The sequence below is a fragment of the Malus sylvestris genome, chromosome 1 (genome assembly GCF_916048215.2).
Source record: "Malus sylvestris chromosome 1, drMalSylv7.2, whole genome shotgun sequence".
Taxonomy (NCBI): domain Eukaryota; kingdom Viridiplantae; phylum Streptophyta; class Magnoliopsida; order Rosales; family Rosaceae; genus Malus; species Malus sylvestris.
The window spans coordinates 6006810-6123304 of record NC_062260.1 but is presented as its reverse complement, the minus strand read 5'-3'; the positions used below and the strand labels follow the sequence as shown (position 1 = coordinate 6123304).

General features: G+C 40.1%; 2 protein-coding genes and 2 pseudogenes across 2 annotated transcripts; 2 read left to right on the top strand and 2 right to left on the bottom strand.

Moving 5' to 3' along the window:
- Positions 1-28556: 28556 nt before the first annotated feature.
- LOC126606448 (uncharacterized) lies at positions 28557-87804 on the bottom strand (annotated as a pseudogene).
- On the bottom strand, positions 60493-62979 carry LOC126620056 (uncharacterized). The gene is made up of 7 exons (XM_050288525.1): positions 62395-62979; positions 62211-62320; positions 62046-62138; positions 61832-61975; positions 61605-61760; positions 61416-61526; positions 60493-61335 (listed from the first exon to the last, which is right to left on the bottom strand). Exons 2-7 carry the CDS (start codon positions 62259-62261, stop codon positions 60493-60495), a joined length of 1398 nt encoding a protein of 465 aa, XP_050144482.1. The 5' UTR covers positions 62262-62320; positions 62395-62979.
- Positions 87805-99252: 11448 nt separating the features above from the next.
- LOC126632573 (glucan endo-1,3-beta-glucosidase 8-like) lies at positions 99253-101162 on the top strand. The gene is made up of 2 exons (XM_050303025.1): positions 99253-99757; positions 99870-101162. The coding sequence occupies exons 1-2, from the start codon at positions 99429-99431 to the stop codon at positions 100972-100974; spliced, it is 1434 nt and encodes a 477-aa protein (XP_050158982.1). The 5' UTR covers positions 99253-99428; the 3' UTR covers positions 100975-101162.
- Positions 101163-101333: 171 nt separating this feature from the next.
- LOC126606363 (glucan endo-1,3-beta-glucosidase 8-like) lies at positions 101334-110295 on the top strand (annotated as a pseudogene).
- The last annotated feature ends 6200 nt before the right edge of the window (positions 110296-116495 follow it).

The following is a 116495-nucleotide window of genomic DNA, read 5'->3' as shown; positions in this document are numbered from 1 at the left end:
CTGGAAGCTCCAACAACGGACAGGAGCTTTTCTTTTCCATATATAGGTTCTTGGCCGCAAGGCTGTCCTCGCTTCATATTTGCTACGAGCCAACTAGAAAAGTCATGTCACGTTTTGTAGCTTAGGAGCAAATTTTCGAAGATCTTTCTTTGGATCATGTGAACCCCGATTTCTTTCTTCTTTGATAAAATTGCACCTGCAAAATAATAACATCTAAGATTAAGGTCAAAAGCCTCACACGCCGACGATGAATGGAGGGCTTTGGCTGAAGAGTCTCCGATGCCAAAGTTAGAATTATGAAAAGAATGTATATAAAAGTTTGTGGGTAGCAAATGGCTTAGCACTTTAGTGGGATAATAGGGGTATTTATAAAAGGGTGTTGGTGGAGGAATGGCCGGCCATATATTGTGGTAATTGGAGAATAACTGCAAGATATTATGTTAAATAATATCTTGCAATTAACATGACATTTATTCTTAAATTAAATAGGAAGTTTTGAGAGTTACCTTTTGAATAAATGAATAAGGGATTGATGAGGAGTAATGAGAGGGAGTTGAATAAATACTATATTGAACACCTTTGACTCTTCCTTGACTGAGTCGTTATTGTCCGTTGCATGCACGTGGGAATCCCAGTGTGTCTCAAGGGTATTTTTGTTCTTCTCACCCAAAAGTTCACGTGTCACCTCTATAATTTTTGGATTATTTTTGGCTCCATAAATGTCCCCACATCTGTTGGGCTACTGGCAGGAAAGGGCAGTAGGTATAGAGATCTTCCTTTGCTTTAGGAAACATAAGATTTTTTTCCTATTTTGATGTAGATTCCCACTTTGATTGGAAAGTAGATCATTCTAGGAAAGAGAAATAAATTACTTCCAAAGTCTATTTAAGTCTACCTTAAGTACATAATTAAATCAACTTTAAAGAGCAATTTATTCAACCCTACAAGAGAGAGAAAGCTAGAGGATATTTGTTCTCCCTCCCTTACAATCTTCTTCACTTGCCCATGCAAAGGACTGTCTTTGGTTGCTTCCTTCGTCTTCACACCGCACCAAGGTAAGAAAAAAAAAATCCGTTGTCTTAATTTTTTTTGGAGCATCAGGGCTTGAAATTTGGCTTGATGGGGGTAAGGTGATAAGCTCACATTTATATATATTTTACATCAAATTCACTTGTCTTTTCGTAGTTAGTTCCTTATATTTTTGAGCTATTTACTTTGTTTTTGTGTTTTGTGGGATTTGTCAAGCAAAGAAAAGAAAAATAGCACAAGTGGGATTTTAAACAAATTCGTCAAAACTGCCTGTGCAGATCAGTTGACTTTGGAAGCAAATTGCGAACAGATCCGAATGAATTAGAGAATGAGCCTTATACGTTTGGAAAGCTACGGATGTCTATTTTCTAGAGAATATTGCAGATTGGTAATATCATTTTTCTAGAAGAAGTTATGGCCGTTTTAATACTGAAAGGTTCCCAAGAGGCTGAGCAGTTTGTAACTGACAAGACTGCAATGAAAGCAAGAAACCCAATAAATCTAACAGCCAAAACTGATGTAGCCAAGAACAAGTCAGCTGAAACTTATTCAAATATAAAAGGGAATGAAATTAAAGATGAGGATTAAGAGGGAGTAATTGGCATAAAGGCTACTCAAAAAGTTACAATTGTTTTACCATTTCCTCTCACTTATTGTCATCACTAAATGACTGTTAGTGGGTGAGTTATGGAGAAAAAATTGGGGTATCAAGCAAGAACAAAAAGGTGCAGGTTGCAACGGCAAAAGGGAGAAAAAAAAAATAGAATAGAAGGAAAAGGCAAGGCAGTAGCGTTGGGGAATGAAGGAAAGGAAGGAGGAAATTTTAGCATTCTCTTCTTTCGGTTTTATCTTCTCAAACTTATGTCTTTCTTTTGATTTTATTTGATAATAATGTGTAACTAAATTTTTAGTAGTTAGGGGTTGTTTTGAAGCCCCGAATATGATTGCAAGTTTGTTATGACATTTTCTTTGAATTACTTTTATGAATAGATGAAAATTGATTCACTACTTGTCTCATTGATGAATTCTTTATGTTTTTTCTACGGATGCATACTTAAGCATATCTACAATTCTAACGCTATGAATATGTGTGTGCGTGCCCTTGTCGAATGAAGACCTACATATGTTCTAGAGTAGTACATGTTAATTGCGATTAACATGTGAACCAATTTCTAGGATAAGTAAAACAACACTAGTACTTACGATGCCTTGTAATGACTCAAACTCTTTTTGTTCTTAATGATTTCTACTTGTTAAATCTATGAACACACCATTCTAAATTGCATGCTAGGAACTAAGTTAAGTTGAAAACGCCATTCTCTTAACATACTACATAAGAAGGAGTAATAGGTTGAGTTCTAACATTGAGCCAACTTGAGCATCTTCATCCGGAAATAAAAGGAATTTGAATGAAACATAACATGTTTGCATGATTATTTGGTGGTGGATAGCAATTCCCCTAACTCATTTTTCTTAATTTGTGAACTATTTAAAATTTGTTTCTGTCCTGTTTTTGTTCGATTTAATTTAAATAGAAAATCAACTCCAAAAATCCCAAAAATTTGCGTGAGTGTAGCTCTGTTTCTAATGTCTTCATATAAAAATTCGTAGAATTTAGATAAGTGTAAGTTGGTCTAATAATTATTTTTCGGTGGCTGGTCAGTAGGGACAGCAGCCTAGTTTTTGTGACATTTTAAGTAGTTAGATAAAACAATCTTCTGCGGGAAAGACCCTTATTTTCATATGCTACAATAGGATGTTTGTGTGCTACTTTGTGGTGTGCTTTTAATCTTATCATCAGGGATGTGTCAAAAAGTGGCTGGGTAGCCACAACATTGTTGCAGTCGTGGGGTTGCTGTTGTTGGCTTGGTGTGGCAGTGACTCAGCTCGAGCCGAGGATTGGTTGTAGCGATGTGGGTCGCAAAGGCAAGCTAGGGCTTGACTTGGGTTAGGCATTGGGGTGTTGACTTTCGGTCGTTGGGCTTGGGCCCATGCGAGAAAGATGCGAAAGAGAGAGAAAAAGAGGCATAAGGGCGCTAACCCCCCTTCTTTGGGTGAGGCTCGGAGAGCTATCAAGTTTCACCCTTACTGCTTCGTGTTGGGTGTGAAACCCCGTCCTTGGTTTATCATATTTTGTACTATCGGACTTATGAAATTACCATTGTATCCTTGAGTTGACTTTCATTGACCGTCATGTTGAAATGCGTAGTTCAAATTTATTAATTTATTCGTATCGTACTCATCACCACGAATGCGTAGGCGCGGATTTACGTTTCGAAACGTTAGACGTTTTTCGAATAATTCGTGCTTCGCTTTTAGTGTTCTGAGTTTGTGAACTGTGGGACCCACATGGGGATTATTGTCCCCTTATCCTTGTCCCTATTCAGATTTTCCCCCTTACTTTTCAAATTTTTTTTATCTCTCTCTCTCCCCATCATTTTTTCTCCCTTGTCTCCTTAAAGACTCCCCCAAGCTCTCTCTTCTCTGCAAACTCTCCCTCTCCTCTCTGAGCTTCACTCACACAACAACAAACACAAAACTTACTGCTTGGACATAGGACCTCGAAACCCTAGGCCAAAGGTTGATACTTCAACCGTGACAGTCACGGTGCATCCCTTCCTCGATGAACTCCGACAACTTTTGTGATTTTCTCGACGTGGATAAGTTCCTAGAAACCTTTGGGGTATCATTTAAGGTTACATCAAAGCTTGTTTTAATTTTTACACTCTTGTTAAATGCAAATTTAGGTTGGAGTAGCTTTCCCTATATTCTTGTAAGAACTCGTGACTTCCAGGTTAATTTTCAGCCAAACCACGGTGAGTTAGTCGTGCATGGTACCATTCTCTTTGTCTCATTGAGAACTATGATTTTCATTTTTGAATCACTTGATTTGGTTGAGTATTGAAGAAGTTATGAGTGTTTGAAGGTTTACCTAGAAATTGGCCGATCCACGGCTTGAAATCGGGTCGACCCGACTCGATAGCCTCAAATCCGATTTCAAACCCAGGTTTCTTCTCTGCTTGTTTCTTCTGCATGGAAGGCAGGCACGAGGTAGAGGTGTTGGTCTGTTTCTTTGTTCAATATGTCCAAGTGCCGACCATTTGCTTTCTTTCTCCTTGTCCCTAACTGAGGATGAATTGGCACATTGTCTCCACATGCTTCGAGGTATCATTTTCACTTCCCTTATTTGTTCCCCAGGCAGATGTGGTAGCTTGAGGAAGCATAAGATGTTGAAAATGAGTACTCGAGAGCAAGGCTAGCTAAGCAATCAAGAAGGGGTTCCAGGAAGTCGGTTCCAGATCGGAAGATTAATACCGACTGCTGGCTGATTACTCTCTTTCTCCTTGTCCCGCAGGTGAAAAACAACGACAAAGGGAAGGACAGGAAGAAAGCATGATATGAGATACTCTTGCTTTCAACCTTCATGATATGAAATACTTTTGCTTTTGATGGGTTGTTTGCAAAGGTATCCCAGGGAATAAGGAACACTGAGTGACTCAAGAGGCTTTGTTGGGAAAGCATGCTCGGAGATGAAGAAGGGTTATGTATGTCTGCCTTGCAATGGAGGGTGAAGGTCGACATTTATATGAATTAATAACCGGTACTATTCTTTCACTCTTGTCGGCAACCGTTGGATGATTGAATAGTAATCTTCACGTGCTTTCTACGTCACTAGAAATCTTCGACAGATTGCCCGTAATTTTCGCAAGGTTGAATGTGCATGTGACAGATGCTGACACGTCTGGAAAAGCAAATGCCTCTTCGATATCTGAAATTGGATCTTCGACAAATTGCCCGTGATTTCCGCAAGCTGAGTGTGCATGTGACAAATGCTGATACGTCTAGAAACGCAAATGCCTCTTCGATTGCTGAGCTCCGTCGAGTGCAGAGGTTGCATGTGACAAGTGCGGACAAATCTAGAATAGAGGATGGCCCGTGGTTTCTGAGCAAGCCCAGCTTTTGAGAAAGCTAGCGCCTCTTCGATTTTTGAATTGGCCTCTTTGATTTTTGAGCTCGCCTCTTCGATCTCTGAAATCCCGTCGAGTGCTGATTTTTATAGAGGATAAGCAGTTCATTTCTAAGCACACTTGAATTTTTGCCCATAGAAACTCCCTTCATTGCACTTCTAAGATCTCGATTTGTCCGACCTCTTCTTTCTTCAACACCTTTGAAAATGTCTGTCCCCTCCGATTGATAGGAGCATATTTATGCGACTTAGTTAGCTTGTTTTCTTGCATTTTCATAGTTTGTTTGTGTTTATTATAGTGTTTTAAGCTATTTTCGTGTGTTTGTAGGTCCATATGATAAAGTTGGCAAGAAAGTGCAATTTGGAGCATTTTGAGGCAGTTTTGGGCACCAAATGGATAGCTTATGAATGGAGCAAGATGGATGGACGAATTTGAAGTTCAAGAGGCTAGGAATGTGCTGAAAAGAGTGAAGAAATAAATCCAAGTCAAGGAAGATAAGAAATCAGCTCAAAAGAAGAAACATTACCAAAATCTTATCCAACCTTATCTTATCTTATCCTATCCTAATCCTATCCTAACTTAATTCCAGTTGCAAAGGGGATTTATTTTCAGAATTAAAACACATTAAAATAGGTTTCTAGAAGCCCTTATCCACTCCTACAAAGGTGTTGCACCTTATCCCTTGTTTTTCTAGGAAATCAGCAACAAAACAAGCTTTCTAGAAGGCCTTATCTCCTCTCCTAAAAATCTGGCGCCCTAAACCTTTCTAGAACTTCTAGAAACCTGATTATTCCTTTCCCCCTTGGTTTCTAAAAGCCTTAGCCTTTTCCTTCAAGGATTGTGTGTTATTATCCTATACAAATTAGGCCTTTAAATCCTTTTCCTTTGCTACATAGGGGCTGCGAATTTCAGCCTATAAATACCATCCTTTGTTGCACCATTTAGTCACCACCCTCTACCATATTTTCACTACACCATTCACCCAAACATCCCTCTTGTGCCGTGAGTTTGCAAAGGAGAAGGAAGGAGACTCTTGGAGCCGTGCATGCCATTCAAGGAGCTTGGATTGTTGGAGCATTTCTAGGTGTTTTCTATCTTTATGTCAATGTTTAAATTTATTTATCTTTGTTTATTTGCGAACATGAGGAACTAATTTCTTTGTAGTTAGAGGGGAATTCAAAGCCATGATCATATGTTTTATATGACTTGATTTCCTCCAGTTATGATTTCATAAATCGTGAATGTGGTTTACTTATCTATTTGATTGATAACATGTTTATGTATGTTGATTGAGGGTCGACTCTTAGTTTGCATGCATGAATTTGATGCTAGAGTATAAGGGAATTTCACCTAATCGTTATTAACTTATATTCGTAAGTAGTAAAAGTCGCTAGTCACGATTGTGTTAAGTAAATCCTTGGAAAGAGTAACATGCGTATTCCATAGTTATGAATGCCTCGTCAATGCTTATGATTTCCATTGAACTTAATGATCTTTGATATGTGTCTCTATCATGCGTATTCCATAGTTAGGGTCCTTGATAAGAATAATTTGGTTGTAATGCGTATTCCATTCAATTCAATGAATCTAGGGAAATCTGAGAATTAATTGGTGCAATCTAGTTAATTTGGGGCATTGTCATTCATGGTTTGTTGAAAGAGTAACTGGAAATCGAGTTGTATGCATATGTTTCATGTGTGGAGAAGGAGCCATCTAACTAGCCTTTCACCATTCTATTTCATCAATTTCGTGAGTCTTTAAGTTTGTTTTACAAGTTTCTGTTTTAAAGTTTAAATTCGTCAAAGCAAAATCCCTTTTCCTTAAGTCTTGTTTTTAGAGTCAAAACTTGTTTTCTTGTAGTCTTTTGAGTCAAGTGAAGTTCTATTTTCGTCAAAATCACTTGTTAGGTCTAGAATTGAGTCTTTTTTATTATTTGTTGCTGTTTTGAGTGTTTGAAGTTAGTTTTGAGTCTATAGAGTCTAGTTTAGTGTTTTTGAGTCTTATTTGTGTTGATTAGCATCCCTTCTAATCCCCAGCTAGAACGATCCCTACTTACATATACTACAATTATAGGGTTTTAATTTGTGTGTTAGAATATTTCGCATCACCGACCATCGTTTTGACTTGAACCTTGGTGAAGAGGCATCCATGCCTTCCCCAGACAACATATGGCGCCCTACTGGTCCTCTTACCGTTGAGGATTCGGTGATGAAGAATGATATGACCTCTGTGGTGGTGGCCCGGAACCTTGTCACTCCGAAAGATAACAGACTACTTTCCAAACAGTCTGATGAGTTGGCTGTTAAGGATTCTCTGGCTCTTAGTGTGCAGTGTGCGGGTTATGTGTCTAATATGGCCCAACGTCTATTTGCTTGAACCCATCAAGTTGAATCATTGGCGGCTGAAGTGATAAGTCTCAAATAGGAGATTAGAGGGCTCAATCATGGCAAAATAAAATTGCAGAAAAAGGAAGGTTTTTAGGAACGCAAAACATGGGTTGCCTCCCAAGAAGCGCTTGCTTTAACGTCTTGCAGCCGGACAAAACTTCCTTCTAAGCTTAGATAAGGCCCACGACACTAAGTGGGATTTCTTCCACAATCTGCCCCACATCACTCTCATAGTATAGCTTCAGGCGATGCCCGTTCACTTTGAATTCGTCGTCGTTCCTTAAGCTTTTAACTTGGACTGCACCATGGGGAAAAACATTAGTGACAACAAATGGCCCAATCCACTTAGACCGTAACTTACCAGGGAACAATCGTAGACGGGAATTGAATAGTAGCACTTTCTGTCCAATTGAGAATGTTTTTCCCCGAATCATTTTGTCATGAAACGCCTTTGTTTTCTTCTTGTAAATTCACGCATTCTCATAAGCTTTGTTTCGTATCTCCTCAAGTTCATTCAATTGGAGCTTCCTATTCATTCCAGTAGCATTTAAGTCTAAATTGAATGTTTTCACAACCCAGTGCGCTTTGTGCTCCAGTTCCACAGGTAGGTGACACGACTTGCCGTAGATTAGTTGAAATGGAGACATCCCTAGAGGTGTTTTGTAAGCAGTGCGATATGCCCATAGTGCATCTTCTAAACGCAAGCTCTAATCCTTCCAGTTTGGCCTAACAGTCTTCTCCAAGATTTGCTTGATTTCTCTATTCGAGACTTCGGCTTGGCCACTTGTTTGACGGTGGTATGGCGTGGAAACCCGATGCTTCACATTGTACTTTTTAAACAGCGCCTCAATGGTGCGATTGCAAAAGTGGGAGCCTCCATCACTTATGAACACCTCGGCATGCCAAATCTGGAAAAGATGTTAGCTTTGATAAAATCTACCACCACTCTAGAATCGTTAGTATGGGTGGCTTTGGCTTCCACCCATTTCGACACATAATCAACGGCTAGCAAAATATAAGTAAAACCATATAAGGGCGAAAAGGGTCCCAAAAATCTATACCCCATACATCAAAGATCTCCACATTAAAGATGGGGGTTTGCGGCATTTGGTCCTTGGCACCTATTGTACCTGTTCTTTGGCATCTATCACAAGTTATACAAAATGTTCTAGCATCCTTAAACAATGTAGGCCAATAGAAACCATTCTCTAAAACCTTAAGGGCTGTCCTTTGGGTGCCAAAATGACCCACATGCATAACTATGGCAAAATGCAAGAATTGGATTAAACTGAAATTGTGCACACATCTACGAATAATCTGGTCAGGACAATACTTCCACAAATATGGATCATCCCACACATAAAATTGTGCATCATTTCTGAGTTTATCACGCTTGTATTTATCTAGAGTGCTAGGAACTTGTTTTGTGACCAAATAATTGACCAAATCAGCATACCAAGGCTTACTTACCTCTAGGGACAACAATTGCTTGTCAGGGAAGGTCTCTAGAATGGGTAAGGAGTCCTCCTCGTGCACCAAACGGCTGAGGTGGTCAGCCACCACGTTTTCACTCCCCTTTTTGTCTCTTATTTCAATGTTGAACTCTTGAAGTATGAGCATCCAACGAATCAGCCTTGGTTTGGTCTCCTTCTTGGTGAGAAGATACTTCAATGCTGCATGGTCAGAATATACAATCACTTTAGTGCCAAGTAAGTATGAACGAAATTTATCTAAACCAAATACAACTACAAGAAGTTCTTTCTCCGTGGTAGAATAATTCAATTGAGCATCGTTTAGGGTTCGGGAAGCGTAGTGGATGACGTGAGGCTGTTTATTCCTCCTTTGGCCTAAAACAGCACCAATGGCATAATTGGATGCATCACACATTAGCTCAAATGGAAGGCTCCAATCTGGTGGCATGATGATGGGGGCCGAAGTCAACATGTCCTTTAGGGTTTTGAAAGCGGTCTCACACTCCTTGTTGAACTCGAAGGATACTTCCTTTTAGAGTAAATGGCAAAGGGGTTGGGCGATTTTTGAGAAATCCTTGATGAATCTCCTATAAAATCCTGCATGGCCAAGAAAAGAACGAACCTCCCTCACCGAAGTGGGAGAGGGTAAGTGACGTACAAGATTTATTTCAGATTTATCAACCTCAATCCCTTTTTCTGATATGATATGCCCCAAAACTATACCTTGTTTTACCATAAAATGGCACTTTTCCCAATTTAAGACAAGATTAGTTTCGATGCATCGTTGTAAGATCAGAGTAAGATTATTCAAGCATGCATCAAATGAGTCACCAAAAACACTAAAGTCATCCATAAACACTTCAATGATCTTTTCCACAAATTCTGAGAAAATACTTACCATACACCTTTGGAATGTGGCTGGTGCGTTGCATAGCTCAAATGGCATGCGTCGATAAGCAAAGGTACTAAAGGGACATGTGAAGGTAGTCTTTTCTTGGTCATCGGGAGCTATCACAATCTGATTATAACCTGAATAGCCATCAAGAAAACAATAAAATAAATGACCGGCTAACCTTTCCAGCATTTTATAAATAAAGGGCGGCGGGAAGTGATTTTTTCTTGTCATAGCGTTGAGCTTCTGATAGTCAATACAAACTCTCTATCCGGTTTGGATTCGGGTGGGCACAAGCTCATTATCTTCATTTTTTACCACAGTGACTCTGGACTTCTTAGGAACAACTTAGACCGGCGAGACCCAATGGCTATCAGAAATTGGGTAAATCACTCCACAATCTAGTAGCTTGATGATTTCCTTCTTCACAATGTCCATCATGGGTGGATTGAGCCGGCGTTATGCTTCTCTAGATGGTTTGGCTCCTTCTTCCAAGAGTATTCAATACATGCAAGTGGTAGGGGTAATTCCCTTTATATCGACCAATGTCCACCCAATGGCAGTTTTGTATTCCCGAAGAACCCTCACCAACTTGTCCTCCTCTTATGCAGTGAGTGAAGAAGAGATGATGACGTGCAATGTCTCTTGTTCTCCCAAAAACACATATTTCAAATGGCTCGGCAATGGTTTAAGCTCTAGGGAAGGAGGCTAGATTGCAGAAGGAAGCAACTTGTTAGTTGAATTGGGAATTGAAATTAGGTTAGGAGACTTACCAATATGCCTTGGATTTGACTCTAGGGCAGCAACCATCTCCACCAATTCTTCTTGAATAGGCACAGCAAGATGTTCCTTGTTGTTGCCGTGTGCATGCCTAAGTGCTAACCCTTCGTTTTTTAGTCCAACGCTTTGTGTGAGAGTCTTTTCAAGCGCATCCTCACTCAAATCATCAAGGAATTCTTGCACCCAAGAGTCAATCACATCAATAGAGAAACAAGAGTGACCATCATGAGGATATCTCATAGCATCAGAAATATTGAAATCAATAACTTCCCCATCAAATTCCATGGTCAATGTTCCCTTGAATACATCTATCTTTGTACGGGCAGTCTTCATGAATGGTTAGCCAAGTAATATTGGTAATTAAGGGGAATGGTTCGAGTCTTCCATTTCAAGCACGTAGAAGTTAGCCGGAAAGACTAGGTGATTCACCTGCACTAAAACATCCTCCAAAACACCTTTTAGATATGCATTAGATCTATCGGCCAGTAGAATGATCACTCCATCATTTTTTAATTCTCCCAAGTTAATAGATGCATATATTGAATAAGGCATGACATTTATTGATGCACCTAGATCTAACATGGCAGATTCAAAGCGAGTATTTCCTATAACACAAGGAATTGTAAAACTGCCTGGATCTTTGCACTTAGGAGGTAATTTTCATTGCAACACAGCTGAGACATTCTCACTTACCCTTACCACCTCTTTGTTCGAAGCTCTCTTCCTTGTAGTGCACAGCTCATTCAGGAACTTAGCATACTTGGAGACTTGTTTAATTGCATCTAGAAGTGGAATGTTGACTTGCACCTTTCTGAATGTGTCAAGGATGTCTTTGTCACTCTCATCCTTCTTTGATTGCATAAACCTGCGAGGAAAGGGTTCATTGGTTGGAATGGAATTATAAGTCATGGAATTTGAACCCAACTTACCTTTGGTGGTCGAATTAGGGTGTGTAGGTGGTTGTGGCAAAGATTGCTCAATCCTTGTCGAGGGTAGGCCTTGTTCCTTCTCCTCAGATTGCATCTTTTCATCCTCATTTTGTTTGGATTTAGATGGGTTGGGATCAGATCCAGCTTCTTTTCCACTTTGCAAGGTGATGGCTTTGGTAGATTCGAAGCTTCCCTTTGGATTCACATCCGTCGAACTAGGTAACTTGCCTGGTTCTTTACTAAATTGCCCTATGAACTCAGCCATTTGTCCCATTTGTCTATTCAATTCAGTCACCTCTCGAGCTTGATTTTGCACTTCCTTGGCGTAATTGTGCATATCTTTGGCTTGATTTTCCTAACCCTTCACCAACGTAGTTAGTAACTGAATAACTTGAGCATTATCAAAAGACGAACCTGAGTTATTTTGGGCAGGTTGTGTTTGGGGTTGTGCGGGTGCATACGACCTTTGATAGAATCCCAGAGGTTGCTGTCTGAATGCACTTTGTTGTTGGGTTTGTTGGGGCTCCCTCCATTTGAAATTTGGATGATCTTTCCAACCTGGATTGTATGTATTCGAGAACAGATCATTCCTTGGTTGGTTTTTACTCCCAAAACCCACGGCGTTGGCAGATTCCCACCCTTCGTTCTCGATCAATTGAGGGCACTTATCCGTGAGATGTCCATTCATTAAGCACACGCCACAAGCAGCTACACTTTGTTCTTTTGGTTTTTCAACCACCTGTGAAAGAAGAGTAGTAAGATTAGCCATTTGATTTTGAAGTTCGGAAATAGCACTTACCTCATTAACTTGTTGTTGCTGTGGGTTGTCTCTTTGACCAACGCCTTCATATTGTTGAGCATTCAATGTTCGGTTAGCAATTAAGGTCTTGGCAGCCATTGGTGTTTTGTCCACCAAAGCTCATCCCGCCGAGGCATCTAGCATTTGGCGTTCAATTGGTAGAAGTCCTTCATAGAAATATTGAAGAAGAAGCTCTTCCTTCATCTGGTGCTGTGGACATGAAGCAACAAGGGTTTTAAAACGCTCATAGTAAGTGGGAAAGGATTCACCTTGGTTTTGCTGAATGCCACTAATCCTTTAGCCTTTTCCAAGAGAGAAAAGTGAAAAGCTTTCATTTTTAGAATGCTCCCATCAACATTCACAGGGGTCATGCTCGAACAAACAACCTCGAACTCCTTCAAATGTTTATTAGGATCTTCCATGGACAACCTATAGAACTTAGGAATATGGTGCAATAAACTGGACTTTAATTTGAACTCGTCGGTCTTGTTTTGAGCCGCCCTTGGATATTGAATGCATAAAGGCAGAGCATTGTCCAATCCTAAAGTAGAAAGCTCCTTGATTGTTCGATTGTCTACTGCCATATCTTGGACTTCTTCAAAAGTCCTTGCCATGGCCTCCTCTTGCTCTTCTACTTTGTCTTCTTCAAGATTTGGTGCAGGTTGAGATGGTTGGGGATCTTGTTGATTCATTGCTCGTCTCAAGTGCCTTGTCTGCTCACTAAGCCTTGTCCCAAAGTGTATGTTTTTCTGACAGAGTGAATGAGTTTGCTAGAGTTAGATCTTTGATGCGAAAATTATCCTAACACACAAATTTAACCCTCTTTTGACAATTGTAGTACAAGTATAAGTAGGGATCGTTCTAGACCGGGGATTAGGAGGGCTTCCTAATAACCTCTAAACTGACTCAAAAACATAAAACTAAACTTAAAAACACTTAACAAGACTCACAAGACTTAAAGCAAACTTAAAATACTCAAAACAGCTTAAAACAACCAAATAAACTTAAACTAGACACTAGGAATGACTTTGGACGAAAATTGAGTTTTACTTGAATCAAAACACTTAAAAACACAAACTAAAACAGATTTGAAACACTTTGAAACAAGAAACTAAAAGGGGGGGGTTTTGATTTGGATGAAGTTGAAACAAACAAACAAGTATGCAAAACTAGACAGATTGTAAAACAAATTTGAGAAATAAAATGATGGATGGGATAGCTAGAGGCTTTTTCTCCACACATGACATGTATGCAAATAACTTGATTTCCAGTTACTACTTCATTGAATTATGAACAACAAAATGCTCCAAATTAACCGTGACATCACTAGTTAACTCTCAGATTTTCCTTGTTTTATTGGATTGGATGACATCATTCGACAACCCAAAACATTCTTCAAAAGTTCCCTACATGACATCATAATAGAGATACAATCAAAGATCATTACGTTTAATGAAAATCATAAGCATTGACAAAGCACTTGCAACTATGACATCATGTCGCTTATGCTAGGAAGTGAACTTAACGCGATCGTTTATAAGCGACCTTCACTACATGTGAATATAAGTTTGTAATGATTATGTGAAACTTCCTTATATTCTAACAACGGATTTATGCATGCCAATTAAGTGTCGACCCTTAATTAACAAATACAAATAAGTTATCAATCAAATAGTTAAGCTAATTGCATTCACGATTCAAGAGTTCATAATTGGAATTTATCAAATTATATTGCACACATAATCATGTCTTTGAAATCACCCCTAGCCAAGTGGGGTTTAGCCACTCATATTTACAACAAAACGAAAGGAAATGAATTTAAACATTAGAAACAAAAGATAGAAAACACCTAAATGCTCCAACAATCCAAGTTAGACAGCAAGCACGTCCAAGCACTTTCCTTCCCTTCCTTTGCTACGGCACAAGGTGTTGGTGAGTGTGTGAAGGTTTGTATATATGAAGGAATGGATGTAAAGATGAATGGATGTGTTTGGATGAAGGTTGTATTGAAATGGGGATGAATGATCAAGCAAAAACTGAACTCAATTTATGTTACACACACTTCCTTTTATAGAGGAAGTGCATGGCAATGGAGGGGAACATGGAGTGGTGTAGCAATTGAGTGCAATGATGCATGAAATCTGAAATGATGGAGGGAACAAGGAATGGTGTAGCAATTGAGTGCAATGATTCAATGTAATGATGCATGAATCTGAAATGATGGAGGGAACAAGGAACGGTGTAGCAATTGAGTGCAATGATTCAATGTAATGATGCATGAAATCTGAAATAATGAAGGGGACAAGGGTGATGATGCACGACATGGGTGGAAATTGGAGCGATTTATGGCAGAAAATAGGAAAGGGATGGCTCCCTTGCACGACAAGGAAGAGAAATGGTGAAGGATGATATGGCTTGGACTTTTAAGGCAGGTTTAGGACTTGTAGAATATGTAATGAAATGTCCCAAAGTATTTAGAAACCCTTCGTGTGATTGAATCTTTGGTAATTTAGATTAGAAAAGGTAAAGACAAGATAAGGCAAGTTTGACTAGTCTTTCCTCTTTCTTGATGGTTTCCTTGTCTTCCTTGGTCCTCTATTTATTTTCTTCCTCTCCTTGGCACATTCCTAGCTTCTTTAGATCTTTAATTTCGTCCAACCACTTTGCTCCATGCATGTGCTATCCATTCCAAGCCCAAAACTACTCCAAAATGCACCAAAATGTAACTTATTGCGTACTTTGTCCTTAGAACCTGAAATTGCACGAAAATGACTTTAAACACTAAAACAACTAAGGAATAACAACATAAATGCATGAGAACAAGCTAACCCAGTCGCATAAATATGCTCCTATCAATCTTCTCCCATGATCAATTTTCTAAATAGAGGGTGGTCTGCTAGAAGTCCTTTTGGAAGGCTGCACTAGGTATGGAGTCGTTGCATCCGACTATCTTCACTTTCTCTTCTTTGAACCGCTTCACATAATCGCAGAGTGACTCTTTTGGGTTCTTAATGTTAAATAAGTGGTCGGGCTTTTACTGATCGAAAGATAGCATGAGTATTCCTTGGTGAAAATCAAAGAAAGCTCATTAAAACCCTAGATGGATTGTGGCGGCAGGGTGTGGAACCAATCTTGCACCTTGCCTTGTAAAGTGGTGGTAAATATCTTGCACATGAGAGCGTCGCTGTTCCGATAAACGATCATTACGCTGCGGTAGTGCTTTAGGTGCCTCTTCGGGTCTTTATCTCCTTTAAAAGATGTGAAATGTGGCATGTTTAAATTCCGTTAAGGCTTTGCCTGCTCGATCTCATGCGTGAAAAGTGACCTGATTATGTTGGTCATGTTTTGTCGGAGCGCCTCGTCAGTAACTTTGTTACGCTGGAAGTTGCACAATCATTTTGTCAAAAGCTTCTTTACTTCTTTCTAAATTTGCCTTTGCTGCGGTAGCGAAGCTTTTGACTGCCCTCAGTCATTACCTGCTAGTCTAGGCTGGTCTTTATATGCTCAGCTCGTCTATGCCGCGATTACGGTGCATGTGGTACGTTCCTAGCAGGCGAGCGGATTACTCATAGGTTGCCGGTTGAACTTGAGCCGGATTGAGTCACTACGTCTCTCCGTCCATCATGCTGTTTACTTTGATGTGAGGTGGAGGATGCTTCTGTAGACATGTAAATTTCGTTACATACAAGTGATGCATCACAAAGCTCCATGTGGCATATAACTCATCACAAATGGATAAGTCATCAATAACATGTGGCACAAATCAAGCAAAGGACGCTAAAAACCTTTCTAAAATTTGGCAAAAGGGGGAATCTCTCCTTAAAATTGGCGAGGGGCCCAAATTTCTCCCAAAACTGAAAAGAAAGCTAGAGCATCTTCACAAAACAAGCAAGAATTGAAGATTGCTAAAAAATAGGCAACAAGGTCTATAAATTTCGACCAATATGAGGTAGGTGGCTGAAATTAAGACACAAAACATGCCTAAATTCTCCAATGGACGAATCAAGACACAAATCAAAGCCAAATCCATCCAAAGGCAAGCTTTGAGAAGTTATAAATACAAGGTCCCAAGACAAGCATAAAGGTCAACAATTTTTACATTGAAAGGCCGAAAATCCTACATTCAGAAGAACCTCTACACAAATCTTTGAAGACTAATATGTTGCCAAAGCTCTTTTTGAAGAACTCATAATCGAAGCCAAAGCTTTCTTTCGACCAAAGTCGAAGCACTCCCTTGAAGAATGAACAAGCACTTATGCCGATTCTTTCAAGACTTTGTTGCAAGCTTAAAACTTGAAGCAATCGTTTAATCAAAATCTCACATCTACACCATCTTTGCCGCAACTTTGAGGTGAAAACCATCCAAGCATTGTTTCAAGTTCAAAACTTGAAGCAATCATTCAATCGTTCATCCAAAATCAACAACCTATTCATCTACATCAAATTTGAAGACTGAATCAGAGGAAAGTTGTAAACAGAGATTGTAACCTACATATTCATCAATACAAATGTACTGTGTACACAGGTTTTCATTTCATTCATTATAGAATTTTCGTGTTTACAAATTTGGCATGCCCAATTGGACTTCTCTGTCTCTCATATCTATCTTCAAATCCGCAAGAAACACATATGCCATCAAGAAAGGATCAAGCAGTTCCTACAACCAACACGAAGAATAAGAATATCATTACCGCAAGCAAGGCAAAAGCTCTCTCTGCCGTGCCTTCCACCCCTACATCAACTCTGTTGAATGACCAAGAGCACCTGAGGCACGAGCCTGTGATCACCCTGGCCTCATTAAGGGCACTAAGGGAAGAAAGCCCGAGGCAATACTTCGAGTCGTTGACTTCCAATGCCGACTCAAGAAGCAGCTCGTATCCCGTAGCCATACAAGTCATGACTATTAGTGGGACTTCAATCGAAGAGCAACTGGCACAAATGATCGAAGCAATCGTAAGGCCGACAAGGATCGTGAAGGAAAAGAACTTGCAGATTGCTACATTCATCAACCGTCTGGAGGCGTAGCATGACGAAAAAGCTGACCATAACCTAAAGGTTGATCTACAAAATAAGGAAACCGAAGAGGATGAGGAGCCTCAAATAGAAAAAGTTGAGGAGAAGCTAGACCAAGCAACGACGTTCATGGGATATCTTTCTATCCAGCAGCTGCATGAGATGATCATTAGCACTATCAAGGTGCAGTATGAAGGAAACTCACATGATTCCGTATTGTATTCAAAGCCTTGCTCCAAGAAGATTGACGCCTTGAGGATGCCAAGGGGTTATCAGCCACCCAAATTCATGCAATTCAAGGGAAAGGGCAATCTTAAACAACATATTGCCCATTTCATTGAAACTTGCAACAACGCTGGGATGAAGGGAGACTACCTTGTCAAGCAATTCGTGTGCTTGCTAAAAGGTAACGCCTTCGACTGGTATACTGACCTTGAGCCCAAGTCCGTCAACAATTGAGGTCAGCTTGAAAAGGAATTCCTCAACCGCTTCTACAACATTCGCCGCACCGTAAGCATGTTAGAGCTGACGAGTACAAAACAGTGGAAGGATGAACCTGTCGTCAACTACATCAATAGGTGGCGTTCATTAAGTCTGGATTACAAAGATCAACTTTTTAAAACCTCCGCCATTGAGATGTGTGTTCAAGGCATGCAATGAGGGTTACATTATATCCTCCAAGGCATAAAACTAAGAACATTTGAGGAATTGGCATCTCGTTCCCACAACATGGACCTAAGTATTGCCAATCATGGGAAGAAGAAGCCAATCACCGACTTCAACAAGGATAAAGTGTTCACCCCAAAGGTGGACAAGACTGGGAAGAAGCCCACCACTTTCATAAAGACCTTCTTTGCCCCTGTCAAGATCTCTTCCAAGAACAAACTGAAGGAGATGAAAAGAAGTTAGCCTTCTTGCACCCAAGATGGGTACAAAAACACCTTGAGGGAACAGAAGACGTACCTTTTTCTTGACTCTAACGTGGCCGCAATGCTAGACGACCTGTTGGAGAAGAAAATAATTGAGCTGCCTGAATGCAAATACCATTATATCATGAGTCATCTAGTTGGCAAGTGTTTCGTCCTCAAGGAGCTCATCATAAAGCGAGCACAACAAAGGAAAATTGAACTTGACCTTGAAGACACAGCCGTAAATCACACTACTACGATTGTGTTTGGATCCTTTAATCCCGTGCCTTTCCAAGTGACGCATGCCTACTCCTGTCCATGCCCAAGCTGCATGGCACTTTCTGCACAACCATCATTATGGGTAAATGATCAAAATGCACCTACTGACGATGAAAAAGGGTGGACACTGGTGACCTACAAAAAGACAAGGAATCCAAAACCACGAGTCACACGACCGAAGGTGGAACAAGGGAGAAAGCACCACTGCCGCGACAATAGGAAGCCCAAAATAGACGTAAAAGCTACTAAGACAAGGTATGCTGGGGAACCTATGGAAGAAGAGCCACACATTCCCGTCTCCTTGCACGAGTACTTCTCGAACGATTTCTTCTAACAGTGCACTACCGTTGCCTATCACATGGTTGAATTAGAGATAGATAGAGCTTTCAAAAGGCAAAGCTTTCATCATCGAGGAAGAGAAGACCATCATGCCCAAAGAAAGCCTGTCGATACACTTTAGGGTGTTGCGATTGCCAAAGGAGATGTGAAAAGCATTAGTAGCAATCTTGGCAACTCCCGACGACCACGAGGTGCAAGAAAGCAAAGGGGAAGGCTTGAAGCTTCGGCCACATACTGTGCCGCCCATGACGTAATTAACTTCACTGACGAAGACTTGCTGCTAAGGTCAAAACCTTACAACCGTCATCTCTTTGTCTCTGGGTACGTGAGAGAAAACAAAATCAACCGTATGCTTGTGGATGGCGGATCAGCCATAAACATCATGCCAAAGTGAATAATGACCACAATCGGCATCAAGGTGGATGAACTATCCCGAAGCCACCTCCTAATCCAAGGTTTCAACCAAGGAGGACAAAACCATCAATATTAAAATGCGTTTTAGCTACCTGATGCTGTTCTAAATTTTGAACTTTCCATGACTGGAAATAGTAAAAAACTAAACCATCTAAAGTATGCTCAAAATAATCTAACATATTTTGTGAATTACTAAAATCTAACATTAGTGCTGCATGTACGCAACCTTTTTCCCATCTCTCAATTGTTCTCTCTCAATCTTGTGGATCTACTTTATCTAAGTTTAATATATTACCTGCTATATTAATTTGTTCTAACCCTCTCAAATATGGAATCCTATTTTTTCTAGGTGGTTTCATTATACTTTCTTCTATGTAATCTACTCCTGCTTGTTCATTTGTTGGTCTAAAAAATTGTTGATCAGTTTGATAGAATGTGTCCAAAAACCAATCATATAATGATACTTTACAGACAGTTCACATGTTAAACTAATCTAGTTTAATATAAATGGCAAAGATTATTGTTTTAAGCCATCTCATATAAATGTTATATGCTTAAACGATAAGTCCAAGGAATATGTAATTGGGAGAATGTGATCTAAAGAAGTTAGATTCATGAGACCATTCTCTTTCGTATACATATCCTAAAAGTTCCTGATCATAGGATTGCCAATTGGGTATTGATAGTCTGTTAAGATCAGTAAGTGATATGTCTTCTCTTAGAAAGAGTGATTGGTCTCGAGTTATTGGTGTGACTGACACCAAGACAAGCATGTAGGTGCTCAATAGAAAATGAGTCCACTGAACATGATCAATGAGGAGTTCGCATACTCATGTCACATGAGAACTCATGGTTAGGATAATGCAAAGTAGTCCTTTGACCTGAGGCATCATAGTTGTCTTGTGGTTAGGTCCTTGATTTTTTACTATATCAAAGTCACTTCGTCAAAGGGTGTCCATGACATAGTTGGGGTTAAGCCACTTAGCCATGGAGGTAAGTAAATGCACAACAAGGGATCTCTAACCTTCAAACTGTTTAGGGGAGAATACTCTATGATATGATTAAGAATCTCTAGCCAGCGTATGAATAAGATTTAGAAAGTCGTTCCAAATCACATTGAAGGTAGTCATATAAGTAAGAGAATCACATTGGATAGTAGACATGAATAAACTATCAAACCAAACAATGTGGTCAAGAGTATTGTATTAGAGAAAGACCGTATTGCATTGTAATCCCAAACTGAATAGGTTCTCCACCTCTTCTGATTAGCTTAGGTAGCCATGACATATCGTCTAGGTGTCACTCATGGTTTGTGGAAGCCCTAAAGGTGTATAATCGCTAAAGGGAGAATTGAAAGTAAGTTTCAGTTCACAATCGATTTGAAGAGTTTAATCGCCCACTGCGTCGCTAAAAGGAACCTAATGGATCGCACACCGTGTATGGTAATGTTTAAAGGATTTAACAAAGATGAGTAAGGATAATTAAATGGTTTGATTATTTATGGCTAGGATTAATTAATATGTTAATTAATCAAATGAATAAGTTCGTTATAGACCTCGGGTTAGTTTTGGGCTCAAAGCCCAATAGGATTTGAATGTTAAGCCCATTAACATAAATTGTATGACAACTTATTGACTAAAGACCCAAAAGGGCCCAAATAGCCCATAGCCTTAAGAAGGCCGGCCATATAGAGAAGGAAAGGGTTTGTGGTTCTTTTAGCCACTTAATTGAAGGGACTATATAAAGGACTTTATAACCTTTTCATCATTAGGGTTTTCTAAGGGAAGAAAAAAGAATAACTCTCTCTCTTTTCTCTCTAGAACAGCCGACCACCATGGGAAAATTTACTAGCATCTAATTTTTCCATGGTTACTCATCTTCTTCCTCAACCATCCTTGGTGTCAAAACTTAGAGGCCTCCAACTTTGGTGACTTCTGGAGAACCCAATTCTTCCATCCATATCCAAGAAGACATGGAGCCAAGAAGCAAAGTTCCTCCATCCAAATCGATGGAGCCAAGGAGCAAGGGGACAATGGAAGAAGGCCCTCACATGGGTGATTAACCTTTGCTAAGCAAAGAGGTTCTTCAAAGGTGTAAAGTTTCTCAACTCACTTTGTTTTGAGTTGAGTCTTGGTTCACTACAACTATTAAGCCTTGAATTTCATGGGTAAAGTTTTGTTTTTGAGTGCATACAAGCATGATTCCACATTTTAATTGTAAATAGCATGCATAGATGTTGCTCAAATGAACTAGTTTTCACAAATATTTCCTTTAACAACAAGCCATTCACCGAAGCTGAATCACATTTTGCGGACACCAAGTTCTACATAGATGAAGAAATGGTGCCTGAAGCTCTTCCAAAAGAGATCAAATCCACTGGCAAAGCCACACCCAAAAAGAAAGAGTGACAAGCCATGCCTAAGAAGCAAGAATGGGAAGCTGTGCCATCTCCAAGCAAAAACGATGATGAGCCTGCCAAGCTCATAACAGTCAAAGGGAGTGTGACGCCCTTAAAAGGATCAAACACACCTGTCTTCTGATACATCCCAATGTCAAAAAGAAAGAATAGTCAATCCCTATTCGAAACTGGAACAAGCAAAGCCGGCACATAGCTGCACAAGGACGATGTAAAGCTGCTCAAAACAAATGTAGTTTTACCTCTGACATAGCTAGGTGATGCTAAGGTTTCAAAACCACCACAAGGTTTCGTAAAACCCCTGCCAAAAGGGGCAGAACCAAGCTCTCTTCCAACCAAGACGATCGAAGAAGCTTTCAACCCAAACGCCTACAAACTCATGTCAAAGGCTGGGTACGATTTCACCTCCTCTTCAAATCTTGGAAATAAGGTATTAAACGCCATCAACGAAAAAGAACCTGACCTTACTGAGACTCAAAAGAAGTTGAAGGAGCATGGTTATAGAGTTGACAACAACAAAGCTGGACTTGGCTTCACACCAAATACACTCGTGAAGATTTCAAGAAAAGAAAAAAATACTAGCGCTCAACACATCAACGTGAGTGTTCAACAAAGTCAAGATGAGCCTAAACCCGCCCCTCGAACATCAGTCTTCAATAGACTAAATTGTTCAAAACCTAGAATTTCGACACTTGATCACATTGGTGGTCAAGACTGAACCTCTATCTTCAAAAAGCTTAACATGCCCACATCCCAAGGCTTTAAAAGGTTGTCAAAACCTAAGTAACAAAGCAACACGGCTAGCTTTCTTTCGTGATGGTTGGCCTTGGAAAGACTTGAATAAACCAAGAAGTTTTCCAGAAAGAAAATGATGAAGCCCGAGAAAGAAAAGCTCGACGGTCTAGCAAAAAAAGATGACGTTCGAAGCTCGATTTCTTCAAGGATGAAGCGCCAAGCCACCTTGGAAGTCGATACAAAAGGACAACTGAAGGTAAAGAAGTGCACCATAGTTTACATTGGCCAATCTTCACGTCAACAAGCCCAAAGGGATGGCACTGAAGATGAGGTCTAAGATGTCTTCCATATCACAATCCAAGAACACAAATAAGACGAAATCCCCGAGGAGGACGTTGATGTTACGCCACCACAACTCGAGGATTGTGGCCTGTTGGAAATATGCCCTGAAAGTCAATCTTTGGAAGAAACCTTTCAGGACAATTGAATCGATGTATGGATGACTCTTATACATCAAATGGCAAAGATACTAATTAGGACTATCTCAATAAACGATATATGTCCTAAATAGTGTATCCATGGACAATGGATCGATTGAAGAAGTAATCTAATGATGTTAGACTACAGAGACCTTCTTCACATAACCAAATGTCCAAAAAGGTTCCTGGTCATTGGATTGTCGGAGGGATATTGACAATGCGTAAACCGGTACATACTGTGTCCGCTTCAATTGGAAGGATGGAAAGTCTCATCCCATTTGTGTTGTGACACTAAGACAAGTATGTAGGTGCTCATTAAGGGAATGAGTTCACTGAACACAATCGAACGAGAGTACTTGCATGGAGGTCTACTCACATGTCAAGCAAGTAACTCTAATGGTTGGAATAATGTAAGTAGTCCTTTGACCTGAGGCATCGTCGTTGTCTTGTGGTTAAGTACTTGATCTTTGATTATGTCAAAAGTCACTCTATCAGAATGTCAATGGCATAGTTGGGGTTAAGCCACTTAGTCATGAAGGCAAGTTTATGTGCAACAAGGAATCTCTAATCCTCGATAAGAGAGGAAGAATACTCTAAGATATGATTCGGGAATCTTCGGCCGAAGTATCGAGCGTAATAAAGGAAAGCGTTCCTATACGACTCAATTGAATCATATAAGAAGGAATAATCACATTAGGGGTTTGACATAATATATCCATACCCTAATGATGTGATTGAGAGTATTGTTCTAGATCAAGAGGTATAAGACTAAACCTTCACTTTGTTCTTTTCTCTAATTTTTTATTTGATGCATTATATATAAACCTATGAACCTTGAAGGGGATTTGCATGACTATAGCTTTGATAATATGTTATAAATGCTTCCGCTGCTTTCGTATATTAAATTTGATTTGTATATGCATGATAGTCATTATGAAATCCCATACATGAATCTCATAGATTTCCCTTCAGGGCCAAGCCACGGTTGATGATCTCAATGAGCTCAACTTAGGCACAAACGAGGAACTGAATCCTATCTTCATAAGTGTGCTACTAAGTATAGACGAGATCGAGGAGTACTACCAATTTCTCTTAGCATACAAAGATGTCTTTGCTTGGACTTACAAAGAAATGCCCGGCCTTGACCCTACCATTGCCATGCACCATCTTGCAGTCAAGCCTGGAACGCGATTGATAAAGCAAACTAAAAGACGCTATCGATCCGAGCTCATCCTATAAATTGAGGTCGAGATTGACAAGCTAATCGAAGTAGGATCCATTAGAGAAGTGCAATACCCTTAGTGGATCTCCAACATCGTCATTGTCCTTAAGAAATCTAGACAAATACGTGTTTGCGTAGACTTCTGAAACCTCAATGATGCTTGCGTGAAGGATGACTTTCCCTTGCCAATCATCGAAATCATGACGTACACGACCATTGGCCACGAGGTGCTATCATTCATGGACAGCTCCTCTAGGTATAATCAAATCAGCATGGCTCCCAAAGACGAGCAACTAACAGCCTTCCGCACTCCAAAAGGTATCTACTGCTACAAGGTAATGCCCTTTAGCTTGAAAAACATTGGGGCTACATATCAATGTTCAATGCAAAAGATCTTCAATGACATGCTACACAAAAATGTAGAATGTTATGTAGACGATGTAGTTGTCAAGACCAAGAAGAGATCTGATCACTTGAAGGATTTGTGAACAGTGTTCGACAAACTACAACATTACAACCTCAAGATGAACTCGTTGAAGTGTGCATTTGGCATCACCTATGGGAAGTTCCTCAGCTTCATTGTCAAGCACCATGGAATTGAAGTGGACCAATCAAAGATTAAGGCCATTCAAAGCATACCTGAGCCAAAGAACCTACACGAGTTGAAAAGACTACAAAGATTACTTGCCTTCATTAGACGCTTCATCTCCAACCTTACTGGATGTTATCAACCCTTTAGTCGACTCATGAAGAAAAACGTTCCATTCATATGGGATGACACATGCTGCAATGCCTTCGAGAGCATAAAATGGTACCTAGCAAACCCATATGTCTTAGGAGCACCCGTGCTTGGAAAGCCACTTATCTTATACATTGATGCACAAGAAGGTTCCATTGGAGCACTCTTGGCACAAGAAAATGAAAACCAAAAGGAAAGAGCACTCTACTACCTAAGTAGAACTCTCATTGGTGTCGAACTCAACTACGTAACAATTAAGAAGATGTGCCTTGCCCTAGTCTTTGCCGTCCAAAGGCTCAGACACTACATGCATGCTTACACCATCCACTTAGTTGCTAAAGCCGACCCAGTTAAGTACATTATGTCGAAGCAGGTTCTGACAAGGCAACTAGCTAAATGGGCGTTGCTTCTTAACCAACACGAGATCATCTACATCTCAGCTAAAGCCGTAAAGGGACAAGCCCTATCGAACTTCCTTGCTAATCATCCAATCCCAACTGATTGGAAAATCTCTGATGACTTGCTTGATGATGAGGTGTTCTACAATGACATCTTCCCTATGTAGACAATGTTCTTCGACAGATCCGCATGAACAAATAGAGTAAGGACAAGAGTAGTATTCATGTCACCACAAAGACAAGTACTACCCTATTCCTTCTAATTAAGCGAGTTGTGCTCTAACGTCGCTGAGTACCAAACACTGATTATTGAACTTTAAATGGCGATCAACATGGAAATCACAATGCTAGAAGTGTATGGCGACTCCAAGCTCATAATCAATCAACTCTTGACTGAATATGAAGTGAGGAAAGATGATCTCGTCACATACTTTTGAATAGTAACTTAACTGCTACAAAAGTTTGAGGCTGTGACACTAGAACATGTGCCTAGAAAAGAAAATCAAATGGTAGATGCTTTCGCTAACCTAGCTTTAAGTATGGTGCTAGGAGAAGATGAAGTTGCGGACGTGCTGGTTTTCCAAAGATGGTTGATCCTACTTGTCATTGAAATGCTACTAAATGATATAAACGTCATCTCAATACTTCCAGTCCACTAAAGAGTGGAGACAGCCACTGATCAACTACTTGGAGCATGGAAAGCTTCTGGACTATCCTAGACACCGCTTTGAAATACGTCGACGAGCACCTCGTTTCCTCTACTACAAAGAAACACTTTACCTATGCTCTTTTAAAGAAGTACTTCTAAGATGCCTAGGTGAGGAAGAAGCCAATCAAGCCATGGAAGAAGCACACTTAGGCGTATGCAAAGTGCATCAGTTTGGACTAAAGCTACACTTCCAGCTCAAAAAAATGGGCTGCTACTGGCCAAACATGGTGAAAGATTGCCTGGAATACGCCAAAAGCTGCCAAGCCTGCCAATTCCACGCCAATTTCATACATCAACTGCCTGAACCATTACACCCTACAATTGTTTCATGGCCATTTAATGCTTAGGGATTGGACGTCGTGGGACCAATCACACCAAAGTTATCTGTAGGAGAAGACTACATCCTAGCCGCAACAAACTACTTCTCCAAGTGGGCTAAAATCGTACCTCTAAGGGAGGTCAAGAAGGAAACTATCATCCGTTTCATCAAAGAGCATATCATCCATCAATATGGTGTGCCTCGCTACATCATCACTGACAACAGAAAACAGTTCTCCAACCGACTGATGGACGAGCTCTACGAGAAATACAAGTTCAAGCAGCACAAGTCTTTCATGTATCATGCTCCAGTTAATGATCTCGCGGAAGCATTCAACAAAACATTGTGTAACCTCTTGAAGAAGGTAATCAACTGAACAAAGAGAGACTGGCATGAAAGAATAAGCGAAACACTTTGGGCATATAGGATGACACATAGGACTCTTACCCAAGCTACGCCTTATTCTCTCGTGTATAGTGTGGAAGCTGTTTTGTCGCTCGAAAGGATGGCTATACAATAAGGCTTGACTGAAGGGGAAAATGCAAAGTTACGACTTCAAGAGTTGGAAGCACTTGACGAAAGAAGGCTCGACGCTTAACAACACTTGGAATGCTACCAAGCATGGTTATCCAAGGCATTCAACAAGGAGGTCTACCTAAGGTCTTTCCAAACTGGAGATCTTGTCTTGGCATTATAAAGGCCCATCATCACAACTCACAAAATAAAAAAGCAAGTTCACGTCAAAGTGGGATGGACCTTACGTAATACAAGAGGTCTACACCAATGGCACCTACTTAATCATGGTGGAAGACGGCTTAAAGATCGGCCTCATCAACGATAGATTCTTGGAGCATTATTATCTCTGAACCAAACACACAATGCTCCTGCATGAGCCTAAACTGCATATGGCACAATGCTCCTTGTTCGTACGAGCTTAAAAGGCAACACTCAATACTCCTAGCCCACAAGAGTATTAACTGTGTACGGTAAAATCACCATCAAAAACATAAAAAATAAAAAAAAATAAAAAAAAACAATCCATCACTCATTTGAACTACATCATGACTTGATCCCTCCTTAGTCAAGGGTACGTAGGCAACTTGAAACTTCAAAACTTCAAGTACAGTCACATCATCAACAAAAATTCAAACACTTTGAAAAATAAAGAGAAAATTCAAGAATGTGAATACTTTATTTCTTTAAGGGAAGAATTTGGCTACAACGCCTTATTACAAAAAGAACAAAAACAAAGAAGGCTTCAAGTACAAAAATGGAAGACACTACTTGAAAGCTATATCCCTATAACTATGGCAACGATCTTCAAGCAAGCCTTTAAAAGTCTTCAAAGTCTCTACATTAGTGAAAGACAAGGTAGGCACTTCCATGGCTGCACCTTTCTCTTGCTCTAGGCATAAAACCTCATCTTGATGCTTGAGAAAATGTAGCTTCCTACTCCAAGAGAATACCTTGAAGTAGTGACGCTTCAGTTTCCAACTGTTCTCGCTCACGCGCCAACACTTCTAGACGTGCTTGGATGGAAGCCAAATAAGTCCATGTGGCTGGATAACCTTTTGCAGCAGCTTGCTGGGAAGATCGAACTTAGGTAATTGATAAGTCTATTACCGCAACTTGTTGAGCTCTAACCTCCGGACTTAACTTCTTCGAGGAAATGGCATGCAAGGAAGAATACTCAGTTGAGGTGGCCATAAGTTCGGCAATCTTGACTCTGAAGAGCGAGGAATCAACGTTAAGGTTGTCAATCGCAGAAACAAGCTTCGACAAGTCCTCCTTGAACAACGTAAGGTCGTCTAATGGGCATTTCGCAATCCTTTTCTCAATGTGGCTCTTGATGTCCATAGTTACGCGAAGGTTGATACAATGGATAAGCTGCCCGTAAGAGAGATCTCAGAACTAGCCAGCAAAGGTGTTGGACTCACGACATGCTCTTGCATACGTTCACCTACACACGGTAAATTAGGGCAACTTGGCGGATTTGGAACAAGTTATACACCGAGCAAACCCCTAATCTTCTCATCTGTAGGTAGATTATCTCCAAATAGCATCTCTATAAAGGAATGAACGCCCATGTTTGTGAAGTCAAAAGAACAAGAGGGCCCAACCTAAAGAAGACAAAGAAATGTGTTAGAAACAAAAAGCTAAACCAATAAAAAGATAGAAGAAATCACTAGAAAGAAAGAAGTACATACATCTTTCTCAAGTCACACATAGCCATCAAATTGATAAGGCTTAAACACTTTCTTCTTCTTATGATGGAAATTAACGTCACTGTCATCCAAACCACCTTCAAGCGGTCGCTTGTTCAAAACTTGTTAATGCTGCCGCAAAACAAGTTCATCTTCATGCAAGTTAACCTCATCACCCGCCTCTTCAAAAGCATCTGAACGATGAGAAGACAAACACATGCGTTGAGGAGCTAAAGTCGCAAGTCCATCTTGTAAATGAGATGCAATCGCACAATTAAATGGTGCCAGCTGTGTAGAAACCACAGAATAACCCTCTCTCAGCGCATCATTGCGTGAATGAGAATGATTGGTGCCACTTGCTATCCCCAAGTCTTCACGATGTATCTTTGACCACCAACCTACATAGGCACGAGTCACCGGATAACTCTTGAACTCATCCTTGGCTGGCAAGGTGATAGAAGCATTTGTGCGTGAATGGGTACAAGACTCCCAATGCATATACATGGCTTGCAAGGCCTTGTCGCAAAGAAACATACCCCAAGCGAAGACTTGTAATAAAAGACAAGTCTAAGAAACAAAGGTGTGAATCATCTACGAGGCCTCGTCGCGCTGAGCCAACCCTTGCCATGTTATCCATTCTTAAACTTTCACAACTTTTAAATAATGCATGCACCTGCAAATCATCAAGGCTCTTTGTAGAAAGCGCGCTAGAGAACTTTGTCATCAAAGGCCCCAGCTTGGTCGAAGTTGGTGAAGAAGGTCCCAACTTGTCTAAAGTCGAAGAAGAAAAATGAGTGCCAAAGTACACACCTAACCAACCATACGCATAGTGGTACGGAAGTACCGCGATGAGATCTTCACTGCTCGTTAAGTTCGAAACAATACTCAAGCCATTATAAATATTGGCTAAAACCGGAATAGCAAGGCTGAAAGATTCACCCGTAGCCATTTTGCTGGCCAATTATAATACTCTGGGATGGATAAGGTTAACGTTGTCTTTGGGGAAAACAAACTTACAAAGCCAACAAGCTAAGAAAGCAGATAGGTAAGATTCTTCCACGTGCTCTAACACTATGCCAAGATCCCCAAATGCTTTCAACTCGGCAGGGAAACGGCGCCTAGCTGAACCAATGACACCTAACGGGTCTGAGTCTCCCTTTGGTTTAGTGGTAATGTTGTGGCCACTTTTCTTCGAAGGCTTCTCATACTTCAAGGCATCCCAATACCAAAATTGGTTCCATGAAGAAATCTTCACTCTTAACTTACCCTGAGCCTCCTGGGAAAGTTTATGATATGCCTAAAACAAATAGCGGCAACTCGCAGGCAATCCTTGGCTATTGCGATGAGAAAATTCCTCCACTTTAGGAACAACCTCATCGTAAAACTTGCCTTGGATCGGCAAGCATCTTATCTTGTGGAGATCCCAAGGTGAAATCGACATCTCCCCTTGTGATGTGTGAAGTGTGTTGGTCGCTGAACACCAATGCTCAAAGAACGTACGAATGACGAAATGATGGCGATCATAACTAAACAAAGATGCGCACACAGCGTGATAAAGGCCCACGTTGGTAAGTACATCTTTAGATCGGCTTAAGACATCTTTAAGCCACTCCCAATAAAACTCAAGAAAGACGGCTTCTCCGGCAGTTGATAAAGTACTATTCCAAGTCACAGCTCCGCTATGGACGCGATCACCAAGAAGCTCAAATGAAGCCGGTGAATTGTCACGAACATGGTGTGAAGAATTCAAGATAAGAATCCTCGATGTACACGCCGCCTTTTTCATAGTTGGTCGACCAAAATCTGTCACCTCCCAAGACACTTCAGAAGACCACGACTTGATATGCATCGAGTTGTCTTTCACAAGAAGAACAAGCACCTTAAGGCCAGTCAACAGCGTATAAAGCTTCAATGTCATTCCCCTATCTTGTGAATCGCCTTCCTTCGCAAGAATAGTGATGCATTGCTCTTAAAACATTAGAAAAATACCATGGATGTAACAAAATAAACAATGCAACATAAGCATAAGAGTAGGGCAACAAGAAATTTTTCTTTTTGCTTCACTAAAGCAAAAGACATGCGAGACAAGCCTCGCGAGCATTGAAAATGACGATGCAAAGTCACAACGACGAGAAGAAATCAGCTACAAAGCTTGAACAGCACGACAAAGATGGCAGCTACAAGACGGTCCTTCAAAGCACGCTACTACACTACTACGTAACCCCGCAATGATTACGCAAGCAGTTTCTCACACTACACAGCAATGTCACCACCGAGGGAAAACTGTGACCAAAAGCCACTACACAACATAACACCACTACAATCTTTTGCACAACACCACATGGTAAAAAGGTGGCACAATGCAACAAGCTCTAAGCAACAACAGGGCACGGCAGTAGCAGCAAAAAAAATCCCACAACAACAAGCATAATGGTAGTGCACGGCAAGAAGAATTGTGAGAAAAACTACACACCCAGTTGTCCTACAAATAGGGGTCAATTGCTTCCTAATACTATAAGAGAGAGTACATACCAAATAGCAAAAGGAAAATCAAAACAAGGAAGCACATTCCAACCAAACAAGGAAGCATATTCCAAGCAAAAAATGGCAAGTTTTAGCCAATCTGCGCAAGCAGGACGTTTTTGGTGATAATTGGACTTTCTGAAGGAGGTTTGATGCAAGGCCAATTGGAGAAGGAAGCTAAGAGGCTGATGATTGTTATGTCCAAATTTCATAATTTTCCCTAAAGCCAAATGTTCCAGTTTGCAAAGTTAATCCCGCAGAAGTTGTTTTCCCATCAGAACTGCACAGCTGTGGGAAAATGATGAGTTAAAGGCTTTCCTAATAGCTTTCCAACACTTTGAAGGAAATCACCATCAGTGCCAAAATTGAAGGAGGTTCCTATCTAAGGAAGGAAAAACTTTTCTTTTTTTTTTTCTTCCTACAACCACAAGGAAAAAAAAATTCAAAATACACCAAATGTATTTTGTCAAAAATTATGGAAAATCAATAACTACAATAAGTATGTACCAATTTATCCATTTCCAAAATTTCTTTCGAGATCAAGCTTCTATGACCCTTGAAGGAAATGATTTCATTTCTTTCAAGATCAAGCCTCTACGGCCCTTGGGGAAAAAAATTCATTTCTTTCAAGATCAAGCCTCTACGGCCCTTGAAGAAAAATTTCATTTCTTTCAAGATCAAGTCTCTATGGCCCTTGAAGAAAATATTGCATTGCTTTCAAGATCAAGCCTCTACGGCCCTTGGCGAAATTCATCATTTCAATTCAAGATCAAGCCTCTACAGCCCTAGAAGAAATGTTTCGTTCAAGAAATACGTCTCTACGGCCCTTAAAGAAGCAAACTAATTCAAGATCAAGTCTCGACGACCCTTCAGTTAGAACAGTCGCATTGCAGGACTTCAAAACATGTTTCCTACATGTGACAAGCACATGCTTACAACGTGTCTTGAGGTGGGGGCATTTGTAGACATGTAAATTTCATTGCATATAAATGATGCATCACAAAGCTCCACGTGGCATATGACTCATCACAAATTGACAAGTCATCAATGACATTTGGCACAAATCAAGCAAAGGAAGCTCAAAACCTTTCTAAAATTCGGCAAAAGGGGGAATCTCTCTTTAAAATTGGCTAGGGGCCCAAATTGCTCCCGAAACCGAAAACAAAGCTAAAGCATCTTCACAAAACAAGCAAGAATTGAAGATTGCTCACAAATAGGCAACAAGGTTTATAAATTTTAGCCAATATAAGGAAGGTGGCTGAAATTAAGACACAAAACATGCCTAAATTCTCCCAAGTATGAATCAAGATAGAAATCAAAGCCAAATCCATCCGAAGGCAAGCTTTGAGAAGTCTATAAATACAAGGTCCCAAGACAAGCATAAAGGTCGACAATTTCTACATTGAAAGGCCGAAAATCCTACATTCAGAAGAACCTCTGCACAAATCTTTAAAGACTAATTCGCTGCCAAAACTCTCTTCGAAGAACTCATAACCAAAGTTGAAGCTTTCATTCAACCAAAGCCGAAGCACTCCCTTAAAGAATCAACAAGCACTTGTGATGATTCTTTCAAGACTTTGTTGCAAGCTCAAAACTTGTAACGACGTTCGATTCAAGATCAAGGCTATTGAATCAATGAAATCTCACATCTACACCATCTTTGTCACATCTTTGAGGTGAAGACCATCCAAGCATTGTTTCAAGCTCAAAACTTGAAGCAAACATTCAATCATTCGTCTGAGATGAAGTCATCACAAACTTTGGATCAACAACCTACGCATCCACATCAAATTTGAAGACTGAATCAGAGGAAAGTTGTAAACAGATATTGTAACCAACAAATTCATAAACAGAGATTTAACCAACAAATTCATTAATACAAATCTACTTTGTACATGTGTTCTCATTTCATTTGTTATAGAATTTTCATGTTTACAACTCCTTGCGGGCCTAGCTATGAATGAACACTTCGCTTGAAAGGTTGCCCATGTTGATTATCTGAGTATGCCCCCAATCGTGAATGTATTCTCGTTCATGGGCCTAATCAAGAATGCACACTCCTCTACGTGCTAAGACAAGAGTTTAGGCTATCCTGAGGCCCAATCATGAGTGTACACTGCCATAATGCTCGGTTTATGGCGCTGCTTGTTGGGACGTTACTTGGAGAAGTTTGTCGTATGCCCTTGTCCTGCTTTGGGACACCTTATCTGGGGCACGTTGTATCTCGGTACGCTGCAAAAGCTGATTTACCAAGTCATCTACTGCGCAAAGGCGGTCGTCAATTCTACGACTTATCGAGACAAGTGTTGTTCACCGTTTGGGGTAAAAGAGCATGGACGGTATATGTCTCCTTAAGTGGTGGAAGTGTAATGGGTGCGAGATTTAAGTTGGGATATGTCAAATCTGCAGAAAAACGGGGTGAAAATAACCTCAATTCAATCGTCAGTCTAGAAATCTGAAGCCAGAACCGTTGAACATATCTTGGATTGGTTTAGGTTGCTAAGTGCGCTAGGCCACATGCATGAACTGCCTTGTGTGCGTGGGCGTTGGGCCTGGGCTCGACTTTGGAGCACGCTGGCCTTGGGCTAATAAGTGTTGGGCTGCTTCATGTGCCGCATCTGTTTAGGCTTGGATAACTTGGGTAGTCCACTGAGTAGATGCATGCAAGGCTTGGGCCTGCACTGCTGGGGCAACGGTTTAAGATGCCTTTAGTGCTTGGGCCTGCTGCTACGAAGTGGCGTGGGTTTAGGCCTATGGCTACCTCGTTGCTCCTTCCTCACCGTGGGCTTGCTGCCATGGAGCTGGCCAACTCCCCACTGTCACGGTGGCCCCTGATGCTCTGTGGTGGCAAAGTTGCTCCTCTTGTCATCGCATTGAGCCTTGTGGATCGTTGTGGGGGGCTACATCGCGTCCTCCATCATTTGATTCGAATCTTTGAACATAGGAAGTTCCGTTCGTTGTGGTTTTCAAATTCGCCGCCGTAGTATTTTTCTCCTACGTCTATTCAAACAATAAAAAAAAATTCTAGGAATAAGAACGTATGAAAAAATTTACGAACGAACGAGAAATGAGAAACTTTGAACGTGAGAGTCTTCTTCAAGCATGTGAATCACTCTCAATGAAAGCACCAATTTGTGGATTCAAATTTCTGCCATCTTCTTCTTTGACGAAAATTTACCTGCAAAATAATAACACTTGACTCTTCCTTGATTGAGCCATTATTGTCAGTTAGGAATCCCGGTGTGCTTTGAGGGTAATTTTGTGCTTCTCACACAAAAGTCCATGTGTCACCTTCATAATTTTTTTGGATTATTTTTTGCTCCACACTGGGTTCAATTCCAGGCCTGTATTCCACATGGCACGTCCTAAATCCAATTTCTGGCTCTGGTGAATCACACGATGATGGCCAGGGGAGGCTAAAATGCTTATGTGAGTCTTCCCGACCGTGGAATGGTGGACTGTTGTGGCAAACTAGAGATCGAAAGAGTCAAAGCCAAGGAGGAAAAGGAAAGTCGAGAAGACCGTATTCATATGCAACTGATTCAATAGGACTGGTTAAGAGTGGATAGGAGTACTCATACTCAAAGACCGGAAGCACTCATAGCGTCAAGGCAAAGAATCGATCCTATTTGAAGAAGAGCGTATACGATCAAAGTGGAGGGAATGAAATAGCAATTGTAGCTATTTCTAAATTTTCTAACTTCAACACCGAAAATTTCTTTCCTTTTTTTTTCTTTGGGAAATTAGCGGTTTTAGAAGGATTTCGACATGGGAGTACCGAAATAGAAAATGGTATGTGCTCGTTGACATGAAACCCGAAATCTTCTGTCATTTGCAAATGCAAACTGCATCGTTGGAATTTTGTACTTTAATTCACTTCGACACTAATCAATTTTCAAGATAGGGTTCATCTTTTGTTTGAATAAAAGAAACAAGATTGATTGCCAACTTGTTTGTAAACTTGAATATTTGAATTGCGGAGATGATTAAATGGCGTCGAGTTTTGATCGGTGGGAGAAAGATCCATTTTGCTCGGCGGTAGAGGAACTTCAGTAATCCACGACGTAACAATTGATTGCTATTTCCGTAGTTTTAATCACATATTAACAATATCGTAATCATATAAACAACATATCCAAGTCCAGCATGTATCGATAACTATACCAAACACTATCAACCATATTAACAATATCGTAATCATATAAACAACATATCCAAGTCCAGCTGTATCGATAACTATACCAAACACTATAAACCATATTAATAATATCCATACCATTCTTTTTAGGGTAAATCGCCAAAATGGTCCCTGAGATTTGCATAACTCATCATTTTTGTCCTTGAGATTCCAAATCAATAAAAGTGGTCCATGAGATTGTCCACCATCCATAATTTTGGTCATTCCATTAAAAACTTCGTTAAGTGTCCCAGAGCTCTTGGCCCAAAGTTTGGGTAATTTTCAAAGCTTAATAACTCAATCGTTTCTTAACCAAATTCGACACATAATATATCAAAATGAAGTTTGGAAAATGTATAATAAGATTATACCTATTTTGAAGCCCAATGGTTGCCGGAGATTGCCGGAAAATAGCCTCAAAGTTGACTGGTCCAAGTGAAAACTTGAAAACTCGCCGAAAACTGGATAAACTTTAAATGTTCATAACTTCTTCAATACTCAACAAAATCAAGTGATTCAAAAACAAAAAGCATACTTCTCGACGCGAAAAAGAGAATGGTACCTTTTTTGATGGCTAACTCGCCGTGGTTTGGCTGAAAAACGGCTTGAAAGTGGTTGTCTTGGTCTTGAGTTAGACACTTTCAAGCCGTTTTCCAGCCAAACCAAGGCGAGTTAGCCATAAAAAAAGATATCATTCTCTTTGTCTCGTCAAGAAGTATGATTTTCATTTTGAATCACTTGATTTCGTTGAGTATTGAAGAAGTTATGAACGTTTAAAGTTTGCCCAGTTTTCAAGTTTTCACTCGGACTAGTCAACTTTGAGGCTATTTGCCGGCCATCTCCGGCAACCATTGGGCTTCGAAATGGGTATAATCTTATTCTACACTTTCCTATCTTCATTTTGATATATTATGGGTCAAATTTGATTTAGAAACGATTGAGTTACGAAGCCTTGAAAATTGCCCAAACTTCCGGTCAAGAGATCCGAGACACTTAACGGAGTTTTTAATGGAAGGACCAAAATGATGGATGGTGGACAATCTTAGGGACCACTTTTATCGATTTGGAATCTCAGAGACCAAAGTGATGGGTTCTGCAAAACTCAGGGACCATTTTGGCGATTTACCCTTCTTTTTATCAACAAACATTGTGAGCACTCGAGGGTGTTGAAAAGTACTTCCAGCTTAGTAAATACGACACTTTCATCCTTAACAAGGAACAAACATGCACAGCTTGTTTCGCTCTTGTTATGGCCTCTAGGAATGAACTAAAGGAATCCATTTTGGTGCGCAGAAATGGGTCCTCGCTCCTCGTACATGGATTGATTCCATACAATAATTGCTAGACACCTTCGACAAGAGGATCAAGCTGCCATTTCTCATGTTAAATGAGCACAAAAGCTAGGAAATAACTTCACATTATTCACAGTTCTTTACAAAGCACATTATCAGTTTGGCTCTTCGTTTATTAGACCCTCACAACTTCGACATAGAGTAGTCCAAAGCATCGACAAGGAAATCTGCAGGCATGCAATTATAATCAAAGTATGTATTCCAACCAAGTAACGTGAACTCTGAGCACAACAATTTCATCAATTATACACAGCCACACACGCACAGTTAAGCATGCAAGTCAACCGTTCATACAAGATTTAACCGTTGAAAACATATATTCTCCCTCACAAGGGATTTTACAGTGTACCCCGTACACAAGGCTGTACACCAAATATTCTCCCTCCATTCATGTTATGACAAGTGGATGTACACCACGTGTACCAGCTCATCCATCACGAGTCCTCATTTAAGGACTTGTTATAGAATTAATAGTATGAGCTGGGAGAGTATCTTGATACCTCTGAGTTTCTGAAACAAACTGGCAGTTTCTGCCTTCGCAGGTATCTTCTCATTCCTGTCATAGACCAGTTCTCTACCCACCATTAAGCCCCGGCCTCCGACATCTCCAATGAATGAAACAGCATTTAGATGTCAAACAGTCAAAGTATGGCACCACACCAGAAAGGGAAGTGCCAATTTTTTGACTCAATCAGTTGTGACTCAACTGATTCTACTAGGGGCATAGTGTAGTGAGCGGGCAAAATCAAGTCTGAGCATTTAAAACAGTAACAGGGTTATTTAAATGATACAGAGAAACTGTTCTATAACCAAAAAGAAAACAAAGTAACAAAGAAAGGGAAATTTAAAACCGGTTGTGCATGTAATGATCAGCCACTCAACCATTCCCCTGAAACATCATTCTCACAGTTCCCTTATGTGACCAAAATATTTTAGAAGGCTCGTTGAACCAATTTATTTTTGAAAATCTATTTGTTTGTAACAATGACTGGGCATGATGAGCAGCATTCATAAACATATATAACTTTTTATGGAATAAAGCAAGGGCAATTTATTCATTACCTATACCAACCATTATAAGATTTATTTCATGCCAGTCATTGCCCTTGTAGTATGGTCCCTTGGATCTGTTAAATATGACAGAAAATTGTAAATGCCTATTTCAACTAAATTGTTATTTTGTGGCCTTAGTAGGTCTGTCTCCCACATCTTCCGTCCATAAAATATTTTGTTTATTTAAATTTAAAAAAAATATATATAAGAGGAAGAAGACGAATAGATAGAAGGAAGACACCTCACATAGAGAAATCCCACCATGTGAAGCAAACACCAAAAGCGCAAATAGACATAACCACAAACACCTAGACCACAAGCATCTGAGAAGGCAGACCAAAATGACACCTACGAAAACCCCTTAGCAACAGAAAGAGAACTAGCATAAGACACGGACCAAAAACACAAAAATGTAGCCGGTGGAGAAAGCCTTAACCCTACACTGCTGTCACAATGAATAGGCAATAGCATGGTAGTAGACCAAAAAACCAACAACCGATTAAAACACCAAGAAGCTTCACCTACAAAACCTCCACCACACCACAAACATGTGAACCCTGACTTGCAACGAAATCCCTCATTTCCCTTCTTTATGCCGAAATCAAACCAAAAAAGAAAACAAAAATCTCCTTAATAATTAAAACCATCAAATTTATGACCCTTAAAGACTTAGTATGGAGTGGATTTCTCTCCAAGGGGACTTTATCCCATTGTGGCAAAGTCTCAGCCTATGTGCATCAATGGATGAGGGAGATGATCACATCTTTCCTCTAAAAACATTTGGAGACAAAGAAAACTGGAGCAATCAACTCCAATTCTCAATGGCTTCCAACCTTTTGCCTCTTACCAGCCACCAACACTATATTCCATCATTTTGGAATATAATGTTGGTGGAATACCACAATAAGGACAGGATAGTTCTGCACTCCTCGAGAGTTAAGCTTTGCTTTCCCAATCAATACAGGGCTGTGAGATATATAAGCACTGGAAAATTCATATTTAAATTAAAGAGAACTTCCAAAAGCACTGAGTTCAAGGGTAGTTACTTTCATATCTTTCCTGAAGATCTCTTATACGCCCAAGTAAGTGAGAGCCAACATCAGCGCAATGAACTTGACGCTTCTCCTTATCAATAACTCTTAGCACTGCAAGCCCTCCCGCAGAGCATACAGGGTTTCCACCAAAAGTGTTGAATTGAATCTGTTTGTACCATACTTAGGGCCTCCGTATTTAGATCTCGTATAAATACTCGAGGGACTCAAATATAATTATGTAATAAAGGAATGGGCAAATATGTAATAAGTAATAAGTCCTTATTCTATAAAAGGACCCCTCACTCTCCTCATTAGAGGAGGCCAATTCTTAGGCCTGAAGCCCTCTCACAATTAAGCGAGCCTCACATCCCTTCTCATATTCAGAGAAGCTCATCCTCACATAAGGAAGCTCTCTCTCCCTCACTCCCCTCACCTCTCAGAGAAATACAATAATCAGTGTAGATGTAGCCCAAACATTGGGGTGAACCACGATATATCTTGTGTTATTTACTTTCTTGCAGATTCACGGTCGGATTTACGTTGTTCCAAAACCCCTCCGGTTTTGTGCATCAACAGAATCTTTTGGGCTAGTACACTCGCTATTTCTGGTGTTGTCACCAATGCTCCCAATGACAATCCGTTTCCAATTCCCTGAAAGTAAAGTAGGAACAAAAATTTGTAAATTTTTAAGTTACTGCTTTTCAGTACAGCCAAAGTCATCATCTATAGAAAGTATTGGAAATGAAAATATACACCACAACCACATAGTACTGACAACAACAACAACAACAACAACAACAAAGCCTTTTCCCACTAAGTGGGGTCGGCTATATGAATCCTAGAACGCCATTGCGCTCGGTTTTGTGTCATGTCCTCCGTTAGATCCAAGTACTCTAAGTCTTTTCTTAAGGTCTCTTCCAAAGTTTTCCTAGGTCTTCCTTTACCCCTTCAGCCCTGAACCTCTATCTCGTAGTCACATCTTCGAACCGGAGCGTCAGTAGGCCTTCTTTACACATGTCCAAACCCATTTTGTGTACGTGTTGATACTTCATCGCCCAACATTCTGTGCCATACAGCATCGCCGGCCTTATTGCCGTCCTATAAAATTTTCCCTTGAGCTTTAGTGGCCTACGACGGTCACACAACACGCCGGATGCACTCTTCCACTTCATCCATCCAGCTTGTATTCTATGGTTGAGTTCTCCATCTAATTATCCGTTCTTTTGCAAGATAGATCCTAGGTAGTGAAAACAGTCGCTCTTTGGTATTTCCTGATCTCCGATCCTCACCCCTAACTCATTTTGGCCTCCATTTGCACTGAACTTGCACTCCATATATTCTGTCTTTAATCGGCTTAGGCGAAGACCTTTAGATTCCAACACTTCTCTCCAAAGGTTAAGATTCGCATTTACCCCTCCTGAGTTTCATCTATCAACACAATATCGTTTGTGAAAAGCATACACCAAGGAATATCATCTTGAATATGTCCTGTTAACTCATCCATTACCAACGTAAAAAGGTAAGGACTTAAGGATTGTTGATGCACACAGTCAGTGAGGATTTTGGTACAACAGAAAGTATTAAGTTTGTGATCTTCGCTAGATTGCTCTGGTCATTAGTGTGGATAAGTACGTAAATGGATAGAGATAGGAAAGCAAACACAAGATGTACGTGCTCCACCCAGATTGGCTACGTCCACGGAGTAGAGGAGTTCTCATTAATTGTGAAGGGTTTACACAAGTACATAGGTTCAAGCTCTCCTTTAGTGAGTACAAGTGAATGATTTAGTACAAATGACATAGGTTCAAGCTCTCGTCTTCACTTGCCTTATCTGTCTCATAGGTAGATGTGGCATCTTCTCTAGAAGTACTCTTCCTCCATCCAGGGATGGTATCTTTTACTGGTGGAGATGCACAAGGTAATGTATCAATTTCACTTGAAGCTTACTTGTAGTTTCAAGCTTGGTCAAGCGCAATACAAACCATGTAGTAGGAGTCCCCCAAGTCGTCGAGCTAGGGGATCTGCTGAAATAGGTGAAAGAAAAGGTAAGCAATCAGAGCTCCAAGCAATCAGTCCCAAATCAGAAGTTTGATTTCGAGTTCCGGCTGATTGTTCTCATTCTCCCTATCTTGCAGGCAGCATGAAGGATAAAAATAAGAAAAGGAGAATAGATGATATGAGATACTTTTGCTTTTGAAGAAGTAACTTTCCACAGGCTTATTCTTGAACTGGGCTGGAGGATTTTCTGGTTTCCTCCAGAGTATAAGGCCGACTGAAGAATTTGAAGGTCAAAACAAGTCTATCAAATCTAGAGTACGTTCGACCCTGCTAATATGGGATACTTTTGCTATTGACAAAGGAGTGGATGTATCGGCACGTGTTCTATTACGCTTGTCTCCACATGCTTCCTTGTATCCTTCTCACTTTCCCTATCTGTTCCTCAGGCAGATGTGGTATCTTCTCTAGAAGCATAAGATGTTGAAGATGAGTACTCGAGAGCAATGCCAGGTAAGTAATCAGGTAAGGGGTTCCAGGCAATCAGTTCCTGACTGGAAGCTTGATTCCAAGTGCTGACTGATTGCTCTCTTTCTCCTTGTCTTGCAGGTAAGAACAAGGCCAAAGGAAAAGACAGGGAAAAAGCATGATATGGGATACTCTTGCTTTTAACCTTGATGATATGAGATATTCTTGCTCTGGTGTAGCTTGTTTGCAGAGGTATTATCTGGGGGAAAGAAAGTTGAGTATTTCGAGAGGCTTCGTTGGGAGTGCCCCTCTCAGATATGAGGAAGGGTTGAGCATTTTTGCAAGCCTGCTTGTCCGTTGAGGATGGAGGTCGACATATATAGGAGTTTCCCTAACAACAAGTAGTAATGCTATTCTTTTACCCTGCTTGGTTATAACACGGTAGTGGGAGCTGCCAGCTTCACGTGTGTCAGAGCACTTTGAAAAAATGGTTTATGGTATCTGGAAAGCTGATGTTGCGTGTGAAGATTACAGACAAGCTTTATCCAAGGAGATCTGGCTCTCGAAGTTGAGAAATGGGTGCCTCTTCGGTTTTCGAACAAGCAATCATGTCGAGGATCTGGCTCTCGAGATTCGGAGAATGGTGCCTCTTCGATTTTTGAGAGAGCAATCCTGCTGGAAGTCTGGCTCTCGAGATTCGGAGAGCAGTGTCTCTTCGATTTTGGAGCAAGCAATCTTGTTGGGAGTGTTTTCTCGAATGTGAGTAAAGGTTGGGCATGTTTGCTAGTCTACCTTGCCACGGAGCACAAAGGTTGACACACAGGGACTTTCCAATTATCCAGCAGCGGTGCTATTCCTTTACCCTTATAGGTAATAATATGGTAGCTAGACCTTCAAAATTTTTGTGTCTAAACTTTGTTAATGCTATTTCGTTGCTATTCTTTTACCCTTCTTAGTCATAGCGATGTAGTGGGAGCTACAACCTTCACGTGTCTAAACTTTGTCAAAGATCTTTGGCAAAGTTATCTGTAGTACCCATGAGCTGATGGTGCGTGTGGAAAGTGGATGATTGAACAGTAAGATTCACGTGCTTTCTACTTCACCAGAAATCTTCAACAGAATGCCCGTAATTTCAGCAAAGCTGAGTGTGCATGTGACAGGTGCTGACAAGGCTAAAAAAAATAGGTGCCTCTTCGATTTTTAAGATCGGCCCTCGTGGTCTCTGAGCAGCCCAGCTTTTGAGAAAGCAAGCACCTTTTCGATTTCTGAGATCGGCCTTCGTGGTCTTTGAGCAGCCCAGCTTTTGAGAAAGAAAACGCCTCTTCGATTTCTGAAATCGGCCCTCGTGGTCTTTGAGCAGCCCAGCTTTTGAGAAAGCAAACGCCTCTTCGATTTCTGGGCAGGCGCTTTTTCGATTTCTGAAGCTCCGTCGAGTGCAGATTTTTATAGAGGCTGGCATTAAGTTCCAAAGCACACTTGAATCTTCACCAGTAGAAGCTCCCTTCTTGCACTTCTAAGATCTTGATTTGTCCGACCTCTTCTCTCTTCAACACCTTTGAAAATGTCTGGCCCCTCCGACCGTCGTTTTGACTTGAACCTTGTTGAAGAGGCAGCCACGCCTTCTCTAGACAACATATGGCGCCCATCCTTCTTATCCCCTACTGGTCCTCTTACCGTTGGGGATTCCATGATGAAGAATAATATGACTGATGCGGTGGTGGCCAAGAACCTTCTCACTCCCAAAGATAACAGACTACTTTCCAAACGGTCTGATAAGTTGGCTGTTAAGGATTCTCTGGCTCTAAGTGTTCAGTAATATGGCCCAACACCTATTTGCTCGAACCCGCCAAGTTGAATCATTGGCGGCTGAAGTGATGAGTTTCAAACAGGAGATTAGAGGGCTCAAGCATGAGAATAAACCGTTGCACCAGCTCGCACATGACTATGCTACAAACATGAAGAGGAAGCTTGACCAGATGAAGGAATCTGATGGTCAGGTTTTACTTGATCGTCAGCGGTTTGTGGGTTTGTTCCAAAGGCATTTATTGCCATCGTCTTCTAGGGCTGTACCGCGTAATGAAGCTCCAAATGATCAACCTCCGATGCCTCCTCCTTCTAGGGTTCTGTCCAGTACTGAGGCTCCGAATGATCCCCCTCCGGTGCCTTCTCTTTCTGGGGCTCTACCGACTGCTGAGACTTCTCCTAAGCAACCTTTGTGAAGGCTCCCTCTTGTTTGTTTATTTTGACTCATGTATATGTACATATTTGTAACTTATCGGAGATATCAATAAATAAGCTTTGTTTCATTTCAACGTATTGTGTTAAATACACCAAAGCCTTCTTCATTGAGTGGGGTCGACTATATGAATCTTAGAATGCCATTGTGCTCGGTCCTGTGTCATGTCCTCCGTTAGATCCAAATACTCTAAGTCTTTTCTTAAAGTCTCTTCCAAAGTTTTCCTAGGTCTTCCTCTACCCCTTCGGCCCTGAACCTCTGTCCCGTAGTCGCATCTTCTAACCGGAGCGTCAGTAGGCCTTCTTTGCACATGTCCAAACCACTGTAACCGATTTTCTCTCAATTTTTCTACAATTTCGAGTACTCCTACTTTACCTCGGATATCCTCATTCCTAATCTTATCCTTTCTCGTGTGCCCACACTTCCAACGAAGCATCCTCATCTCCGTTACACCCATTTTATGTACGTGTTGATGCTTCACCGCCTAACATTCTGTGCCATATAGCATCGCCGACCTTATTGTCGTCCTATAAAATTTTCCCTTGAGCTTCAGTGGCATACGGCTGTCACACAACACGCCGGATGCACTCTTCCACTTTATCCATCCAGCTTGTATTCTATGGTTGAGATCTTCATCTAATTCTCCGTTCTTTTGCAAGATGGATCCTAAGTAGCGAAAACAATCGCTCTTTGGTATTTCCTGATCTCCGATCCTTACCCCTAACTCATTTTGGCCTCCATTTGCACTGAACTTGCACTCCATATATTCTGTGTTTGATCGGCTTAGGCGAAGACCTTTAGATTCCAACATTTCTCTCCAAGGGTTAAGCTTCGCATTTACCCTTTCCTGAGTTTCATCTATCAACACTATATCGTCTGCGAAAAGCATACACCAAGGAATATCATCTTGAATATGTCCTGTTAACTCATCCATTACCAACGCAAAAAGGTAAGGACTTAAGGATGAGCCTTGATGTAATCCTACAGTTATGGGGAAGCTTTCGGTTTGTCCTTCATGAGTTCTTACGGCAGTCTTTGCTCCTTCATACATATCCTTTATAGCTTGGATATATGCTACTCGTACTCCTTTCTTTTCTAAAATCCTCCAAAGAATGTCTCTTGGGACCCTATCATACGCTTTTTCTGAAGGATGATTTTGTGAAAACATGTTAATTAGAATAACATCTATAGCATGCATTTAACAATTAAAAGGCGGAATCATGCTTGCATGCATTAAAAAACAAAACATTACCCATGAAAATTCAAAGCCTAGTAGATTGGTGAACCAAGACTCAACTCAAATCAAAGTGAGTTGAGAAATATATACCTTTGTAGATTCCTCTTTGCATAAGCAAAGGCTAATCACCCAAAGAGAGGGCCTTCATTCCTTGCTTCTTAGATCCATGGATTTGGATGGAAGAATATGGTTCTCCAAGTTCCCAAAATTGAGAACCTCTAAGTATCTTCACCAAGGTTAGATTGGAGAAGAAATGAGTGACCTTGGAGTAGTTAGTATGGCTAGATACACCCTCCAAGGGGCCGGCCTCTTTAGAGAGAAATGGAGAGACATGTTCTCTCCAATTTTCTCCAAAACAAACCCTAAATGAATTTTGGCTATAAAGTCATATTTATACCTTAATTCATTGGAGTGGCAAACTTGTAAATAAGTCCAAAACCCACTCCAAAACCAAATGGCAGGCCATGGGATATTATTGGCCTAATTGGGCCTTTGTGAATTAAGTTGTCATACAACTTAAGTCAATGGACTTGACGTTTGAAGCCCATTGGGCCTTGAGGCCCAAAACTATCCCGAGGTCTTTAACGAACTTTATTCGTTTGATTAATTAACATATTAATTTATCCTTGCCATAAATAATTAAACCATTTAATTATTCTTACTCATCTCCATTGTTTCTTCAATCTCCACCTTACATGGTGTACGATCCATTAGGTTCCTTTTAGCGAGGCAGTGGGCGATTAAAACCATTTTACATCGATTGTGAATTGAAACTTACTTTCAATTCTTCCTTTAGTGATTACACACGTTTAGGGCTTCCACAAACCATGAGTGACACCTAGCAGTATATCATGGTTACCCAAGCTAATCAGAAGAGGTGAAGAACCTATTCAGTTTAGGATTACAAATGCAATACGGTCTTTCTCTAATCTAATACTCTTGGCCACATTGTTTGGTTTGATAGTTTATTTATTCATGTCTACTATCCAATGTGATTCGTGTGCTTATATGATTTCCTTGAATGTGATTTGGAACGCATTCCTAAATCTCATTCATACTCTGGCCAGAGGTTCTAAATCATATCATAGAGTATTCTCCCTCAAACCATTTGAAGGTTAGAGATCCCTTGTTGCGTATTCACTTGCCTCCATGACTAAGTGGCTTAACCCCAACGATGCTGTGGACACCCCGATAGGGTGACTTTGACACAATCAACGATCAAAGACTTAACCACAAGACAACTGTGATGCCTCAGGTCAAAGGACTACTTTGCATTATCCCAACCATGAGTTCTCATGTGACATGAATATGAGAACTCTTCGTTGATCGTGTTCAGTGGACTCATTCTCTATTGAGCACCTACGTACTTGTCTTGATGTCACACACACCAATGACTCGAGACTAGTCACTCTCCCTGAGAGAAGACACAGCACGTACCGATCTTAACGGACTGTCAATGCCCAATTGACAATCCTGTGATCAGGAACATTTAGGATGTGTCTACGAAAGAATGGTCTCATGAATCTAACTTCATTAGATCGCATTCTCCCAATCACATATTCCTTGGACTTTATCGTTTAAGCATATAACATTTATATGAGACGGCTCAAACAATAATCTTTGCCCTTTATAGTTAAACTAGATTAGTTTAACATGTGAAATGTCCGTAAAGTATCATCATATGATTGGCTTTAGGGCACATTTCCAACAATCTCCCACTTGGACTAGAGCCAATCAGCTTGTTCATCAGTGATGATACCTCTTCTGTAGTCATTTCATAAATGGCTGAGTAGTAGGCCTAGACAATGGATATCTATATGTTATCCATAGAAGCAACCTTGAGAATAACAACGTCACCATTATACATGATTCTCAATCATGTGGTTCAGTCTCTCATTTGTGTTCGGACCTTGATGAGACCTTGATTCCTTGGCTTGAGCTATCGCCCCATTAGTGTCAGACACTTTCTGGTTGGAACCGAATAGAGAGTTCATAAATGAACTTTCCCATCCAAACAACATTGTTGTTAACTTCTATATGGCAATATATCTTGCATTCATAATGGAACACACTAAAGTCATTACTTTAATGTTTCCATCCAAATATCTCGTTAGTCATAATAAAGAGGTATCTGTTTATCTCTTCATTCATAATGAAGAAACATCCAATGATGGATTAGATTCATAATCTAATACATTTACGCTTCCATTACGTTACTCTAATTCTTCCTCGATCTTTGAGGAATTTATCCTTTAGTATTTCTTAAATACTTAAGGACTCACTTGACAGTTGCCATGGTTCTGATCCTGGGCTTGCACTGATATCGTCTTGTACCGTTCTAGGTACAACTCATATCAATGTTTTTCCTACAATATGAAATACATAAATCACTTTTCTGCGTATGCATAAAGGATTCTATTTACGCATTATTTCTTTGGGAGTCAAAGAGTACGTTCTCTTTGAGAAGAGCAACTTCTTAGTCTCACTAGAGTTGTCCTCCTAATTGAAGTTTATCATCATATGAGAAACTTCCTAACATATTTTGTCTATTATTAGGGTATGATATAATCCAATTATATCCTAAAATCTATCAATATAGATTTCCATCCCTTGTTTATAAACTATGTCTCCCATATACATTCTATCTTCATATAATGTTTTAAAGTCATAACTTTAACGAAGAAGTATTCCTTTTTATTTCCAAAATTAATATATCATATATATTTAAATTTTAGGAATATGATTCACTCCCATATACATTCTATCTTCATATAATGTATTAAAGTCATAACTTTAACGAAGAAGTATTCATTTCATTTCCAAAATTAATATATCATATATATTTAAATTTTAGGAACATGATTAACTCCCACTAATCTTTTGTAAACCTAGTATACAAAAGATTCATTTACATCTTTATGAGAAATCAAACGATTTGATCCTTTTTCTCATAAGATGCTTATAGCTCCCACTAGCTTGCTAAGATTCATGATGGTTGGATCTCTACAACTTATATGTCTTGTGATTCATAGTTTTAGACATATATATTATCAAGACTATCTTAGTAATGGTTTCGGAAACCCATATAATGTCCAAACATTGAATCACCATTTAGTTGTAGCTAGCTATCTTCAAATTAATTGAAAAACAAGACTACGTCAAAGATGGTTTCTTCAAAGTCAACCATTCTCTTTGATTGCAGTCACCTTAAGCTACCAATTAGCTATGGGGGTTTCATTATTTCGGGTCAAATGGTACTTTACCATTTCCTTGAGTATATATCATATATACACTCAATGTAGTCATAAGGATTTTCATTCTTATTTCTTTCGAATTAAGAGGTGCAACTCTATGACATAGTCATAAAGTTCAAACCATTCAACTTTGATGGTTTATAAATCCTTCTCGACTACCTTGGAGCTTTTGGTATAGGAACTAGGTTGTTTATATTTGTTGATTACTTTCTTGTCTCTCAAAGAACCCATTCTTTGAGTTCTATCTCTCGTTCATTTTCTTTTAGGCAAATCACATTGTAGGATTACAATGAACTACCCAACAAAACAACATTTGTTAGTTGGTTTATAGAAGTGATATCCAAAAGTTAATTTAAGGATATCCATAAGATAATTCTCAAACAAATATTGCTTATAAGCAGACAACCAGATTTGTCTTTCTTTCCAACTACATCTTATGGAGTCATGAAAAATTTGGAAGATCTTCTAATTGACAATCATATTGTTTTAGAAGTATATATCCTATATATGGGTAATAGATAACATCCAACGAACTAAATCTTATTTAAGTTCGTTCTTCTCCTTATGTAGAAATCTATTATCTTATGATGCTTATTTCCTTGATATCTTTCAAGGAAACTGTTCTAAAGTGTTACCTTATCTTGGATCAAATCTAAGGAGGTAAATACTTTAGACGTCTTACTCATCAACTTACATTACTTGAATTCTTTGAAACCTTTTGCAAAGTATTCGGACTTGTGTTTATTTAAAATAAACTATAGTCCAACCGAGGGTGATCTTCGGTGAATGTCATACAACATGAGTAGTATTATGTTGTGGATAAGTGCCACTAACATCTAAGTGAATTAACCTCAACAACTTTGTGATTCTTTCTTCTTTCCAAAAGAATAAAGATTCAAACATTTCGCCTCTATACAATTTTAACAAGAAAGGTATTGGATCCGGATCTAACGATCCATAGCATCCATCTTTCACCAACTCGTAACTTATGTTTTAGAGGTATCACAATTTAGTTGGGATTAGTCACTATCTTGCAACCTTTTGGGTTTTAAGCATCATCATATTCTAAACAGTTAACACTACCATATCATCTCTACTATAGAGACAATCAATTAGATTACTATAATCCAATGATTGATTAATAAAGAACAATGTTTTGTCAAACAAAACATTCATCCATCTCTACTATAGTGACGGAATTAAGTTCCTTAAAATTGGAATGTAAAGACAATCTTTGGTTTTTCCAATTTCTTTGGTAGTTCATATGAGGAAGTAAGTACTATCTACTTTCGCAGAGATCTTTATTTTATTCACGTTCCGAATGTGAAGCACCTTTTCTTCTCTCATATATCTTCTACTTCTTATTAGTCACACTTTTACAACGATTGTAAAACATAGTTGCTAATACGGAATCAAACATTCAAGTAGAAGAACCAACTGTTTTGAACTTATTCAAGAACAATTTACAACACCTTCGAAAGATGTGTTCTTGACACTTGCAAGACATTTCTTGCAAATACCCCTTCCAATGTCCATCCTTTCATAAAGAAAGTTTGTTCCCTTGGAGTTAATTCTTATCTTCTTTATTTGACTTCTCCTTTGACTACAATAGTCATGGTCCCTAAACTCCAACTATCTCTCTTGAAACCTTTTTCAATTGTGTTATACACATCAAACATTTTGGAGAGCATGTGTTTATTGTTCACTACATAGTTTACAATAAACTTAGTGAACCATTAGGATAGGGACACATAGGTGAAGTCCTTGCCTAGTTTCCGTCTCGTTAAGTGGTTTATCACTTCAACACTCAATGATTCAAAATCATCATAAGTCCATGTTAATGGACTATTTTTGTCAACCAACCATTATGTTCTAAACATAATTACAAACTTTCAAGAGTTGTACAAGGCAACTCTTATTTCTTCATAAAAACAAATTGTAAGTGAAGAATCATGGCACATTAAGTGTCCATGCCTTTGTGCTTTCTTCTCAAGTTCCTTGTTCATGTAACAAAGAGACAAGCACTAAGCGTTTGCATTGACTAAGAGTTGTTCAAAGCAACTCCTATTTCTTCATACAACAAATTGTAATTGAAGAATTATGACATTAAAAGTGTTGTCCTCTTTATGATAGACTTTTTCTAACATATTCTTCTAATGATACATTATCAATAGGAAGATTGTGAGGAAGAGACTACTTAGGTACATTTACAAGCCATTAAAGACAATCTATGGTTTTGTAGTACCAAGTAAGGAAACTAAAGCTTTCGGCTTTTATTTGTCAAGTGTTGGATAGCGTTTGCAAATATATTGGTAAACAAATACATAACGAATATAAATTGATTGATTTTAAGCCATTTGATTCGGGTCTTTAAATCAAAATAGCACCACCCACTATTTTTGGCAAATTCCATATCCCTCATTGGAATTCGAGAGTTTTGGATGAAACTCTTAGTAGGGTATGGGAGGCTCACTACTACCAAGCCCACCTCAGAATTATATCATGTTGGCTAGCGTTAATAATAATGAGAGAGTACACTTACTCATTTGCATCTCTTGCAAGTACCCATCTTATTTGGCCTCTAGAGAATGATTGCCTCAGAATTATATCATGTTGGCGTCATTGCACTTAGTTAAGTCATTCCCACCATGCCTAGTTCGTGTAGGGGTTCAAGCATAGCCTTAGAATTATATCATGTTGGCTAAACTCGTTGCCTACCTCACTTCATCATGTATGTGTATAGAACTCCTCCTGAGTGTAAGCACGCACTTTGTACTCCCCCATTATAGGGTGAAGCTGGTGTACGAGTCACAAACGATCGGAGCCTACCATGGTGGAAGGCCACGAAAGAGTGTTCAAAGCACTCTCACGCTTATCAACTTAATAATGGTTTGGTTGAGGGTTTTTAGGTCTCATCACACATAAATATTTATTTTAATCTTTATTAAAACAATTTTGGTCCTCTTACAACTATTGGTCCATTTGATTGTTTTAGTTGTATATAATACTCCCACTATGCTTATAAAACAGTTTTTAAAGCAAGAGTATATGATACTACTAACATAAACTTTGCATTCATTTGATGGACTATATAGTTGCCTTAGGGCCTTAGGATGACTATGAACCTTTGTTTAGATTCAACACGAGCCTAGTGTTGAATCTCGGTCTAGGGATGATGATTGATTTTAGTTACGCATTTAATCACATTAAGGCGTGTTGTCTTAGGGGCGTTGGACCCAACTACTTCATTTTCATGCATATCAAATAAAGCAAGAAATAAGTACTTCAAAGTAAAGGTGAGCTTATGCTCATTACAACATTTGCATAAATCAAATTACTTTAAAGTAAAGAAGAGCTTATGCTCTTTTACAACATTTGATCAAATCAAATTACAACCAAAATCTAATCTACACATTCCCATGGTTCAAACAAATTTGAAACGGCCTTTCACATAGCTCAATTATCATAGGCTTAGGTTCATAATCACCCTTTAATTAATTAACTCTTTAACTAATTAAATTGAATGCAACATTTTCATTTGGTTTTTGTATCCATAAAATTGATTTAAATGGAGCTAAATGAAATGAAAATCCAATTCTCATTTAAAGAGACAAAACAATTTTGTTCTCAACCTAATTTGGGCCAAAATGCAATTACCACAACCTTTGGGCAATATTGCAAAAACATAAACTTTTGGGGTCACTTTGTAAGAACACAAAAGTCCACTACTTCATGTAATTACACTAGAACCCAAAATTTAAACAATGTAAAAACTTCATTAAAGGAGCAAAACAATTTGTCCTTTAGCGTTTTTGGACCTAAACGTAAAAACGTAAACTTTTGGGCCAAAGTGCAAATACACAAAAGTATCAAAACTTTATGTAATTGCATAAAAGCCCCAAAAGTACTCCCACTTGTGGGAGGGCCGGTTTTGGAGAAGGATTAGAGTGATGTGTGTGTTGATTTGTGAGTTAGACATAAAGCATGCAAGTGGTGCATGACATAAATGTCATGCAAGTGGTGTGTGTGAAAGGGAATTAATCCTTACACACCCATCACCATTTCTTACACCATTTAAACAAATATCCAACACAATTAAACATTTGAAAAACATAAACATAAACTTTATGAAATAAATCAAAACTTTGAATCAAAACACCAAACTTTTTGTTCTTGGGAAAAATGTCAAGAACAATGAAGAACATTCATGAAAAACCCAAAAAATTTCCATGAACATTTTTACTCCAAAAACATCCCAAAACCATTCAAACTTAAGGGAAATAACATATAACCAAACTAGGGTACATAGGGGTTCCAAAATTTACTTGAAAACACTTTTAACAAGTCAAACAAGAACCCAAAATCCACCCTTTGGATTTGGCCGAAAATTCCCAAAAACATGGCACCAAATTTTAGCTCCAATATTCATGCTCATATGAACTACATCTACAACATTTGAGATGCCAAATTTTCTAACAAAATTTACATTCAAAGAAACAAGAATAAAGCTTGTAACATATTACAACTTTTTAAATCACAAACTATGAACTACAAAACCCAAAAGGATTCACCAACTACTAGACCTAGGCTCTGATACCACTTGAAGGATGATTTTGTGAAAACATGTTCATTAGAATAACATCTATAGCATGCATTTAACAATTAAAAGGCGGAATCATGCTTGCATGCATTCAAAAACAAAACAATACCCATGAAAATTCAAAGCCTAGTAGATTGGTGAACCAAGACTCAACTCAAATCAAAGTGAGTTGAGAAATATATACCTTTATAGATTCCTCTTTGCATAAGCAAAGGCTAATCACCCAAAGAGAGGGCCTTCATTCCTTGCTTCTTAGATCCATGGATTTGGATGGAAGAATATGGTTCTCCAAGTTCCCAAAATTGAGAACCTCTAAGTATCTTCACCAAGGTTAGATTGGAGAAGAAATGAGTGACCTTGGAGTAGTTAGTATGGCTAGATACACCCTCCAAGGGCCGGCCTCTTTAGAGAGAAATGGAGAGACATGTTCTCTCCAATTTTCTCCAAAACAAACCCTAAATGAATTTTGGCTATAAAGTCATATTTATACCTTAATTCATTGGAGTGGCAAACTTGTAAATAAGTCCAAAACCCACTCCAAAACCAAATGGCCGGCCATGGGATATTATTGGCCTAATTGGGCCTTTGTGAATTAAGTTGTCATACAACTTAAGTCAATGGACTTGACGTTCGAAGCCCATTGGGCCTTGAGGCCCAAAACTATCCCGAGGTCTTTAACGAACTTTATTCGTTTGATTAATTAACATATTAATTAATCCTTGCCATAAATAATTACACCATTTAATTATTCTTACTCATCTCCATTGTTTCTTCAATCTCCACCTTACATGGTGTACGATCCATTAGGTTCCTTTTAGCGAGGCAGTGGGCGATTAAAACCATTTTACATCGATTGTGAATTGAAACTTACTTTCAATTCTTCCTTTAGTGATTACACACGTTTAGGGCTTCCACAAACCATGAGTGACACCTAGCAGTATATCATGGTTACCCAAGCTAATCAGAAGAGGTGGAGAACCTATTCAGTTTAGGATTACAAATGCAATACGGTCTTTCTCTAATCTAATACTCTTGACCACATTGTTTGGTTTGATAGTTTATTTATTCATGTCTACTATCCAATGTGATTCGTGCGCTTATATGATTTCCTTGAATGTGATTTGGAACGCATTCCTAAATCTCATTCATACTCTGGCCAGAGGTTCTAAATCATATCATAGAGTATTCTCCCTCAAACCATTTGAAGGTTAGAGATCCCTTGTTGCGCATTCACTTGCCTCCATGACTAAGTGGCTTAACCCCAACCATGCCGTGGACACCCCGATAGGGTGACTTTGACACAATCAAAGATCAAGGACTTAACCACAAGACAACTGTGATGCCTCAGGTCAAAGGACTACTTTGCATTATCCCAACCATCAGTTCTTATGTGACATGAATATGAGAACTCTTCGTTGATCGTGTTCAGTGGACTCATTCTCTATTGAACACCTACGTACTTGTCTTGATGTCACACACACCAATGACTCGAGACTAGTCACTCTCCCTGAGAGAAGACACAGCACGTACCGATCTTAACGGACTGTCAATGCCTAATTGACAATCCTATGATCAGGAAAATTTAGGATGTGTCTACGAAAGAATGGTCTCATGAATCTAACTTCATTAGATCGCATTCTCCCAATCACATATTCCTTGGACTTTATCGTTTAAGCATATAACATTTATATAAGACGGCTCAAACAATAATCTTTGCCCTTTATAGTTAAACTAGATTAGCTTAACATGTGAAATGTCCATAAAGTATCATCATATGATTGGCTTTAGGGCACATTTCCAACATTTTCCAAATCTATAAAGACCATGTGTAAATCCTTTTTCCCATCTCTATATCTTTCCATCAATCTTCGTAAGAGATAGATTGCCTCCATGGTTGAGCGCCCTGCATGCCCGGATTGGTTGTCCGAAACCCGTGTCTCTTGCCTCAATCTATGCTCAATGACTCTCTCCCAAAGCTTCATTGTATGACTCATTAGCTTAATACCCCTATAGTTCATGCAATTTTGTATGTCGCCCTTATTCTTGTAGATAGGCATCAAAGTGCTCTTTCGCCACTCATTTGGCATCTTCTTCGTTTTCAAAATCCTATTGAAAAGGTCAGTGAACCATGCTATACCTATCTCTCCCAAGACTTTCCACACTTCGATCAGTATATCGTCTGGGCCCACTGCTTTTCTATGCTTCATCTTCTTCAAAACTACAAGCACTTCTTCCTTCCTGATTCGGAGATAAAATGAGTAGTTTCTACACTCTTCTGAGTTACTCAACTCCCCTAAAGAAGTACTCCTTTCATGTCCTTCATTGAAAAGATTATGAAAATAACATCTCCATCTGTCTTTGACCGCATTCTCTGTAGCAAGAACCTTTCCATCCTCATCCTTGATGCACCTCACTTGGTTTAGGTCCCTTGTCTTCTTTTCCCTTGCTCTAGCTAGTTTATAGATATCCAACTCTCATTCTTTGGTATCTAGTCACTTATACATGTCGTCATAAGCCGCTAACTTAGCTTCTCTCACAGCTTTCTTCGCCTCTTGCTTCGCTCTTCTATACCTTTCACCATTTTCATCGGTCCTGTCCTTGTATAAGGCTTTACAACATTCATTCTTAGCCTTCACCTTTGTTTGTACCTCCTCATTCCACCACCAAGATTCTTTTTGGTATGGAGCAAAGCCCTTGGACTCTCCTAATACCTCTTTTGCTACTTTTCGGATACAACTAGCCATGGAATCCCACCTTTGGCTAGCTTCCCCCTCTTTATCCCACCCACATTGGGTGATTACTTTCTCTTTGAAAATGACTTGTTTTTCTCCTTTTAGATTCCACCATCTAGTCCTTGGGCACTTCCAAGTCTTGTTCTTTTTTCTCACTCTTTTGATATGTACATCCATCACCAACAAGCGATGTTGATTAGCCAAGCTCTCTCCCGGTATAACTTTGCAATCCTTACAAGTTATACGATCCCCTTTCCTCATTAGAAGAAAATCTATTTGTGTTTTTGACGATCCACTCTTGTAGGTGATCACATGTTCTTCTCTCTTCTTAAAGAAGGTGTTGGCTAAGAAGAGATCATATACCATTGCAAAATCCAAGATAGCTTCCCCATCCTCGTTTCTCTTCCCAAAACCATGGCCACCATGAAAACCTCCATAGTTGCCTGTCTCCCTGCCCACGTGTCCATTTCAATCTCCTCCTATAAATAACTTCTCCGTCTGGGCAATTCCTTGCACCAAGTCTCCAAGGTCTTCCCAAAATTTCTCCTTCGAACTCGTATCTAACCCTACTTGAGGTGCGTACGCACTAATCACATTGATGAGTTCTTGTCCTATTACAATCTTGATTGCCATGATTCTATCTCCTACCCTCTTGACATCTACAACATCTTGTGTCAAGGTCTTGTCCACGATGATGCCAATACCGTTTCTCGTTCTATTTGTGCCCGAATACCAAAGTTTAAACCCTAAGTTTTCTAGATCCTTTGCCTTAAGACCAACCCACTTAGTTTCTTGTAGGCACATAATATTTATCCTTCTCCTCACCATAACTTCCACTACTTCCATAGATTTTCCCGTTAAGGTTCCTATATTCCACGTTCCTAAACGCATTCTACTCTCTTGGACTCTACCCTTCTGTCCTAGCTTCTTCACCCTCCCCCGTCCCATAAGATCAAAGTACTTCTTTTGTGTGTCCTGTGTAAAGTTGATAGGAGCATATGCTCCCAAACAACTTTGAGTGGAGTCGTTCGAAAATAAGTTTCTATGGCCCCCTTACTCATTTAACACTGCATCCGGGTGCTGATGGAGATATAGCGACCCTTGCTCACTTATCACTGTGCTCGGGCCACACAGAGCGCCACTTACGGGTGACACCTTAGCTTTAGCGTGATTTCGTTCTGGATTCATTTTCATAAGGATTCGACGTAATTGAGGAGTGCCGGCTGTCGACTACCTGACGCCCTCCCCCTCCTCCTTTACCCAGGCTTGGGACCGGCAATGTAAGTTAAACTTACACAGGCGGAGTTCACATAGTACTGACATAGACCAAAAAAAACATAATGCAAACCTTTTAATAGTAAAAGACAAACTCTCAGTTGAAATATAAAGACCTTGGCCATGGTAACTATATCAGGAATGACATCCTGTGTTTCAAAGCCCCAATAATGGCTTCCAGTGCGGCCAAATCCAGTTTGTACTTCATCAGCAATGCAGACACCACCAGCCTTGCAAACAATGTCATAAACCAGTTTTAAATATCCAGGGGCCAGTTCAACTGCTCCTCCAACTCCTTGAAGTTAGATAAAGCAAAAAATACTTCCATCAATTATTAACTTTTGTTTGGATCAAAACTTGAACTTTGGGCTCAAGAAAGGAGCTGGCCCAAAAGGAGGCCCGAAAGGGAAGATAGCCGAAGCCCAGTCAAAACCCAGAAGGCAGAAAGGGCCTTTTCTGACGTAGTGCAGCTCATGAAGACCACTTGCTTACCTACCCAAAGGCCAAGTGGTGTGGACTGATCAGCTACACAGCCCATAAAGCACTTTACGATGGCATCGCATGTAAAATAGTTGATGAGTCATCATCCTTACACCACATTTGGGCAAGGCTGCTGCTACAGAAAACCAAGCCGAATTGTCTATATAAGAAGAAAGGAAAACCAGGAATAAGGACACTCAATCAAACAAACAAATGCAAGCACAAACTCTGCTCAAAGCCAGATTTGCCTTCAAAACAAAGCTGTAGTCAGCCTTCATCCCTTTCGGGACAAGCCTTCATCCCTCTCGGGATAACCCTCTCTTCAACCCTTTATAATAGCTTTGCTACATTGTTCAACCTTGCTGTAGTATTGATTCATCTTTTGTAATCTCTCTCTCTCTATCCCCCTAAGCTTTCAGACCTTTGACAAAACTACAAAGATAAGAACCTGCAAGACGAGCAACCTTACCCAATAAGGTTTAACCTTGCCCGACCTTCTTCGCTTTGTTTTTGTCTTTTCAATATGTTGTATACTTCGAGTTATATGCAAGTTATTTCTAGCAATATGACTATTAAAAGGCTTTCTCAGTACTTGAATCCGATTTGAATATATCGTCAGTGTTCAAACCAGATCCAAGTCCTAAGCCCTCGGGCATGTAAATCTGATTAGTTAAAAGTCCTTGGCCTCAAGGCATAAAAAAGAACCTTATGTGGACTTAACCCGTCCACGACAGTCCTTGATAATAGAGAAGTCCGAAGTTACTTGGGGCGCAAGTAATCAACCTACCCTCTAGTTTTCTTCCTATTATATCATGATTACCATAGAACGCTTGAGCATGGATTGGATTCTAATGGAAAGCCTCAAGGCCTACACCTAAGGCCCCACAAAGGCATCCATTTGGATTCATTCCGTTCTGCGATCTAAAGAGTCGAAGTATAAGAATGAACTCTGATGGGAAGCCTCAAGGCCTACACCTAAGGCCCCACGAAGGCACCTATTTGGGTTCATTCTACTTCTTGGACTCAGGTAATCAAAAGTATAATAGTTAGAAAACTCCGGCAATCACGAGAACAAATATGATGTGTTCGAGCACCGGTTTAGTTATTGATGGGAAGCCTCAAGGCCTACACCTAAGGCCCCACAAAGGCACCTGTTATAACTAACACGGTTTCTTGGATACATACATATATGCAACTAAAACGCGACATCCATTTTACATCTGCCATGCTAAAGATGGCAGTGGCACGCTTGAGCACCTAAATGTTAACCTTGATTGTGAGCCTCAAGGCCTATACCTAAGTCCCCACAAAGGCACCTCTTAAAGTTAACGCAGTCCTTCTCTTTCAGCCTTGCCCGACGAGTCTTGCCCGACGAGACTTGCCCGACAACGCCCGATAGAGAAGCAGAAGCCCGACAGCAGCCCTCAACCGGCGCCAACCTCCAGGGGAGCTGTGTGCTCGTCGGCCAGGAAACATCCCCGACGGAAATTCCTGACGCGAACATAGTTTTGGCACGCCCGGTGGGATATTAAACTTCTTAATCTTGCATGTCCAAAAAGAAAAGCCATCAACTTGGCAAAAAGAATCCAAAGGAAGGTCTTCTACAAATGGCAGATCAATTAGAAAACCCTTCCTCCCTATCAGGACAGGTGGTCCTAGAAAGCCCAACCGCATCTGAGAGATCGGAAGGAAAGGGAACTAATGAAGAACTACATGCTACGATGATCCAAGTGCTAAAAAGCATGGAGAGAATCTCCTTGGAAACTAAGGGAGATGTGAGTAGGCTCTGTACACTAACAGGGAATCTACAGAGAATACTTGATTTGGAGTTCTCTACTCCAAAAGGGGCTCAGGGAGGTGGGATGAGCCAAGTTATTTTGAGAAATGAACCAATCATTCCCTTATTCCCACTACTAGAAGAAGAAAAAGATAGGGGAAAGAAAAAGGTAGTTCCTGAAGGGACTCAACCGGTGATGGAGCCAGTTCTGGAGAAGGAGCTTCCCAGCTTCCCATTATTATCATTCAATAACAGGAAGCCAAGTGAGCAAGAAAGAACGAGGTACGGAATGCTAGCTATGATGGGAGATACTAGCGGAAAGGAGGGCTCCACTACTTCAGATAAACCACCACCTTATAGGCCACCCCCGTTGGTGAATAAAGGTGGAGGAACTAGTTGGAGGAAGCCCGAACCAAGGAGGGAAGCAAGTGCGGGCAACGACCGGAGCCCAAAAATCGAATATGCTCTCCTCGGGCATAATGATATTCTAGCTACTCAGCAGCTGAGGGAGGAATTAGCTGAGTTGAGAAGGACAGTTGCTCAAAATGCTCAACCGCGAGCTCGTCCAGTGTTCAGGATCACTTACCAAAAACCTTATCCTTTATATATTGACGAGCTAAATCCATTCCCTCTCAACTTATGCCCGCATTCCCAACATTCACGGGTGAGGACAACCCGAATTACAAATTGAGGTTGTTTGGGAATTCATTGGCAGGGTTAGCATCTCAGTGGTATTCTCTATTGCCCCCTAACTCTATCGCCAACTGGAGGCAAATGGAGATGGCTTTCCATGAACAGTTCTACAGAATAGAACCAGAATTGACTATCAATAACCTTGTTGAAGTCAAACAATACGATCATGAGTCTACTGAGGACTTCATGATGAGGTTCAGGAAAACAAGGATGAGATGCCAATTTCCCGTCAACCAAGCGCAGCTCATATCGATTGCTCAAAGGGCTTTGAAATTACCTTTGAGGAAAAGATTTTATGATGCACAGTTTAATGAGCTGCAAGAATTGGTAATTGCTGCCACGAAGTATGAGAGGCTGTTGCAAGAAGAGCAACAAGTGAAGCACACTTCCAAAGTTCCTCATTTCTACAAAAATAAGGCTGCAATTCATCGTGTGGAAGTGGGAGAAACCAGGCCAGAGCATGAGATTGGCTGTGATGAAGAGGACATGGAAGTGTGTGCCGCTGAGATGACCACACCTTTCAAGCCATTGACGGTAAAGGGGCTAGTCCAACCTGTCAAGGATCAGAAGGTTGTAATGAACGATGGTGGTTTTGTCCCCATAAAACCACCCAAGTACCAGAGTTATTCATTCGATCTATCCAAGGCACTTGAGATCTACGAAGAACTGGTACGGGCAAGAGTAATCTTGCCCGACAATGCCAAAAAAATGCCCAAGCTGGAAGAACTCAGGGGGAAAAAGTATTGTAAGGTGCACTATACCTTCAACCATTCCATAGTTAATTGTGTCCAGTTTAGAGATTGGATACAAGATCTTATAGTGAAGGGAAAGCTGTTACTCGACTCGCCCCAAGCCAGTATGATGGTAGATACTAACCCTTTCCCTAAGGCTCCTATCAATATGATCAACCTCATTTTACAAGAGCCAGGGTCACCATTTGGTACTGCAGGGAAAGGAAAGGGCCCAGGGTGTCCCAACACCTCTGCATGAATAAAGTGCCATGAAGGGGATCAAGGGACCAAGATCAGGTCCTAAGATTAGTGTTATCAGGGGAGGAAGAAGAAAGCAAATAAGGGGGGCAAAGAGCTGCCCAAAGTAAATTCAAAACAGTACCAAAGAGCAGAGTAGGAAGCAAATTACATATTCATTCCAATAAGAAAAGAGTTACAAATCATCCTATTCTAAAAAATTTACATCTTCACATAGGGTGATTATTCGAGAATGATATGTTTTCATAATGGCAAATATCCTACTGGGTTCGGCCAAAATAGTATGGTTATTTACAAGTTGAGACCGGGCACGCTCTAGCTCCGAATTTGACTTATCCACTCCCTCAATTTGATTTTCAAGGGTATCTAGAAGAGTTGCTTGTTCTGCTTTAAGAGCAACCAATTGCTTCTCCAGCTGTTGGATTTTAGAAGTAACAACTCTGACCCTTTCTATTGTCTGCAAGCTTTCTTCCATCAACCGATCAACTTGGGCAGAGGTGCTTGATTCTTTCTCCATAAAGCCTTTTGCCCGATTAGCCTGTCTGTCCACTCTCTGGTATTGTTCCCTAAGGGCTCTCAGGTTCTCAAAGAAAGATAGAAAAGAATCATGTTGAGGTTTTGATAGCCGACCGGCTTTGAAAGACTCAGTTATGATCTTTTCAAAATCACAAAGAGCCTTCAGGCTGAATGAAGCGGTGAAATCTTTCTTTGCCCATTCCTGAAGGACTCGTTGTTGCTCTGAAGAAATGGGGGTGGCTGAAGAATGTTTTGAAGATTTCAACCGTGTCTCAAGCCGTCCAAGTGCTTCAAAAAATGTGGGCATCTTAGCAGGGTTTGGAGATGCGGAATGAGGAGGATCCTGCACTGCAGCTTTCTCTAATGGAGGAATGCCCATTGAGGGGGCAATTTCTTCCTGCCCGATCTGCTTAATTCCAGAAGGGGGAATCACAGTACCTTCAGAGGATGAGTGAGGATGAGAGTGCTTTGATTTACGGACTAAATGGGGAGGGGAAGTTTCTCTTGGAGCTTGCTGCAGAAAGCCAAAAGACCAGGTCAAGACAATTTGAATACAGTTTGAGGCAAAAGAGGATTTGGAGAGATGAAATGTACCTGACTCAGCCCCGGGGTTTCAATAGGAAGAGGACTAATTCCTGGTTGGCGGGAAAATTTCTCACCACCAGCAGGAGAGTGATGAGCTGCACCTGAACCTGTACCAGTGCCCTAGAGGTACCCAAAGATAGCAGTAATTGTCAGTAAATAGAGCGTAAGAGAAAGAACAAGAAGAAAATACTCCCATACCTGAGTTTGGTCTTGAGGAGGAGAAAGAGGTTTATCAACTGTCGGGCAAGCAAATACCCGCGAAATTGCTACCTTTGAGGCTATAGGGATCTCAGGGACTATGGGCTCATTATCTAAAACCACTATTGTAGGAGGTGGCTCATATACCGGAGAAGGCTATAGAGAACGTGAGTAAAAGTTAGTTGGGAAGCAATGTACAGAAGTTCAATATGGAATATGTGACTCACCAAGTTACTGTCCTCATCCACGAAGTGCAACATAACTCCTATAGATGGATCGAATTGAGAAGAAGGGGTTGCGTCCAGAGCAGTAGAAGAAGTCATAGACCTCAGATGAGGGCCATAACAAGGCAAGGAAGCAGATGCTCCAGCCTAAAAATATTCAGACATTAGGTCCAGAAATTGGAAAGTTATCCAAGAATTAGAAGAGAAGAAAAAGCACCTCTGAAGGGTCGACCTGGGAAGGAGATAGGCTTTTCTCTCGGGCAAATTGTGGAGAGGCTTCGGGCGGAGAGAGCTTTTCCTTTCTTGCGGCCTGAGTCAAATAATCAGATTTGGAGTTATATGAGAGCAAGAAGAGGCCTAAAGAAAAATATATAAATCATACCTCAAGTTTTTTTAGGGCAGTATTTTGCAGTTCTTTGGCCTTTTTGAGCATTGCAGCTCTCAGTGGTTCCTCCTTAGAAGCAAGGATTGGTCTTTTAGATGCTTGGGGTCCTGTTCGTCGGTAAAGGAGACAATTAGATAAAGGAGAAAGGTAACAGTTTTGATGAAGAAAAACAGAAGCTCACTTGAGGATTGTTGCTTCTTTCTGCCTGCCTTAGGAACTGGAGCAGATGGGGCTGATGACTTAGGAGGAGCGGTAGTTCTTGCTCTCTTACTTTTTCTAGTAAGAGTTGGTCGTGTGGTTTTGGGTAGAGGTACTGGATCAGGATCTGAAGTCTTAATCACAGCCGCTTTCTTTCGCTTAGGTGCTTTAATAAGTACCTCGGGTGTTTCTTCAGCTCCTGAATCCCCAAAGGATTCTGAAGCATCTGCACCCTCCCCAGCTTCTCGTCTCCCAGTCTTTGCGGCAGCTCCATGAAGAATTGCAGCATCAGCAGAGTCATCCTCGGATTCAATGACCTCCGATTCAACATCCACTGGAGCTGCAGAATTCAGCAAAAGTAAGGATAGAAGGACTCCAGAAAGGAAGCAAAATCAGATTGAAAGAGAAGTACCTATCAAAAGTGATCGATTCTTCTCTTGGATCATCTCGTTCCAATTCTTAAGTTCGCCCGAGCCAGGGTATGACTTAAGTGAAAGTTGGTTGAAAAGGCGATCGTGAGTCTCTTTCAAATCTCCTCCATACTTCTTAGTCCATTTGTCTTCCCACCAAGAAGAAAAGAGCGAGGTGCACTCAAAATTGAGAATGATGGACTTTCGGGCCGCTTGACTCATTACTTCAAGACTGCGTCGGGCAACTCGAAATGTCACTTCAGATGGAGTTGGTAACCGGAATGAAGTGCCATAATGGACAGAATCGAAGAACGGGACAGGAATGGCCTGTCTAAATCCTAACTGCCTGCTGCAGAAGTTAGGGTGGTACACTTCTAATCCTCGGTCATATCTATTGCCTCGAACTCCCCAGGCCAGGTCTCTCGGTTGAATGCAACTAATAAATTTCTCCCTGCAAAAGGGGGTAGCATCTTCGCCAAGGGCATCTTGAAAGACTTGGTCAGAAAACCAAGGATATCTTCTCAAGACCGACGCGCCCCATTCTAAATCAGATCGAGTCTTACAAACTCTGAAGAAATAGAAGCAGGCAAAGGTGGAATGATCTATAGGGGCAGCTTCAGCCAGGATTCGGGCAGGGGCCACACCCTCCGGGAACTCCACATTAGCAGCCCGAAATTCCGGGAAGTACCATTGAAGCCAAATTTGTATCATCTATATAGGTCCATTCAAGTTGGTCTCAAATGGCTCGCCTTGAGTCATTTCGAAAAGAAGATGATAAAGATAGGAAAGGAGGAATGGACCTGTAGCTACGTCATCAAAGTTGTGAAGAGCTTCTACTAAGGGGATCCATTCAACCCTCACCCCTTTAGATTTGTTAGGGAAGATGTGCTTGTTGAGCCAGTATAAGAGGAAATACATGTGCTCCTGATCTTTATCAACTCGAGGTGAGCCCACCCTAAAATTCTCCTTTACGAAGGGGATGAATCCTTTGAAGGAGGTCCCATAACTCTTGAAAGTTGCAGAGTTATAGTTCAAAGAGAGGAAGGCAGCAGATGAACTTGAGCTTCCAGTGGTAGAGGATGGAACCCAGTCTTGAGTAACGTCCACTATCCTGCCCAAGGGCCTTAAGCCGAAAACCTGAGCCATGTCAAGAATGGTGGGAGACATGAGGCCCATACGGAAGTCAAAAGTATTCGTGCCCGAATTCCAGAAAAGGAGGGCAGAAACAAGCAGTTCGGGCTTGCGAATAATAGAGGTCTTCGAAAGCATGATTAACTCATAAATACCATTATTCATCCATTTCTTCTTAAAAGTAGGCTCTAAATCATCAATCCATTGAGCCCAGGCATGATCGTTCATCAGAGGAAAGCCTCGACGATATGATGACCATTTGGAGGAAGAGATACCCGACCTAGCCGAGTAGGGATTTGGGGAAAACCAGTTATCTCTAGGCATGTTGCTTTCCACCACGGAAGGGATCCGAGAAATCCAGGCGGGACCCAATGATTATACCCCATGCGCCTCAAAGAAAAGCTCGGAATGCAGACCTGCCCGAGGGCGATGCAGCCCATTGAGTAAACGACGCAGAGTGGCGATTCCTTCGCCAGATTCGTAAGAGGGTTGGGTTTGACTAGATTCCGCAGTCATTTGAGGAAGTTCGAGAAGGGAATACCGAGGAAGATGACGAGGGCGAAACCTTAGAGAAGGATTTCTTGTTGTGAACACAGGGGATTGAGGAGTTCAACCGCAAGGGGTTCGTGGGTTTTATAAAGAGCCTATTTCAATCAATATTGGCGCCTGGAATTCCAGGCTAAATATTAATTGAAGGGGGCACTGTTTGGATCAAAACTTGAACTTTGGGCTCAAGAAAGGAGCTAGCCCAAAAGGAGGCCCGAAAGGGAAGATAGCCGAAGCCCAGTCAAAACCCAGAAGGAAGAAATGGCCTTTTCTAACTTAGTGCAGCTCATGAAGACCACTTGCTTACCTACCTAAAAGCCAAGTGGTGTGGACTGATCAGCTACACAGCCCATAAAGCACTTTACGGTGGCATCACATGTAAAATAGTTGATGAGTCATCATCCTCACACCACATTCGGGCAAGGCTGCTGCTACAGAAAACCAAGCCGAATTGTCTATATAAGAAGAAAGGAAAACCAGGAATAAGGACACTCAATCAAACAAACAAATGCAAGCACAAACTCTGCTCAAAGCCAGATTTGCCTTCAAAACAAAGCTGTAGTCAGCCTTCATCCCTTTCGGGATAACCCTCTCTTCAACCCTTTGTAATAGCTCTGCTACCTTGTTCAACCTTGCTGTAGTATCGATTCATCTTTTGTAATCTCTCTCTCTCTATCCCTCTAAGCTTTCAGACCTTTGAAAAAACTACAAAGATAGGAACCTGCAAGACGAGCAACCTTACCCGATAAGGTTTAACCTTGCCCAACCTTCTTTGCTTTGTTTTTGTCTTTTCAATATGTTGTATACTTCCAGTTATATGCAAGTTATTTCTAGCAATATCACTATTAAAAGGCTTTCTCAGTACTTGAATCCAATTTGAATATATCGTCAGTGTTCAAACCAGATCCAAGTCCTAAGCCCTCGGGCATGTAAATCTGATCAGTTAAAAGTCCTTGGCCTCAAGGCATAAAAAAGAACCTTATGTGGACTTAACCCATCCACGACAGTCCTTGATAAACGAGAAGTCCGAAGTTACTTGGGGCGCAAGTAATCAACCTACCCTCTAGTTTTCTTTCTATTATATCATGATTACCATAAAACGCTTGAGCATGGAATGGATTCTAATGGAAAGCCTCAAGGCCTACACCTAAGGCCCCACAAAGGCATCAATTTGGATTCATTCTGTTCTGCGATCTAAAGAGTCGAAGTATAAGAATGAACTCTGATGGGAAGCCTCAAGGCCTACACCTAAGGCCCCACGAAGGCACCTATTTGGGTTCATTCTACTTCTTGGACTCGGGTAATCAGAAGTATAATAGTTAGAAAACTCCGGCAATCACGAGAACAAATACGATGTGTTCGAGCACCGGTTTAGTTATTGATGGGAAGCCTCAAGGCCTACACCTAAGGCCTCACAAAGGCACCTGTTATAACTAACACGGTTTCTTGGATACATACATATATGCAACTAAAACGCGACATCCATTTTACATCTGCCATGCTAAAGATGGCAGTGGCACGCCTGAGCACCTAAATGTTAACCTTGATTGTGAGCCTCAAGGCCTACACCTAAGGCCCCACAAAGGCACCTCTCAAAGTTAACGCTGTCTTTCTCTTTCAGCCTTGCCCGACGAACCTTGCCCGACGAGTCTTGCCCGACGTGACTTGCCCGACAACGCCCAATAGTGAAGCAGAAGCCCGACAGCAGCCCTCAACCGGCGCCAACCTCCAAGGGAGCTGTGTGCTCGTCGGCCAGGAAACATCCCCGACGGAAATTCCTGACGCGAACAACTTTCTCATCACACAGCATTCTATGTATCAATTTTTTGCCACATTAAAAACAACAGTAAGTACTGACCTGTATTGTTTCAGATATAAACCCAGCAACTTTTCCTGAAGTTCCATAGTCAATGTGATCTTGTACATCTTTAGCATAACTGTTGGCATCAGAGCCAAAGATCTGGATTTACAACGTGATGAATGGCATGATGTATTATATAGTTTAAATTGGGTAACATAGTAGGGAGCCAAATAATGAAGACTCAGAAAGTGGACAGATTGACGAATGTGTGCATGGCATAAGTATCGAGGGTCGTACCCAGTGCATGGCATAAGTATATGTTAGAAAATTTACACACAATCTAATCATAGACTAGTAAGTTTTTTCAGTCATAAGACATTATCCACTGTGAATATTTGCAACTGTTATTTGAATAAGAATGGGGAAAAGATTTAAACTCAGATATAGTTTTAATCGCATTTTATAGAATTTTATTTTGAGATGTTGCGCCTGAAAAGCAACAAAATATGTCAGAAAGATGAAAAAAATTCATGGATAACTCCAGGTGTACATCACGAGACCAGATTGAACAGCATACACACAAGTCGCAGGTAACAGCTGTTGGAATACTAAGGACATACATGTTTTCATAATCAGAATCCAATTCAAATTTGATAAACTGGTTAACTTAACCGAAACCCCTTCCCTACCTCCTCGAACAAAACTTTAGTTATTCCCAGGTTCTACGTAGAACTAACAATAGCATATAAAATTTAGATGTATTCTAAAAAGAGCATGCTTGGAGATGGAACAAGAAGAAGAAGGAACAAACCTGTGGAATTGGATACTTCCATGTGTTTAAAGCCGTCAAACCAATTGTGTTCGAACTTCCCCCATGATATGCATTTCTCAACGAAATCATATCGAGACTACCACTGTATAGACAAGCCATCAGCATTGCTAATTCATTTGCTTCTGTCCCAGAATTCACAAAGTAAACAACCTGCATTTTATAACCGTCTATCTATTTAGTAGTTGGAGACAAGAAAAAGGTGATAATGAAGCACACAAAATGGATTGCACAAGCATCCTAGAAGTTCGACGAAGATGCCAATAATGAAGCACATGTTTCCAATTATAATAAAACCAAGGTTAGTTATTTAACGATCGCACTGCTTGAGATGAGTGAGTAATTGAACAACACAACTTTAAATTTCCAGGCATTTTGGAAGCTAATGCCTCGTGTGATGTAAGTAAATGGTTGTGGCACGCTGTAGAAGCCTGCTCTGTTCTACGATAGCATTCAAAACATCTGGATGACAATGTCCACAAGAAACGGTTACTATCCCGGCGAAAGCGTCAAGACACCGCCTGCCATTCTCGTCGAACAAATATTGCATCTTCCTTCAACAATATGGAGCTGAGCACACAACGAGAAATGGAAATAATTTCAAATCCCGAATGAAGGAATTTAAAAACCCAAATCCGAAATCTAAAATCCGTAGAGAAAACAAACAAACAAACAAACAAACATACATGCATACAGGATTCTTATAATAATGGAAAGGGAAGGACCCAGAAACTTGTTTCGCTTCTGGAATACTTGATCGGCTAGAGGTCCATTGTAAGGCTGAGGCTCGTAATCGAAGGGTGGCAGCAACGGTTCATCAAAACCACCAGCAGCAGAAGAAGGGACCGTAGTGGTAGAGAGACGACCTGCGGTAACAATGGTGGTAGTCAGCAATCTTGGCCTTAGCTTCTCCCCTTCCTCCTCCTAAAGCTTTGTTCAAGAGCTGCCTCCAGAACGAAAGCAAATTGTCTGCCCTCCTGTTATGATGACCTTTCCATACCCTCCTATTTGTACGGTGTTATGCCACTTCAACTGTTTATATTGATTTTTTTTATAGAGATAATAAGATAAAAAGCAATAAGAATATAAAATCTTGACGTGGCTTAACCGTGACCACACAAATAGAAGGGGATGGGAGGGGCATCATAACTGGAGGGTAGACAATCTGCCTCCCTCTAGAATGCCATGGATGATTTGATTCGATTTGACGTGAAAGATAGAAGGACCAAAAGCCAGGAAAACCAGAATTTTTTTTAAATGTTCAATGCGTGCGACTCGAAAGATTCCTCCATATCGCATCGGTTTATGACAAGAGGATGGTTAGCAGTGGCGAAGCCAAGAGGGCCGAAATTTAAAAGATTCCAAAGTTCAATCGAAGCGGTTGTTTTTATGTTGGAGAGTGCAAAGTTTTGAGCAATATTCATAACAAAAAATAATCTTTTCACCAAAGCGGTTGTAAGCGGTGTGGATGCAAATTTCTTTCTCCTTGATCTTGGACAATATTGCACCTACAAAACAATTAACATCTTCAGGTCAAGACCAAGAGCCTCACGCACCCACGATGAATGGGGGGATTTTGGCCGAAGAACCTCTGATGCCAAAGTTAGAACTTAGAGAGAAAAATGTTTAGTGAGTTTTTGGAGTTTTGCAAGAGTGTGGACTAAGTCTTTCAAAAAAATGGAGTGCTATTTATAGAGCATTGGGGGTGTAATGGTGATTAATGGATTAATTAGGAATTAATCAATTAATTAGCCTAATTAATTTAATTTATATGGAAGGTTTTGAAGGTTATGAAATGATTTCCTTGTAGATGATATGGAGTAAAGAAGGATGAGATAAATTTGAACTTGTTACCTATTTTGGGCACTCTTGACTTGGTTGATGGATGATTCTCCGCTGCTCGAGTGTAGAAAACCGGTGTGTCTCGAGGGTAATTTTGTCCTCTTCACCTAAAAATCCACATGTCGCCTCTTGATTATTTTTTGGCTCTACAAATGCTCCCACACCTGCTGGGCTGCTCATAGGAAAGGGCATCAGGTGCAGATATCTTCTTGCTCTAGGAAACTTAGGACTGCTTTCTATTTTGATGTAGATTCCCTCTTTAATATGAAATTAGATCCTTCTAGGAAAGGGAAATAAATTTCTCTCAAAGCCTATTTAAGTCCACCGTAAGTGGGTTATTAAATCAACTTTGGAGAGCGATTTATTCCACCCTACAAGAGAGAGAAAGCTTAGAGGATATTTGTTCCCCCTCCCCTAGCAATCTTCTACACTTGCCCGTGCAAAGGACCATCTTTCATCGCTTTCTTTGTCTTCTCCACGCCGCACAGATGTAAGGAAAACTTAATTCTCCTTATCTTCTTCTTGGGAGGTGCTGTCACTGGGCAGCTGTAGGGATGGTGCGGCACGTCAACTAGCAGGGGCCAGGACTTGGCTTGTCATGGGCCAAGGAGGTGGTGTGGCAGAGGCCATTACTTGTGTTGCTCGGCTTGATTGAAGCCAAGGATTCGCTCGGCATGGGCCGAGGAAGTAGCGTGGCATGGGCAACGGTTTAGGCTGCCATGTCTGGGCTGCTTGCCAAAAATAAGGAAACTGCTTGAGTTTGATTTCTCAACTGTCGTAGATGGAATAGTTAAGGATAAAGATACCAAGATCGGAACTGTTGAAGATGAAGTGTAGGATGAGTGAACTGTTAAGTGCAAAAGTGGCTGCTGCCCCCTGACCATTTACTGCCTAGTTGATCTTCAAGCATTCGATCTTTTAAGATATGTGGCTTTCTCACACTTGAGAGTTTACCCGTATAGGTGTCGGGGAATTAGTTTACCCTCTCGCACTGGAGAGCAATTAGTTTACTCTCTCACGCTAGAGAGCAATTAGTTTACCCTCTCGCACTGGAGAGTAATTAGTTTACCCTCTCGCACTAGAGAGCAATTAGTTTACCCTTTCGCGCTGGAGAGCAATTAGTTTATCCTCTCACACTGGAGAGTAGACCTATATGGGTGTTGGGGAATTATTTTACCCTCTCGCACTGGAGAGCAATTAGTTTATCCTCTCACACTGGAGAGCAGACCCATACGGGTGTCGGGGAATTGGTTTACCCTCTCGCACTGGAGAGCAATTAGTTTATCCTCTCGTACTGGAAAGTAGACCCATATGGGTGTCGGGGAATTAGTTTACCCTCTCGCACTAGAGAGCAATTAGTTTATCCTCTCGCACTGGAGAGCAGACCCATACAGGTGTCGGGGAATTGGTTTACCCTCTCGCACTGGAAAGCAATTAGTTTATCTTCTTGCACTGGATAGTAGACCCATGTGGGTGTCAGGGAATTAGTTTACCTTCTCGCACTGGAGAGCAATTAGTTTATCCTCTCGCACTAGAGAGCAGACCCATATGGGTGTCGGGGAATTGGTTTACCCTTTCGCACTGGAGAGCAATTAGTTTATTCTCTCGCACTTGAGAGCAAACCCTTTAGCAATTGTTGTGGACAGCAGTTGAGCCAGGCTTATGAGTAACTTTTTGAATCTTCATTGAGAATAAAGAAATAAATCAACTGTGCTGGAAGGTAGAAACTGCATAACAAACTGGATAATCTTTGGCTTGCGAGGCCTTGTTCGTCGAGCTGCTTGAGACTTCAAACTTATTTAGAAAAGCCCAAATTGGGTTCAGGGGGTGATGGAGACTTCCCTTACTTGTGTAGGCTGTTTCATTGACCTATCAAGATACTCATCGCATCGACCCTCATTTGTCAGCTTCTTAAGGTACTGCTTTCACTTTAGGCAGTCGTTGGTAGTGTGCCCTGGTCTTTGATTGAATGCGTATTACTTTGTATGTTCTAGCTTGGTAAGATCGCATTTCATGGGTGGCGGCAGTTCGAACCAAGTTTCGTTCTTGAGCTTGCGAAGAATTTGGCCGATTGGAACTGTGAACTTGGTGAATGTTTCAGGTTCTTTGGTCGAGGAACGTTCCATGTGCTTCTTTTCTGACTCGTTTTTGTTAGACTGCTTGTCCTCATCCCATAATGCATGCTTTTCTGCCAAAGCATACGAAGCTGTTAAGGCCAGTTGTTCTCCCATGATTAGTTTTTTGAGTAAAAGATGTTCAATGGGAAGCCCATTTCTGAATGTTGTCGTTGCTATGTCCTAATTGCAGCCAACAATCTTGGCCTTCTCAGCTTTGAACCTCTTGACATAGTCGCAAATTGTTTCCCTAGGGTTATTTATGATGCTGAGGAGATGGTCGGATGTCCTTTTGATTGAGCGGTTAGACGAATATTCCTTAATGAAAACAAAGGAAAGTTCGTTGAAACTCTGGATCGACTGCGGTGCTAAAGCAATCTTGCACCTCACCTTGTAGAGTTGTGGCAAAAATTTTGCACATAAGCGCGTCGTTGTTCTTGTAGAGGATCATGGTACTGCTGTAGTGCTTGAGATGTCGATTTGGATCTTCGTTTTCCTTGTATGGAGTGAAGTGATGCATAGTGAACCTATGAGGTGGATCCGTCCGCTCGATCTCATTCGTGAATGGTGACATGCTTATGTTGGTTATGTCTCGTCGAAGCGCATCATCAACAGGCTCATTATGTTGGAAATTGTGTAATTATTCAGTTCGAAGCCTCTCAACTTCTTCTTAAATTTGCCTTTGCTGGGGCAGTGGAACTTTCGGCTGCCCCCGGTCATGACCTATGGGTTTGGGCTACTCTTCTCTATGATCGACTTGTCTATGTCGTGTCTGAGATGCATATGGCATGTTTCTGGTAGGTAAACAGGCTGCTCTCAGGCTGTCGGTTGAACTTGAATCGGATTAAGTGATTGCTTTTCTCCATCAACCGTGCTGCCTACTCCAATGTGAGGTGGAGAATACTCCTTACGAGCCTAGTTGTGAATGAACACTTCGCTTGGAAGGTTGTCCATATTGATAATCAGATGTGACTTTAACCGTGATCGTATGCTCATCCATGTTGATCGGGAATGCACGCTCCTCCGTGTGCTAAGACGAGAGTATAGGCTATCCTAAGGATCCAAATGGGAGCGTAAACTGTCAGAACGCTCGGATCGTGGCTGGTTGATGGGCTGCTCGGCGGGAGTAAGCTGGGCCGCAGAAGTAGGCTGGTCCAAGGGAGTGGGCTGTTTGGCGGGAGCAGGTTGGGCCACTAGAGTGGGTTGCTCGGCAGGAGCAGGTTAGGCCACAAGAGTGGGCTTGGCAACGCATTGGGCTTACGTTGGGCTTGCTTTGGTGGCATGACTTGGGTCGTGGTAATGGTGACACCATAGACCTCGCCACGGGTGGCTATCGTGGTAGCCATCACGGTAGTTCCCGTGGTGGAACCTTGTGGTGGTGGTGTCGCTCCACCTAAGATCACATTTAGTCTCATGGATCGCGCGGTCCCATTTCTTGAATATTGGAATTTTCACTCGTGGAATTTTTTAAATTTCTAGCCATTGTATTTCTCTTTTACGTTTTATCAAAAAATCTTTGTAAATAAAAAATTCTAATAATAAGAACATACGAAAAAATGCAAGTGGACTAGAAAATAGAGAAAAACATTTTTATGCGAGAGTCTTCTATAAGTGTGTGACTCTTCTCTTAATGAAAGCACCAATTTGTGGATGCAAATTTCTTCCTCCTTGATCTTGGACAATATTGCACCTACTGATGCGAAAATTATCTTAACACACAAATTAAACACTCTTGTTGTCAATTGTAGTAAAGAATGTAAGTAGGGATCGTTCTAAGCCGGGGATTAGGAGGGACTGCTAAAACACTTGAAACTGACTTAAAAACATAAAATTAAGTTTAAAACACCAAACTAGACTCAAAAGATGCAATACAAACTAAAGAGACTCAAAACTAGTTTGAAAGACTCAAAACTGCTTAAAACAATGAATTAGACTCTAAACTGACTCTAGGGATGGTTTTGGACGAAATTAGGTTCTAACTCGACTCAAGACACTTAAAAACACAAATCAAAACAGATTTTGACTAATAAAACACTTTAAAGTAAAGGGGGATTTGATTTTGACGAATTTGAAAACAAAACAAACAGATTGTAAACTAAAACAGATTTTGGACGAATTTGAGTAAATTGAATGGATGGAAGGCTAGCTAGAGGGTTCTTCTCCACACAAGACACACTTGCACATAAACCAATTTTCAGTTGTTCTTTCGATAAATCATGAAACTCAACACCCCAGGTTAATTAAGTCCGCTTAAATTAACCTTCAAGTTCTCCTTAAGTTATTGAATTGGATGGGAAAGCGCATACAACAATTCAAGCATTCTTTAAAAGTCTTTTACGTGAACAGCACAATAAAGATACAATCAAAGATCATTAATCATTATGAAAACTATAAGTATTGACGAGGCATTCGTTACTATGATGAGCATGCAACTCCTGCCAAGAATTCATTTAACGCGATCGTTTATAAGCGACCTCCACTACTTGTGAATATAAGTTTGTAACTATTAGGTGAAACTCCCTTATACTCTAGCATCATATTCATGCATGCAAACTAAGTGTGCACTCTTAATAAACATACACAAATAAGTTATCAATCAAGCAGTTAAACAAATTGAATTCACATCTTATGAAATCACAACTGAAGGTAATCAAATCATATTGCAAGTATGAACATGGTTTCGAATTCCCCCTAGCTAAGGGAGGTTTAGTTCCTTATACTTACAAAGCAAAGATAAACAAATTTAGACATTGAAAACAAAAGAAAGAAAACACATAAACGCTCCAACGATCCAAGTTGGACAGCATGCACGTCCAAGCACTTCCCTTCCCTTCCTTTGCTACGGCACAAGGTGTTGGTGAGTGTTTGAAGGTTTGGTTGTATGGAAGAATGGATGTGAAGATGAATGGATGTGTTTGGATGAAAGTTGTATTAAATTGGGGATGAATTATCAAGCAAAAACTGAATGTAATGGCTGCCACACACACTTCCTTTTATAGAGGAAGTGAACGGCATGGAGGGATGGATGGTGGTGTGAGCAATGATTCAAAGGTGAAAGTGAAGTAATGATGCAAAGCATGGGGGTGAAATGGAGTGGTGTTGTAGCTATGAATGCAAGTGGGGAACATGAATGATTGTGCACATGGTAGATAAAGGAAAAAGAGGTGGAATGGTGCAGAAATGAGTCATAGGTGCAAGTGGATTCATGATGCACGGCATGGGCAAGTAAAGTGAATGAGTGGTGCATCAATGAGTGCATGTAGTGGAGGTGAAACTGAATGAAATCTGATGGGTAAAGGGGACAAGGGATGTGCACCACTTGAGTGCCATGATTAAATGTAATGGTGCATGAAAACAGAAATAATGAAGGGGACAAAGGTGAGTGTTGTGGTAATGAGTGAATGTAGTGGTGTATTTTCTGCCCATACCGTGCCTTTCCTTTGCCCATTTGCACACACATGTTCCTCATCATTTCAACCACAAAACAAACACATTTTCTGCCCTCCAACCTGTCCATGCAGTTTGCATGTGTGTGAATGTCATCCTTGCATGTGTGTGAGATGTTTGATGTCTCCTTCCTTTGCATGTGTTTGTATTGTCACCTTTGCACAAAAAGACCCTCACCTTGTCGTGGTTTGCATGTGTGTGTGCTTTTCTCTTTGCCCATGTGTGTGTGTTTCCTTGGTTTCATTTGCACACACATATGCTGATTTCCAGCCTTCTAATCTTCAAAAACATCCATCCTCATGTCTCCATGCTTGCACTATCCAATCTTGGCTCAAAAATGCTCCAACATGCACCAAAATGCACTTTCTTGCCAATTTTGTTATTAGGACCTACAAACATACAAAAATAGCTTAAAAATACATAATTGACTAAGAAATAACAACATAAATGCACAAGAACAAGCTAACTAAGCCGCATAAATATGCTCTTATCACCTACAAAACAATTAACACCATCGGGTCAAGGCCAAGAGCCTCACGCGCCCACGATGACTGCGGGGGGCTTTGGTCGAAGAACCTTCGATGCGAAAGTTAGAATATAGAGAGAAAAGTGTTTAGAGAGTTTTTGGAGTTTTGCAAGAGTGTGGACTTAGTCTTTCAAAGAAAATGGAGTTTTATTTATAGAGCATTGGGGTGTAATGGTGATTAATGGATTAATTAGCCTAATTAATTTAATTTATATGGAAGGTTTTGAAGGTTGTGGAATGATTTCCTTGTAGAGGATATGGAGTAAAGATGGATGAGATAAATTTGAACTTGTTACCTATTTTGGGCACTCTTGACTCGGTTGATGGATGATTCTCCGCTACTCGCGTGTAGGAAACCCGGTGTGTCTCAAGGGTAATTTTGTCCTCTTTACCTAAAAATCCACATGTCGCCTCTTGATTATTTTTGGCTCCACAAGCGGTAATATCAAAGTCATGTAAGAAGCTTAAATTGGTTAGGATTAGATTCTAAAAAACGTTAGGCGCTAGTCAAACAACGGACTGAGCTAGGCTCCTATACGAGATTTAGGCAGAAGCCTAGATGGATTTAAATAAATTTCTTTTTTTGTAAAATACGTATTAAACAATATTTATATTATTTTTTTTAAAGTTAGTACAATATTTATAGATAATGTGAGAGACTTTTATCATTGTTCCCTTCAACCTCCCTCCTCCATCGAATCCACCCTTGTTCCTTCCACCCAACCTTCTCCCTCATCGCCCTTCCTTTGAAAATCCGACCCCTTCGTCTGCAGTGGCAGATTCAGACTTTTATCATTGGGTGGTCCCAGTATTGGAGTTGAACTATCCGAAATCAGATTGAACCCGTCAAAATTGGTGTTATACTATTTGAAATAACATTGTTTAAACTAATCGAGTATATCGTTCCATGTGTTATATCGTTCCATGTTCTTAATTTATACACATTCAATTATTAAAACAAAAATTTATATCAATTAATGGAGCTAAAAACATATATATATGTTCAAAAACAAGGGATCCCCATTTTTCTAAAAAAAATAGGGACATCATCTTGACCGTTGGATTTGACTTTAATGAAATTGTGTGGTTGAGATTGTATGGCATGTGATTTAATCTTAATCACACAATTTTATTAAAGCCAATCCAATGGTCAAGAAGGTGTCCCTATTTTTTTAGAAAAATGGGAATCCCCCGTGTTAAAGGACTTGTGTGTGTGTATATATATATATTTATTATAAATGGAAATTAACCATCACATGATCAAATCAATATAAAAAAAATCATAAATTACAATCCAAGCAATAACTAGTATCTATTAGGGGTGTATTTGTTTGACATCCTTAAATCTCACTGAATTAGACTAGACTAATAGCTAGTGTAGTCCAATGTTTGGCGCAGCAAAGGCTTAGCTTTAATGACACTAGCTAGGACTCGCCTCGACTTTGGGCCTCGCTTACTGGCGCTAGCTAATCCCAACCGAAAATGTGGTATTAGTCAGGACTAGATCTCGCTGCTCACTTGTCTTCTCCATATATGTCGCAAGTAGCTTTCTTCACTAACTGTAGCCCCTGCGACTTAAACTCTTAGAACCCGATTCTGATTACTGTCCAGTGATTGGACGGGGGAAAAGGTGGAGGGAAGAGAGGGAGGGATTTGGACTAAAAACAAAGGGAAGAGAGAGAATGAGCTGAGCAGGAAAATCGTCATGGCCACCATTTGAATTGGTGATCCTAAGCTTGAAAGGGATGAGTTGGGATTTTTTTGGGAATCAAGAATTTGAGGGGCAAGTCTCCTATGATGATATTTCCAATCACGTGTGTAGCAGAGGGAGGAAAGTAAAGTAGTGATTGGGGGTGAAACGGGACAAAAAAGATAGAGGGGACAGAGAGGGTGGTATTGAGAAAATGAGGGAGAAAAAGGCAACAAAAATGGAGAATGGAGGGAGGCAACGGACAGAGATAAAAATCATGGAAGAAGATGATTCTAGCAAAAGGGAAAATATTGTATATATAGATTTAATAATATAATATTTGAGTCCTGCTTTTTTTTCTGACAATGCACCAAACGCTTAACTGAATTATTTAAACTTAGTCTATTCTAAGCCAGTCCAACTTAGTCCCTGAAACTAGTCTAATCTAAGATAGTTCGATGCAACAATTGCACCCTAGCAATCTAACATTTTTATCCCATACACATCAATTTAATAGCATTCTATTTTGGACTAAAATTAGAAAACTTATTTAAATTTAGAAATTGGGCCACTATTAAAATATAAAAAAAAAACTAAGAAATGAAGTGGTGGTTGAGATGAGAGAGGTGGACAGGCAATGGTGGCTTGGTCAGATGGGGTTAGAAAGAAAAAGGAAACTGGGTGTAAACATGAAAATTCTGTAAGGAATGAAACGAGAACATGTGTACAAAGTAGATTTGTATTGATGAATTTGTAGGGTTACAATCTCTATTTACAATTTTCATCTGATTCAGTCTTCAAATTTGATGTAGATGAGTAGGTTTTTGATCCAAGGGTCACGATGACTTGATCTCAGACAAACAATTGAACGATTGCTTTAAGTTTTGAGCTTGAAACAATGCTTGGATGGTCTTCACCTCAAAGTTGCCGCAAAGATGGTGTAGATGTGAGATCTCGTTGATTCAAGGGCCTTGACGACTTGATCTTGAATCGAACGTTGTTACAAGTTTTGAGCTTGCAATAAAGTCTTGAAAGAATTGGCACAAGTGCTTGTTGATTCTTCAAGGGAGTGCTGGCTTTGGACAAAAGAAAGCTTCAGCTTTGGTTATGAGTTCTTCAGAGAGAGCTTTGGCAGCGTATTAATCTTCAAAGATTTGTGCAAAGGTTCTTCTAAATGTAGGATTTTCGACCCTTATGTGTGTCTTGGGACCTTGTATTTATAGACTTCCAAAGCCATGCCTTTGGATGGATTTGGCCTTGATTTATGTCTTGATTCGTCCAATGGATAATTTAGGCATGTTTTGTGTTTGAATTTTAGCCACTTTTCCTCATATTGGCCGAAATTTATAGGCCTTGTTGCCTATTTTGTGAGCAATCTTCAATACTTGCTTGTTTTGTGAAGATGCTTTAGCTTTCTTTCTAGTTTTGGGAGCAATTTGGCCATGTTTGACAATTTTAAGGGATACTTTCTCCCTTGTGTTGAATTTTGGGAAGATTGTGTACTTCCTTTGCTTGATTTGTGCCACATGTCATTAATGACTTGTCCATTTGTGATGAATCATATACCACATGGAGCTTTGTGATGAATCATTTGCATGCAACGAAATGTAGCCCCAGTGATCCTTCAAGTGATCGGATCTCTTCTTGGTCTTGACAATTATGTCATGTATGTAACATTCTACATTTTTGTGTAGCATGTCGTTGAAGTTCTTTTGCATTGCACGTTGATATGTAGCCCCTGCGTTCTTCAAGCCAAAGGGCATTACCTTGTAGCAGTAGATACCTTTTGGAGTGCGGAAGGCTGTTAATTCCTCGTCTTCGAGAGCTAGGCAGATTTGATTGTACGCAGATAAGCCATCCATGAATAATAGCGCCTCATGACCAATGGTCGGTTCCACCATGATTTCGATGATTAGTAAGGGAAAGTCATCCTTCAGGCAAGCATCGTTGAGGTCGCGTAAATAGGGATGGGCAAAATACCCATGGGTATGGGTAACTGCGGTTACCCGCCCATTTAAAGTTGATGGTTATGGTTATGGGTAACCGTTTAAACAAATAAACGGTTATGGGTATAACCGTTTATCCATGAAATTTAAATGGGCAGTTATGGGTATTATCCGCGGTTATAACGGGTATCCATCGGTTATGGTTAATATTCATGGTTATAACGGGTATCCATTTACCCATTTAATTTAATAAAGATTAGAATCACATCTAAAGCCTTTACTACCACAAAACCTCATGCTTCCAAGGCAATGCCAAGACTTTCATTCGATCAGACCCACATGTGTGGTGATGATTCTGATGAATGAATGATATGCCCCGAAAGACTGAAGCCCAGATGCATATTTATAACAACAAAAAAGAGAGAATCTTCACTGTTATATCTCAAGAAAAGCCAATCATTCGATCAAAAGTTTTGATCATGCAAGTACATTGCAAAAAAGCAATCCAACAACCAATTGAATCAAATTTAACATCGGCCCGACTCGTGCAAAATTGCAAACAATCAAGCTTTACTTCTGAACAAACAATTCAACACCCCCTCTATTTATCTAATTATCTGCCCAGATAAGAAATGGAAGCATAAAATACAAAATTATGACAAATTTTTCTTTTGTAATTTTCAAATTGTTAAAAAAATAATGTAGACGGGAGAAAAAAAAGGGTAAATGGGTAAAAAACGGATAAACGGGCGAAAAAATGGATAAACGGGTAAATGATTATGGTTAAATGGGTAAATGGTTATGGGTAAATGGGTACACGGTTATGGGTATGGATAACCGTTTATAAACGGTTATGGTTATGGGTATAACCATTTATGTAATTACCCAACGGGTAAACGGTTATGCGGGTATGAACATAAACGGTTATGGGTAAAATAACCGCGGTTACCCGCCCGCATAACCATTGCCCATCCCTACGCGTAAATCTACGCAAACACATATTTGTCCAGATTTTTTAAGGACAATGACGATGTTGGAAATCCATTTAGGGTATAGCACTTCTCGAATGAAGCACGCTTCGATTAGCTTGTCAATCTCGGCCTCAATTTGTGGGATGAGCTCGGATCGGTAGCGTCTTTGAGTTTAGGTTATCGGTCGCGTTCCAGGCTTGACTACAAGACGATGCACGACAATGGTAGGGTCAAGGCCGAGCATTTCCTTGTAGGTCAAAACAAAGACATCTTTGTACTCCAAGAGCAGTTGGTAGTACTCCTCGATCTCGTCCTCACCTAGTGGTGCACTTACAAAGATAGGCTTCGGCTCCTCTTTTGTGCCTAAGTTGAGCTCATTGAGATCATCAACCGTGGTTTGCCCCCCATCCTCGAGCTATGGTGGCATAACAGTGACGTATTCCTCGGGTGTTTCGTTTTCTTTGTCTTCTTAGATTGTGAGGTGGAAGACATCTTAGACCTCCTATTCAGTGTCGTCCACTTGGGCTTATTGATAGGAGCATATTTATGCGCCTTAGTTGAGCTTGTTCTTGTGCATTTACGTTGTTTTTCCTTAGTTAAAGTAGTCTTTTAAGCTAGTTTTATGTGTTTTTAGGTTTTATGGGCAAAGTATGCAAAAGGGTGCATTTTGGAGCCTTTTGGAGCATATTTGAGCTTGGAATGGATGTCATATGCTTGGAGCCAAGAGGATGGACGAAATTGAAGATTTGAAAATGATGTTTCCTACTTGAGCAAGGTTTCCTAGTCGAAGTAGGAAAGCGCCTAATTAAAAGATGAAATCCTAGTCAACAAAGGATTCCTAATTGAAGAAGGATTCCTAATCTACGAGGGATTCCTAGTTGAAGATGGATTCCTAGAAGAATGAAGATTCCTACTCAAACAAGGTTTCCTACTCGAAGTAGGAAAGTTAAATCCAAATGGCATCAAGTTGCAGCTACAAAGAAGATTTCCAAGTCCAAAAAGGAAAGGTTTCCAAGATGAAGTAGGAGAAGAATTCCAAGTCAAGAGAGGATTGAGACATGTTTTCCTAATGCTAGAAGGACTCCTAAGTGTTGTAGGACACAAATGAGAAGTTTCTAGAAAGTTTCCATCCTTGCCGTGGGTTTCATGCAATTCCTATCAGTTTTGGGGCTTTCTAGAAGCCCTATCCTTAATCCCTACATTGGTGCCACACCCTAGCTTCTAGATACCCTAATTCCTTGCCTTGCAAGGCATTCTAGAAACCTTATCACCTTATCCCATTGCTGCCGCACCCTTATCCCTTTCCTTTGCAAAATCTGATTGTTTAGACCTATTTCCTTGTGCATTTGGGTTATCCAAGTCCATATCTGATTACCCTAGGGTTTTAAGTGCCTATATATACTCATATTAACCCCTAAATCAGAGACCACTCACCACAATTCACAATTCACAATTCACTCCAGAAATTCGTCCAACCCTCTCCACACCTTTGCCGCAGCCACCAAACACCTTTCTCCCTAGTTTTTAAGCCTTGCCGCACCATCCCCATCCCCTAAACACTACTACATTCCTCCATAACCATGCATCCATACACCTAAAGTCCTAAACCTGTCCCTAGACCCTTTGCCGCACCAAGGAGGAGGAGAAGGAAGCTCGGAAGTTCATGCAATTCAAGTTCGCGTCGCTGGAATTTCTAGGTGTTTCTTTTCCTTTGATTTCAATGTTTAAATTCAATTCTCTTTGTTTTGTGCGTATGAGGAACTAAACCCCCCCTTGGCTAGGGGGATTCGAAATACATGTTTATGCTTGCGATATGATTTGATTACTTCTAATTGCATTTCATAAGTTGTGAATTCAATTTACTTATCTATGTGAATTACATTGATTTGTGTGTGTTGGTTGAGAGTGCACGCTTAATTATCATGCATAAATTGAATGCTAGGATATAAGGAAATTTCACCTAATCGTTATGGACTTATATTCACAAGTAGTAAAGGTTGATGATCTCAATCGCGTTAAGTAAATTCTTGGAATAAGTTTCATGCAATCATAGTAACAAGTGCTTCATCAATGCTTATGGTTTTCATAGAACTTAATGATTCTTGCTTGTATCTCTATTATGCAATCATGTAGGGGACTTGTGGGGAATGCTTTGGGTTGTCGTATGCAATCATCCAATTCAATAACGTTAGGAAAATCTTAAGGTTAATTTAAGCGGACCTAATTAACTTGGGGCGTTGAGAATTCATGGTTTATTGAAAAGCAATTGGGAATCGTTTTGTATGCAAGTATAACATGTGTGGAGATGAACCCCTTAGCTAGCCTTCCATCCATTCATTTAAACCAAATTCATTTTAAAATCTGTTCGTTTTACAAAGTTTTGTTTTGTTTTCAAATTCGTCCAAAATCAATCCCCCTTTTCTTTGTTGAGTCATATTAGTTAGAAGTCAAGTTAGTTTGTGTTTTTAAGTGTTTTGAGTCAAGTTAAAACCTAATTTCGTCCAAGTTTGTGTCTAGTGTTCAAAACTGCCCAGATTGTGTTTTTAAGGCAGTTTTGAGTGTTTTGGTGCTGTTTTGCGTCTTTTGGTTTGTTTTGGTATTTTAAAGTTTAGCTTTGCATTCTTTAAGTCTAGTTGAGTGTTTTAAACTTGTTTTTATGTAATTGAGTCAGTTTTCAAGTGATTTTGCAATCCCTCCTAATCCCCGGCCTAGAACGATCCCTACTTCCATACTTACTACAATTGATAAAAAGAGGGTTAATTTGAGTGCTAGTTAATTTTCACATCAAATTTTGGCGCTGTTGCCGGGGATTAGCAACTTTGCTAATCCCTTGGATTGTTATTTTCGTTTTTCTTATTAGATCAGATTCTTATGTTATTTTGTTTCTTGTTTTAGGTACTTGTTTATGACTCGGAGTTCTAATCCGGTTCACGAACATATTTTAGACTTTGACGACGATTTTTAGCGTGAGTTGAGACGAAAGAGGAAGAACCCGGAACCTAGTGAATCAAGTGCAAGTTCCGAGTCCGTTTCTGAATTTGAAGAGGAAGTGGAAGACATGGCAGCAGATAACCGAACGATCAAGGAACTTTCCGCTTCGGGATTGGATAATGCCGCACCTCTATGTATCCAATACCCTAGGGCGGCCCCGGACAAAACTGCCGAGTTCGAATTGAAGTCAAGCTTATTACATCACATTCCGAAGTACCATGGGCTGTCCATGGAAGATCCGAACAAGCATTTGAAGTCGTTTGCTCAAGCATGACTCCGGTGAACGTGGATGAGAGCATCTTGAAGATGAAGGCCTTTCCCTTTTCTCTCTAAGAGAAGGCGAAAGATTCGTTGTACGAATTGGCTCCCGGAACTGTCACATCATGGGAGAGCATGAAACGAGCTTACTTGGAGAAGTTTTTCCCAACTTCTCGGGTCATCCTCCTACGAAAAAGGATAAGTGGAATTCAACAAGATGAAGGTGAGTCGTTTCCTACATATTATGAACGTTTTAAATCTCTTGTTGCTTCATGTCCACAGCATCAAATGAAGGAGGAACTACTTCTACAATACTTCTACGAGGGACTTCTACCTATTGAATGTCAAATGCTAGATGCCTCAGCGGGAGGAGCATTGGTGGATAAGACCCCTACGGCTGCAAAGATGTTGATTGCGAATCAAGCGTTGAACGCTTAACAATACGAAGGTGTTGGACAAAGGAGCATGCCACGGCAACATCAAGTCAATGAGGTAAGTGCCATAACCGAACTTCAAAATCAAATGGCTAACCTTACTACGTTGCTTTCTCAGGTGGTTGAAGGTCCAAAAGTCAAAACCGTAGCTTCTTGTGGCGTATGCTCCATGCCAAACCACCATACGGACAAGTGCCCACAATTGATCGAGAATGGAGGGTGGGAGACACTCAATGACGTGGTATATGGCAACCAATACCAATCACGTGGTGATCCGTTTTCCAATACTTACAATCCCGGTTGGCATGATCATCCGAATTTCAAATGGCGAGACCCCCAACAAGGCCAACAACAAGACGGATTTAGGCAACAACCCCCGGGTTTCTATCAAAAGCCATTGGCACCACCACAAGCCCAAGCACAACCTGCCCAAAGCAATGCAGGTAATTCAAGTGATAATGATAAGATTTTTCAATTACTTACTACTTTGACGCAGGAGGTCCAAACTCAAAACAAAAAGAGGCAAATCCAAGACAAGAGGGTGGACAACTTGGAGAAGCAAGTGGGACAAATTGCCGAGTTCATGGGGCAATTTCGTGAGCAAGGAAGGTTGCCTAGTTCAACGGTTGTCAATCCGAGGGGAGGAGTCGAAACTGCCAAGGCCATCATGCTAAGAAGCGGAAAAGAAGTAGGAACCGAGCCAAAACCATTCAAATCTGCCCTCAAGGAGGACGAGAAGTTGCAAATGGAAGAGGAGGAGCAAGCAAAAGCCACGGCAAGGATTGAGCAATCCTTGCCGCAACCACCCAGGCCATTCAATTCGGCCAATAAAGGTAAGGCAGGTACAATTCAAGTTAATTCTAATGTTATTCCTCCGGATGTACCCTTTCCTAGCAGATTTTTGCAAGCCAAGAACGAAGAAGAGGAACAAGACGTTCTTGAGACGTTTAGAAAGGTGCATGTCAATATCCCTCTCCTCGATGTTATAAAGCAAATCCCGAAGTATGCCAAGTTTTTGAAGAAGCTTTGTACAACAAGGAAACGGATTCGGGAGAAAGAGGTGGTACACGTAAGTGAGAATGTATCTGCAATGTTGCAAAGAAAGTTACCACCTAAATGCAAAGATCCAGGTAGTTTCACTATCCCATGTGTTATTGGCAATACGAGGTTTGATCATGCTATGTTAGATTTAGGTGCATCTATAAATGTCATGCCATTTTCTATTTATGCATCTATGAATCTAGGAAAGCTTAAAAATGATGGAGTTATTATTCAATTAGCCGATCGATCTAATGCATATCCCAAAGGAGTGTTGGAAGATGTTTTGGTGCAGGTAGACCACTTGATCTTTCCTGCAGATTTCTATGTGCTTGATATGGAGGACTCAACCCACTCTCCACCATCACCACTCTTGCTTGGACGACCATTCATGAAAACGACTCAAACCAAGATTGACGTGGCCAAGGGAGCAGTAAATATGGCCTTTGGTGGTGATATGATTAACTTTAAGATTTCTGAATCGGTAGAGAATACTAATGATGTTCGTTCTTGTTGTGCTATTAATGTAATTGAAAATATAGAGCAGGAATGTTCAACACTAGTCAAGAAGAATGTACCACAACCCACCATCGAGGAAGAAATTGGAGTGAACAACAAAGAGTGCACGGCCCCAACCTTGAAATCATCAAATCTGCCAGAGTGCAACCCTTGTGCATCTGTCCATAGTGCTACCACTTCTTTGCCGTACAAAGGTAAGCCACCTATTCCAATTTTGATTCCCATTTCAACTAATAGGTTGTTACCTTGTATGGTGCAGGTACCTAATCGAAGACAACGTGGTGGGAGAGTTCGTGTTGATTTAGAGAAGCAAAACATGACAATAAGAAAGGATCATTATCCCATCCCATTTCAAGACCCAAAGAATGAAGTATTTCGTAGGACAGGTTGTGGAAAAACCCCTCCATGCCGTGGGGTTCCATAAACCTTCAATGGAGCATCGTCCGGCTGCAAGACATTAAAGAAAGCGCTACTTGGGAGGCAACCCATGCATTCAAAAAAGGAAGACCTAGAAAGCACTCCAATTCCAGATTTGCGTTCCTAAACCCTTCTCTTTGTTGTTATTTCGTTTCTGCCATGTTAGGTTGTTTAGTTGCTGTTTTGTGTGTTTGTTTGTTATTTGTGTTAGTTTATGCTTGAAACATTGAGGACAATGTTTGATTTAAGTGTGGGGGGGTAACCAAAGTGTTTTGATGCAAATTCGTAGGGTTTTGTCACCCATAATTTCAAATGTTGTTCCTTGCTGTTTTTATGTGTTTTTAGGCTGTTTTGATGTGTTTTAGTTTGTTTTGGTATTTTAAAGTTTAGTTTTGCATTCTTTGAGTCTAGTTTAGTGTTTTAAACTTGTTTTTACGTATTTGAGTCAGTTTTCAAGTGATTTTGCAATCCCTCCTAATCCCCGGCCTAAAACGATCCCTACTTACATACTTACTACAATTGATAAAAAGAGGGTTAATTTGAGTGCTAGTTAATTTTCACATCACTTATTGGGGGTGAAGATTGGCCAGTGTGGATGATGGTGAGCCTCCTTACCTTTAGTGGTCCTTTACTGTCAACCTCTAAGGTTGCTTGGCACTTCATCTTTTTCTACTAAACCATCGAGCTTTTCTTCCTTTGGTGTTGTCTTCATCTTTCTAGAAAGCTTTTTGGTTTCTTCAAGTCTTTCCAAAGCCAACCGTAGTAAAGGAGAGCTAGCCGTGTTTCTTTGTTTCTTAGGTTTTGACAACCTTTTGAAAACAGAGCTTTGGGGTTTTGATATGTTAAGTCGCTTGAAGATGGAAGTTTGGTTTTGACCACCAATACGATCAAGTGCCGAAATTCTGGGTTTTGAACGATTTAGCCTATCAAAGACTGACATTCGAGGGGCGGGTTTATGCTCCTCTTGATTTTGTTCAATGCTCAAACTGATGTGTTGAGTGCTAACATTTTTTGCTTTGCTTGAAATCTTCACGGGTGTATTTGGTATGAAGCCAAGTCCAACTTTGTTATTGTCAACTTCATAACTATGTTCCTTAACCTTCTTTTGAGTCTTGGTGAGGTCAAATTCTTTGTTGTTGACGGTGTTTGCATTCTTCCTTCCAAGATTTGAAAAGAAGGCGAAATCGTACCCAGACTTTGACATGCGTTTATAGGCGTTTAGGTCGAAACCTTCTTTGGTCCTCTTGGTTAGAAGAGAGCTTGGTTTTGCCCCCTTTGGTAGGGGTTTTACGAAACCTTGTGGTGGTTTTGAAACTTTAGCGTTGCCTAGCTATGTCAAAAGTAAAACTACATTTGTCTTGAGCAACTTTACATCGTCCTTGTGCAGCTATGTGTCAGTTTTGCTTGTTCCATTTTCAAATGGGGTTGCCCATTCTTTCTTCTCGACATTGGGATGTATCGGAAAATGGGTGTGTTTTGTCCTTTTAAGGGCGTCGCACTCCCGTTGATTGTTGTGGGCTTAGCAGGCTCATCGACATTTTTGCTTGAAGATGGCACGGCTTCCCTTTCTTGTTTCTTGGGCACGACTTGCCACTCTTGTTTCTTAAGTGTATCTTTGCCTATGGATTTGATTTCTTTTGGAAGAGCTTCGGGCACCATGTCTTCGTCCATGTGGAACTTGGTGTCCATGCAGTGTGATTCAGCTTCGGTGAACAACTTAGTGTCGCTTTGTATCACTTTCACCCTTTCTCGATAGAACTTTAGGCATTGGTGGATGGTGGATGACACTACTCCAATCTCGTGGATCCAAGGTCTTTCTAAGAGCAAGCTGTAGGAAGTTCTTGCATCAATCACATGGAACAACGTGCTTGATTTGAGTTTGCCAATGGCCATCTCCAATCTGATCATGCCTATCATTTTTGTCCTCCTTGATTAAAACCTTGGATTAGGAGGCGGCTTTGAGATAGTTCATCCACCTTGATGCCGATTATGGTCATTGTTGACTTTGGCATGATGTTTATGGTCGATCCGTCATCCAAAAGCATGTGGTTGATTTTGTTTTCTCTCACTTACCCGAAAACGAAGAGATGATGGTTGTGAGGCTTTGATCCCAGCAGCAAGTCTTTGTCAGTGATGTTGATTGTGTCATGGGCAGCACAGCATGTGGCATATTGATGTGGCTGAAGGTTCAAGCCTTCATTCTTGATTTCTTGCACTTCATGGTCGTCGGGACTCGCCAAGACCGTTACTAATGCTTTTCGCATCTCCTTGGGCAATCGTAGTGCTTCTTCGATGCTAAAGTGTGTCGGTAGACTTTCTTTTGGTGTGAGGGTATTCTCTTCCTCAATGGCGATAGCTTTTCCTTTTGAGGGCTCTATTATCTCGACTTCAACCATATGACAAACAACAGTAGCGTGCTGTTGGAAGAAGTCCTTCGGGAAGTACTCGTGCATAGAGACAGGAATGCATGGTTCCTGCTCCATAGGTTCCCCTATGTACGTTGGCTTGGAAGCTCTTACATTTCTTTTGGGTTTCCTATTGTTGCAGCGGTAGTGCTTTCTCCTTTGTTCCATTTTTGGCCATACGGCTTGTGGTCTTGGCATCCTCATCTTTTTGTAGTCACCAGTGTCCATCATTCTTCATCATCAGTAGGTGCATTTTGGTCACTTGCCCTTAATGATGGTTGTACAGAAGTTGTCGTGTGGCTTGAGCATGGACATGAGTGGTCAAGCGTTACTTGGAGAGGCACGGGATCGAATGATCCAAATGCAATCATAGTAGTATGTGTTGCGGCCATGTCTTTAAGGTCAAGCTTAATCTGCCTTTGTTGTGCCAACTTCATGATGAGCTTTTTGAGAATGAAGCACTTGCCGACAGGATGACTCACGATACGATGGTATTTGCAATACCTAGGATTGTGAACACAATTCATCTCTTCGGGGTGCTTGCATTTAGGTAACTCGAACACCTTCTTTTCCAGCAAGTTGTATAACATTGCAGCCACGTCATAGTCAAGAAAAAGGTACGTCTTCTGCTCTAGTTCCCTCAAGGTGTTTTTGTACCTATCTTGGGTGCGAGAAGGCTCACCTCTCTTCATCTCCTTTGTTTTGTTTTTAGAAAAGATCTTGACAAGCGCTGGAGATCTTGATGGAGGGTAGTATGGACGGCAAAAACTTCCTTGGCGGGCTTTTTTCCAGTCTTGTCTACCTTTGGGGCAGACACCTTATCTTTTTTTAAGTCAGTGATCGGCTCTTTTTTCCTATGATTGGCAATACTCAACTTCATGTCATGGGATCGAGTTGCCAATTCTTCAAATGTTCTAAATTTTATGCCTTAGAAGATGTAATGTAACCCCCAGTGCATGCCTTGAACACATATCTCAATGGCGAAGGTTTCAAAAAGCCGATCTTTGTAATGTAGACTTAATGAATGCCACCTATTGATGTAGTTAATGATAGGTTCATCCTTCTACTGTTTCATACTCGTTAGCTTCAGCACGCTTACAGTGCAACGAGTGTTGTAGAAGTAGTTGAGGAATTCCATTTGAAGCCGGTTCGAGCTATTTATAGACTCGGCCTCGAGGTCGGTGTACCAGTGCATTACCTTTTAGTGAGCGCATGAACTACTTGACGAGGTAGTCTCATTCCGCCCCAGCATTGTTGCAGGTTTCAATGAAATAGGCAATATGTTGTTTAAGATTGCCTTTTCTATCGAATTGCATGAATTGGGTAACCCATTGGCATCTTCAAGGCGTCAATCTTTTTAGAGTATGGCTTTGAGTACATCACAAAATCATGCAAGCTTCCTTCCTATTATGCCTTGATCGTGCTTGTGATCATCTCTTGCAGTTGTTGGATCAAGAGAAATCCCATAAGCATCTTATCTCGGTCCACCTCTAGCTTCTCCTCAGCTTTGTCTATCAGAGGCTCCTCCTTTTCGTCAGTTTCCTCTTTTGGTGGATCAACTTTTGGGTCAGCTTTCTCCTCGTGCTGCATCTCTAGACGGTTGACGAGTGTAGCAATATGCAAGTTTTTTTCCTCCATGGTCCTTGTCAGCCTTGAGATTGCTTCGCTCATTTTTTCCAACTACTCTTTGATTGAAGTCACACTAGTAGTCATGACTTGCATAGCTATGGGATACGAGCTGTTACTTGAGTCGGCATCAAAAGTCAACGACTCGGAGTACCTCTTCGAGCTTTTTTCCCTTAGCGCCCTTAGTAAGGCCAGGGTGATCACAGGCTCATGCCTCGGGTGCTCTTGCTTCTTTAGCAGAGTTGATGTAGGGATGGAAGGCACGGCAGAGAGAGCTCTTGCCTTGCTTCGAGTTATGACGCCCAAAATGCCACCACTTGCAACAAGGAGGTTCTTGTTCCTCGTGTTGGTTGCAAGAACAACTTGATCATTTCTTGATGCCATATGTGTTTCTTGTGGATTTGAAAACAAAGATGAAAGGCAGAAAAGTCCCACTGGGCGTGCCAAATTTGTAAACACAAAAATTCTGTAACGAATGAAACGAGAACACATGTATAAAGTAGATTTGTATTGATGAATTTGTAGGGTTACAATCTTTGTTTACAATTTTTCTCTGATTCGGTCTTCAAATTTGATGTAGATGCGTAGGTTGTTGATCCAAGGGTCGCAATGACTTGATCTTGGACGAATGATTGAACAATTGCTTCAAGTTTTGAGCTTGAAACAATGCTTGGATGGTCTTCATCTCAAAGTTGCGGCGAAGATGGCATAGATGTGAGATCTTGTTGATTCAAGGGAGTGCTTTGGCTTTGGTTGAAAGAAAGCTTTGGCTTTGGTTGTGAGTTATTTGAAGAGAGCTTTGGCAGCGTATTAGTCTTCGAAGATTTATGCAGAGGTTCTTCTAAATGTAGATTTTCAACCCTTATGTGTGTCATAGGACCTTGTATTTATAGACTTCCAAAGTCGTGCCTTTGGATGGATTTGGCCTTGATATGGTCTTGATTCATCCATGGGAGGATTTAGGCATGTTTTGTGTCTTAATTTCAGTTACTTTTCCTTACATTGGCCGAAATTTATAGGCCTTGTTGCCTATTTTGTGAGCTATCTTCAATACTTGCTTGTTTTATGAAGATGATTTAGCTTTCTTTCCGGTTTTGGGAGCAATTTGGGCATGTTTGCTGATTTTAAAGGATACTTTCTCCCTTGTGCTGAATTTTGGGAAGATTGTGTAGTTCCTTTGCTTGATTTGTGCCACGTGTCATTGATGACTTGTCCATTTGTGATGAGTCATGTGTCATGTGGAGCTTTATGATACATCATTTGCATGCAACAAAATTTACATGTCTGCACTGGAGAGAGAAGAAAGGAAAGGGATCCTCTCCAAACTCTTCCACCAAGTCCAATCATCCAGGCCCTCGAAATTTGATCTAACGGCTAAAGTTATTATGACTTTTGAAAGGGCTCCCTATTTGTAGTCGTTGGATCAAATTTCAAGAGCCTGGATGATTGGACTTGGTGGACTTGGTAGAAAGGATTTGGAGAGGATCCCTTTTTGAAAGGAAAAAGGGATTGGGCATTGGGATTACCGATTAGGGTCTCTTATATAAAATATTAAAATGGGAATTGGGTTTTTCTTTTTTGGACGAAGGAATTGGATTTTATACTTGAAAGAGAGTCACGTCGCTTTTTTTATAGATGGTCACGCGTTTTCTGATGAAGGGAGGGGCGGCCGCCACTCCTTACCCTCACGAAGCTTCACCACTCCTCGCCCTCACATAGCTTCTCCACTGACGGTTAGTCACTTCAACAACGTAAGAATGTCCCTGTGAGTGTTTATTAGGGCTAGAAAAGTAGTTGGACATAGTTCATTCACATCTCTCAAGAATCTTCGGACTTTATAAGAGAATATCTCCCAATGAGGAACTATTTATTTCGGGCTACATACAAGGCTATATATATGGAAAAACATTTAAAATGTCATATAAACTTATATACAATTTTCAATTTGTCACATAAACTAAAATAAAAGGGAAGTAAAGTGTTAGAATGATCAAATAACCCTAAACACAAATCATGTGTGAAGCACATGTCACTAATGTTCTAAAAAGCGGTCAAGACGGCCTCCTAGGTATTAAAGGGCGGTCTGCCGCTGCGATTATCCTAAAATCATTCAAAAAATTGGCAAGCTATTAATCTGTGTCTAGATGGCCGCCTCAGTAGCCTAGGCGACTTCGGTGGTCTTGTTATTTACACAAAAAAAAAAAAAAAAAAAAAAGTTGCTGCAAAGATCTTGTGAACTGACTAGAAGAAAGAGAGAGAACTATAGATGAAGGAGAGAAAGATCACAAATTTCGTTGTAGAAAGAAGAAGAAAAAGTGCAGTCGTCTAGGATTTCTTGAAACCATTGTCGCCCGGGATCACCACTGCACTCACTTACCCAATTCAGTTGATTTTTGGGTTGGATCGGTCGGGTTCTACGAGTTTGATGAAATGGAACTTGTCACTTTCGATTGAATGAAAGCAGAAAAGATGAAGGCTTGTGTGGCCGGTGACAGGACAACACTCCATGGAGAGGATACGGCCATGGATATGGAGACTTTGGAATTGATGGTCGAGAAAAAAGATTAGAAATATTAGGTTGGTTGTCAGAGTTAGACCTGGCAATTTCTTACACTACCCGTTAACACGACACGAAAATAACAAGTTTCAGGTTAACAAGATAACTAATCGGGTCATTATCAGGTCACACGATAATAACCCGTTTATAACAGGTCTTTAACATGTTTACACGAGAGTGACACATGGGTAACCTGTTTCAACACGATAAGAAAAAAGTTATTTTGATGATTTTAATTTTTTAAACTACTAAAAAAACTTATTGTAAAATACAATAGATATAATGAATATGTATATATTTTTTATTAATTATTATTCTACATAAATTTTAAAATTTAAGTTTTATTTATTTATTTATTTATTTTTATAGTATATTATAGGCAAAGATTGAGATTAAAAATCATAAAGCACATTAAAAATAAAAATATCAAGTAATTTAAAAATACCAAACACATTAAAAAAATTATAATAATTAATTTACATGTGTGAAAAATATGAAAAAAATATGCAAACGCTCATAGTCGCATCATCTACGCTTTGAGGATGGGTATATGATCGTTTGAATTTTTAAAACCATACAAACTTTCCTGAATAGTATTTTTAAGGAAGTTCAAAAGAAACAAAATTCATAATCATTAATGTTAGTCTGAAAGATATGAAATCATAATAAACGTTCATAATTGCATCCTCAACTCTTAGACGATGGTTACATGGTCGTTTAGATTTTTAAAACCCACCAAATCTCATGAACAATGTTTTTTATTTGAGTGCAAAATTAATAATAATTATTGTAGAAGTGTGAAAAATGTAATCACTCGTAATGAAAAGCTTTACAACTTTCATGAAGGGGTCAACTCCGAAATTTGGTATGTATATACTAATTTAGTGTTATGTTTTACATTTTTTTGGGTCAAATTATGTTTTTCATTTTCGTTTTTATTGATTTAAAATATATTTTTCTTAACGGGGTAACGGGTCGAGTCATATTACCTAATAATATTAACCGGTTGATTTCGGGTCGGATCATATTACCCGTTTATTTTAACGGGTATTACACAACACGACTCATTAAGCTATCGGGTATGATACGAAAACGACACGAATGCCAGGTCTAGTCAGAGGAAAGGATTTACTTGGTTAATAGATAAAATGGCATTTTGGCATTTTGGGTGTCATTATAAAGGAAACCACTTGTCCAAACTTTGTCATCTTTTGCCAGGGTTTCTTTGTAAATAACTAAATATACAAGGCCTTTTGGGTTATTTGCTAATTCATTCAACGAATTGGATACACATTGGGCCGTAGTCTTTTTTGGGTTTCTATTTGCACTTTTTAGGGCTTTTTAAGTGTAAAAAAACACAAATTTATTTGATATATATATATATATATATATATTTTTTTTTTTTTTAAATCTATCAAGGCCTTGCCTAGTCTCCCAATAGCCGCCTAGGCGCTAGGCCCCAGTTTTTGGTCACCTCCGACCAAGTTTTGTTCCCCAAAGAGGTATAAAAATGTTCCCCTTGTCCTAAGCTTCATTTTGATACTTCTTGTGTGAAAAATGGTAAAGAAATCAACTTGGGTTCATTTTTCCATATTTTCTGGCAAAGGACCACAAAATTGTAGGCCATTTTCCAACCAAATGCGACCACGGACGAGAACCCCAATGGTATATTTCGTTAATCACGTTAGGTGTTAGAAATTGTACAATGTTAGAATATGCATGTTTGGTGGGAAATTTTAGAAAAGAATATTGTTGTTGTACTGTTTTTACAACAAGGACCAAACTACAAAAATTGTTGACGCTTTAGGGTTGTTGGTAATTCTAGGAAGTTAGGGGCATCTTTGCAATTATCTCTAGTTTTAGGGGCAATTTTGTAAAATGTGAAAATTGGACAGATTATAATTAATCAGTCCATTTTGGGTATGATTTATGTTTAAGTACTTTGTTAAAGTCAACATGACTTGGTATATGTATAAGCCTTTTTGGATCATCAAACAACAAGGCTCATCGAGGGCGAGCACGCTATGGTTATGTGATTGGGTCTTTTGTTTTTATGTATATATATTTATATGTGATTTTCCCAACAACTGCTTTTATATATTATGATGTGACATGCCATGTTTAGCTTTACAAATAGACTTTTCGTGCACTTTCTGTTTTTAATATTGTTTGTGAGCATAAACTGTGGTATGGCATCCTTGCGTTTTACCTACTCATTATTACATGTTTGCACGGTGTCTCTTAGTTATTTGTATTGTCCTGGGCCAAGGACTAGCTTCACGTGTAGTTCACATGCACCGTTTACATTTGTTTTGGGTCCTGAGTTAGATGTCTGGTTGTCATTTTGTGTGATGTTTTGGACTCGTATGTGATGCAACTAGCATAACTCACATGATGTAGTACTAGAATGTAATACCTACACCCAGCCTGTTCCATTGTTTGAATACCTTTGCAATGGACTTGTGTGCCTACATAAATTAATGAGCATTGAATTCTTATGATAACGGTTTTGAGATTTAATAATGTGATACTTTGTTGTCGTACCCTACATCTTGACTCACTTATGCTGTAGGGAACCTACTACATACTATTATTGTAATATTTTTGGGAAACCATATACTTGTTTTACAGCGAGGGGTTACACTTTTCGAAAAGGCTTTTACAAAACTTTATTTTCAGGCCCACTCACCCTTGTTTTTCGCCCCTCCAAGATTTTAGTGGCAGAAGTTTAGTGACGACAAGGATTGTTGGTAAAGCTATTACGTAGGAGACTTCTCCTTTCGGTATAAATATCTTTTATTTCAATTTATCTATGCTCTAACATCACTTGTGTGATATGGGTTCAATCCCCGCTAACATGCGCACTCTAATTTAGTCACTTTTAGGTTTTAATTTATTCACATTTTCCACATCACTACACATTATGGCTTCGTCATCTTCTCATGTGTCGGCCAGCACATAACGATTCGAGTATCCAGGTGGATATTCCGGGTCGGGATGTGTCAAACAAAATGTAGGCGGATTTTTGGAACAAAAATATGTAAGAAAAAAGAATTTAAAAAAATGAATAAAATGAGAGTATAAGTGTATTCGCAAATGGAGGGAGAGTGAGAATTTGGCTCACATGGGTTGCTACTTTTCTCGTGGAACCCACTGTTTTTTTGGGTTAGTGTAGCCCAATTTTATGATACCCAAGAAAGAAAGTTGCTAGCCCAAGTGGTGGGTCTAACCCCATTTCCGACTCATTGAGGATGAAATTTCTTACTAAGGCTTCAAATATAATAGTCTCATGAAGAATAAAGCCCCAATTGGAGATGCTCTAAGAGCATCCCAAAGAGAGGTAGACTGAAAAAAATGGTGGATATAGTCAAGGGCGGAGCCAAGAAATTTTTTATGGGTGGATTAGCAAAAAAAAAAAAAAAAAAAAAAAGTAAAGTAGAAGTAAAGGCAATCTTAAAAAAAATGATTGAAAATAATATAAAGCTTACTAAATCAAAGAAAAATAATCTTGAACAAATGACATAACAATTTCCATGGTAATTTTTATATTTTTTATTGTGCTAAATAGTTATTGGGCTAGTTTCATTAAAAAAAAATATTTTCTTACACTTTTTTTCTGTCAATTATATTAGGTTGTACACTGAAGTACATACATATTGCCACAAACCTTCCCTAGGCTACAACCACTATAGTCTTTGGTGTGGCTCCGCCAGCGGATATAGCCTAATTTAGAGCTCTGAGGAATCTTTAGGGCTCTAAAAAAGAATCTCTCTGAATGAAAGGTTCTAAAAAAGAAACTACCCCAAATTATAAATGGTAATGCACTAATTTCATAATACATGAGCTTCTGATCCATTTACTCTCAAAAACCTCTCAACCACCAAACTGTAATCGCCCAACCATGAAACGATAACTCTTCATCTGATGGGGATAATGCTACTTTTGTAATGGCAAGGGCTATATCAGCACTTCCAGAGAGGTTTAAAGGTTGCAAGTGCAAAATGAGCAGAAACATGGCAGCACCTCATCACGCCGACATAGAGTTAATCAACATTGGGAAGAGAGCCATGTTTGACTTATCATGATTACTTCTCTAACCCTCCATTGTTTCCACCATGTTTCTTTCGAGTCAGGTTCCTCATGAGGCGTGAGTTGTTTGACAAGATCATGCAAAGAGTCGTCAATTTCAACAATTATTTCACTCAAATGGGTGACGAAGCAAGAAAGCTTGGATTCTTACCATATGTCAAGATAACAACAGCATTCTGAATGCTTGCATACAGAGCAGTGGCCAATTATGTTGACGAATATATTAAGGTATCAAAGACAACAACTTTAGAGTCTTGCAAAAAGTTCTATCGTGCCATCAACGATATCTACGGACCAGAATACCTTTGTAAACCGACGAATGATGACTTGCAAAGACTTTTGAGAAAGGCTAAGCAACGAGGGTTTCCTAGAATGCTTGGGAGCCTAGATTGGATGCACTGGGATTGGAACAAATGTCCAGTGGCATACCATGGTGCTTATACTTGATACAAAGGACACCTAACCATTGTCCTCGAAGTTGTTGCATCATATGGTACATGGATCTGGCATGCATTCTTTGGACCTCTAGGTTCATGTAATGGTCTTAATATACTTTACATAGCATCTTTTTTTAATGATGTTCATGAAGGACGTGCCCCACGTGTTTGATATTCCCTTAATGGTATCTAACACAAACAAGAATATCATCTTGTAGATGGTATATATCCAGAGTGGGCAACTATTGTCCAAACAATTGCAGATCCTCAAACGAGGGATAAAAAATTATTCTGCAGTATGCATAAGACATATTGAAAGGATGTTGAAAGCACTTTCAGTATACTTCAAGCAAGGTTTAGAGTTGTTAAGGACCCTAGCCGACAATGGTATCAAGAAGATATGGCAGAGACCATGAAGGCTTGCATAATTCTTCAAAACATGATTGTAGAAGACAACCATTAGGTAGAAGGGGAAGACTATGAGAATGATCGTTTGCAATATCATGTGGAGGATGCCCGCAATGAAGATGACCGAGATCCTACAATGCTGCACCAATATCTAAGTAATCAAAGTGTAGTGGAAGATACAAATTCCCACTTCACCCTTTGAAATAATTTGATTGCACACTTGTGGAACGAACAAGCACATAGAGGCTAAGTCTTATGTCTGTAGCATTTACGTACATTGTAATGACTTTAATATTTAGGTGCATTTGCTTGTTTATCCCCCAAAAAAAAGCTTTGTATAACAAAATTGCTTCCATAAAGGAGCCTTAGGAAAGAGGGGAAATGTAAAGGCTGGACAACATGTGAAAAATGAAGAAAAAAGTAAAAAAGGGGAAGAATAAAAAATCACAAACGGGCGAGTATAAAATCTATGCACGTGATGGATGAGTTAATTGATGAAAACCCTTAATTTGTGGCTTTTTGGTGCAAGTCCCACGTGAAAATGGGGCTACCTCTTGGCTGACTTTGGATCACCTCTTGCTGGCAAATGGCCGGTGCCGATGGTGGCTATCAATTTTACGGATCCAATTTCCGGCCTATAGGAGATGAATTTCCTTGTTGAAGCTCTAACTTAGAAAGTCACATGGAAGATAGAGTCCCTATTAGGGATGCTATGATTGGGTGGGATAACGCTTTGTGTTTTTCCTTAATCTATTTCTCTATATTTACGATTAGGGTAATACTAGGGAAATTAAATTTCTAAACCAAATTTTATAAACCAAATGATGTGGATCTTGATGATTGATTACCATTTAAGTGTTGATTAACGTGCTTATTTAAAAAAAATGTTGATTAACGTGTTTATTTCTTATTGGTGACACATTATTTGGTTTGCAAATTCGGTTTAAATTTTTTGTCTTCCTAGCATTATCCTTACAATTAAAGTATATTTGTCGTCACATCCGGCTCTAAGAGTAGCCGTAATAGGTGGCCGCCTAGGGCCCCTACTCCAGGAGGCCAATTTCTTTTTTATTTTATGTAATATATATATATATATTAATATTACAAACTTTGTGTCTATTCAAATAAGAAGTTTATACCCACTTAGTAATATGGTCCAGTGATATTCCTCTTCACTTGTAAGTGAGAGGTCTTAGTGCCAAAGGCAAATTTGAACCACGTTATTATTAACCTATTGTGAGACTAAGCTCACCTCATTTCCTTAGTGTAGATAATATCGTTTATTCAAAAAAAAAAAAGTTTACAAACTGTGAATCTTTGTTTAAGTGCAATAGGCAATTAGGCTGAGCAGCTAAGCCCAATACTCTTAAGATTTATTTGTTTTATTATAATTAATTGAATAAAAGCATCAAACTTGTTTTGTATGTGAAAGGTGAAACGTCAAGAGACTCAAACATGCTCTTATTGACTTGAAAAAGAAACGTTCTTATTGACTTGAAAAAGAAACCTATTTAATTTTTTTGTGGCACTCCCCAAATTGGTAGTCACTAAACGCTAAACAGCTAAACCCCTTCGGCCTTTGTCGCATTCCCCAAACAAACATCAAATCCTAAGCACACTTGTTTACTGTGATAGGTTCCCTTCTCAAATAGACAAAACCCTCAAATTCTCAATCTTAGACTCCTGTCTATAAATTTATACGGTTCAATTCAGTTCTAGTTTGACAATTTTTTATGCCCACCCCTACTTCTAACAATGGTAGCTGGTGGCGGTCACAATGTTTTCAAGGGATAAAATGTGTGTAGGATAAATAATGTCACTTTGAAAAGTAATGACAATATTACAGGAATTGAAAATATTTATTAAAAGCTCAACTCTGATTTTTATGAAAGAAACTTTTGAAAGCAACCTATAGGTTGCTTTTAAAAGTTGCAGGATATTTTATTTTAATCAAATACTAATTTTTTTAATTTTAAAGTGAAGTTGCTTTTGGTGTAAAAAGACAAATATCAAATGGATCTTAAACTAATACCTAGTTAACAACGACTTTTTTTACTGTCGCTTGCTTATATTTTTGTACTAGTTGCCCAATGATTAAAGAAATTTTGTTGTAATATGTATGATACAATAATAGTGAAGTATAAAAGAAATAAAACAAATTCTTCCTGTGTTTGCAACTCTCTAAGAAAAATAGCTAAATTTAAGAGCTAGTTTTAAGGCAGAGTTAGATGTAGAGCTGTGAATTGCAGAAAATGTAAAAACCCTAAATTAGAAAAAGAAAATAGTTTGAGAAAAGTTGACACCTTGTATGGCTCTTGTATACCATCCAACTAAAATTGGACTTTTCTATTCGCTTCCATTGGTTGTTTTACAAAAGAGAGGCATAGCCTTTGCCAAAACCCATGAGCACGTACGTTCCTAACTCTATTGCGGCCATCCGTATATTTAAACTCTTCCTTCAGCCCCAAGAAACTTCCCCATCCCCCAATTAATAAACCTAGGCCCTGTAGCCTAGATAACCCAATCAACCACTAATTGGCTGGCTATCTTCTCAATAGTCCAACATATTGGAGCCGGTGCAAGCCATGGCTCGAGCCGTGTTTCTCGTATGGGTCTTGTCGGTAATTTTGGCCACAACCAACCTTGCACAAGGTTTAGGTGTCAACTGGGGTGCAATGGCGTCGCACCAGTTGCCTCCTAAAAATGTTGTTCAGATGCTCAAAGACAATGGGATCAAGAAAGTGAAGCTTTTCGATGCGGAACCTTCGACCTTGAACGCATTGGCCGGGTCAGGTATTCAGGTCATGGTTGGAATCCCCAATGAGAAATTGGAAAAGCTTGCTGATAGTTATTCGGAGGCACAACAATGGGTGAAGGAGAACGTTACCAAATGGCTTGGCAGCGTTAGTATCAGGTTTGGATTAATTTTCTTTTCCTTAATTTGTATATATAATTAGGTTGTAATACATTGATATGGTCGGAAGTTTAATTTACATATTTTTGTTGTGTTTAACTTTAATTTACAGTTATGTGGCTGTTGGTAATGAGCCATACTTGACGAGTTACAACGGTTCCTACGTTAAGACTACTTACCCGGCATTGAAAAACATTCAAAAGGCCATACGTGAATCAGGAGCTGGGGACAAAGTCAAAGCCACAGTGCCCTTCAATGCTGATGTTTACGAATCGTCGTCAAGCAAACCATCAGACGGGCGTTTTCGAAAGGATATTAAGAACAATATGGTCGAGATACTTCGTCACCTTCGCGACAATAAGTCCCCTTTTGTCGTAAACATCTACCCCTTCCTTAGTCTCTACCAGAGCCCCGATTTCCCCAAAGAATTTGCTTTCTTTGAAGGTGGTAGCAAGCCAGTGAGCGACAACAACATTGAGTACAAGAACGTGTTTGATGCAAATTGTGATACGCTGATTAATGCACTAAAGAAGGAAGGTTTTGGTAACATGGAAATCATAATTGGGGAAGCCGGATGGCCTACTGATGGTGACAAGAATGCCAATATAAAAAATGCCAAGAAATTTTATGATGGCCTTCTCAAGAAACTTGGCAAGGAGGAGGGCACCCCTCTTAGGAAGGGAAAACTCGAAGTCTACTTGTTTGGCCTTTTCGACGAAGACCAGAAAAGTATTGCTCCTGGAGACTTTGAACGTCACTGGGGTATTTTCCGATATGATGGGCAGCCAAAGTTCCCCATGGACCTCAGCGGAAAAGGAAACGGAGATCAAATGCTGAAGGCCGTAAAAGGAGTTGAATACTTGGAGAAGCAGTGGTGCGTGTTGAACAGCGACGTTAAGAACATGAGCCAAACTGATGCGGAACTCAACTATGCGTGCGCTGGGTCTGATTGCACAAGCTTGGGGACTGGAAGGTCATGCGATTTGGATCAACATGGCAAAGTCTCTTATGCTTTCAACTCCTACTTCCAAAACAGAGACCAAGATGTTCGAACATGTAACTTTAATGGGATGGCAACCATCACGAAAAACAATCCCTCAGTAGGAGATTGCCTCTTTCCAGTTCAGATTGTCAACACCGGAGCCCCAAGGCATGGTGCAGTTGGTGTGGCTTATGCATTCAGCATCTTTGTAGGACTTTTGTGGATGATGATATGAGCTTCCTCACATTAATAATGATGTAAGCTAGTTAGACATACATGCAATGACTAATACATACATATAAAGGAATTAATTAGCCAGCCAATATTATACAATTAAGATATGAAAAATATTTCTGCAATACAACATTAATATTGTACTAATTACATAAAATTAATAATTAACTGTATATGCATTGTGATTAATCAAGTTTAAATATCCTTGTATGATACTTGTATTAGATAATTATGGTATTCTAGCTAAATTTTGAACTTACCCTAGCTAGTAGCTAGTTTCAAGGCTCGTTTCTCTACAGCCTTGAACACTGGAAATATGTACGTAGGATGTAGAACGATTTAGACAACGAAAAAAATGATATGAGGAAAGTAGACACTAGTAGAAAAAAGCCAGCTAAATTTAGAAATCAGTTGGTTAATTAGCCTGGTAACAAACTTTTTGAGCGCTTCCACTGGTATCTTTTATTACAAATAAGAGGCCTTCAATTCCGTCCAACCCATGCATATATCTTGTTTAACTCCACTCGATTAATTAAACTTTTCTTCTTAAACTCCATTAATTCCAGAATTAAAGAGTACTCACAATTCAAAAGAAGCGTAGCCATCTCGATTGGTAGCTAGCTAGCTAAGAGCTAAATGTTTATTGTGTGGTTGTTGTGTTCCGTAATGCTGGTAATCTGGGTAGACCTGGACCTTGTACAAGGTTTAGGTGTGAACTGGGGGCAAATGTCGTCGCACCCTTTGCCTCCCGACAACGTTGTTAAGGGTGCTTAAGGACAACGGGATCAAGAAATTGAAGCTTTTCGATGTGGATCCTAAGACCATGAAAGCCTTGTCCAGCACTGGTATTGGTGTCATGGTCGGAATTCCCAATGAAAAATTGAACAAACTTGCTCATGATTACGCAACTGCCCGAAAATGGGTCAAACAGAATGTCACTGCATATCTTCATAATGGGGGAGTCACCATCCGGTATGCATGTGTGTGCTTATGTCCAAAATGTGTGTTCGAAGGAGTTCGAAGGAGAAATTTTGGGAAGACCTTGGAGACTTGGTGCAAGGAATTGCCCAGACGGAGAAGTTATTTATAGGAGGAGATTTAAATGGACACGTGGGCAGGGAGACAGGCAACTATAGAGGTTTTCATGGTGGCTATGATTTTGGGGAGAGAAACGAGGATGGGGAAGCTATCTTAGATTTTGCAATGGCATATGATCTCTTCTTAGCCAACACCTTCTTTAAGAAGAGAGAAGAACATGTGATCACCTACAAGAGTGGGTTGTCAAAAACACAAATAGATTTTCTTCTAATGAGGAAAGGGGATCGTATAACTTGTAAGGATTGCAAAGTTATACCGGGAGAGAGCTTGGCTAATCAACATCGCTTGTTGGTGATGGATGTACATATCAAAAGAGTGAGAAAAAAGAACAAGACTTGGAAGTGCCCAAGGACTAGATGGTGGAATCTAAAAGGAGAAAAACAAGCCATTTTCAAAGAGAAAGTAATCACCCAGTGTGGGTGGGATAGAGAGGGGGAAGCTAGCCAAAGGTGGGATTCCATGGCTAGTTGTATCCGAAAAGTAGCAAAAGAGGTATTAGGAGAGTCCAAGGGCTTTGCCCCACACCAAAAGGAATCTTGGTGGTGGAATGAGGAGGTACAAACAAAGGTGAAGGCTAAGAAGGAATGTTGTAAAGCCTTATACAAGGACAGGACCGATGAAAATGGTGAAAGGTATAGAAGAGCGAAGCAAGAGGCGAAGAAAGTAGTGAGAGAAGCTAAGTTAGCGGCTTATGACGACATGTATAAGTGACTAGATACCAAAGAAGGAGAGTTGGATATCTATAAACTAGCTAGAGCAAGGGAAAAGAAGACAAGGGACCTAAACCAAGTGAGGTGCATCAAGGATGAGGATGGAAAGGTTCTTGCTATAGAGAATGCGGTCAAAGACAGATGGAGAGGTTATTTTCATAATCTTTTCAATGAAGGACATGAAAGGAGTACTTCTTTAGGGGAGTTGAGTAACTCAGAAGAGTGTAGAAACTACTCCTTTTATCGTTGAATCAGGAAGGAAGAAGTGGTTGTAGCTTTGAAGATGATGAAGTATAGAAAAGCAGTGGGCCCAGGCGATATACCGATCGAAGTGTGGAAAGTCTTGGGAGAGACAGGTATAGCATGGCTCACTGACCTTTTCAATAGGATTTTGAAAACGAAGAAGATGCCAACTGAGTGGCGAAAGAGCACTTTGGTGCCTATCTACAAGAATAAAGGCGACGTACAAAATTGCATGAACTATAGGGGTATTAAGCTAATGAGCCATACAATGAAGCTCTGGGAGAGAGTCATTGAGCATAAATTGAGGCAAGAGACACGGGTTTCGGACAACCAATTCGAGTTCATGCCAGGGCGTTCAACCATGAAGGCAATCTATCTCTTATGAAGATTGATGGAAAGATATAAAGATGGGAAAAAGGATTTACAATGGTCTCTATAGATTTGGAAAAAGGGTATGATAGGGTCCCAAGAGACATTCTTTGGAGGATTTTAGAGAAGAAAGGAGTACGAGTAGCATATATCCAAGCTATAAAGGATATGTATGAAGGAGCAAAGACTGCCGTAAGAACTCATGAAGGACAAACCGAAAGCTTCCCCATAACTGTAGGATTACATCAAGGCTCATCCTTAAGTCCTTACCTTTTTGTGTTGGTAATGGATGAGTTAACAGGACATATTCAAGATGATATTCCTTGGTGTATGCTTTTCGCAGACGATATAGTGTTGATAGATGAAACTCAGGAAGGGGTAAATGCGAAGCTTAACCTTTGGAGAGAAGTGTTGGAATCTAAAGGTCTTCGCCTAAGCTGATCAAAGACAGAATATATGGAGTGCAAGTTCAGTGCAAATGGAGGCCAAAATGAGTTAGGGGTGAGGATCGGAGATCAGGAAATACCAAAGAGCGATCGTTTTCGCTACTTAGGATCTATCTTGCAAAAGAACGGAGAATTAGATGGAGATCTCAACCATAGAATACAAGCTGGATGGATGAAGTGGAAGAGTGCATCCGGCATGTTGTGTGACCGCCGTATGCCACTGAAGCTCAAGGGAAAATTTTATAGGATGGCAATAAGGCCGGCGATGCTGTATGGCATAGAATGTTGGGCGGTGAAGTATCAACACGTACACAAAATGGGTGTAGCGGAGATGAGGATGCTTCGTTAGATGTGTGGGCACACGAGAAAGGATAAGATTAGGAATGAGGATATCCGAGGTAAAGTAGGAGTAGCCGAAATTGTAGGAAAATTGAGAGAAATCCGATTACGGTGGTTTGGAGATGTGCAAAGAAGGCCTACTGACGCTCCGGTTAGAAGATGCGACTACGGGACAGAGGTTCAGGGCCTGAGGGGTAGAGGAAGACCTAGGAAAAGTTTGGAAGAGACTCTAAGAAAAGACTTAGAGTATTTGGATCTAACGGAGGACATGACACAGGACCGAGCACAATGGCGTTCTAAGATTCATATAGCCGACCCCACTCAGTGAAGAAGGCTTTGGTGTATTTAACACAATACGTTGAAATGAAGCAAAGCTTATTTATTGATATCTCCGATAAGTTACAAATATGTACATATACATGAGTCAAAATAAACAAACAAGAGGGAGCCTTCACAAAGGTTGCTTAGGAGAAGTCTCAACAGTCGGTAGAGCCCTAGAAAGAGAAGGCACCGGAGGGGATCATTCGGAGCCTCAGTACTGGACAGAACCCTAGAAGAAGGAGGCATCGAAGGTTGATCATTTGGAGCTTCATTACGCGGTACAGCCCGAGAAGACGAAGGCAATAAATGCCTTTGGAACAAACCCACAAACCGCTGATGATCAAGTAAAACCTGACAATCAGATTCCTTCATCTGGTCAAGCTTCCTCTTCATGTTTGTAGCATAGTCATGTGCGAGCCGGTGCAACTGTTTATTCTCATGCTTGAGCCCTCTAATCTCCTGTTTGAGACTCATCACTTCAGCCGCCAATGATTCAACTTGGCGGGTTCGAGCAAATAGGCGCTGGGCCATATTAGACACAGAACCCGCACACTGAACACTTAGAGCCAGAGAATCCTTAACAGCCAACTCATCAGACCGTTTGGAAAGTAGTCTGTTATCTTTGGGAGTGAGAAGGTTCCTGGCCACCACCGCAGCAGTCATATCATTCTTCATCACGGAATCCTCAACGGTAAGCAGACCAGTAGAGGATAAGAAGGATGGGCGCCATATGTTGTCTAGAGAAGGCGTGGCTGCCTCTTCAACGAGGTTCAAGTCAAAACGACGGTCGGAGGGGCCAGACATTTTCAAAGATGTTGAAGAGAGAAGAGGTCGGACAAATCAAGATCTTAGAAGTGCAAGAAGGGAGCTTCTACTGGTGAAGATTCAAGTGTGCTTTGGAACTTAATGCCAGCCTCTATAAAAATCTGCACTCGACGGAGCTTAAGAAATCGAAGAGGCGTCTGCCCAGAAATCGAAGAGGCGTTTGCTTTCTCAAAAGCTGGGCTGCTCAGAGACCACTAGGGCTGATCTCAGAAATTGAAGAGGCGTTTGCTTTCTCAAAAGCTGGGCTGCTCAAAGACCACGAAGGCCGATCTCAGAAATCGAAGAGGCGCTTGCTTTCTCAAAAGCTGGGCTGCTCAGAGACCACGAGGGCTGATTTCAGAAATCGAAGAGGCACCTACTTTTTTCAGCCTTGTCAGCACCTGTCACATGCACACCCAGCTTTGCTGAAATTACGGGCATTCTATTGAAGATTTCTGGTGAAGTAGAAGGCACGTGAATCTTACTGTTCAATCATCCACTTTCCACACGCACCATCAGCTCATGGGCAATACCACAGATAACTTTGCCAAAGATCTCTGACAAAGTTTAGACACGTGAAGCTTGCAACTCCCACTACATCGCTATGACCAAGAAGGGTAAAAGAATAGCAAAGAAACAGCACTAACAAAGTTTAGACACATAAATTTGGAAGGTCTAGCTACCATATTATTACCTATAAGGGTAAGGGAACAGCACCGCTGCCGGATAATTGGAAAGTCCTTGTGTGTCAACCTCTATACTCTGTGGCAAGGTAGACTAGCAAACATGCCCAACCTTTACTTACATTCGAGAAAACACTCCCAACAAGATTGCTTACTCCAAAATCGAAGAGGCACCGTCCTCCGAATCTCGAGAGCCAGACTCTCAACATGATTACTTTCTCAAAAATCGAAGAGACACTGCTCTCCGAATCTCTAGAGCTAGACTCCCAGCAGGATTGCTCTCTCAAAAATCGAAGAGGCACCGTTTTCCAAATCTCGAGAGCCAGATCCCCGACAGGATTGCTTGTACGAAAACCGAAAAGGCACCGCTTTCTCAACTTCGAGAGGCAGATCTCCTTAGATAAAGCTTGTCTGTAATCTTTACACGTAACATCAGCTTTCCAGATACCACAGACCACTTTTTCAAAGTGCTTTGACACACGTAAAGCTGGCAGCTCCCACTACCGTGCTATGACCAAGCAGGGTAAAGGAATATCATTACTACTTGTTGTTAGGGAAACTCCTATATATGTTAACCTCCATCCTCAACGAACAGGCAGACCTGCAAAAATGCTCAACCTTTCCTCATATCTGAGAGGGCACTCGCAACGAAGCCTCTCGAAATACTCAGTTTTCTTTCCCCCCGATAATACCTCTGCAAACAAGCTACACCAGAGCAAGAATATCTCATATCATCAGGGTTAAAAGCAAGAGTATCCCATATCATGCTTTTTCCCTATCTTTTCCTTTGGCCTTGTTCTTACCTGCAAGACAAGGAGAAAGAGAGCAATCAGTCAACACTTGGAATCAAGCTTCCAGTCAAAAACTAACTGCCTGGAACCCCTTACATGATTACTTACCTGGCATTGCTCTCGAGTAACCATCTTCAACATCTTATGTTTCCAGAGAAGATACCACATCTGTCTGAGGAACAGATAGGGAAAGTGAGAAGGATACAAGGAAGCATGTGGAGACAAGCGTAACAGAACATGTGCCGATACATCCACTACTTTGTCAACAGCAAAAGTATCCCATATCAGCAGGGTCGAACGTACTCTAGATTTGATAGACGTGTTTTGACCCTCAAATTCTTCAGTCGGCCTTATACTCTAGAGGAAACCAGAAAATCCTCCAGCCCAGTTCAATAATAAGCCTGTGGAAAGTTACTTCTTCAAAACCAAAAGTATCTCATATCATCTATTCTCCTTTTCTTCTCTTTATCCTTCATGCTGCCTGCAAGATAGGGAAAATGAGAACAATCAGCCGGAACTCGAAATCAAACTTCTGATCTAGGACTGATTGTTTGGAGCTCTGATTGCTTACCTTGTCTGTCACCTCTCTCAGCAGATCCCCTAGCTCGGCGACTTAGGGGACTCCTACTACATGGTTTGTATCGCGCTTGACCAAGCCTGAAACTACAAGTAAGCTTCAAGTGAAATTGATACATTACCTTGTGCATCTCCACCAGTTAAAAATACCACCCCTGGATGGAGGAAGCGTACTTCCAGAGAAGATGCCACATCTACCTATGAGACAGTTAAGGCAAGTGAAGACGAGAGCTTGCACCTATGTCATTTGTATTAAATCATTCACTTGTACTCACTAAAGGAGAGCTTGAACCTATGTACTTGCGTAAACCCTTCACAATTAATGAGAACTCCTCTACTCCGTGAACGTAGCCAATCTGGGTGAACCACGTACATCTTGTGTTTGCTTTCCTGTCTCTATCCAAACTTAATACTTTCTGTTGTACCAAAGTCCTCACTGATTTTGTGCATCAACAATCCTTAAGTCCTTACCTTTTTGTGTTGGTAATGGATGAGTTAACAGGACATATTCAAGACGATATTCCTTGGTGTATGCTTTTCACACACGATATAGTGTTGATAGATGAAACTCATGAGGGGTAAATGCGAAGCTTAACTTTTGGAGAGAATTGTTGGAACTAAAGGTTTTCGCCTAAGCCGATCAAAGACAGAATATATGGAGTGCAAGTTCATTGCAAATGGAGGCCAAAATGAGTTAGCGGGATCGGAGATCAGGAAATACCAAAGAGCGACCGTTTTCACTACCTAGGATCTATCTTGCAAAAGAACGGAGAATTAGATGGAGATCTCAACCATAGAATACAAGCTGGATGGATGAAGGGGAAGAGTGCTTCCGGCGTGTTGTGTGACCGTCGTAGGCCACTAAAGCTCAAGGGAAAATTTTATAGGACGGCAATAAGGCCGACGATGCTGTATGGCACAGAATGTTGGGTGGTGAAGCATCAACACGTACACAAAATGGGTTTGGACATGCACAAAGAAGGCCTACTGACGCTCTGGTTTGAAGATGTGACTACGGGATAGAGGTTCAGGGCCAAAGGGGTAGAGGTAGACCTAGGAAAACTTTGGAAGAGACCCTAATAAAAGACTTAGAGTACTTGGATCTAACGGAGGATATGACACAAAACCGCGTTCTAGGATTCATATAGCCGACCCCACTTAGTGGGAAAAGGCTTTGTTGTTGTTGTTGATGTGGCTGTCGGGAACAAGCCATTCTTAACAAGTTACAACGGTACTTATGTTAAAAATGAACACCCGTAAGTGAAAAACGTCCAAAAGGCCCTAGATGAAGCTGGCGTCGGAGGAAACATCAAATGCGTGGTGCCCTTCTGTAACATCCCACATCACCCAGGGAAGTGATCCTTAAATGTATATTCTCATCCCTACCTAGCACGAGGCCTTTTGAGAGCTCACTGGCTTCGGGTTCCGTCGAAACTCCGAAGTTAAGCGAGAAGGTGGCTAGAGCACTCCCATGATGGGTGACCCACTGGAAAGTTGCTCGTGAATTCCCAGAAACAAAACTATGAGAGTGTGGTCGGGGTCCAAAGCGGACAATATCGTACTACGGTGGTGGAGCGAGCCCAGGAAGTGATCCGTCCCGAGCCGGGATGTGAAAATTGGTATCAGAGCCTAACCCTGGCCGTGGTGTGCCGACGAGGTCGTCAGGCCCCTTAAGGAGGGTGGATTGTAACATCCCACATCACCCAGGGAAGTGATCTTTAAATGTATATTCTCATCCCTACCTAGCACGAGACTTTTTGGGAGCTCACTGGTTTCGGGTTCTGTTAGAACTCCGAAGTTAAGCGAGAAGGTGGCCAGACCACTCCCATAATGGGTGACCCACTGGGAAGTTGCTCATGAGTTCCCATAAACAAAACCGTGAGGGTGTAGTCGGGACCCAAAACGAACAATATCGTTCTACGGTGATGGAGGGGGCCTGGGATGTAATGGATACCAGGCCGGGATGTGACACCTTTAATGCTGATGTATACGAATCCCCTTCCAACAAACCATCAGACGGGCGTTTCCGAAGGGACATTGTGAAACAAATGTCGAAAATACTAGAGTACCTTCCTACGCATAGGGCACCATTTGTTGTCAACATTTATCCCTTCCTTAGTCTCTCCGGAAGCTCTGGCTTCCCAAAAGAATTTTCTTTCTTTGATGGTGGTGGCAAGACGGTTAGAGACAACGGTGACCCGTACAATAATGTGTTTGATGCAAATTATGATACACTTCTTTGGGCGCTTAAGAAGGCAGGCGTCCCGAACTTGGATATCGTAATTGGGGAAGTAGGATGGCCTACTGATGGCCATGACTACGGGAGTAAGAAATCGGCGAAGAAGTTTTATGATGGCCTCCTAAAAAATTGGCAAGTCAAATGGGAACCCTTCTTAGGAAGGGCTACTTGGAAGTGTACCTATTTGGGCTCTTTGACGAGGATCAGAAAAGTGTTGCTCAGGGGACTTTGAACCCCATTGGGGAATATTTAGCTATGATGGCAAGCCTAAATTTCCCATGGACCTCTCCAGCCAAGAGTCCGGACATCAGATGCTCAAAGGCGTAGAGGGATTGAAATACTTGCAGAAGCAGTGGTGTGTGTGTTGAATAGTGATGTCAGGAACTTGAGCCGTGCACTAGCGGAATTCAATTACGCATGCACTCGGGTAGACTGCACAAGCTTGGGAAGGAAGAGGTCGTGTGACTTGGAAATGAATGATAGAATCTCTTATGCTTTCAATGAGTTCTACCAAAACGGAGACCAAGATGTACGGAAATGCAATTTCAGAGGCATGGGAAAGAAGGTAACACGTGATCCCTCTCAAGGAGATTGTCTATTCCGTATACAGATTGATTTATTATTTGTTGCCGGATGGAGGCACGCCTTAGGTTGTGCATCTACATCATTGTTTTTCATCATTGCCTTCTTCACATTATTCTAACTTTCTTTTATTTATTCGTTTATACAAGCAACAATGAGGAAGAAATGAATTTTTGTTTTCCTTTCGAAATTTAAACCTTCTGCACAACATATCCTCAATCAGAGGGCCGGCCAGCAGCACCAAATGCGACGGCCATTTATAAGCTTCGAATTGAGTTGTGAGAGAGGCGTTGAGAGTGGGATTTTTAGAGGGTTACAATTTTCCAAATACTTTTTACAGCAAATTGTGTTTTTTTTGGTTTTTGTCAATGTTTATGTATTGTTTTCATTACAGTTTCATCCATGATCAAACTCTTCTCCAACTAGTTCTCATCACATTATATTCAAACTACAAAAACTCATATTGCTAACGTAGCTATGAACTGTCAAGAAAGACATCTCTTGAGCTTAAAAATGTTAGGTGTAACTTCACTGACAAGTGACAACTAATAAATATGAAGCAATAAAACCATCTCTGTATGTTGGCAACCTTCAACAGTGCAACAGTAACATGCACGCTTGCAATTTCAATTCACTGAATTCAATTTATCATCAAATAAGGAATTGGAAAGAAAGAACATTACATCTAAAATTAAAGTTTAAAAGTGAGATTCAACCAAATTGTACATCGAGTATCACACGTTAAATGCATCCGTTAATTCCATGTGTAACTACAAGATGTATAGGAAGAAACCAAATTTTCTGATAATAGAAACAATTAAAGCTTGTCGAATTTCCAAAAGCATTACAAGTGCAATTTCAAAGAATTTTAGGCCGACTATAGTTGGTCCATAAGGGGACGTTTGATACGTAAGATTGGCTTGGCTAGGCTTAAACTAATTGTAGGATTGCCTTGGATTAGTTTGGCGTAAATTTAGTCTTGTCCCAGTTTTGGTGTTACATGGGATTAGGAGGAGGATAGCTGCAACCCAAGCGATGAGGTATCCAGTAGAAAGGAAAGGTAATGGAGTCTCTCAGACCAACAATCTCAAATCTAACCAAACCCAGCGAACCATATAGTTTGAAATTTTATCCGCGTGAACTGCGTGTTATATCAACCATAATTGCTACTTTTTTAGACTCTTTATTTTAGATTCTTGTTATGTTTTTGAGTGAGTTTAGTTTGATTTCACTTAGTTTCTTGCAGTTGGTAGAGTTTTTTTTTCATGTTCATCGAGTAATTATTTGCAAGTATGTCCAAGTCTCTATCTCATGTTTGAGCTCTCTAATCTATTGTCTAAGATTTGTCACCTCAGCCACTAATGATTCAACTTGTCAAGTTCGAGCAAGTAGACGTTGGCCCATGTTGGATACAAACTTGCACACTGAACATTGAAAGCTAAAGAGTCTTGAACAACCGATTCATCAGACCATTTGAAAGGTATTCTTTTACCCTTAGAAGTGAGAAGGTTCCTAGTTACCAGTGTAGCGGTTAGATCATTCTTTACCACAGAGTTCCAATCATAGGAGGACCGTTGAGGACAAGAAAGATGGGTGCAAGATATATATTATCTTGAAGAGGCACTTTCCATAGTGCGGGCAACTTTCCAAGCGTGCTTTTGTTGGATACAATGGATGCCTCTATAAAAGGAGAGGCAACATGGCCACTTGTTCAAAAATTGAAGAAACATGGCTCTTCAAATTTCAAAAGCCAGATTTTCCTTAATAAAGTTCGTATGCACTTCTCAGACGCAATCTCAACTTTTTGGATATCAAAGACAACTCTGTCAAAATTTCTCTAACAAAATTGAAATGCGTAAATTTTACTCTTCCAACTACACCACTGTTGTCGATAAGCGGTGAATGAGATTGTCCTAATAGCACTACTTCCTACTATTGGAAAATTCCTATATATGTCAACTTCCGCCCTCCATGGTAAGGCAAACCTCCAAAAATATCTAACTCTTCTTCATTGCTGAGAATGCATCTTCAACCAAGCCTCTCAAAATACTCAGTCATCCTCCTTTCTGAGAATACCTCTTCAACCAAGTCCCTCAAAATACCCAACTCATTCCTTCAGCAAGAAAATATTTTTGATCAAGAAGTTTTATATCAGCATCAAACTCTTCTACTATTTTTCTTCAAGAGAAAAAGTATCCCTTATCATTAGGGTTAAGAACAAAAGCATCACATATCATGCTTTTCTCTTGTCTTTTCCTTTGCTCTTGTTCTTGCCTGCAAGAGAAGGAGAAAGAAAGCATTCAGTCGGAACCTGATATCAAACTTTTGGTCCAGAACCGATTTCCTGGAACATTGCTTGATTACTTACCTTGCATTGTTGTCGAGTAGTCATCTTCAACTGTTGTTAGACCTGAGTTTCAAATCACCAACACCGCAAAATAGTTGGTACAATGTTGGCTCTTTGCATTGAAGCTGCTAAGCATGGATGAGTCACTGGTTTGAAGGATCATCCAAAGGCTAAAGGTTGAGCACCACTTATGTTGTGCAGGTGACTGAAACTTAAGGATCAACGATGAACCAATAGAAGTTCAAAGAGAGAAAATGAATGGCTAACTAAATGGAAGACCAAAGTTCAATGATGGGAGCTCACGGCCATAGCAAACTCTACCTAAGTTTATGACGACCAAAGGGCAAGAACGACTCCAACTATTATTTTGTCTCACCATTTTATATCATTCCAATGATGTACAAAAGGTAATTCAACCTTCACGATTACTGTTAAACTATCAAATGCATTAATAAGTTACAAAGATGCCTCATGGATTGAAGTCTCCGTAAGACTATTCATGGATTTGGCACTATTAAACAGTTGCACACCCGAAGTGTGGTAGTTGCCGTATGGATTCAAGTCCCAAAAGGACAATCTATGGACATGGCAATTCTACTATGTACTGTGTCTCATCCTTGAAGATCTATAGGTTCTAGTCATTCAACTCTCTAGAAGTGGAGATTAAAAATCCAAGCTCTATAATGCGCTAGAGAAGGTTATGATCCAAATTCTCCAAACAAGTCATCTAATAAGAGATGACTGTCTTAAAAGAGACAATGTAAAGCCCCTAAAGAGGCAAGCATATCCAAAGTAATGAAATGCTTATAAAATATGCATGTGCATGCACATGAGAATTATGGGATCACGAATTGATGATAACCAATGTTAATTTTTGTTTTACAGTAGCTACTATATTCATCAATGAGCTGTATTAATATTGAGCAATGTTCTTTTGGTCATTGACGAAACTAAAAATTATAGGCCAAAAATGGAAAGAGGCAATTCCATTACAATTTGTAAGAACGTGGAAAAATGAACCTGTAGTATAAATCGCCAAATAATGTTGAACCCAGAAGGTTACATATGAGCATTTGTAATACAATAAATACCCTCAAATGATATGACACAAGGTTCCTAGTTGAAACCTAAAATTGAAATATACACCTGTAAACATGATTTTCCATTGTGAAACTTGTTCATTTGAATGGAGAACTTTATGTATTATACGAAGCATATATCTCCATAAGTTAATCCTTCAAGTATACATAGAAGCAAATTGCTCAATATAAATTCCAAAGGGGAATGTGTCATGAAGTGTAGAAAATCCTTGAAGAATTCAAATTGCTTAAGGTAAGCCTAAAAAGGTAAAGAACAAATTATGTACTCGATACCAATGGATGATATCAATTGCCTTAGTGAGTACTTTTATTATGATATTGTTGCAATATACTAAATCTCTTGCAAGAGTTGATATTAGAATGGGACTCTTGAAGAGTATAGAAAAATTATGAAGTGTTGAATATTGTCTCAAGTTGCCATCGAACAATAAACCAACACAATTCTTATCCATCAAAATGTTTATGGTATTAAAGAACCATATGGATTGAAGATTATGAGTTGAACACTCAAATAATTAACCAATATTTAGACACTAAGAAAGGTCATTCATTCTTGTGAGGGAAATGATGAATTGATATTTTGGTCCATAAGTATCATATCTTAATGAAGTATGTGCCTTATTGTATTTAACACAATACACTAAATCCTATGGTACATTTCCTATGAAGCACAATACCAACAGATGGGTATTAGAATGAAGTGAAGCTTATCTATGGACATCTCCAAGAAACTATAGACATGTGCTTATTTTATTCCAAAGAACTCATTAATAGCCATGGTCTTAGTGGGCGAGCAAAATTTGAATATCTCTCTAGCTTGCATACAGATCGCTTAGAGAAAGGATTTTATATTCATATTGAAATAGATTCAATGATGCAAATATTTGTTGTTATATCTTCATATCTCACAAAAATACATATCTTTAAAGTTTTCCGGTACACATGAGCTTCAAAAGGCTAAAGTTATTGAAGTTAGACAAATTTATTCCAACGATAAATTGGCAGACATCTTCACCAAATCTCTATCAAAGTGTACATTCCAGAAGTTTATGCATAATATAAGATTACATCGATTTAGTAATCAGTAGATTCATGATTGCGGAATCAGGAAGAGATACTCACCAGGGGGAGCATCCAAGACACATTCGTGTTGTACTCTTTTTCTTCCAACTACAATTTTTCCCACTAAGTTTTTCTTAGCAAGGTTTTAATGTGGCAACTGATATTGACGTATGGGCATCCAAGGGGGAGTGTTGTAAAAGCAGTGTGAATGGCCTCTATAAAAGAAGTACCCACTTGAAGCCTTTGGACATCAAGTCGTGGTTGGTAGGTTCATCACCCTAACTTTTGTATTTAATATTATTGACTAATGGAAATGTGAGGTAAAATGAAGAAAAGATGGTTGGCCATCCGCCTATAAAACCAAGAGGAGAAGAAGTAGCAGAGAACATAGGAGAGAAATATATCCATAAGCTATAAGGCTAGAGAGAAGAAAGAAAAATAGTGAGAGATATCTTTGTACTCCTATTATTTCAAATAAAGAAAGAAATGTAAGCACACTTGCCAAACCTCGTAAATATTGTGTCTTATTTACTTTATATTATACTACACACATATTCTCCATTTTACAACAAATAAAAGTCATATATTGTGTCTGTATGTGCTTAAATATATAGAAATAAATAAAAACAAGTTTTTCTCTCTTGTTTGAATTAAAAATAGAGTTTTAATTTAATAGAAATTAATTTTTTTTTTTTAAAAAAGGAAAAAGTAGGAGGTGAGAAAGATAAAGTGAAGGAGTAAAATTATGATTAGATGTCAATGAGGAAAAGAAAAAAGAAAGCAAACTTTTTATGTACGTAATTATTTTATTGTCCATTTTTTTTTTATATTTTCTTTTAAGTATGCATTAAAGGGTATAATAATATATTTTTTTGTTTTGCAAAGAACGTTTTGTTAATAGGTAGTGTAGATACAAATATGCTTAATGATTTTTATTACAAATGGTCCCTAAACTGAAAATCGATTAATGTAGTCCCTGAAATTGAAAAATATGTCGCAAAGCAATATGGTCATTCCGTCACAATTTTGTAAAAAAAAATATGCTGATGTGTGTTTAATATTTTAATAATTAATTACAAAAAGTTGTCAAAATACCTTTTTGCATAACAGGATTATCTCAAGGCAGAGTTCGCCATTTTCCGCGTCACCAAGATCACTGGAAAAGCGCCCAACAAGCTCTCCAAGATTGTTGTGAGTATGTTGATCGTCCAAAAGTTAACGGTGATGTCATAGAAGTCATTGCCAATCCAAGTTGTCACTAAAGGGGTCTTGATCTTGGTCCAATTCAATGAAGGTTGTTGAAGGTGTAAAAGATAGATGTCTTGAGAAATTTTTTTTTTTCAAAGAAGAGTTGGCTAGGACTACCATAGATGGAGGTAGAAGAGTGTGGGTTGGGGTCGGAGGTGATTACGGGATTGAATTTCTGGACCATCTTGATGATGTAGATCAATTTTAGGGCCATTTGTGATTAAAAATAAAGGAGTTTTAACGAAAATGGCTTGGCACTATTCATTCTATATTAAAAGGACATTTTGTGTATGAAAAGTTCATAATGGATCAAATTGTTTTCTTTATTTACTCATGCCATTTTTATTATTATAACGGGGTCCATAATGATGTTGACATTTCCGTCTGGAAATACATTATTTTACATGATGCTATTCAACTTATGCTAATTTGCTACTAGCTCCTCATGCTTCCATCATGTTGTCGATGTTATGCAACTCTTCTTCTGTCAAATTGTTCCAGTACTGTTCATCTCCTTCTACCAGCTCTGCATCTATTTCTCTATCTTTTTTCACCCTATAGTAC

What these genes read in the sequence shown, in the direction of transcription:
- LOC126620056 (XM_050288525.1), bottom strand. Translation starts at nt 62,261, where the DNA reads ATGCTCAAAAAGGCCAAAGAACTGCAAAATACTGCCCTAAAAAAACTT. An exon ending in CTGCCCTAAAAAAACTTGAG is followed by an intron (nt 62,139 to 62,210) that starts GTATGATTTATA and finishes TATTTGACTCAG; the next exon opens with GCCGCAAGAAAGGAAAAGCT. An exon ending in TGGATGAGGACAGTAACTTG is followed by an intron (nt 61,761 to 61,831) that starts GTGAGTCACATA and finishes CGTTCTCTATAG; the next exon opens with CCTTCTCCGGTATATGAGCC.
- LOC126632573 (XM_050303025.1), top strand. Translation starts at nt 99,429, where the DNA reads ATGGCTCGAGCCGTGTTTCTCGTATGGGTCTTGTCGGTAATTTTGGCC. An exon ending in CTTGGCAGCGTTAGTATCAG is followed by an intron (nt 99,758 to 99,869) that starts GTTTGGATTAAT and finishes TTTAATTTACAG; the next exon opens with TTATGTGGCTGTTGGTAATG.